The following is a 121896-nucleotide window of genomic DNA, read 5'->3' as shown; positions in this document are numbered from 1 at the left end:
CCGCCTGCCTTTATAGCAACGAAGATTTAGATGCGTTTGCACGTATTGGATAATTAGAGTTGAATGTATTATTTCAGCGCGATATATTTTTTGTAGTAGTTATTAGTAGGTAGGCTTTTGTTTATAATTTCTTCCATTTAAAATAGTCATTTAACTATCTAAAAATAGTCATTTAAATATATTTTAATAAGTACTTGAAAAGATTAGTAGCACAGATTTAAAATTACGGTACCTACTAAAAATCCTTGCTGTGTAAAACAATTGGAAAATCCTTATTGAAACTACGAAAATGCGGGTTGCATTAGGGTTTAATTAATTTTCACATTATCTTAAGTGCTTTGCAAACATACATTATATGAATAATCCAGTAGTAAAAGCGGGCGAAGCCGTAAGAGGGTCGCTAGTTGTTATATAATTAAAATAATAATTTTATTGTTCTATATTATTTACATTACTAAATTAACAATTTGGCAACAAAGATTTTGTATTTTTCACAATAAATATAAATATTGTCAGTAAAAGATGAAAGAATTATCTTCGTTTACTTTTCGCTTAGCACTTTGATGGCTATACAAAACCCATTATGGGTCCGTAATTAAAAGCGATTTTTCAGGGACTGTTTAACAAAGCATGTCAGCAATTAATCAAGTACAAGGGTTGACCTTTTTTCTAAAGGGAACGAACGGTTCGAAAGGGCCCCTAATTAGTCCAGCTTTTGCAATTATTAGTTAGGATTATAGACTTTAAATAACTCCCATGTTTTGGCTTTATGACCAGTCAGTCAGTAAAGTAAATTAGATTTTTTTTATTTTTGTTTCTTTTTTGTTATATTTCTATAGTATTTGTTTGAGTTCTGCTAGGAAAGTAAATAAATAAATAGGAAAATATTATCTTTCATATTTTGATCACTTATACTCCATACATATCATACATCTACATATATTACAGGCGGTCTATCTGGAAAAAAATCATTAATGTAGGACGTTTTATTTTTTATTTGCTGTTATGTAAACTTTTATAGGCGTGTCCGACTCGCTCTTGGCTGGTTTTTATAAAAAATCGAATCCCCAACATCTTGGCGTTGCATGAAAATTAGAAGTATTTCAAAGTCATTTATATTCAGTGAATATGAAAATTATGTTTTTCTTTTCAAGTTCTCTCAAAAAATAATTCGCATTATGATACGAAACGAATATGTACGTATACTTTCTATATAATGCGGCAAAGAGATGATACTCCCTCAAATACAATGCCAAAATATGAAAATAGCTGTTCCGTTGAAAGGAACGTGCTCAAAGTGAATTTATTTAGATTCATATTAAAAGAATTATAGTACGGCTATTTTTATATTAGCTTTTGTAATACAATAGAAGGGTCATTCGCAGTCAAGTTTTTGCGGTTTTATTATCATTGTAGTGGTATTAGTGGATAATATAATAGAATAAAGTCTTTATTATCATTTGAGTGTATGGTATATATTTCGTTATTTATACTTACTCGTGTTTCACATAAATAGATGAATCTTTTATTATATCGACTTATTGTTACAGTCTAGGCTTGTAATTATTAAAATATATCGCTAGTTCCCTAATAGTTCTCCTTGAAGTATATTTTTCAGCCTAGCTATGTCTAATCAAAAAATACAAACATTCCCACAAAAAGGAATCAAATCGACAACGATCGTATGTATGTGATCGTCAAATATTAAATTATCTTGCAATAGAAATAAAATTACTCAATTTTGCGTACATCTAAAAACAATTATACCAGAAGCAGGCAAATCATATTCGTGGCATTCACCTCAGGCAATTTTATTTTTGTTTTTCTCAGCAAAATATGTCTTGGAATTTTGAGATATTAAATGCTTCGGTATAACGTATGCGGCCCCTCCGCCTATTCCTACTGAAGGGGTCATTTGTATTCACGAGGGATGGTAGATGCATTTGTTGCCTGCATACCGTAGATTTTTATACAAAATTTTGTATAGCAAAAATATTCATGCTGTGTACTTTGGGGCGAAGATAGCAGGTCTTATGTCGTGACTTGATGTGTTATTTCTTTGGGAGGGAAGGGAACCTTTCCATCTGGGTATAGCTTTTCTTCAATATTTTTTTATCTGGGCTCGTCATTTAAGTATTATCGTGGAAAATATGCTTAATCAACATTGTATACTATCTCATATAATATTTCATAATAGATACTGAAACAGTGTTTGATTGAATACGTGATGGTCACCGAAGAATATATTCATCATCATCATCAGCCTATCCTCGTCCATTGCTGGCCATAGACCTCTTTAACTGGCACGCCACTGACCTTGATCTTCAGCTCGAAGAATATATTAAGAGAATATAATATAGTATATAAAACGTGAACCAGCAGTTGTACTGGTGCTTTTATAGAAACCGACAACGTTTTCATAATAAGCTCATAATCGCCGCGAATAGCTTTGATACCAAAGCGAAAAAACTAAAATATTAATTAATACTAATTAATTCCATCAAGTGTGAATCGAACCCACAACCGTCGCGTTTACAGTTACACGCATGTGCCACTGCGCCACGGTGGCATCAGATATGCTTAACGAATTTAGTAGCTTCTGAACTCTTATTGGATTTTGAAGACAACTTTACTAATTTCACCGTAATAGTTAATTAAGTATTGTTGTTTCTTTTGTCTGAGAGTCTTAATTGAGGAGTTTCAAGTAGGGCAGGTACTTGTATAATAAAGTCTTCAACTGTTCTTGAAAGTTTTGTTAATATTACATTCTGTATACATTTCAAGTGTTTTTTAAAGGAAAAGAAGACGTGATTATCCTTTGAGAGTACCTGTGTGCGTGTGTGTGTGTGTGTGTGTGTGTGTGTGTGTGTGTGTGTGTGTGTGTGTGTGTGTGTGTGTATATATGTGTGTGTATACTGTTATAAAGTGGTAAAAAATTGTATGTATTTTGACACTGTTTGCGATATTTAAAAAATTTTGCTTTTCATGATAAATATGAAGGGGTCATTGAGGGGAAACGCATTTTTTTTTAGTTCCATAAGCTAGCGTAGGCAGAGGGAAACTAGTGTCTAGACATTCCATTCCCATAAAGACATTTCGGTTTCCCACTTTCCGCCCAATTCTGGAGCCATTGTATGTTGAGTGGTGAAACTCAACGCCACGCTTTACCTCATTACCAGCGAAGAATTGAAAATATAAAATATTTAATTCCCAGAGTGGAAATCGTTTGCAATCGCACGCACACACTCTAAACACCAATTCACACTCTAAACTGAAACAAATTTCATAAATATATTTAAAAAATATTCGTATAGGTGAAGTGGGCGAAACTGCCCAACTCCGTTGGTTATATAATACTAGTGGACCCGGACGCGGCTACGCCTGCTTGAACAATAAAAATATTTATTAAATATTATATAATATATTTATTTTTATAAGGATGAATATCAAAATATAAGTTCATTTTGGGTGACGTTTTCTTAAAACAACAAAGAAACTTTGCAAACCGGTGCTTAGCAACGACGGTTGTTATTAACATGGCAGAATAAATTGCATGTCAAATTAGAAAGTATTTTAAAATAAAACATAGTAAATCGGACCAGTAGATCCAGAGATCTTAGCGTTCAAACAAACAAACACACAAACAAACAAACAAACTCTTCCGCTTTATTATATTAGTATAGATACCCTTCTCCTCTTCTGGCAATTTTGTATTTTTTTTGTATTTAAATAATTATTAATAAGCACTATACTGTCCTTGAAATTCATCTCTTAGCATTTAGACTCGCGTTCAGAGCTAGTTATTTAACAAACAGAATCGTCTACTTCAATTTATATTAAAAAAAAGCTTTCAAACGTCGACCACTACATTTATTTTTTAATAAAAGGCTTCATGCTTTTCTTCTACAACTTACTTACATTTATTTTTACGAAACAACCTTGGCCTAAATAACTAAAATAAAGTACATACTTTACATTTCAACGGAAAAAGTTACATGAGTTGAACATATTTCATGAGTAGTATTTACAAATGAATAGTGGTCTATACAGGGCGTGTTAATTAGATTTTCGCTTTATAATTCTATAGGTTCAGATTTTTGTGATGATTCTAATTAGTAATTCACTTTTATTTTACCTTGTTTAATGGTTTAAATAACGGCTAATTAATACGATCTATGCCTATGCCTAGTAAACGTACTATTCCTACTCTAAGTGCTATAGATTTTTAATATTTTCCACATATTTTTCTCGTTATTAATGATTTTTTTATGATTAATTCCTTTCATAATAGGTAAATAAAAACACGAATTCCATTTCTTTTGTTATAAACATATCTGAATTTTAGAAAAATAATTAGAGAGGGATATAAGGGGTTTGGATAATTTTACAGGTTTAACTATCTAATATCTATATGGGGTACGTCTCAGTTGCAGATATAATTACTTACCTACTTGCCTTTTTACTCGCACTATAGTTAATCAAATAAATGCATCGTGTTCCTTTAAATATTGATAAGTTATCCTTAGATCTCTTGATAGTTTAATTAATAAATTTAATGTTACCCCACCGAACGAGTGTGTGTTGCGGCGTTGAATTCTGCCATTCAACACGCAATACTTCCAGAATTCCAGAAAGTCTTAACACTAGGTTCCCTGCCTACCCTGCTGTGTAATTTGATTTTATTTTGATTCCCCACCGAATGAGCTCATAGTACGAATCAACATTATAAAATAACATAAGTAAACGAAAGAGCGCAGACATCTGACTAGAAATTTATGGCTCCTGGTCCACAATTTACTTCTACGAGTAAAATAGAAACGTATAATTTAATCAAGTACAAATTTAAACGGAAAGTAACTTGAAAATATAGTTCAGATAGTTGCATTTAAATGAAAGAACATTCGCAATTTTGCATTACTTAAAGTCGCCGGTGAGTCCATTAAGAATATGAAATGGAAGCTGAACGAATGTTAAAAAACTTTAGGAACACTCCCGTCGTTTATAAGATGGAAATCCACACTTACAGGGAAATTCTTTTGAAAGGAACTTGTGACATTTTAAATTGCACTAAAGAGAGTAATGAGTTGTTTGATATTTGAAATGTGTTTGATGTTTATACATTTTTACGGGAGAATGTTTGTTCGTTTACATTTTAGTAATGATATGTCATATTAGGTTCTTTTTTATAGTTTTACTTTTTAAGAATTTTTCTATTAATAAAAAGTAATCATTTATAAAGTAATAATTTTACCGTATAGAAGAATTTATTTTTTTAGTTTCACGCTGTAGGTATACCGCATATATAGCAGAATATGCACAGGGTAACCTAGTGTGAAGACATTTCGTTCCCATTAAGACACTTCCATTCCCCATTTGCCGCCGAATTTCGTGGCATTACGACGCTTAACGCCGCGGTTTGTCAAGAAATTTTCACTCAGTATTTACATAACATGCTTTAAAATAAATAAAATACAGTGAGAATACACTACGTAACAGTACTTAGTACATCAATTTCACCTAGAACAGGCAATAAACACTATCTCAGTTCATATCAACAAAGGCGGCACAGTTACGAGCGAGTCCCATAAAGACAACACACATACGAGTACCTGCGCCGCAACACATTTAGGACGTGTGATATTTAACTTTAATGGAGTTGTTCCCGTTACAAGTTCCATGTAAACTACCTCATAACTATACTTCGTACTTAAGCCCAAAGGGACCGGAGTTGAAATACGATCAATTAGATGAAACTTGGATAGGAACTCTGGGGAAATTATGATATGCCCGTACGTTAATGCAATATCTATTATTGTTTTAGGTATTGATTATTATAGCAAAATTAGTTTTCATTTATTTATATAATAATATCAAATTTAAATGTAAATGTAATGTCCTATTACTTTTTTCACTCATTTCAGGGATTTTCTGTAACTAGTTGCGCAGTTAAACGCCACATCTTATTAGGCACCCAAAAACGATATTACTTACAAGTAGCATTTTCACTCATTATCTTTAATTACAGTCAAAAATCCAAGCAGCATAACGGCGTTTAGTACCGTGAGTAACCTTTGAAAACGTATAATATTCAGATCTAATAGCAGTGCCAGTGACATCATGCAGCAACGTTTGCGGCAAAGATGCGTCTAGCGTCTGCCGGCTGCCGGCTGCCGGCGACAGATTTAATTGATGGCCTCGCAAACAATATTAATAAAAGCTTTCAAGCAGATTAAGTGCTGAATCATGATAATATGCAGATGTTATTATTTAATATATCAAATTAACATGATTGCTTGGCATATATGACTTATAATATTTATATCGATGTTCATTATATCTTAAATTATTTCTGAATTATAGTGTGAAAGGCAGAGAGAAGTTAATGATATGTAATTCTCTAGAGATATGATTAACTGAAGTTAAATAAATAAAATATAAATTAAAATGTTTGTTCTACCTTCACGCTATATCCCGCACATAGCAGGGTAAGCAGACGGCACCAGGGGACCTAATGTTAAGACACTTTGTCCACTCTCCGTCAATTTCCAAAGCATTGCGTGTTGTCTGGCGGAACTGCCTCGATTACTCTCGTTACCAGAGTGAGGAAATGAAAATATTCAAAATTTCATTCCTGCGAGTGGGAATCGAACCTACAATCTCCATCAATAAATTAGCTCACACACAAATATCAAGGTACTCGTAGGTACACTTTAATATTTGAGACAATCGTCTGTCCGCTGGTAGCGTTGCGGTTTCGCCTGCAGACGAGTCGGGGTTTACGAAATCGGTCGCTTGAATATGGAAACGACCGCACACCTTGTGGTTGAAGTCGGACAAAATAGCACTTGTATAGCAATTGTAATTTTTGCTATTTTAAGGACTGGATAAACACTTTTTGTAACTTTACGCTGTTTTCAGAATAATTCGAATTTAGGTTATTCGTAGACGGATTTATAGGCAATAAGTTACTGTTTTTTTACAAATAAATAACTATTACAGTTTAAAAATATCATTAATATTTAATAATTAATATACATTTGTGAAATAATTACAAATTATCATTAATTTTATAACCCGTAAACACTAATCTTTACAAGTTATGATTCTAAAAAGTATAGTCATTAAAGTCCCAAGTAATGATAATATTTTAACGGCACGCCTTTATAATGGTATAAATAAGAACGTGCCTTATCTTGCAATGTCAAAGTGGAAGCAGACAATCGATTTTCCAATTTATATTTTGCTGTAACAAAAAAACTAGCAGTATTCGTGAAATTTATAAAAACTTTTCGAACACGAGCACTGTTTTTTTAAAAAAACTTTTAGATTAATCAACAGCTGCATGCAAAAACGAATTAAAGTTCAGATTTATGTTTATATTTTTTGTGAAAATCCGTTGCCTTTTTTGCTATAGATTGAGATTATTTTATTTATTATTTCTCTTTTTATTCTGTCTTTTTTTCAGTTCCTGGCTTTGTCCCTTAACAGAGGCAGGCTGCAATGGCAGAGGGAACCTAATTTCACTTCGTAAATTGAACTGAAAGAGAGGATAGAGATACTCCGTAAACTTCTCTCCGTTAAATTTTCGCATTGCATGCATATAGCTTAACTAAGCTTCGTCAACAAAAGTGAGAAAATAAAAATAATTAATTTCCCCGATTGAACTCACAACTATTACGTTTATAGTCGGGCGCTGTGCCACTGCGTCATGACGTCCTTTTAAATCGTATGTCTGCGCTAATCTCAAAGGTTAGTGTTTATACAGTACCTACATGGTGTTATTTCGTTTAAACTTCAACCATAATTCAAAATAATTACATATGTTTTGTATGTAAGTACAAGTAGGTTCTCATTTTAGTTTGTGATAAGATCTAAACTTTACGAAATGCTTAATCACGTTTAGAAATAGTTTTGCTGTTAAAATTATTATGCCTAAATAACGATTGGGCAAACTTTACTTTATTATTTAATCCAAGACTACCATAATGTTAATAATGCGTGGAATTTAACCTAATGTTAAGACACTCTGTCCACTCTCCGCCAATTTCAGAGGTATTGCATGTTATGGTTACTGGGAAAGCTCATGATAGTATTTATTGTAAATTATATTTTAAAAGAACAACTTTTCAGCTACTTGCCGTGCTTGCACTGCTGTCTAATTGAATAAAGAATATATAGATATGTACAAATCTATACCAATATTCTCAACTTGAAGAGTTTGTTTGGTGGAGAGCGTTAATTTCAGGAGCTCCTTTTTCAAATTGAAAAAAGTATTATATGTGGGATAGAGGAATCAATTTTATCTAGGAAAGCTATAGGCGATAGCTATAGGCTAACATAACGTTGATTATTTCGATTTAACCCATTGTAACTGCCGCCAAAGTTTTTTTGAGTAGGTACTTAGGGTGTGTACATTTACAGCACATCCACCACTATTTCCATTTGAAACGGGCGAAGCCGCGGATTTAAGTAAGTTTATATATAAATAATAATTTGCAATTTACTTCAAATAAGAATAAAATTTAAATACTTAGCAGTGCTTACTTAAAACAGTTCAGGTTAAATAATTTAAACGAGTAATATACTGAAAACGTTACCATTTGTATGGGAAAAATCTCATTCAAGCAGTGTGTACGCTACGCGGCTTGCCAAGCTAGGTTTATATCTACAGATATTAATTTAATAGGCGAGGCTGTCATGGCGCAGAAGAACAAGCGTGCCTCAAAACTTCATCAGAGAATTAGGGAATGGAGTGTTTCAACACTAGGATCCCTCCGCATACCCTGCTATATGTAGCTATATGTACCCTGCTATATGTAGTATTATGTAGATTGTTTGCAGTAAAAAGAAACAAAAAGAAAAGACACAATATGAAATTTTAATTTCTTTAATGAGAAAGTAAGATTTCCGTACCGTCTTTATTATAGACCTTAAGATTTTTGTATGATCCAGTAGCATTTATAGAATATCTTTGGGGTAAAAAAAAATTCTATCCTTTTTTTTTTCCATAATCTTTCTTTGCAATTTTCATTATTTTTTGCCTTATTTGAACCACTTTCTTTCACTAATAAATAAACAGCATGCAAGAAATCGGAAACTTCACGCTGTAAATGAATAAAATTATCGACAACTGTCTGGAGGTATGAACGTTCCTGAAAGTTCAAGCGAAACTAGCTCTGCAAATTTCTCTGTGCCCGTAATTACTCGGTGAAAATACACAACTCGATTATTGCTTTTTTCAACATAAAGTTGATGAAATTGAGCGACTGCTTTTGTTTGCTGAAAAAATTGAATGGTGCTTCATTTTTTATTGCATATTGAATATGATGACAGTAATGTAATTTTTTTTTTAGATTTTGGAGGCATTTCTTGTTGGGTGCCGGGATTCAACGACGCTAGTTACCAGAGCAAGGATTCTTGTAGTCAGAATCGAACCCATAACCTGACGCTTTTACAGCCACACGCTGGTGCTCCTTAGCTACGATTGGCCTCGCTAAAAATACCTAATCTTGAATATATTCATATTTACTAAATAAAAGAGTTTTTTTTTGCGTCACGCATTATTTTTTATATCAAAAATATACATAAAATGTTTATAATTTATCTAGGACACTTCCAACAGTAGGAATAGTATCAATTCATAGGGGAGAAATAAATAAAACTATTCAGTCCATAACTTCACAACTCTTTAAACGAGAAAGTATATTGATATAAATGTATCGATATCGAAAAATATTTAAATAAAATTTACGCTACGGAAATTAAATGTTCATTTCCACCAGGGATTGGCCATAAAGTTGAAAAATCTACAGCGAGTTCAAAAACTAATAAAGCTACAACGAATCTGTAAAAGTTAAAGTAAAATACACCAACAGTCATTTTTACGTTGCACAAATGCGCAGTCGAGTATAATTTTTTGTGCAAAGTAAAATTCGTATCTAAATATTTGGTTCGTTTTTTATAGCACAATTAAAATGGAAACTTTTCAAAGACGTTAAGTAAAATATTTACAAAAAATATATTTTATCAAGAGAGGGTTTTTTATATTTTTTCAGTTAACGTTTAACGTGTAACGGTGTACAGTATACTAATAATGAAGTAAAAGGATTTAAATAGAAATTAGAAAAATGAAGTTTATTTTTTAAAATATTCTTAATCTTTACAGGATTGTTCCAGTTATTAAATGTGCTCAGATCTTACTACTAATGTTAAATATTAATAATAATTCAAATTAGTTTTTTAAAAAAATATCTAGTTTATTTTGATTTAGGGTACGATATAAAGAAATTATTTCCTGAGATATATACATTATTGATTCTAGAACATTCTAGTATCTGGCAGAAGCCAAAGCGAGCCAGTCTAAAAATAAACTAAAAATAACTAACAATTTATATTTAAAATATTAAATTTAACCGTAGATACAAAATGTTAGTAGGAAATAGGTCAAGATGTTCTCTAATCTCATAAGCGTAACGACGCCCTACGGCTGTCCGCTACGTCACGTAGCTACGGCACAAGTACGGTCAGCTCCACGTTGACATGCATTTTATACAGCGTGTAGTGCATTTGACGACAAGGGTTTTCCTAGATTTAAAATTCAAAATATATTTTTATTGTTGATCTCTGTGCTCATCTTTCGTATAATGATGTCGGAGTTTTCGTTTTGGGTGGGTAAGTTAGAAATGTGACCTTATTTAAATATTTTATATATGAAATATATATAATAATTGTGTGGTTAATAACATTTTTTGGAGATAAATATAACGAATCATATTTCTATTAGATAATATAACTATCGATAAGTTACTGGATCAGGAATAAACCTAGTGATACGTCACTTTCTGTTATTGTAGAAAAAAAGAGCAGAGTTCAAATTTTCTTTGATAAAATATCGTTAATTTAACTTTTATAAGTTTATTTCAGGTACAGGTTCGATTTATTCTAGGCGGGGTAGCCAAAATGACTGAGGCGTTAAATTCAATGGGTTTTTTTAAACAAAAATGTAGAGTTCACCTTTTTCTCAATTCTCCTTGTATACTGATAAAATTATATAAAGAAATTTGTCTGAATTTTCATACTTTTCTAAAACCAAAGAAACAAGAATTCTTGTGAGATATGTCTTGTCTTCTTGTCCACATGTTAAACCACATTACGCAAAGAAAAATTTAATTTGCATATATAATACAAGCGTGATTTGAATGTTTTCCTATATAATAATATATTAGTATGCTTAGAATTATGCTAAAACTACACGTGACATGGGTCCCACTGTACAAGAGCCGACACGGTTGCGTAATGTAATTACAGTCGTAGGGTTTAGTTTAATTAGTTAGCATTACGGTGGCTTGCTCATATTCGTAGAGCCGATAGAGGGATGAAATTAATTAAGTTAAAATTTTTTGTACTTTTATTCCTATTTCTATATGAAGTCGTATAATAGTATTGAAATTTAATTACATTTTTTTTGTTTAACTTTTGATATCTTTTGCATTTTGTGGTGAGGATAATGAGATGCTACATTGTATCATATTTTTTTAATAGTAAACTTTATTCTTTACAAAGATTCTATAAATAGTGTTATTGTGTTAAATACACAAGTTTTCATTATTGGAATATACAATTGAAAATAAAATTCACTCAGTTACATTTCTTAATTTTTATTAAAATATTTATGTAAAAATAAATCAAAATTAATTTTACTTTGTAATTTTTTTTTTACAAAATGTAATTTCAAAGACCGACTCTTCCATTAGATATTAAAATTAAGTGCTAACATTATAAAGTACATATTATTACACAGAAGAACAACGATGAAACTGAATATGTAATAATTAAGACTAATTTATAGCTGTTCAATTTATTAAAACAAATTCTGAGGCCGTCGTGATGCAGCGGTGCAGAGTAAGACTGGCCCGGCGGTTGGGGGTTCAATTCCCACTCGTGGTAATGAATTATCTTCATTTCTTTTCTGTGGTAATAATATAAAAAGCACCTTTGAGTTCCTAAAACGCATAGTCTCGATAATTGAGAACGAAGTCTTAACAAAAACATCAAGAAAATATCACGGAACTCCTCTAAGGATGTTTTATGTTATTCTGTTTCATATTACTTTATGTTTACTTACTTGTTTCATCTTTAGCAAGAAAAATTAAAAATCATAAATCATTTATACCGACGCGCCGTGGAAATTAACCGAGCTGTAATGCAATATTTAAAATGCGCAATAGCGAGGAACTAGCGGTCCATATTTCAAGCTGTGTTAGTGCTAGGCGTGCTGCTCACGGAACATTTAATTTTAAAAGCATCCTCTATGGGGGCTCATTATGCTTAGGGCTTAAAATGTACGAATATAAAAGTTTAGGTTTGTTTTTGTGTAATTTGAAAAGTTAGGGGAAATTTCTGATGGTTATGAATATATTTATTTCTTTGATATATACGAGTTTGTGGAAATCCTATATCTTATAAAACAAAGTCGCTTTTCGTGTCTGTCTGAACTTTCTAACTCTTCTTCTTCTAAACCACCCAATGGATTTTGATGCGGTTTTCACCATTAGGTCGAGTTTTTCTCAGGGAAGGTTTATATATAGTTTATTATTTGTACATTCTTACGTAAATTAACATAAATACAACAAATGTTTATAAAGTCCTACCCGTTGAGACACTTTCGCGTATGCGCTGCTCTAATGGTAAGTACTACATGAAAATAATGTACTGGAGTATTGTTCCTCTTAATAAGATCTACAAAAAAGTCCAGGACGGCATATTCGTATCTTTTAAGAATAACGTGTAGTGATCATATTTCTGTCTAAAAATTGTAATTTCAATATATTTTTTATTGTGAGGGATATTTTTCCATAATGGTATTAATCCTTATCCTTTAAAATACTTTATTAAATTTCTACGTTAAACGAAGATAAAATTTGCTTTTTACACTATTTCAAATTTGCGAAAAGTTTTAGAGAAAAACGCATTTAATTGTTAACACATCACGCCGTTCACACATCAGCTGTATCGGTCAAGTTTCACTTATCCCTTACTCTCAGCATATAAATAAGTATATTAGTTACGTTGGCCATTTAATGTAGATCAAAATTGTCTTTTACTGTTTTTCATTTTAATAAGTACTTTAGAAGTTGTTACAATATCAAAAAATCCTTGCTGCGAAACGGCTCGCCACTCGCCATGAGTCCGCCGCGCCCGCCTTCCTTAGACGCATCGGTGGTTCAGTGGTAGAATGCTCGCCTGCCACGCGGGCGGCCCGTGTTCGATTCCCGGCCGATGCATTCTATTTAATTTTCCTCACAGGCAGCCACGTAGTGCTTGCTTTTCATCAGGGACAGAATACCCTCTTCAGCATTAACCACAACCTCGAAAAAAAACCCGCCTGCTTCTATAGCAACGAAGATTTAGATGCGTTTGCACGTATTGGATAATTGGAGTTGAATGTATTACTTCAGCGCGATATATTTGGTTTCATATTTTTTGTAGTAGTTATTAATAGGTAGGTTTTTGTTTATAATTTCTTCCGTTTAAAAATAGTCATTTAACGATCTAAAAATAGTAATTTAAATATATTTTAATAAGTACTTGAAAAGATTAGTAGCACAGATTTAAAATTACGGTGCCTACTAAACATCCTTGCTGTGTAAAACAATTGAAAAATCCTTATTGAAACTACGAAAATGCGGGTTGCATTAGGGTTTAATTAATTTTCACATTATCTTAAGTGCTTTGCCAACAAACATTATATGAATAATCCAGTAGTAAAAGCGGGCGAAGCCGCAAGAGGGTCGCTAGTTATATATAAGTTATAGTTTATTTATAAGTAGGTATAGATTATTAGAAAATTTTCTGCGCCACGACTGGCCTCATTATAGATGATAAAGAATATAATACCTAAAATATATAAACTTCTAAGATAATGATCCTAAAATGTATATAAATAGTTTTAATTACATGAACGTAATGCGTTAAATAATCACTCAACGCCCACACTTCGATTAATTAGAAACTTTGTTAATTTGAAAGCAATTTATTTAATTAATGATAAAATAGAAGTAGTTCGAACAGATTTGACCTTTTTGACTCATTTATCCTACGGAGTTAAATTATGTGTGTATAATTTAGAGACCGTTTTGGTGCATAGGCATAAGCGGAAGTGTCTTATTGTGGAACGGAATCTCTGAACATTGGGTTCCTAGGTTCCCTCTGCCTACTCTGGATACGTACGGTATACAGCGTGAAGCTAAAAACAACATATTTGATTAAATAAAATTTTGTATAGTAAGTAGACTAGACTGTAGAGAGCAGAAAGTCACTCAGTTATTTATTGATGAGTGACTAATTCATTGACTAAGTTAGGTGCACGAACGATGGAGCATAACGTCGAGATTTGACTATTTTTATATAAGAAGAAAATTTTTGAACAAGCTAAAATGGTTCCAATTTGGCCAATATCCGTTACAATATTCAACAAAAATGAATAATATGACAATTAACATCCCAAATGTAACGTGTAAATCATTGAAAAAGATATAAAAAGTCAATTTGAATATCAGCCCGTCGCGAATTTCCCACGAGATACTATCAACAAATAGCATGGACATAGCCCGGTTTAATCGTTTTTAGTAAGTTCCGAACTAGTTGGGCTACGTATTTTATGGTCCACCATGGTTTATAGCGAGGTGGGTCCATAATTAACTGCTGAATGTGGAATTGTATTCGACAGATCGTATCGCCGTGAAATATTGCCGGTTTCGGGGTTAATGTGTCTGTCTTTTGCAAATTCGATTATTGCGATATTAATGTGTTTGATTTACTTCCTTGTTATTTGTACGATGGCTTTGTATCGAAAAATGTAGTCTAATCTTTTGTATTTATAACAAATTGTTGCAAATTTAAATCCATTTTGAGACACAGTTGAAGTTTTTATTCGTTTTGGTGCATTTGGAAAAAGAATCTTACTTTTTATGATAATTGAGAGTTTGGCTTCAGGTTCCGACATTTAATATGTAACCTGTCATAAAAATAAATGGAAAATGGGAGCGTATGTTAGCATATGCCTATTTTCTGTATATACCCCAAAATACTGGAGACCGGTGATGTGTCAGATAAATAACATTGGTATCCCAATTTTACGATTGTAGATGAAAATCACCTTTATTTTTGTAATAAGTTTAAATTAATGAATTAAATTAATTTTTTTTTGCAAAAATAGTCTAATATATATATATCAATGACAAGTAAATACTTAGTAATTAGTTTGTCCACAACGTGTAACCCGTAAACGTAATTGAATTATTCCAGTTAATAGAACTTTGCTAAGAGACTAAACATAACGACACACCCATTGTAACATCGCAGTAATAAATTCAACAGAGCTTAAAGTTGATCTAATGTACGTGCGAATCCATTCATTGCAACCCCACTCTGATATACGACTTGCAACGAGAAGGATGTACATGAGAATGCGATAATAGCCTCTATATTTAGCTTCTATTGGGCCTAGATTGCTACTGTTCAAAATTATAAAGCCTATGTTAGTTAAGTTCCTGTCTCCATTATCATCTGTCTTTTAAGTTACAAGTGTAATTCAGAAGATTATTAATTAATAATATATAGCTTCATTAACTTAATTTGAGGATATTTCTATAATTTATACATATATGAAATATGTGTAACATCTTATTTTCTATGAATGTATGAATTGAAAGTTGTACGATGACGTCCAAAACGCAAAATCTTTTAACTTTGACCTTTAAAATATTCTATACCTAGGACAGATGTAGAAATTCACCTACAAATATTCGATAATAGTTTACAAATATAATTATACTAGCGGACGCGCGCAGCTTCGCTTGCGTATTTAAGGGTGAATTCTAATAACCCATGAAACATGTGTTCAATGAAATATTTTTAAGAGTCTAAATATCAAATTTTATAAAAATCGGTGGTGATTTAAGAATTTTCCCATACAAACTTTCAACCCCTTATTGGCCCCCCTTTGGGGTTGAATTCTAGAAAAATATGAAACATGTATTTAATTATATACGTTTAAGAGTCTGAATTTCAAATTTTATAAAAATTGGTGACGATTTAAAAAAACCTATACAAACTTTCAACCCCTTATTTGCACCCTTGGGGGGAGAATTCTAGAAAACGATGAAACACGTGTTCAATTAAATACTTTTAAAAATCTAAATTTCAATTTATAAAAATCGGTGCCGATTTAAAAAAATTTCCATACAAACTTTGAACCCCTATTTCTCCCCTTTAGGGTTGAAATTTTTCAAAATCCCTTCTTAGTGGATGTCCAGATTACGAAAGTAAACATTTGTCTAAATTCCATGTTTCTACGCACAGCGGTTACGGTTGTGCGTGCGTCTTACCTCAGTCAGTGAGGACAAGTCCTTTTATATATATAGATAATTCACAGAAAATAAAAACGTTTTAATTAAACAGGCAGAACGAGCCTCATGTTAAAACACTCTACCCACTTTCCGCCCAAATTCCGGGCCGACACGACATACAAATAATATTTTTTGATCCGGATAGGAATCAAACCCACAACCGTCGTACTTACCATCAGACAGTACTGCAGCGCTACGACGCCCTCACATAATAATAATTAATATACACTAATTAAAATACAATGTAATATTACAATAATTAGTGATATTAACAAAGTTCCGTCTTAACAGTATATATTAAATAGAGTCTTTGCTACCTGTAAGGTATTTAATAATAAAATCTCTCAGAAGTAGGTACCTTCAGTAATTCAATGCCACAGTTTGTAGTTTATCAAGTAGATAGCTGAACTATTTTCTCATGACAAGAAGCGACTTGTTCACATATTAATTTATGTGAAACAAGTTTGTTAACTTTAACAAGGAGGACATTGTACGTATCTTTTATAATAAATAATTTTAATGTGATAGATTATGTAGATATTTTTACTTATAAATAAAAAAAAATAGTAGTACTTCTTGACCTCCTCCTCCTTTTACCTCCTTTATCTTCGTTTTTCCAGTGAACTTTCTTTTTCATTTTTTTATCTGACAATTACTAGTAGAAAGTTATGTAACAAAAACATAAATATGACATGAGAGCCTAGTTCAATATTGAATTATGCATTGTTCTGCGGAAAATGGAGAATGGAGTGTCCTAACACTAAGTTCCCTCTGCTTACCTAAAGCTTAAGCTAAAAAAATACCTAAGTTAAATCTTGAGCTTCAATTACATCCCGAGTATATTATAAATATTATTATTTATTATATAAATAATCACTATAATACTGAAAATTAAACTAAACTATCGTTCCACTATACCTATTAAACTATTATAATAATACTCTAACACTGAAGTATGAGAAACATGTTTCATTTAAATTTTGTAAATGTAATTAAGGAGCTTAATTTACGATCTGTTATGTGCGTAAATTCTAAATGTCTTTCAATTCATGTGCAGCCAAGGAAATATGAGCAGGCTTTTCCCGTCTTAGGGTTGACCGACCACCAAATGTGGAGCGAATTCGGAAAACTGCGCGTTTTGAGCAACCAACCTCAAGGGACCCTGAAACATTTACGTATTGCTGAATCTTGTTTACTTATAAATATATTTTTTTTTATTTTGAAGAGATATAGTAATAATAGATATATCTAATATTTAAGTAAAAATGTAATTTATAGATTTATGTATATTTTTTTATTTAAGCCTCAAAAGTTTTGGACGTAGTTATACTCGTACATTAGTTATTTCACATCTATCTAGGTATGTTTATCAGAAAGTGATCAGCAATCATACTAAAATCCTACGATAAAGTGGAACACATGCCTAAGCACCAAAAATATTTAGGCACATTGCTTTGAATTAAGCATCGACGAGAATTAATTTCCCTTCATACAACTTAATTAGAATAATAATGTATTCCGGCTTTTTGAAGGATTTCGTAGCGAGACGTTTGAGTGAAGTTTCGTAAATAACAAATTACGCTTATGCAAATATATGGTACAAGAATTATTAAGAAATTTTGACACACGAGGTTAATAAAGCTGACAGCCATTAATAGCAACGACAAGGTTTCGAGCAAGAAGCAAAAATATAGATGGAAATATTGAAAGGTATACTCTAAAATTTGAGAAGGCAGACATGAAATAGGTAGACATGTTTACGGGAGCGCGAGTGGGCTTTTAAAAATAACTAAGATAGTTATATTTAAATTTATTTTATTTAAAATAAGAACAAAGGTTTATGTTCTTATAACTAACTTAAAATTAACTTAACTAGTGAATCGACCGAGCAGAAGTGCATGCTCTAATCGACTAAAGAATAAAATATATAATAATTAAAACTAAAACACTACGTTTGTTTCCCATGGCATGAGGGGATTCGCGTTACATACGCCGAACGCTGATTAGGCGTTTACCGGTACCGTTCTCACACCATGAGGCAACATAACTCCTCCCTCCTTAAGTTCGAAACCTTCAGAAGATTTTGGATTCTGAGGGTTTCGATTAAAAGTAAAATTTTAGTTTTAAATCTAAATTATACTTATAATAATTAATATTAAATATAAAACTAACTATAATTAGGGGAGACTTATGTCCAACAGTGGACGTTGAAAGACTGATGGATGGATGGAAATATAAACTAGGGTACCGACACTGACACTATTGATTTTTATAAATGGCTCTGTTTCACTTTCACTTTCACTAACACTTTTTGTCTTCAAAGCTGCGGATAGATATTTCACGTCATCCAGATTTATTCCTTTAATGTCAATTGGGGAGCAAATTAAAGAATAGTTTTGATTAATCTCGGGAACTTAATAACTGGCGTGACCTTGTATTCATAACCTTCCATTACATGCCGAAAATATATTAGATGAAGGTCACCAAGTAACATTTCACAGTAAGGGTCAATTGTTAACAGATAATTTGGAATATCTTCTTTACATTATAGGTATTACCATTTCATGCTGTACATCATCCATTATCCAACGAGCGGGTGATAGGCGTTGCGCTTTAACTTCTTCAATTTGTATAACATGACTTATACAGTATGATAAGTTTTCTTGGAACTGCATTAATTGTTGCGTACACGTTGTAGTAGCATATGGCACTAACCCATGTTCAGTGCATAAGTACTGGTTACCGCCGGGAAGTTGCTGAGACGGCGCCGTACGCGATAATTATTTAGAACCTTTCACCATAAGGAAGGGATGTTCAGGGATAACAATAGAAGTTAAATTTTTTAATTTATTAAAAATAAGTAATGAATAAATTTTATAATAATCATATGTATTATTATCTGTGAGAGGTACTTCCATTATATATAATCTGATTTCCTTTTACATATGCTTTAACAATAAAAGTTTGCTCTATTTTGACCAAGTTACTTTCTATTACAGGATATATTAAGCTATGAAATTTTTCTATACCTAATAATATGTATAACAATTCTGTCGAATTTAATATCGATTGCTGTAGTACAGAAATTTTACCAAAAGCTAAAGAAGTCTCAATTGCATTTAATTTTATATGTATTGAAAGAAAATTATTAATGAATGAACTATAGACACTTATAATATATTGAAATAAATAAAATTATTCTCTTTCGCGGTTATATCGTAAATGAATTGTTATATAAAATTTCGGTACTATTAATATTATAATCCATCATTTTGGAAACCAATGTTACGTTTCTTTTTTTTTTAAGTTATTTAAGCAACAGAAACGATGTTAAGAAATTAATAGTTCCTCAGTATCTTTTTAAATTTGGTATAAATTAAAAGAAATTAGCAAAAAAATCACTTCATTGTTATATAATTGATTTTAACTCTCTTTTTTTTTTCTTTTTTTTTTAATTTTCTAATTCTATCGCAATACACTTTTCACTGCGCGGGTCTCCAAAATGTTGCATTAATAAATCCTTAAATTCCGACCATGAAATAATATTCTCACGCTCGCTGATAAGCGATGCGGCCCTGTCCACTAAGCGGCTATTAATAGAATGCATGATGTACATATATTGTGCATCACTGCCTTGAAATTTATCAATCATGTATTCAAATTTTCTTAAAAATAAATTTAATTGGCGTTTGTGAAACTAAGCCAAAAAGTGAAATTAATTTTAAAATTTCATTGGGAATTAAAGTAATATGCTCCATTTTTATTTTATAAAATCTTAAAATATAAGTAAAATTAAAAATGATTCTTAATTAAATAGTAAATTCTTAAAAAAATGTGTAATAATTATATTTCAAAGATTTTGATTTGAAATAAAAAAATTAAACTTTTACTTAACTATAATATTTCAAAGATTTAGATTCGAAATATTAAAACTAAAATTACTACTTAACTATAATATTTCGAAGATTTGGATTCGAAATATTAAAACTAAAATTACTACTTAACTATAATATTTCAAAGATTTTGATTCGAAATATTAGAATTAAAATTACTACTTAACTATAATATTTCAAAGATTTTGATTCGAAATATTAAAACTAAAATTATTACTTAACTATAATATTTCAAAGAGTTTGATTCGAAATATTAAGAAAATCAGACCATGTTATAATAAAAGAAATTCATTTCATTTATAACGGGATACAAGGAAGGTGAAAAATTCCACTCACCACCTCGGGGTCTGCATCATCAGCTCCAGGCTCCTCACGTACTGTCAAATTTATTTGGTTCGGGATAGTTCCTTACAGACCTTCAAGCCCTTATCGCGGATTTTGACGCGAATTTATAGATGAAGGCTGTATTTTATATGGAAACTATCCTACCGGCTGCGCCAGACATGTTTACGGGAGCGCGAGTGGGCTTTTAAAAATAACTAAGATAGTTATATTTAAATTTATTTTATTTAAAATAAGAACAAAGGTTTATGTTCTTATAACTAACTTAAAATTAACTTAACTAGTGAATCGACCGAGCAGAAGTGCATGCTCTAATCGACTAAAGAATAAAATATATAATAATTAAAACTAAAACACTACGTTTGTTTCCCATGGCATGAGGGGATTCGCGTTACATACGCCGAACGCTGATTAGGCGTTTACCGGTACCGTTCTCACACCATGAGGCAACATAACTAGGTACACCCTCCAAATAAATAATAAATAAATAAATAATAAATAAATAAATTGTTTAGAAAATTACTTCTTTTTTGCACTTAATTACTCCTCACATTATTTTAATTACTACTTCCAAATATAATCAATAATAATAATAATCAACCAAATCATTAAAACTAATTTACATAATAAATATAGGTATAAAGAACAAATCACATATATGATAAATAAGGTTAAGCATATTTGCCTTCTACCCCGCAGTATATCAAAATGGCCTAACAAAGCTAATAGCATCCGTAATTACAGGCATCAGGTTATTAAATAACGTTTCTTAGCGACAAAATAAACAGATTACCTTCACGTGTAAATAGCTATCGCCTTGTGAACGGTGTTTAATGGGAGCTTTACGAGCCATATATGGAGGGGTGCGTTTACATTGCGACCATTCGATTTAATGGCATTCGATACGGTTATGGGAAATTATGGTATAGGTTACTGTATTTATTATAATTCATGTTATGAAGAAGTGGGTGGGATGTGGGTACAGAAGAAATACTAACTTGTACGATGATTTGATTGAAATTGTCCGTAATCTATTATAGATTCACTTTACGCTGTATATCGTACATAGCAGTCTAGCCAAAGGGAACCTGGGGACCTAGTTCGTTTCTCATTAAGACTATCGTTATCCACTGTCCACGGAATTCTTTACACAGTGTGTGTTGGGTGGCGGAATTTAATACTGCGCTTTAGTTAATAGAGCAGATAAATGAATATAATTTAAATGCAGTCATTTCCCAAGTGGGAATCGAACCCACTATATAGCGTTTTACAGACATTCACTAAACATTTTAATTATTAAAATATTTATTTTCCTTGAAATTCGGCCGAAACGTAAGTAAATAATTTAAACGAATTCCCATAATGTACTGACAAGAACATTTTACGTTTAGCATTTTGTTGACGTACACCGTTAACAATGTTGACTGGACGCCATTCCGCCTTCTTATAACAATGCACTGACATGTTACAGGTTTGCAGTTAGTCACGTTTAGTGAAATTGTTTTTACAGTAATTTGCTTAGTGAAATTGTTTTTACAGTAATTTATATAATTTGACGGTTAAATTACTTGGATATGAATTGGGTATACTGAAAGAAAGGCCGTCGTCATGGTAACGGCAAAACGTTTGACTGTTAGCGAGACGGTTGTGGGTTTGATTCCCACTCATGGGAATGATTATTTTTTACTATCTCACTTTGGTAACAAAACAAAGAACGGTGTTAGCTTTCGCCACTCCACACGACGACGACGAGAAAATACGTGATTTTGCATTTTACGTGTTATGGTCTATTTATACGAAGTTTCGAGCAACGACTATTATTTTATAGAATGAAAACTAAAATACTTACCTCTAGTAGCAAAAATAATAACATAAAAAGTCAAACATCTATTACGTTTCAATTGCAAAATAAACAAGCACGGGGAAGTACTCGTAAGTAAAAAGTCAACCAAATTATAAAATACGCATTCACACCCGCTACAAAATGCAAAATGTAAACAGACACTGTTGGAAACAAACTTTCAGATCTGGTTTTCACAAGCGCAAACAGAGGGTAGATCGACGACCACTTTACTTGGCCCCGTCATTTTTGACCATTCGATACAATTTGTTCCGTATCGACGAGGGACTGGAGTTCTAATATATTTGGTTTCGAATATTCAAACTTTATAATTGGTCATAACCCCCCAATATGTAGCCCTTCCTACGGGAGCGAGTAATTAACCCCTCGATTGTACTTGTCACTCCATGCGACAATAACCGGCAACTAATTTGCGAGACTGGTATATTTTAATTATTTGGCCAAAATAATTATATACAACGCAATGAACAAGTTGCTTTTAATGATATTTATTGTAATTTATATGTATTTTTATATAAAGAAAATTTTATGAATAATATCAACGAAATAATTATTTTAATAAATAACGATCTCGTATTTACCAAATTTAATGTTAATATGTATTGATTCTATAAAAAATGGGTAAGCAATCTTTACGTAAATAAAATATAATTAATGTTTTTAAGATATATTTCTAAATTGTCCCATTTAATAATTTTTACTTTATACCATCAAAATCAGCTTAATTTTACACAAAAAACTTCCAAATAAACGAGCCATATAGTACTGTACTACATTCATAGCACTCAAATTGTTATGCAGATCTGCACCAGGTCTTTTGTCTTGGCTCTTAATTAATTCCCTTACGTCTCCAAGTTGGACTGTTCACGTATGTCACAAAGGGACGTACCGGCCTGAGGCGGTGTAATGAATAGGCTTTAATTTGCCTATTCAGACGTGTCACGTGGATAATTGAAGTGGTGTACTACCACCAGCACCACCACCACCTAGTACAACATGTCATTTGTTGAAGGTTTTACAAATTTGTGTTTTTAAAATATATGTGGTGTTGAGAGGGATTCAGATCCATTAACAAATCTTCAGAGATTCGTTTTATATAGAAAGGCTGTCCAGGCAAGGAAAGAGGAAATATTATTTGTTTCGAAGTAACGACGCTTTTATTCAAATATAAAAAAAAAAACACAATAGACATTAAGAAAGCTTTGATTTAGAAAAAACTTACAAAAGGTAATATTTTGGAAAATCATATAAATAAGAAGAAAAAACAAAATTAACGAATGAACATTTATTTGACAGAACCACTTAGCTTCTTTACTAAGTAATAGAAACTGAATATAAAATATGAACTACTCTCCGCCCAGCAACAAAGCTTTTAACGTTATATGAAACAATATTTCTAACAAATTGTACTCTTAGTTCCATTTTAGCCTATGTTGTAAACGTCTTCATATTAAAAATATTTAAATAATAAAACTTGAAACTAAGCTATTGCTATTTGCATATATTTTTTTATCTTAATAATGGTTTTAAATTAACAACTGTCACCGCGTACAAATAAATTTACGCCGAACCTGTCACCGTAAGGCTGTCCGTCTACCACCAAAAAATAAAATGCTGCCAACAGTAACTAATTGGCTCGATTGATTGATTAAAATATGGTAAATGTAGAACGGAAGTGCGTTAATGGGAACGGAGTATCATAACACTAGGTTCCCAGGTTTCCCTCTGCTTAGTAAAATTTTTAACCTTTATTTTTTTATTCAAATTAAAAATATTTAAATCTGTTAATATGGAACGAGCTAGATTCTTAAACGGATTAGGCGAATTTCCTTGTTTTCCGAATAGTCTACGCTAATTTAAGACTTGTATCTCAAATTCTTGACAGTTTGACGTGAGCATAGCGTGTTTGTCTAACTTTTGCAAGGATATTGGTGTGATAGAATTGGCTCGAACTGGCTTTTAGGGCCTTGAAACTTGGAAATACATACGAGTACGTATAATTAGGGTATTTTATATAAATTATGATTTTTTTCTATTAAAATAGTTTCATATTTACAAAATTTTAATGTAAAGCAATATTTTTTAGTCAGATTTTTTATTTAAAGTATAAATAAATACGAAATACAAGAAAAATATTTTGAATTTTAATTTTGTTTATACCGACGAAATCTTCACATGCTAGCTTCGGATAATTCTACTATTATTCTATCTTAGGGTACAAATTTTCCATTCATTTCCAGTAATTTTAGGTCTCATTTTAAACCCTAGCCAGACTTGGGTCCGCGTGACCATTCTAAAATTTCCTTGCACGAAAGCTCTTTGCAGTTGACAGTAGGGTGGGGTGGAAATGTTGCCGTTCACATTTGTTGTAACCCCGAATTAAACTTTTCAACTATGTTCCTAGTTGTTCGCAAGTAATTTGCCTGTAGTTGCAAAATGACCCTCCTCTTATAAGCTAAATTAATATGTATGTACGCTGCTATGAGGGACAAAATTGTTCTAAACATGTCATAAAGTTTGTTTTCTAAATATGTATTTGGTTTTTGCTTTACATTGTTTTACAGGAAAAAGAGACATATTTGAAAACATCGTAATAATTTTCTTTATTTATACGAGAAAATCCCAGAAAGAAAAGAGAGAAAGGAAAAGTTTTGGAAAAGTAAAAAAATGTAAATCCTCTTTTTTATTTAGAGAACCAGAGGATCCAGTAACTTCTCTAATTATAATATGACAAAAGACACATATTTATTTCCTTAACATTTCACAAATACTATTTTACTACCGTACTAGTTTTTGTTTCTATTTTAAACATATTAAAACATTAAATATAAATATAATTTTATAATCCCGATCCGGGTTCGAGATACAGAAATTCTAACTATAAATTTTAAACTATGGAAATAACAATAACAGTAAAGTAAATTTATATTTAGTGACGTTTACACGGAAAATGGACTTATTAATTACGTCGAAGTAAAGCCTAGGCAAGTATAGTAGACGGTAATTAGACAACTAAAATAACCACGAGGTTATAAGGCTGAAGCAGACATTCTGCAAGACAGTCGCATTGTTTTAGAAAATCTAGTTGATGATCAGCTTCACGCATATAGAATTGTAATCTTAGTGTTAATACACTCCGTTGTCCTTCCAAATTTTAAGACATTGAGTGTTGAGTGGCGAATGCAATTTATTCATTCTCTTCTTCAATTCAACTCTCAGGAGGGAATCAAACCCGCAACTGCACCCTGGTGCTGCTGCACCCTGGTGGCCTTTTTTGGTATATGTAAAGAGCTAATAGATAAATTATATTATTCTTTACACAGTATATAACAATATAACGAAAGTATAAAGTGAAAAGTGTACGCGAGTAAAAGGTGTAAGCAAGGCAAGGCAGCTTAATGATTTTCTTTGTGCGCAAATTAAGTAAATAACGTAAAGTCGCTCGAACGATGAAAAAGATTTTCCGTTAATTTGCACACGGAATTTTACATTATAATATCAAAAAATATGCTTTAGTAGAAGCAAATATACGTTATTATACTATATTTTATTTTAATCTACCCACCTGCGTAGTAGTTGTGGGATTGACAAGTTCTCTACGCAATAGTACTTGAGATAGTCAGGTGTCACTTCTCAAAGTAGTCACCCTCACTTCAACACAGCCGAAAACACTTAAAAGTGAAGTGAAGTCAATTTAAGGGTCAAAATCAAAATGTCTTACGTTTGACCTAAAGTAATTTACATAAGCTAGAGCATTTAAAAGGTATTAATATTTCGACGGTTTCGCGTTTACACTTATCAGTGGTATTACGAGTTACACTTTAGCACTTGACGTATGAAGTGTTCGTGTTGATAGCATTGTTCTTGATAAATAATATAAAAGTGTATAGTTCTAGGAAATCGTAACGGAATAATAAAAACTTTGAATTATTTAGCTTGATACGCTACCGAGGCTATTACTGAAATAGAAAAAAGCGGTATAATTTTTAGTTTTACTACGTTGTTGTTTAAATGTAGGCACATATAATAGTTTAATTTTCACTTATCCCAGTTTATGTTGACATGAGAACATTCATAATTAAATTAATTAGTGTGTATTTTTTATTTTATAATTACATCGCTATTTCGTTGTGTTCTCTGTAAAGTGCCAATGCCTCTAATTGCCTCCAAAATTCGGTCAAAAAGTTGGGATCCGAGTGTCTTAACAATCTGCCTACCCTGCTGAAGCATGAAACTGATTTTTTTTATTTACAGCGTCATTTAACTAAATTGGTATTTATTTTATGCAAAACGACGTAAATATAGATTAATTTTAAAAAGATTTTCGTTTAAAACTAGTTATCGGGTTGTCAAAGCCAGCCAGTTCGTGTAGTTAGATGTGAATGCAAAACTTGTAATTGCTTTATCCAAAAGCGTGCAACTTTCAACCCTTCCATAGAGTGTCATATTTTGATACATATAATATTGTAGTAGTAGGTAGGTACCTCCCAGAATATTACAGAACAGTGCAGTTAATTAAGGCGCAGCAAAGCCAACGGGCCGCGGGCGAAATGGGAAATAGCTAATTACGAACTTGCGTAGTAGCTTAAACCAAGTACAAGTATGTATGTGGAAAGTGTAGTGTTATAGCGATTTTGTTATGTTTGGTTTTTTTTATTAAAGTAAATGTAGGTTTCGTTTTATTTAAATTTTAATTTTATTTACTCTTGTTTGTTATTTTTTATTTGTTTCTTTAAAAATAATTGATGCTGTTTTCTATAAGGAAAACGTTTTATTTTGAAATAGATCAGGGTTTGCACAGGAAACCTAGTGAGACACTCCAGTCTGATTAAGATATTTCCATTCCCTACTTCCCACCGAATTCTGAAGGAATTGCGTGATAATCGGCGAAAATTCTCAACGCCGATTTTTTAGTTGTTACTATTTAACCACGTGAGAGAGGCCGCAGGTAATAGCTAGTTCAGTATAACATTGTAAGAAGAATATAAATCAGTAGTATTACTAATTGTTTGGTCAAGCTAAGAAATATCATAGGTAATGGGTGTACTAATGGCCTCCTTTGTATATCTTTTTTTTTTTTTTATGGAAAAAGGACAAGGCAAACGAGCGTTCGGGTCACCTGATGATGATCACCGCCGCCCACGACCCCGTGCAGCACCGGAGGAGCTACAGGTGCGTTGCCGGCCTTTGAGGTGGAGATAGACGCGCTTCTTGAAGGTACCCATATCGTACCGACCTGGAAACACTGCCGCGGGTAGGCCATTCCACAGTTCCATATCGTAGGACACATTAAATCATTGGTCTTCCTTTGCCTATTCTGGTACGTGCAGGATAAAGCATGTATGTCACGTAACCTAACCGCGGTAATTCTGACCACAGGCACAGTGGGTTACATCAAAACGAATAAAATGATGTAAAATAGCCTATATATAGCCTTCCTCGAGAAATGGACTATTCAGCACAAAAACATTTTCTCAACTAACAAATAATTCCTGAGATCAACGCTAAACCAAACAAACACTTCAGCTTTATTTTTAAAATAGATGTATAAATTGTAGTTTAATTTTCATTTATATATATTAAGATATAAATTGCTTTTAAATACAAATAAGCTTTTAAAATATTTACTATAATGAAACGAAATTATCAACATCCATTTGTTGGACTTGGATTCGTTAGGTTCATAACCTTAAAGTTTTATTAAATTGCTTGTTTATTTAGAAAGGTTAACATAAATCCTGCAAATATTGGCTCGATTCTAATAGATATAAACTTTTTCAATTATTGAATCTATTTATTTTATGTTTCTTTAGATTTGCTGAAATATATTTGTAATTTTGTTAGTTGTTAATAAATTACTTACAAAAAATATATTAATTTAAATTTCTTTCTAGATTTTAATAGACGTTGTTGATTCAATTTTTATTTTTAAATTAAAAAGTAATTTAATAGTATCATTTTAATTTTATGCCATATTTTTTTTCGCCTGATGTAAATTAAGTTTTTAATAACGAGTCTTAAGAAGATGAAATAACGTATGATAGCTGATGCTATACAGGGAATATTAATCCTATATCTTATAAAACAAAGTCGCTTTTCGTGTCTGTCTGAACTCTTCTTCTTCTAAACCACCGAACGGATTTTTATGCGGTTTTCACCATTAGGTCGAGTATTTCTCAGGGAAGGTTTATATAAAGTTTATTATTTGTACATTCTTATGTAAATTAACATAAATACGATAAATGTGTCTAAAGTCCTACCCATTGAGACACTTTCGCGCATGCGCTGCTTTAATGGTAAGTACTACATGAACATAATGTACTGGAGTATTGTTCCTCTTAATAAGATCTACAAAAAAGTCCTCGAGAGCATATTTTTATCTTTTAAGGATAACGTGTAGTGATCATATTGCTGTCTAAAAATAGTAATTTCAATATATTTTTTATTGTGAGGGATATTTTTCCATAATGTTATTAATCCTTATCCTTTAAAATACTTTATTAATTTTCTACGTTAAACGAAGATAAAATTTGCTTTTTACAATATTTCGAAATTGCGAATAGTTTTACAGAAAAATTGCATTTAATTGTTGAAATATCACGCCGTTGACTCATCAGCTGTGCCGACTTAAGTTTTACTTATCCCTTACTCTCAGCATATAAATAGTATATTAGTTACGTTGGCCATTTAATGTAGATCAAAACTGTCTTTTACTGTTTTTTTTCATTTTAATAAGTACAATATCAAAACATCCTTGCTGCGAAACGCGCCCCGCGACGTTTTGCTTATACAAGCGCGTCATGAGCAGTCATCGGTGGTTCAGTGGTAGAATGCTCGCCTGCCACGCGGGCGGCCCGGGTGCGATTCCCGGCCAATGCATTCTATTTAATTTTCCTCACAGGCAGCCACGTAGTGCTTGCTTTTCATCAGGGACAGAATACCCTCTTCAGCATTAACCACAAGCTCGAAAAAAAAAACCCGTCCGCTATAGAGGCATAGCAACGAAGATTTAGATGCGTTTGCACGTATTGGATAATTGGAGTTGAATGTATTATTTCAGCGCGATATATTTGGTTTCATATTTTTTGTAGTAGTTATTAGTAGGAAGGCTTTTGTTTATAATTTCTTCCGTTTAAAAATAGTCATTTAACTATCTAAAAATAGTCATTTAAATATATTTTAATAAGTACTTGAAAAGATTAGTAGTACAGATTTAAAATTATGATACCTACTAAAAAATCCTTGCCGAGTAAAACAATTGGAAAATCCTTATTGGAACTACGAAAATGCGGGTTGCATTAGAGTTTAATTAATTTTCACATTATCTTAAGTGCTTTGCAAACATACATTATATGAATAATCCAGTAGTAAAAGCGGGCGAAGCCGCAAGGGGGTCGCTAGTTTTTAATATGACATATTTTTTGATTATCAAAAACAACTGTATCAAAACGTTTGTACTGACAACTGAAAATTAATTTATACATTGGCAATATATAAATTGACGTTACTATTTTATTTAAAACCATATAAGTAAAACCTTACGATTCTATTATGAAAGTGTAAAAACCGTATCAAGCATGTACTTAGAGAAGACACTGACACAGTATTACCATATAGAGTGACATTTACACTGCACTGCGTGTCAAAGGCGTCTTATAAGTGTCTTAGAGGCAATCTCCTACACACAGCGCTGTATAATGACTTTCCTTTGCAATGGTAACGTGTGCTATAACATATTTATTTATATGCATGCATAAATATATATATGAAAATAAGTTGCTTATATTATCACAGAGACAGAAAATAAATTACATATATATAATATGTATAATTATGTCCAAGGAAAGGTAACGTAAGTAAATGTGTAATTGGAAATAAAGCTCGGACGCACTAGATGTGGTGTTAAGTTTTATCAACTAGTTCGAAATAAAGTGACAATATAGTCAGAATGCGTGAAGATCGGAGTGGTCTTGTAAATTGCATTAATTTTAACCGTCGACAGAAACAGAAGGTACATGTTTTATCTGCCTGTGTGTCTGTTTGTGGCATCGTAGCTCCTAAAATATAGAACTGATTTAAGTGTAGTTTTTCTTAATCGGAAGCGTTGTTCATCGTGGTGGTTCTTAGCTATGTTTTATGAAAAGCATATTAGCAGTTTCAGAGTTACGAGCATTTTGCAAAGGTGAGATAGGAATTTCTTATTTAGTTTTTATGCCAGGTTGCTTTGATAGGCAGAGGGAACATACGGCTAGAATTGCATTGATTCGCTTGTTGAGTGGCGCAACTTAACGCCGCACTTTGCTTCAATATCAGAGCGAAGAAATAAAAATAGGAAACATTTATTTCCTCGAGTTGGAATCGAATCTACAACCTGTGCTCGTGCCAGTCGTCTGGCATACTAATAAAATAATAATTAAAATTTCCAAAAAAGCTTATATACAACAAAAGAAGCAAAATTAACCATTCTTAAGTTTTCCTTTCTTAAGAAACCTAAATAGTTTTAGTTTCCCATTCCAAAAGCTTTGGACAAGGTAGGTTAAGTGATTTTGTTTTGCTAGCGAATTCTTTTGGCGGACTCGACGAGCGTGAAATTGAGCACAAATATGTTGTTTGTTTTCTTTAGCTGAAATTATAACTGAAACTAATATACGAACTTGTATTTATTACTTCTTAGTTTGCGAGGTTATTTTATTTAGAACAACCGTTGTATGAAATTGGCCAACTTTGTACGCAATGAGGCATGATGTTTATATTTTACTGTCAAGTTGTATACACTATTTATAAGAAAAACAATTAATGGTATACATAGTTAAGAGAAAAATGTATGAAGGCCATTTCATATTTTTTCCATTCTGTAATAAATAAGAAAACACCATCCGTAGTAGCCCAGTTTAAAAAAATTTAAAACATTTTCGCTCCCAACTTCCGAATCTTCGAGGCATTGCGTGTTGACTGGTAGAACTCAACGTCGCGCTTTTCTTCGTTAACAGTTAATATTTCCCCTGAGTGGGAATCGAACACACATCCGACACTTTTATAGTCAGACCGTTGGGCCACGACGGCTAAACAATAAAAAAACAACAAAAACAAATGATTAGATACTAACAAAAAAATATTAGACTGCAGTAGTCTATGCAGTTGTACCTAGTACCATTTTCAAGCATAAAATATTTAGGAGCAGCGTCTTTTCTATGATGCAATAATTTACTATTCTCTATAATAATCTTTTTTTTATAAGCACATCCTATATCTTATAAAACAAAGTCACTTTTCGTGTCTGTCTGTTGTTTCTAACTCTTCTTCTTCTAAACCACCCAACGGATTTTCATGCAGTTTTCACCATTAGGTCGAGTATTTTTCGTAGAAGGTTTATATATAGTTTTTTATTTGTACATTCTTATGTAAATTAACATAAATACGATAAATGTGTATAAAGTCCTACCCGTTGAGACACTTTCGCGCATGCGCTGCTTTAATGGTAAGTACTACATGAAAATAATGTACTGGAGTATTGTTCCTCTTAATAAGATCTACAAAAAAGTCCGCGAGAGCATATTTTTATCACGTGAAGTGATCATATTTCTGTCTAAAAATAGTAATTTCAATATATTTTTTATTGTGAGGGATATTTTTCCATAATGGTATTAATCCTTATCCTTTAAAATACTTTATTAATTTTCTACGTTAAGCGAAGATAAAATTTGCTTTTTACACTATTTCAAAATTGGGAATAGTTTTACAGAAAAACGCATTTAATTGTTGACACATCCCGCCGTTGACACATCAGCTGTATGTTACTCAAGTTTTACTTATCCCTTACTCTCAGCATATAAATAAGTATATTAGTTACGTTGGCCATTTAATGTAGATCAAAACTGTCTTTTACTGTTACAGTTGTTACAATATCAAAACATTCTTGCTGCGAAACGCGCCCCGCGACCTTTTGCCTATACAAGCGCGTCATGAGCAGTCATCGGTGGTTCAGTGCTAGAATGCTCGCCTGCCACGCGGGCGGCCCGGGTTCGATTCCCGGCCAATGCATTCTATTTAATTTTCCTCACAGGCAGCCACGTAGTGCTTTCTTTTTATCAGGGACAGAATACTCTCTTCAGCATTAACCACAAGCTCGTAAAAAAAGCCTGCCTTTATAACAATGAAGATTTAGATGCGTTTGAACGTATTGGATAGTTCGAGTTGAATGTATTATTTCAGCGCGATATATTTGGTTTCATATTTTTTGTAGTAGTTATTAGTAGGTAGGTTTTTGTTTATAATTTCTTCCGTTTAAAAATAGTTATTTAACTATCTTAAAATAGTCATTTAAATATATTTTAATAAGTACTTGAAAAGATTAGTAGCACAGATTTAAAATTACGGTTTACTTTACTTTATTACTTACTAAAAAATCCTTGCTGTGTAAAACATTTGGAAAATCCTTATTGAAACTACGAAAATGCGGGTTGCATTAGGGTTTAATTAATTTTCACATTATCTTAAGTGCTTTGCAAACATACATTATATGAATAATCCAGTAGTTAAAGCGGGCGAAGCCGCCAGAGGGTCGCTAGTTAATTATAAGTTTGTTAATAAGAGTTTAGTAACCGCCACTTTTAAAGTTTACAAATATTTAAATATAAAAAAATACACAATCATTACTTAAAAACATCAATTAATTTAATTGCAGGGACTGGAAGAAAAGAAAAAACGAATACTACAGCAAGAAATTTCATCTGGAAATAGTTGGAAACAACCGCAATTACTTCATCCCCATAAACACCAAAGATAACAACTTGCCGTGCTTAAAGTTACTCGTTAATAATACAAAAGCAGTCACAACAATCCTCATTTTACTTTAATAATGACAGTACAAAGTCTTGGAAAATGTTCAAGTTGCGGCTGAACAGAATGACCGCTGCACTGGAACGGACGACAAGTTTGTATTATACATAAAATTATGCTAGTTTGAATCTTATTGAAATGTGATAAGGATTTTTGATGTGCAACCTTGTGATGGTAGTATAAAATCCGAGTGAAATGTTGACATTGAGCCTGAGGACGGAAGAAAATTGTGAGATCAAATTATGTCCGGTTATAAATCCCCGCAACAATACTTCAAAGTGAAGGACATCTTTTTTATTTGGTGTTCTTTTAAACATTTTTAGTGACTCATTAGTAAGCCGAGTGACTCATTTCTCCTTTCTCAGTATTGTGTGTTAAATAAATATGTGGTACGTTAGTACGAGGAACGCAATGTTAGACTATGCCCTAATTAGATTAGAATTCAGGGTATTCCTGTATAGAATTCAAGTCCGCAATAATTTGGTGTAGCAAGCAATGTGCTTAGGGCTTAGGTTGCGCATATCTTAATTGTTGTTTTCTAAAATAATGCTATATTTTTGAAAATAAATATACATATAACAATGTTTGATAAAAAGTTTTCTATATTTTTATTATAAAAGCTTTATAGATATTTTATATTAAAAAAAGGATTGAAACCAGTCGTTCTGCAGGGGTACCGGTGTGTGACTGTAAATTACAGATTGTAGGCTCGATTCCCAATCTAAGAAATTAAATATTATATTCTTCGCTCTGGTGAGTCCTACCAGTCATCACGATCCGGTGGAAAATGGGGAATGGATCTTAACTCTAGGTTCCCAATTTCCCTCTACCTGCTATGTGGGGGATACCCATAAAGCTAACAATACTATAAACAAATTGAAATAAAAACATTATTTCTTGTAGTAAATAATTCATTTTTCATACAGGATAAAATAAAGTTTCAAGACGGCGCCTAACATGATAGGAGATGTCACAAAACGTTTCCAAAGCACGAACCAAATCCATTAGCCGGGTCCCGGTGGGGTTTCCGAATCGGAAATTACATTAAAAAACGATACTTCTCAGCCGTAGATAGTTTTAAGAAAATGCAAAGAGCTTATTTCCTCTGGGAGCAGCTGCGAATTTTTTAGTTCAGTAGAGCGATGAAATATTGGTCGGAAAAGTTTATTTAATTTTTGAAAGTGAGCGAGTGTGTATTATTATATTCTTTCAATAATTATAGCTGTTTTTTGTTTCCAGTAGTTTTATTAAGCCTTTTTACTTTCCTTTTGAATTTTGTGTAAGTATAGGTAAATATGTTATTAGTAATATATATTAAGAAATCTTCAAATATAAAATTAAATATTTAGAATAGCTTTGGGATACTCCAATATTTGTCTTTCACGTTTTTTTTCTAAAAAGAATATCAGATGCTGCACCGCTATTTACCAAATTCCACCAAATTCGTGAAATCATTCAATATTTCATTCCCCCGAGAAAGGAATCGAACTCATAATCGACCCAATTATAGTTGCATTCTTGTGGCCTGCGTCACGACGGCCTCAATTCTTACTTCTTAAAGAAATATAATATCATTAATCTATTTCCAGCTATAAATACTGGTTCATTTGATGATCTAATATCAAATCGCACAATGGATTTCTCTTTTATCAAAAGATTACATAAACCGCTTATTTCAAGACATCCCGCTCTTGACCTGCATTCTGATAGCATACCCACAACTTTACTGCCCACTCAGTAGTCATGAGGACGATAAGAGGTCTTACCCTGTATTGGACTCTTTGAGTACTCTGAATATGAAATATCTTTGTTGTTGAGTTATAGATGAAAGGGAAAGCTTGACAGATTTGGAATGTATAAATGGAAAATAATTTTATGTCTTAATTAATATAAATATTTATGTATGTTACGTAATATAGCTAGCTAGGTTTTATATAGCCTAATTTAATGTTTATATAATATTTTATATTTTTTTAAATTCACGCTATATTTCACATATAGTAGGGTAGGCAGAGAGAACCTAGTGCTATGACTCTTTTTTTATAAAGACATTTCCGTTCTTCACTTTACGTCGAATTCTGGAGGCATTGGGCGTTTTTTCTCGACACTAAAGTGAAGAAATGAAAATGCTAAATATTTAATTTCCTTGAGTGGAAATCGAATCCACATTCTATCGTGTTAGTCACACGCTCGTGCCCCTGCGCCACCACTGGCCTTAAGAGACTTACCAGTAATGCATCTTTATATTTCACTCGCTTACATGGGTTTAACATGACATAATTAACGTGACCCAGTTTAAAGTTTTTCGCAAGTTGTAAACAAAATGTTGTATTTCTTTTACAAAAAATAATTTCCAAGCGATGAAAAGAAATATACAGAGCGTACAAATCTCAGTGCTCGACATTGGGATGTCAAAGGATGTCTCAAATGTAAATAGTCGGTATATCCGAGCTAAAGACTCGCAGAGATAATCAGTTCGGCCCAAACACTCGGTAAGCAATTTACTGCGGATTAAACCCCAATTCACTTCAGCATTCGCCCAAAGTGAATAATGCAGTCGGTTTATTTGTACTGTAAAGTTTCTGCTCGGTCTAATCGAATAAAGTCCGTTCAGGGTTTTGAGACAAAGTCTGTCAAACAATGAGGATAGACACTGCTGGCTCGTACTTGGTATTTACAAAATAGTTTCTAAAAACACGCTTGTGCTAGAAGTAAACTATTCTGGATTCGTGTTACGCTGTTGTTTAGAGTTTCTCGTTGAGCTGTAGGAATTCGTTGTTCTTTGGGTCACAAAATGTTCTAAATTCTAGGTAACAAGTTGGGCTATTTAAATTACAGGCGTTACAATTTTTTTGTTCTCGTAAATATTTTCTTTCACTATTTTATTGTTTTGGAATAATTTATATCATACATTTACCTACGTTATTCTAAATTAAATTCCATTCAACTAATAAAGAGGCCAGTCGTGGCAGAGGGGGACAAAGTGTGGCTGTAAACGCGACAGGTTGTGGGATCAATCCGTAATTGAGGAAATGAAATATATTTTCAAATTAATATGTTCATTTTCTTCTCTTTGGTGTCGAGGCAAAGCGCGGCGGTGAGTTCCGCCACTCGACACACATTTCCTCCAAAATTCGAGGGAAAATGGAGAACGAAGTGTCTTAACACTAGTTTCTCTCTGCATACACTGTTGTGTGCGGAATAACAGCGTGAAGTTGTTTTTTTATTTATTTTTAACAAATACGTCTAACTGAGGCTCTTGTGGTTCGGTGGGATATCATGTCATGATCATGTTCTAGTTGTGAATTCGATGACCGTGCAATGATGCGATCGCGATGATTTTGCTACCCAACGCGCAATGATATTTCGATTTTGGGTTAAAAGTGACTGCTGACGTTGTCTTGAATCTATGTTCTCTTTGCTTACACTGGTATGCCATATAAAGCATGAAAAAAACAGATATCAAACTTCAAAATATCACGAAGCCCATACAAATATGCGTATACGCGAGTACCTATAAATAAGAACTTGTAAGACAGCAGCAGACGTTTCCATTTTCTTGGCTCTTACAGTGGAATCTGTCACGTATGAGATGTCATTAGTAGTTTAGCATTGCTTTCATTAAATGCATTCTTGCTGGTGGCTCGAAACTGCTACGTGCGGGGAATAACTAGTGTTAACTTCCATGATGTAGGTGCATTTGCAGTAATAATCATGGGAGCTTTAAAGCGTCCGTTGTACCTTTTATTTCAAGGAGTAAATATTGAAAGTCATTTCTGAGATTTAAGATTAAAGAAAAGCTAAAGAATATATATGTAATTCGGCACTGCCTGCCTTCTAAATTTTTAGTTTCTAGGTCCAGAATTATTGTCAGTGTGGTGTTTGCCCATCACTTCTTCCTCCTGGCATTAATCCAAGAGGAAGAAGAAGTGATGGGGATTTTATTAAATCACCCAATTGTTAAATTTATACAAAAAAAAGAAAGAAAGTTTAATTATATCTGAAAATATAATCACAAGGGTATATTTACAAAAGATATATCACATACATTATTTACATTGGCCACTGACTACAATTTGAGCGTTATTTTTCCGGTGGCTTTATAACGGTCGGTGTCCACTCGTTCTTGACGAGGGTCAGTCTCGTTAGGGCGATACACTAACAACGTACTAGCTGGACAAGAAATAGGTTACAATTTACAAAAGGTATAGGTTTATATACTTTTTTGGCACGTTCGAATTGAAAGTTAAAGAAATATATTTTTTTGTATTTCATTTTCTGCTGTCCCGAATATCTATTTTAGATTTAGAGAGCTTAAAGGTACATTTTTAGCAATTTTTTTGCCCCTTTTATAAATCAAAAAAATATTTACTACATATATATAAACATTTTCTCTAATGTATTTAAAATTGTATGCTCTTTGAAATATTTCAATCTTAGTTGTATTATCGTCGAGGTACAATGGGATAGCATTTGACTGTAAATATTTCGAATGTGTGTAAAATCTCAAAGAAATATTAAAAATTTTATTGTTTTAATTTTTCTGGTAAAAAGTACGTAGCCATGATATTGGTCATTCAACACAAAAAAGTTTTCTTCCATCTGTCTACCCTATTTATCAGGACACAATTGACTCTAAAAAACCAACATACGTACTTGCAAATACTATGCGTTTGATTCCCATAATAAATTATTTTCATTAAATTATTTTCATTTTCCCACTCTGGTAGAACTAGCACAAAGTTTCATCAGTCAATGCACAATGTCTCGAAAATAAAACGAAGTGTCTTAATAGTAGATTCCCTATGCCTACCCTTCTATGTGGAAAAAAGCGTGAAGCTGCGTGAAGCATGAAGACTTATTTTATAATCAAAAATAAATATACATCTTTCATAGTTTATTTAAATATATTCAATCGAATCGCACATGAGTCGAAAACAATTGAAATGGATTATACCAGGCACGTCGTCTGCTTCACGTGATTAATAAGCTATCAGTTTTTCAGCTTATTATTTTGTAATATAACGCTTGTGTGCTCGTACGTAAGTAATTACGATAATATGAGTTAATAAATATGTAGAATTAATTATAGTATCTTAAAGTTGTGCTCCTAAAGCTACTAATTATAATTAATTTTTATCGTCGAGTAGGAATCGAACCCACAGCACACAATCATCGTAGTAGTAGACGATGTGCGGTTGTGCCAAGATGCCTCAATAATGCAGGTTAAGGACAAATAAAATGACATCTTCATTAAATAAAGTACTCTTGTAGATATACAAAAATATTTCATAATATTCTATTAGATATATAAGCAAAAATAAAAAAGTAAAAAACCAGTTAAATTATCATAAAAAGTAGAGCGTTTTTACAAAAATAGCTCTTACGTATGTTTGATGAGTGCCATAAAATCAATGCCGCTTCAATTCAGTGTAAAATTGTATACCATTATCGTACGAAGCCTACTTACCATACTTACCCATAATCTACGAAGGCTTTTTACTATGACAAATACTTAGCGGTATTTATATCGATTACGTTTATTTAGGTTCTTCGAAGACGGTATACATAAGTACGTATTGTAATGTTTTAAGATATTATTATTTTTAATAAACTTTTTATGCACTACTGGGTTCCTATAATTTTTTAAAATGTTTATGCCTAATGTTACTGTATTATATAAATATGAGCCCAGTATTTTCCGACTTCATTACGTTTCGAACTAGACGCCTTAATGAGTGCACGCCACCGTATTGAGATGCACTGCTAAACAAAAGACCCTCTACCGCCCTCTGAACAAACAGACAATTTCATTGCAATGCACAATGCAGCGAAACCAAAAGTATTCTTTTGGTGGTAAATATTTGTTTTTATCATACAATTTCTTATTATTTTAGATTTTTTTTAATATTTTGACTTAAGTACCTAATAACATTAAGTTTCCTTTTTTAACCTCTCTTAAGTATTAATTTCGTTTGTTAATATTTTTGAATGAGATTTGAATACACAACCACTACATCAAGTCACATTTAACCCAAATTACATTAGAATTCATTTTCAGTATTAAAAAAAACAATAACTATTTCTTTATAATTTAATGCCAATTAAAACTTAACTTGCGTAAACAGTACACAACATCTATAAAGGACTTCCCTCACAAGCAGTATATCTATAAAGGGTTCCTTGGATATTCACAATAGAAACCGTAACAGATAACTTACCAATTTACTAGGATTACATGGTAATGCTTAGAGGATACCAACGGGATGGTGGCTATAATTACTAGGATACAGGTATAATGCCACAGGATTTACACGAGGATTACTCTACTATTTAATGTCCATCTTGGACCCGCATAATGACTTAAGCTTGGAGATTGGAGATATGTAACCGTGACGTAGCTGGTAATGCCATTTTTTCTCTTCATTTCAAGATGCTGTCTTTATCCTTGTTGTTATAAAATGATGGTTGTGGGTTCGGTTTTTCAAAAAACTGTATTTATACGTGTTTAAAAGAATTTTCTTGTTTTAACATGTTAAGTTCCTTAACTTTTAAGTTAGTTAAGGTTAAGTTAAGTTTTACCCTTAGTTAAGGAACTTAACATGTTAAAACAAGCTTAAATGAATCTAAATGAAAGAAGGGAAACACAAATTACCAAGATTTTTATACTTATACCGTATGAGTAATAAGTATGAAGATAAAAAAAAAACAAAAAATACATTATACATTTCACACTTCCCTTCAAATATGTATGTACCTACGTTTTCTTAGTGTAAATAAACGATATATGCTCCCCCATTTGTTCGGTAAGCCCGATGCGTCCGAAAAGGCGTTCAATTTCTCATTGATCCCTAAAATTTAGCGCGCATAAAAACAAACGCAGTCTCCGGTGAACCCCTCATAGCTAAATAAGCCGCACGACGCGGTGTGCATAGTGTGAAAACTATAAAGAGAAGCTGTACACTAGCGACTGTCCAAGTAAGAAATATATTTCTTCTTCATTATATTGGGGTGTGGGTGTTACATGATTTTGAAAAAAATGAGTGTGCATATGTAGTCCAGTTTCATTTAATGTTATCAAGCTGACTAATTAACTGTAAGCGTGATATCTGTGAGTTCGATCCCTAGTAGAGGGAAAGTTGAGCTGCTACTCAACGTGCAATGTTCTTAAAATTGAGGAACAAAATGTTTTACCATTAAATTACAAATGAAAAAAAAATATTAAAAAGAATGTCAAATCCACGTTTGGATAGAAATCTAAAGTCAAAAAAAACATCCATTGACTATAAATAAAAGAAAAAATCTATTTTAGTCTTAAGTGTGACAATACACAAATGCAATTTAAAAGAAAACAAGGACGGACGACACGTCGACGCGACAAAGTGAGAAAAATATAGTTGTTCAATATTTATAGGGTTTTTATTTCCATCGTTTAACTTTAGTTACACGCCGACAGACGGTAGGGACAGATAGTACTGGTGTTCAGAACTGATATAGGAATCAACGACCTGTACTAACTTAAAATGATTGGCTACTAAGAGATAACAAAGCAAAGAAATAATTTTTTTTTATAGAAAAGCGTAACTGGCCTTTTTTCTGTTTTTTAAAACATTTTTGTAAAAATATGGTCTATTATTTTTTTAATATTTTAGGTCATACAAGTTCCCATTATAATTAATCTTTGTTGTTCATCATAGATAATTTACCATAATTCCATAATTATTGTAGACTAGCGGACGCGCGCAGCCTCGCTTGCGTATTTAGGAGTGAATTCTAATAACCCATGAAACATGTGTTCAATGAAATATTTTTAAGAGTCTAAATATCAAATGTTATAAAAATCGGTAGCGATTTAAGAATTTTTCCATACAAACTTTTAACCCTTTGTTTGCACCCTTAGGGGGAGAATTCTAGAAAACGATGAAACACGTGTTCAATTAAATACTTTTAAAATACTAAATTTCAAATTTTATAAAAATTGGTGCCGATTTAAAAAAAAATCCATACAAACTTTGAACCCCTATTTCACCCCTTTAGGGTTAAAATTTTTCAAAATCCCTTCTTAGTGGATGTCCAGATTATGAAAGTAAGCATCTGTCCAAATTTCACGTTTCTACCATCAGCGGTTACGGCTGTGCGTGCGTCTTACCTCAGTCAGTGAGGACAAGTCCTTTTATATATTTGTAGATGATGCTTTTTGTAAGATAAAGTTTCTTTATGAAAGAGTAAAAAAAATGAAATCCACAAAATAAGTAAGGATATTAGAAGTAATATAGGAAGCGTGTATATACAGAGGGGCTAGCTTATATTAAATATTTTTAAATTTCCAAATCATTCAATATTTTTTGGTTACAGCTTTTTAATAAACAGGTTAGCTTCTAAGCTTGGTAAAAGTGAACATGAATAACGAAACTTTGTCAAAGAAATAATAGAAGTCTATTTCGTCGAGCACTCGCTACAAACTATTCTAAGTCGATAAAAAATAGCTTGCAAATCCCAGTAGTTTTGCCGAGTGTCGGCAAAGTAGTCGGATGGAACATGTGATAGCTTAGGTGAAACTTTGTGCTAAGGGGATTATTTTGCTACAATGCGACATGGGAAGAAGAATTTTATATTCTTTGATATTCTTCCTTATTTTTTATATCTTTGTAATTTGACATATTTTTATTCAGGTCAGCGTTTACGAATTAAATAGATAGTTAAACTTTCTAATTGAGAATTTACTTTTTTAAAAATAAAATACTAATTTAAATTAAAACTATTTAATACGTCTGATCGATTTGGAGATCACAACAATATTAATTCTTAAAGTTAAAAGTATTTGTATTACAAAAGTTATAATGTATTGCGACATTTAACATGAATTTTACGAAACAATAAAAGTGCTTATAACAATAATGGGAATACTCCGGTGGTCTCGCTGAGCCAGCGGAATAATCTCGCTTAACCTAATACTGAGGGTTTGGGTGAGTGCATAACTCCTCCCTCCCCAAGTGCGAAATTATCGGGTTGTTCATTTTTAATAACTTTCCGATGATTTCGCGAACAATTTATATGTAAGATTTTACAACGAAAAACATAAAGTAAAAATGAGAGTATACATAAAAGAAATAAAAATATAAAGATGTAAATTAAAATTTCACTGACTCTAGGATGTGTTTCACTATTAATGATTTCACTATCACTGAAAACACTTTGCTTTAGTACCGCTGACATATATTTTACTTCATCCAAATTGATTCCTCTCATATTGAGTACGCGTGTACTGGATAATACAGGGGCTCTAGCCATAGGCAGCTGTGGCAAAACTAAATCTTGCTTGGTTCCCACAGGATCACTCTCTATGAGGTTGACATGACTACGAATCTTTATATTCTTTACCTCAACATTACATGGTTCGTCTAAGGTCATAACATAAGTCCCAATAATAGAATACTTATTGACATCCCCATTACAGGTTTGAGTTAGGGTGTTTCTAAATTTTGAAAATAGTATCCAACTTGTAGATGTGATTCTTTGGACCCTTATATTCTCTATGTCAATCTCTCTTTGCTCACATTGTGTTAAGTTATCTTCGAATTTTAAGAGCTGCTCGATACAAGTTATCTCAGGATAAAGGGTTTGATGATCTTCGTTACACAAGAATTGTTCTCCAGCAGCAAGTGACCGGCATGGTTTTAGGATCGGTAAGTATTTCGTACCCTTTGCCAAGAGGTAGGGATATTTAGGGATAATGGAAAATGTTTTATTTTCTGATTTACGAAAAATAGGTAAGGAATATAATTTATAATAATTATAAGTAATGTTATCTGTAATTGGAATCTCCATTATAAACGTAATCTGGTTTTGTTTAATATATGATTTAATATTGATTGTTTCCTCTAATTTTACCAAATTTTCCGCACTCGGCGTATATAATAAATTTTCAGTTTGAGATATTAAAACTAAATGTTGTAATAGTTCAGTAGAATTAATAATACTTTGATGTAATATGGATATTTTACTGAAAGCTAATGCAGTCTCTATTTCTCCTAGCTTAATGAATATAGTACGAAAGTTACTTACGAACAAATTAAAAAGACTTACTATATATGTAGTATACACTAAATGATTATCCTTAGAAACTAACTCCTTGATCATAGATTCAACAATTTTCAAACGCTCATTTAATACAAAAGAATTTTGATTCAAAACTTCAGTAGTATTTATAAAACTATCAAGCATTTTAGATATTAAAGTAAATTTGTTCCTCATTGTAGTTTGATCCTTTGCGAGCTGAGAAATGATTTTTTCATATCTTACAGCATCATTATAGTCTAAATTCCCAGTAATAATTTTAATAAGAGAACCCAATGGATTGAAAAGGCCTCTCTTGAAACGTTTTTGTGGAACTAGCTGTTCATATTTCTGTACGGTGATGTCGCGAATATATTCAACGTGAAATCTTGCAACTTGGAAATCACGTAAGTAAGAAATATTTTTATTAATTAAATTGTTAAATTCATTGTATTTATTTATAACAAAGTTTAAATCATCATATATTTTATTTAAATTTAAAACCTTAATTATAGTCCAGTAATCTGTTTGAAGATACGCCTGACCTTCTTTTACAGGATACACACCTGGATTATTTTCAAGAGATTGCAGATGAAGGGCCAGCACAGAACCCATTATCATCAGTATCAGCAAACACCACCTGCGGAGGGCGTTTTATATTTTTAACGGGAACTTTAGATTTTCTTTGACCAATTTGTATCGGTATAACATTATTTAAATCCTTTCCTATAATTTTGGCATTATGATATCGCGGTTTATCCTTGCTTTTCCGTTTATTAACGTCCTTTGTAAATATAATTTTTCCTAATGGAAGATCTATTTCATCTTCACCACCTCTACTTTCCTTTACCTTCTGCTTAATTTCAATCATTTTTTCGGCTAAGTGTTTATATAATACTTTTAAACGTTTTGCATGATCTTTAACCAATTGCTGTATGTATTGCTTCTCTAAATCTATATCAAATAAACTACTTGAATCCGTATGACCAAATACTACTTCGAAAGGGGTTAGACCTGTGACAGAATGGATAGAACTATTATAGGCAATAATGGAATACATCATCACTGATGCTGCATCCGTGCATTTCTCTTCGTATTTCGCGCATCTATAAATTTCATTAATAGTAGAATGTAAACGCTCAATCAATCCCATCGAATTAGAGTTGTTAGGGGAGCCGATATGGATTTCGATTTTATGTAAACTCAAAAATTCTTTCATTAATTCATTATTAAATTCGCTACCAGGATCGGAACTAATCTTTTTAGGGGTACCATAAAATGAAAAATATTTCATAAGTGCACGAACTACTTCCGCGGTTGATCTATTATCTATTGAAATGGCTTGACCCAATTTACTAAATGCATCTATAATAGTCAAATAGTAATTTCCTTCTATCTGAAAAAGATCAATGAATAATTTGTGAAACGGGGCGTCTTGTGTTTGAGTCAACTGTAAAACAGGTTTAAAAGGTTTTCTATCGTATTTCATTTTACAGCATGTTTCACAAGCGTTAATAATGGCTGAAATGGTTTCTTGCATATTGTGCCAAAAATAATTCCTACGTATACTTGCTAGAGTTTCCTTAATACCGCGGTGACATGTTTTACCTTGGTGATGTTTTAATACGATAGCTTTTTGTTCTTTTTCATTTTCTATAAAAATTACTCGCTCTGTACATTCGAATAATAGAACGGTATCCTTCCTAAATAATTCTATGACAATACTAGTAAACTGTTTCCGATGTTCATTATTTTCAAAATAAATGAAATACTTGGTTTTTGGTTTAATATACTCCTTTAAAAATTGTTTAACTAAATCTCTATTATAAGTGGGTAAAAATACTTCTAACACCTTTTGCTTTTCACGTGAAAGATCGCGAACTTGTATATCATTCTTAAACCATGTATATACTAGAATTTGATTAGGCTTTGTGTCTATTGCTTCGTGCAATATTAGTATACCTGACGATTCTATGATATTAGCGGAATGAACTGTGTCTGTTTTGGATGTTTCAGACGGTGACCTAACCGGATAGTCACATGTCCTAGGTGAACTCGGCACTGATAAAGTTTCGGAATCGGAAAGGGTTATAGGTTTTTCCCTAGAACTACATTCTGATATAGACATTGTACTAGAGTCATTGCGTTGCCGTAGCCCTTTCTCTTTCTTATCAAAATTTACTATCATAGAGTCTTTTTCATCGTCTGAATGTGTGGCATTTACTCTAATTCTTGACAAAGCGTCCGCATTTAAATTTTGGTTTCCCTTTTTATAAACTATTTCGTAATCGTAGTCCTGAAGTCGAAGGCGCCAACGAGTAAGTTTACTACTTGTATCTTTTTGTGAGTTCAGCCATGATAAAGGCTTATGATCGGTGTATATCATGAATTTCTTACCGTAAAGATATGGCCTAAAATGTTTTATAGCCCAAACAATAGCAAGACATTCGCGTTCTATTGTACTATATCGAGATTCCGTGTCACTTAAGGTACGACTAGCATACGCGATTGGTTTATCGCTACCAATGGGACCCTGGGATAGAACTGCTCCTAACGCGACATTAGAAGCATCAGTAGTCAAAATAAAAGTTTTATCAAAATCAGGATACTGCAAGAGGGGTGCATTTGTTAAAAGTTCCTTACATTTGTTGAATGCATCCATATAATTTTTATCTAAGACAATTTTATTTCGTTTTTTTAAGCAAGACGTTAATGGTTTTGTAACATGAGCAAAATCTTTAATGAACCGCCTATAATATCCAATGAGACCTAAAAACGATTTTATTTCAGTTGTCGTCTTGGGTATTGGGTAATTTAATACGGCAGTAATTTTATCGTCATTTGGTTTAAGACCGTCTTTTGTTATTGTATGTCCAAGGTAAATTACTTCTTTTCGTAGAAATTCCGATTTATCTAGTTGGATTTTTAAATTCGTCTGTCTAAGTCGGTCAAAAATGGTTCTTAATTTTTGAATATGTTCATCTAGGCTAGCTGAAAATATAATGACATCATCTAAATAGACCATACAATGTATTCCCTGTAACCCTCTTAATATACTATCCATAGCCCTTTGGAATGTTGCTGGGGCTGTTTTTAAGCCAAACGGCATTCTAAGGAATTCATAATGGCCATGTTGCGTGCTAAAAGCCGTTTTCTTTATGTCTTGCTCGTCTACCTCTATCTGATGGTAACCACTTGCCAAGTCAAGCGTAGTGAAGTATAAGCTTTTGCCAAGTTTGTCCAGTAGGTCAGTAATATTAGGTAGTGGGTAACGATCGTCAACAGTCACTTCATTAAGACGTCGATAATCGACTACCATACGCCATTTTACTAAACCTGATGCATCACGCTTTTTGGGAACTAAATGAACAGGTGCATTCCACGGGGAATGTGATTCTCTTATTACATTATCTTGGAGTAATTTTTCAACTTGTCTATTAATTTCGTCTGCTTGCGCAGGAGCTTGCCTATATGGTCTTATAAAAATAGGATCTTCACTCTTAGTACGGATTTTATGTTTAACTTCGTTGGTAAAACTTAAGGGTAGTTCATCACAATAAAATATATCCCTATATTCGTGACATAATTCTAGTATTCTAGTACGTTCAGTTTCGTTAGTGTGGTCTAATCTAAGTTTTTTTAAATTTTGTTTCAATATTTCGTCGGTGTCAGTCATTGTTTCGTTATTATTTTGTATGAAGTTACATTCTGAAATATTAATACTCGATGTTTTAAACGCTTTGCTAATAGTCAAAGTCATAGGTCTATCTAAAGTGTTTTGAATTATTGTTGATGCATATCCATTAATACAATTTACTAATGCAGAAGGCATTCGTATACCAGGTGTAAACTCTTTAAATTCAATTACTGCTTCTCCCGTGTGTAAATCAGTAGGGATCTTTACTCGTTGTTCACACCGAGGTTGTAAATGAACGAGATAATTCAAATTATTAATTATAGGAATGTCAGTGGTCTTAGTTCTCAGTAATAAATGTTTGAGGTCAATAATTGCGTCCAATTGTTTAAGTAAATCGTTTCCAATAAGTCCGTCATAGCGTTCATCTACATCATATAAATGAAATTTATGATAATCTGTAGTATTAAAAGTCGGAAATAAGGGAATTTCAATAATTTCTTTGTGTAGGCTAGAAGCATGTGTGCTAATAACTTTAAAAGGTTCATATTTAATAAAATTATGAAAATATTGGTAAGCAATACGGGGGCTAATAAACGAGCGAGTGCTGCCAGTATCAATCATTAATTTTGCATTAATTTCTGGAATAAAAATATGAGGTAATTTAAGATTCGGGTCACAATTTAATTCTATGATTTCTTCTTTTGCGAGGCTTCTGTTTGAAAATTTTCCTCGGCTGGTGGAGTTACAATATAATTGTCTATTTCGTCAATAGGTGCATAAGGCACGTCCTCAACATACGGTTCGTAATTCATATAGTCATAAGGATCATAATCGTAGTAATAGTCGTATTCCAAATTTTCATTTTGTAAATCAGTTTCATTTAACCTAAAACCTTGTTGCGCTATTTGAGGTCGCGGGGGTGCCGTTCTCATAGATATGTCAGTTGATTCTAAGCGGTTATTCTGAGGTGGTCTTTGACCAAACTGTTGTGGTGTCATAGTACGATTTTGGGGATGCTTATACCCAAATTGCGGATTTTGGGGTGGCCTATACCCGAATTGTGGATTTTGGGGAGGCCTATACCCGAATTGTGGATTTTGGGGAGGCCTATATCCGAATTGTGGATTTTGGGGAGGCCTATACCCGAACGGTTGAGGCTTTAGTAATGTTTGCTGCGGTTTATATTCAAATTTTGGTTGTTGTGTAAATTGAGGTCTAATAGTATGGATTCCAAAATTAAATTTTTGCTGAGGGGTAAGATTATTTTGTGTAAATGACGACCCTGCGACGTTAGGTGTTGGCCTCGGGGCCGTTGAATTATTAAGAATGCGATTACGAAGTTGATATTGTTCATGAAAATTAACCTCCTCTAAAACTATTGATAGAGCTTGTTCTAATGTACTAGGTGATTTAAGTCTCACAATACGCACCATATTTTCTGGTAAATTATAGAGAAAAACATTTAAGGCTGTGTGGTTATAAATAGCAATTTTCGCATTTTTAACTTCTTCATCTGCCGATAAATTTACTTTAGATATTAACAGGGACCGAATATTTTGTATTCTGTTACAAAACTCTAAATAACTTTCCCCTGATTTAATTTTACATGATTCGAGAGAAATTTTTATACATTCTTCGCTACGAGGGTCACCAAAATGTTGTTCCAATAATTCTTTTAACTCAGGCCACGTCTCTATATCCTCACGCTCAGATAACAACGCGGCGGCATCATCTATTAATCTACTAGTTATAGCATGTAAAACATAAATATTCTGCTGCTGATGACCACGAAATTTATTTATAATGTACTCACATTTTCTAAAAAATAAATTTAATATTCTTTTGTCGCCACCGAAAAGAGGAATTAGTCGTAACATTTCATTGGGTATTGGTACTACGCTATTTGACGCTAAAGGAATTTCTCGCGATTGTTCCATTTTGTAGAGTAAAAATTAATAGAGAGCTCTGAAGTTTCAAATCAATTACAATTATTTTTAACTAATTTAACACACACAAAAATATAAAATATATCAAAAACACATATAACAATTATGTATAAAAAATAGCACACAGTAAATTAAAAATATAAAAATAGTAGGAAAATAAAACACAATAAAATAATAATTTTTTTTTTTTTATTTTATTTCATAATACATATTAACAATTACGATCGATTTTTAGATCATTAATTATTATATATATATATTTCTTTAATTACTAAAATATTTTAATAATATTACTTCTAGACGTTAATTAGTCTATGGAGATACTTTTCTTAGAACTACAGGTTTAATAGAGTTTTATATTAAAACCAGATACGTTATAATGCGAGACGTTCAATCCCAAAATAACGCCACTTATTTTTATTGTAAATCTCAAATAGAATGTGGGAATATAAGAAAAAAGGAAGGCAAAGAGTTTTACTCACCGACCGATCGCTGATCCCATCTTCTTGTTCAACTTATTTCTTTGGTTCGTGGATAGCCTAAGTCTATTCGCACTGTACTCGCGATTTTTGGGCGAATTTGGACACCCAAATCTACAAGACACGCAGACCTTTGATAGACTATCCTACCGGCTGCGCCAGTTAAACTTTCTAATTGAGAATTTACTTTTTTAAAAATAAAATACTAATTTAAATTAAAACTATTTAATACGTCTGATCGATTTGGAGATCACAACAATATTAATTCTTAAAGTTAAAAGTATTTGTATTACAAAAGTTATAATGTATTGCGACATTTAACATGAATTTTACGAAACAATAAAAGTGCTTATAACAATAATGGGAATACTCCGGTGGTCTCGCTGAGCCAGCGGAATAATCTCGCTTAACCTAATACTGAGGGTTTGGGTGAGTGCATAACTAGATTTTAATAAAAATAAATAAAGCTAAAAAATTCAATTCAACATCAATAATAAATAACAGTAAAATTTAGTAAAAAAAGGTGAAATCAAAATAATTATCTTAAAGTAGCGATTGTTATTTAAATTAACGAATGCTTTTAAAATAGAAACGGAAATCTCAACGGGCTCCACTTTCATACTGTTCGCTATTTACCGCCTGAGTCTAGCAAATCGATATCGTTCGGAGATGCATCTTTTGAAGAAAATTTTAAAATAAAGTTAATTTCTATTGGACGATGCTTTTAAGGCTGTGAACAATTTATCCATCGCTTTTCCTAGTATTTTTTAGTATTTAAAATGTTGTAAAAAATGTATAATAATTTATTAACACACGCTTAAAGCAATTCGATGGCGTTCTTTATTATTGTTATTTCGTTATTTAAGGCTAACTAAGACTTACACCGTAATGTTATATAGCCTATAGCACTTCTGAAGAATACAGCTTTCATACAAAATTAAAGTAAATCAGACCAGTAGATCGAGAGATCTTAGTGTTGAAACAAATAAACTCTTCCGCTATACTACATAAATTAAAAGTTTTTACATTGTATTAGTTAATTTAATTTAAAGTAAGAATTAAAAATATATATAATCTTTTCAATATTTCCGTAGATTTTGTTTGTTTTGTTGCAGGCAGCACTACTTTGATACATTTAAAAGTGGCGATCGAAGTAAAACTTATATAGATAAAAGTTAGATGCCCACGTCTAGACACCGTGCTGCAAAAGTTTTAAGAGTAAATTAGATTTCGTCGGAGATGTAACAGAAACCGTTGCTGGCCTCCGCACTTATCGATATATGTTCTATACAAGTTTCCATTGTATATAGTTTTGACGTACGATTAAATACACATGGTCAAATTTTATGTTTTTGTTACGAAACGGTTAATAGAGGTTAATTATAGTTCCTTAACAGCCCATATCTCGTATATATTTTATTTAAAACTGTAAAAAATAATATGTTATACTTTTAACGAAGGCCTAAATTAATCAATTATAGTTTCAATTGAAATTAAAACTTTAATTTGCGGTTTTTTTTTCAGATGTTCATTATAATACTTTATTCGCTATCAATCTTTAAAATTACACGAGATGTTAAAAAAAATAGTAGACAAAGAAAATATTTATAATCAATGGAAACTATCACGAGACTTCACATAAAACCGACAAAAAGCGATTGGTAGAAGTGTTTTGAAGAATACGTACATTTGTATGTATATTTTATTTTGTGGCGTAATACAAAACAGATTTTTCAAAGCCATCATAGGTTTAGGATGTTAACCTTTTCCTTTATTTTCTTTGTGATTGTCTTATGGCCAAATCCTATTTATATTATGTATTTTTCCTTTAGTAACCCCAAAAGGATTGACTTTAATAAAGTTGAGTTAAAGACATTATTACATTTTATTGAACATTGAATACATAAGGAAAATTGGAGGAATTTTTCGTCTTGTTCTTTTATTAATGAAACCTATCTTATTATTGGTGTTTTAGTTTATTTCGAAAATAGATTTTTAAGTAACGTAATGTAAGTATAATAAATTGAAATAAAAAAAATAAGTGACTTGCTGAGTATTTGAGGCCCAGGCATTATATTGAAATTTATATTTCCATATAGTTTATTTATATTTATTAATTAAATGAATAAAAAAATTGAAGCCACTGCTAATAAAAGGAGAGGAGGGAAAATTTAAAATAATTTTGAACTTGCATAATATCTTCTTCGGTACATTTTGAACCATGCTGAGAACGCACGCTCGAATATAGCTGAATTGCAATGCTGATTCTTTACGCGAAAAGCGAGTCAGCTCTCTTGTCACTACTAAAGGCGATAAAGGAGTTCTTTAAAATATTCTTATGTTTCTATTCACTAGAACTTCTTGATATAAAGTTCTTTAGTGAAAATAGTTTGAAATATTTGTATGTTTTAGTTCAGGATATTATAAAAAACCCCTTAATCAAGTAAAAGAAAGGATAAGTTTTTTTAATTTATTTCATTTCCTCGAGTGGGATTCGAACCCACAACTTGTGCAACGACCCCTGTGCAACAACTGGCCTCTAATTCCATTAAAACAACCGGCTAATAAATATTTATCACGCCCCTGCTTAATGATTATTAGAACATTTACTATAAATTAAATTAGTTTTTTTTTCTACAATTTTCGTATAAATAGGATAGAAAAATAACAACACACATAAAGCTTATACAACAGTGTAAAACGCGATAAACAGTTGTTTGTGTGAAAGTGAGCGCTGAAGCCCGGAGGATGCTTTAAATCGTCATAATTACGAAATTGTTTCCATAGTTGATCGCATTTATAGCCATCATGTGTCATCACATTCAGACATTTGTGCCAAATTTTTCTCTGTTTCAAAATATATCAATATCTTGGTCATCACTAACTTAATTTTATTTCGCTTTCTTTGGAAAATCATAACTTAAAACTGTATTAGTGGTCAAGTTAGCTATAATATCTATATATTAACTAGTGGGCCCGGATGCGGCTACGCCCGCTTGAACTATACGATTATTTATTAAATATATTTATGAAATTATTTTCGGTTTTCAATAGAATTTGTAAGAAAATATAAGCCTAAATAATTAAAATAAGTTAAAAAAGAATAATAAGTGGAGATCTATTATTAGAAAAAATATCTGAGTAACCGAAATGAACAATCATGAGAAGTAAAAGTAACTAAAGGAAATTCTTAATATTAGAAAAAGTACCTAAAGTTCGTGGCGTGTTCGTTGGCGTGCGCGCGTACTAAACATTTTTCTATATTAAATTATTAATATTTTTTGCGAATAATATTAAATAAAATCCCAAATGATTAAAATTACGATATTTTAAGTGTATAACATCGGTATAGATAACTGAACTGAGATAAATTAATTATAAGCATCAAATAATTAAATAAAAATTAACAGTAATTCGAAAATATATAAAAATTTACAAAACCATCAAAGTCATCTGCCCTTTCGCGTCGGTCGTACTCATACTATACCACTCGAAGGCTAGGTCATTCCGAATCAGTGACATCTCCTTAATTATTTATTACAATGTTATACAGTAAACTATAATTTCTAGATAAAATGCTAAAAGTGACTATTATATTTATTTTCATAAGGATGAATATCAAAGTATAGAAATCTATATCTACAGTATATATCAACGCGGACTTTTTTAAACAATATTTAAGGGACAATATTTTTGTAGAACATTGTTTTTGTCTCATAAGATTGAGTCGGCGCGCGCCTTGTACGCGTCAAGCAAACTCATTTTGGGTGACGTTTTCTAACAACAAACTTTGCATATCGTTGCTTAGCAACGGCGGTTGTTATAAACATGGCGGAATAAATTGCATGTCAAATGAATAATTATTTTAATATATTAATATATATCGACAATATTACAAATATAAGAAAAAAAAGTATCCTATGTTCATCCCGGTACCCTCATGTGTCTCTATACGAGTATTTTATCACAATTAAATTAGCGGTTTGGGCCTGATTGCGTAAAAGACAGACAGACAGACAGACAGAGTTACTTTCGAATTTATAGTATAGGTATGGATACATAAAGGAAAAAAATAGTATTCATAATATGTGTTCCCTAAGTTTCTCAAAATACCGACTATTTTCTAGATTTTCTACAATTTTCCTATAAATTCTATAGTAACACAGAAAAACAACACAAGAACACAACACATAAAGCTCCTTCCAATAGTACAACACAGACAAACGCGACTAACAGTAGTTTGTTACCCAAGTGAGCGCCGAAGCCTCCAGGCTGCTATAAAATACACATCAACAACCGGGAAGCGGTGTTTTGTCACGTCAAGCTGATGCGAAAGCATTTTAATTTGCATTTTGATTAAACAGTGGCGTCTGACAGCCGGCAAGAGGCGCGACTGCTCGCTGACGGTCGACTACGGTATAGAGATTAGTGTGGAATATTACGTTGTTACGTTGAAATGTTGTTTATGAAAATACTGGTTGAATTATTTTTAAATATATGTGTGTACGATTAATATATTTAAGCATCAAATTCGCAGTTGTAGACACTAAATTCGGGGCTCTCAAACCATACAATTCATACTTTTATATTTTTAAATGTCAAATTTTAGAGCCTAAATCGTAAAACTAAAAAAATATATATCCACCCTGTAAAAACTATATAAATCCACCACGTACACCAAAAGAAAACTGTAAAGCAGCAATCAACCAACGATAAAATTTCCTTTCACTAATAAAAGAATTCTCAAACGTCCTCACAGTTGTCGAGAGTAAGTGAAAAGAAGAAAAAAGTGTACCGCCACAAAGGATTCTAGACCAATTATCGAATGTTCCTCAGAATAGCACCTCTGTCTCGGCGACTTGAAATTCCAATTTGTCATAGAACGTATTACGTGAAGCATCAAAAGCGGGTTTGTCTTGCATTCTATTCCTTTCAGTGGCAACTGGTCTCATTGTTAGAGTTTCATCTACAGGACGATTGTGGCTGATTTGTAAGTCTTTCTGCGGTTTAATAGAATTTCAATAGTATTTCAAATTCAATTAGCGGTTTATGTTTCTTTCCATATTAGAAAATTATAGGTTTTTTTCTCAATTTTTCAGTTCATTTGGATACCCCAAATATTTTATAAATAATGATATTAATGATTTTATTAATATAAACATTTTGTTAACATTTTGAATATTAAATAACTAGCCTATTGGGATTATGCGTGATAATAAGGAACTGTCACAGCAAGCTATGGACGATAATTAACAAGATGTTATTAGCAACTGTTGCGACGATAGCACGTGACAAACTTCCTTAATCTATTATTATTAGGTAACTATACTAAACACCTAAATGTAAATTTTTCAACATTTTTATTTACTAATTAATGATATTTTTATTGTTAAGAAAAAAATATTTATTCAGGAACTACGGAATCGAACAATTATTTTTGTTTGGGATCATAATTGCCTCGGGTTGATGGATGAACACAAACGCTAGTGATACGTAATACATTTTAGAGATTTTGGTAGAGTTTAATCAAAATTACTTATTTATATTACTAAACACGACTTACATTACAATTTTAAATATAAAATCGGTAAATAAATTTTCGTTTTCGATTTCCGAACAACTGTAAAGAAAATAAGTAAAAAAAAAGATAAACAAAACATCAAACACCATTTCCGCGTTTCATAAGCAATTTTGACACAGGGCACATATTAAATTTTCAGCCGATTATACGCCGCAATACAAGGTTTTGAGTATTTTAGCGCAGGCTTTTGTTTGCTGCCCCTTTTCTCATATTGTATCGCATGAGTGGATCCATGTTTGCGGAATCTAATTGCTACTCAGCCACTCGGGGTATTCATCGGGAAATACTATGTATATCCACATACACGAGTATACGTACTTGTGTCTATTTATATTGGTATACTAGCGATTCGCTCGCGGCTTCGCTTGCTTGAACTATACGAATATTTGTTTAATCTGAACTCGTGTTTAATAACATTTCACTTTTATGGCAATATCTATTATACTGAAAACTAAAATTTTGGTCAATATAATAAAAAATCTATTATATTGAAACTTTTTTTTTATCTATTATTTATGCAAACCGAACAGCCAAAATACAATAATGATTTAAATGCAACTTTTTAAATCAGTTAAACCGTTTCTGAGATTAGCACAAAGGCACAGACAAATAGAAAAATTACAAAAAATATTGTTTTCTTATCTATATCGGTATATTGTATGCAGATGGAAGGTTAAACTGCTGTGTAATACTAATCCACAGTTTGTAGGCGATTCAAACAAAAGGGAAGCGATATATTTGTTTTCATTGCACTGAGCGCTGGGTTATGAAATATGAAATAATTAAGCGTTTAATAATGCTGTGCTGGATATTCTTTGTTGCGTTTGTCAGTTTTTGGAGGAATTTTAAATTCTGCTTTTCATATAGTTACAGTTCTTCTGTTTCTGTCTCTGTCTGTCTTTCTGTTCTTCATTTCAGTTCTATAATATTTTCAATTCAAATATTCAGACATACAGACAGACAACACAGTGATTCTATACGGGTTCCATTTTATTCTTTTGAGGAACGGAACCCTAAGAATGAATTTGATACATAGTATTATATGCATCATCCTAAATTTCCACCTCATCTCTATTGTACTCATATTATGATCCAAGATTGTAAAGCTATTCTACATATAAAATGTTACCAGCCGAATGTGAATAAGATTATGTAAATATAACTATTTTTTCTTTCAATATTTCGTGGAGTTTCTTGAAAGTGTTTACTCGCAAGGCGCCGCGTAGGAAACCGACAATACTTGGTCTCGACGGACCAGCGGAATAGAAAGGAGCTGTCACCCGTAAATATTTCTAAACTTTTTCTTTTTATGAAAGTGCTGGAATTTAATAAATTGGTATAAAAAACGAAACTTGGTAAAAAATTAAAAGTATAATTATATTACGGAAACAAAAACAAAAATTTAGTAAAGCAAAGATTTGACTATAAGTCATAATAATTGTGAGTTCAAATCTCAAATATGTATCAAAACTAAAGTAAAGAGAGTAGAGTATGCTAGATATTTTCAAAATACTGTGCTTTTAATAATTTATTAAAATGTCAGATGATTTCCAATATTTTCATACGCAATTTTTTCTAAGCGAAAATTTAAAACAAAATGATGTATTATTACAAAAATCCATATGCTGATATCGCATTATGTACCAAAAAATATATATGTAGAGTTTAAAAATTAAAATAGTTATTGCATAGTCCTATATGGTTCTCTTATGATCAAACAAAACAGGCAAACCGAGATGCCAAATAATGTGCATTATTATTCATTTAAAAAAAAAGCATTTCTATGGATTTCATCGCCATAGATTTAGCTGTGCCATTTTTCATTTGTTCGCTTGGTTATGTTTATTCGCATAGTAAGTGTATTTTAATTTAATATACGCCGAGCCGTTTGGAAGTGGGTTACGAAGAACGCCGCTCGACGCGGTTACTATTAAGAATAAGAATTTAAGGAGTACGTACTACTGTTTAGTAAGTGATATAAAAATATAAAAGTGTATTAAAAATAATATTGTTGTTTTATATTTCAGAAAAAGAAAGATTGAACTAAGAACTGAATATATTGATTAAAACCATAGATGCTGTTCTAGTACGCCACTATAGCCTAACACATACATAACATGTATATAGAAAATAGATGTAACAACTAACATTACGCTCTCCGTCACGTCACAATTTAGATCGTCCGTGGATAGCAATTGGTTTTTACAAGGACTTTAAATTTCCAGTACTCTTGAGACCAAGTTGGAATCTTCCCAAGCTAGATTAAGGTAGCTTAGCTGGCTCGGCCGTCCAGTTTAGGTTAATAGGCTTCAGTTCATGTGATTCCGCCGATTCTTGTGAGACCTCCTCGTGGGATTAATTTGTCAGGTTGTTTATAGGAAAGAAAATCTTAAATATACTCTACAATAAAGTTTTTTATATTTCTTCTTTACAGACAAAAGTTTTGAAATTGTTCTGTTTTTATATTCAGTCCATTGGTGAGTAATTATAATATTTCATAAAAGCTTATAAAAAGAAAATGTTTAAGTAACCTTAATCTATAATTATTTTATAAATATCATGTTAGCACTTAACTTTATTTTTATTAAAAGTAATGTTTTCTCCTTTTTAATACCTTTTTAGTACAACTTAAAAAATATTTGTTAGTAATTTTCGGCGTTAACTTAGTGAAATTTTACAATCAAGATTAAATACGTACGACACGTCCAAGGCTTCACATATAACAAGATTACAATCACACCCGCAGATCTAACAATTACTTCCGACGTCATTGGCACAGTTAGCACGAAATTTTCTCTTTAGTTTTCCTTAAAATAGCTTGAAATTTTTCTAAGCTAGATTATGGTGGCTTAAATGCCTTGGCCGTCTAGCCCTGGCTAATAGTTCGCCATTAAGGCTTCACTTGAGGATCATGTGAGCTTGCTTAGACTCCAATGTGGCCTTTGGTATAGCTTAAATTGTCAGCTACGGGTTGAGAAATATTACTTTTTTATAATAAAAGAAGAAAGCCAGATATAAGACTGATTTGGTGTTATGGTTTAGTTCACATAATAAAAGATGAAGTTAAATGAAAAATGTATAAATACAAATTATATGATTTTAGATCATACAACAAATATATATTTGATTTAATTGTAAAAAAAAATATATAGGGTAATGGCACCAGTAACTGACAGGCAGAAGTGATCAAAACTTTTTTTTTTACTTTCGAAATTAAAAAGAATTTTCCTTAATTGTGAACACTACTAAGCGGTCCTGATGAAATTTAGTACAATATATGTTGTTGACGATATTTTACTTAAAGATGACGATTTAAAAAAATCTATTTTTCTTAAGCTTTTTCTTAATAATTGTAAAGAGGTTAAGCGCAAGCTATTACTTATAATTTTTGACCGTGATAACTATTTTATTTATTTATTTTATGTATTGCTTAAAATATTTACATATTAATATTTTTCAATTTACTACATTTCTCGATTTATCAAAAGATATCGATTAATCATTATTTTTGTCTACAATATTTAAATTTAGGCTCATTAGTTTTGTGTTTTAAAGAAAAAGCTATCCTTTATCGCATTTCTTAAGGCGTCGATTACTGGTGTCATTACCCTATATGTGAATATTATATACCTATTCAAATTTCAATTGTACACAAAATTAAAAATTATTTTATATAGCAAAATCTACTTTCAACGTGAAATTTAATGTTGCCTTTAATTTGACAAAGGTCCATGTAATTACAAGCACGGTTACTTCAGGGTACTCTGTAATTTCAACTATTCGCTATTAAACAAGATCCCTGTCTGAGGAGCTTTACTAGATAAAATTGGTAGCTATATTATGATAATTAATTTGAAACTTCATAGTGTTTTGCATATATATTTAATGATAAGTTATTAAAAACTACTATCATTAATTTAATATTAATATCAAAATTGGTTACTCTCAAAGAATTTTATGAGATCTGGACTAGTACCTTGCGTAACTATAAAATTATCATATAAAGTAAATACTATCATATAAAATTATATTTGTATTTTTTTTTCATTTCACACAGAATTATAAGGTGTTTCTTATCAGGTTTTATAACTGCGATAGACGTAATCAACAAATTTATCGATTACAAGTATATTTAGATAATAATTATATATATTTTTCTAACAAATAAAAAATGAATTCTTTTCTCAGTTTTTCTTTTCTTTAGTTTCTTTAGAAACTTCTTATTAGTGTTGTAATTTCTTAGTCTACTGTCTCAGGTAATTCTCAAATCTCTGCACGTAGGTAAATTAATTACGAGCTTTGATAACGTAGAGTTTAATTTAAGAGGTCACGGCTGTTACGTGACTACACTTCATTAGATATATCTTAGGCGTTCAGGTAAGATTCACATATCATCTACGACTTTATGTTAAATTATTCAACATAGATTCTAAGTCAATGTATGAATATTGATTTACGATTCCATAAATTGGAACAAATATTTGAGCGATTCAAACAAAACAATTTTTCTAGTAAATAATAATAACAATAACCATTTTACGAATGTTAAGTATATTATTAGTTACTAGATAGTTGCGAGAATGGAACATAAAGAACATTATTTTTACCTATAGAAAATTTTATTAACGTTCAATAAAAAAGTTTTTCAAAAATATATATTTTCATAAAAAAATTCAGGTGAAAAAAGCTAGTAAGACCCTTGTAAGACTATTACGAAGAAGTTTATTGACTAACCAACGAATTTAAACGCGCCCTTCACCTTCCAATTTGACACAAGATTGATTTAAATCGAGTTCATGCCATTTCCATTTAGAATGCAACCATAATGGGTTGTTTGAATACCAGCATAAAATGATCTTTCCCGTTCTCACAATACTTATTCAGCCGCTGAATATTTGAGAGTGACAAATGAATGGGTAAAGTTCTAGAGTTATTGGATGCTTTTAGTTGTCTCCTGACATTTGAAGGAAGCGAGAATACCCCGAAATGGGCCCCTATTTGGGGCGTGAAATTGAATCTTGTTTTGGATGGAAGGGGCCAAAAAACTTAAATATTTAAGATAAGTTACCATTCAGGGAGGTAACCAGACGATTTAGAGGTGAGGTATTAATTTTATAACCCTCTTATCCTGCAAATGAGAATGTATGGTATCGTTAAATTTCGCCAGTCGTGTGTGAAAGATTTTCTCGAGTTGATAATTTGTCGGTGTAGTAAGTAATTGCTGTTGATTACTATATAAGAAATAATGGAATTCCTTCTTTAAATTATAATCTTAGACTTGGATTTAATAATTATTTTGTCATTAACTACTGTCGATTTATCAGATTAAATTACTGATAATAAAAAAAATATTAATTTTACTAACTAGAAATAAATCTATACATTAATAGGCACCAATTTCAATTTATCAAATTCCAGAATAATGATAATGATCGCTCAAATTAATACACTGTCAATACTTCGTAGAACAAAGAAACCACACTTACCTAAAAAGCCAAGCAACCAAGAACTCCGGGTTCAGTCCCAGGGGAAGTCAATTTCATTAATACTGCGGTCGCCGTTCCACCTCGGAAGGGGAGCTCGTACATTTTTAAATATATCAGCCACAATGGAGTACCTTCTATTTGTGCAATGAATTAAGATTAAGGTGTCTGCTCCTTATTAAGCTTGTTTTTTCTATCCAACGTCTAGAGTCGTGACTAAATTGTAATAAAAAATTCTTCGATAAATAAGTCAATTAGAATAAATTGAAAAGTTATACAGTATTGAATTGTAAGTGTGAAGACCAAGGCACAGTTTGTTATTATATAATAGTTTGTGGGTTCGATTCCCACTCGAGGAAATAAAATATTTAAAAATTTCTATTTTCTTCGCTCTGGTGTCGATGCAGCCGCGGAGTTGAGTTTCACCACTCACCGCCTCCAAAATTCGGTGGGAAATGTACCAGAGTGTCATAACACTAGCTTTCCTGCTTTGTGCAGGATATAGCGTGAAGCTAAAACACGCCAGTTTTTTAGGTGTGCTTAATCCGTTTAGTTCAATCTCTCTATATTATACACTGGTTTATTTATAGTCCGTTGAATTTTGAAGCCTTGTTAGGTTGTCTGTAATATAATGCCGTATCACTACTTCACTAGTATAAGACTAATAATTGTGCTTAAGGAGGAAACACAGTTCTTCCTTGCAAACATTTATTTTTATAATTTTATTGTGTAGGCCGATCCCGGCGGCAATGCAATGCCGGGTCGACCCGTGACAGGAGTGGAGCGAGCCCCGGTCATCCCGTCAGTCTACAAAAATCAGTTTAATATACTGTTCCCGCGGTACGGGGACTTTCAGATATTAAGCTGAAAAGAACAGATACTACACTTTGATCTAAGCCAAAAGGCCGAGAAGCGATAGGTATTAAGTAGTGGATTTCATTCGTCCGGCGCTTGCGCCGGGAAACAGTACAGGGCGGTTGCCCTTCTTCTGCGGTGTCTCGCGGCGGCTATTACGATAGCCGCGTCATTGGGGGATGGCCTGGGAGCCAAGGGGGAATCGGGTTAACTGGGGGGTCAACTGGGGGGGGGGGGGGGAAGTCGTGGTGAAGGGATGAGCTGTGTGCCCCCTGGGCGGTCAGCCAAGCCAGGTGAGACTCACGGTTACCCGTGAGAGGCCCAGCTTAGGCGACCAGCGACCGAAGGGGCAGCTCAGGAGGCGGAGTTAGGTAGGGTGAGGATATCCCTTGGTAGGCGCATCTTGTCCGGTGGCCTGGAATGCCATGGCGCGATGTCCTGGAGATGTGGGTGGTCCGATGCATCGGCGCGGCTGTATGCGTTGCGCGCGAGCCGGCCGATGTGTACCTCCAGGCTCTCTATTCTGAGGTCGCGCTGAATGGTGGTGTTCCGAACGTAATAGGGAGCCTGGGTGACGCGCCGGAGGGCGACGTTTTGGACCACCTGTAGGACCTTGCGCTGGGGCGCACTTGCGAGCGCGTACCAGGCCGGGGCGGCGTATGTGAGGTGTGGCCTCACGTAGGACTTGTAGAGGGCAAGTCTCGTGCGCAGCGGTAATTTCGAGCGCAGCAGCGGGCGGAGGTGGAATAACGCCACCTTGGCAGCAGCAGCGGCCTTCTTCACCTGCCTGGACATCTGCAACCTCCTGTCAATGGTTACGCCCAGGTAAGTGATCTCCTTTCTCCAGGGAACCTGCTCACCCAGCAGGCGCAGCGGAGGAGGGAATCTCAGGTGGCCTCCAAACAAGATTGCCTGGGTTTTAGCCACGCTGAGGGTGAGCCTCCACTCCGACAGCCAGCGGGGGAGCAAGTCGAGTGCTCGCTGGAGTTTGATGGCGGCGTGGACGGGCGTCAGGCTCTTCGCGAGCAGGGCGATGTCGTCGGTGTAAAGCGCCAACGTCGAGCCCTGCTCTAGCGGGATGTCATCCGTGTAGAGGGCATACAGGGCAGGGGATAGTGAGCTGCCCTGTGGTACCCCGGCGGCGATCAGGTGGCTGCGGGAAACTGCACTCTCCACTCTGACGCGAAAGGTCCTGCCGTCGAGAAAGGCGGCTAGGACGGCGACGACGTGGTGCGGGGTTCCAGTACGGAGAATCTTCGTCAGAAGGCCTGGGTGCCAGACGCGGTCGAAGGCGCCGGCGACGTCCAGGAAGGCTGCACATGCACTCTCCTTCCTATTGGCTGCTGCTGCGGCGAAGTGGATCACTCGGGCCACTTGGAGCGTGGTTGAGTGGCCACTTCGGAAGCCAAACTGTTCGGGCCGCGGTTGCAGGTGCGGCTGCAGGAGTGGGAGTAACATCCTCTCGAACAGTTTGGCGATGGCGTTCAGAAGCGTGATGGGGCGGTAGCCCTCCGGTTTCCTATGATCCTTCCCTGGCTTCGGGATCATCACGACCAGACCCTCCTTCCACGCCCGGGGGAAGTAACCCAGGCGCAGAATGGCGCTGAAGAGTCTGGCCGTTGCTGCAGTCAGTCGGTTGTCGAGATGGCGTAGGGCGCTGTTTGTGATTCCGTCTGTTCCGGGAGCCTTCCTGGGCTTGAGGCCCCGGATTGCCTTCTTCACGGCCGAAGGTGAGAAGAATGGTGGATCAGGAGCAGTGAGGGCCTTGAGTGAGGAGAGGCGCGTCTTCACCTCCTCTTCGACCTCGGCATGGAGGACTGGGCACTCACTGGGATTCGGCTGGAATTGGGCCGCCAAATAATCCGCCAGCATGTCGGCTCTCTCCTCTGAGGAGTATCTCAGGGAGCCGTCTTGATGGAGTAGTGGGCGGGCTGGAGGCTTCTTCTTCATTATTTGGCGGCTGAGCTTGTTCAGTGAGGGGTAGTCCTCACATGCCTTGGAGATCCGCTCTTCCCATGTGTGGGCCTCTCGGTCGCCAAGGGCGACTCTGACTTGGTCAATAAGCCTGTTCAGCTTCGTTTTTGTGGCAGGGTCCCTGTTTTTCTGCCACAACTTGCGGGTTCTTCTCTTCTTTTGGATGAGATCTTCTATCCACCTGGGTGTGGGAGGGAGACCGCGCTGGCTAGGTGGAGTGGTGGCAGTGTCGATGGCGTCCTTAATGTTGCCCACTATGGCGCTTTCAAGGCGGTCGATACTTGCTGCATCGATGAGGGGTTCGTTGCATGGGGATTGCATGGAGTGGAGCGCGCCCTCAAAGCGCTCCCAGCAGATCCGACCACCGGACGGCGGGCCCCTGGCGAGAGTCGGCCTGCCCTCAAGTGAGACAAGGACAGGCTGGTGATCGGATCCGAAGGCGTCCGATATTACTTCAAGGTCTATTGCATCTAACCCCCTGTGCACGACCAAGTCGATCGTCGTGGGGTCGTGTCTGGTGTTGTCGGAGTAATGTGTGGGCTCGTCAGGGCCGTCGATTTCGTAACCGAGCCTTTGGGCGTCGCGGTACAGGTATCGCCCTGCCTGGTTGGTGGAGCGACAACCCCAGGCGGTGTGGTGCGCGTTCCAATCGCCCGCGACCAGAGTCGGGGTGCTGCTGGTGAAGTGCTGCTGTACCACGTCGACGGCCAGGCGAGTGTTGCCCGGCCGGTACGTAGCATAGACCCTCAGTGGTTTGTCGTCGTGATGGATTTCGACACCCAGTGATTGGAGTGACTGGGTGTCGATGACGGGCAGCGGATGCACAACTAGATTCTTGCGGGTCGCGACGAGGAGGCCCCTGAACGCGTTCTCACCGGTGGCGTCCAGCCGCAGGACATGGTATCCTGCGATGCTAGCGGAGAATGCCGGGTGCAAGTGGGTTTCATTCACCAGCGCGACGTCGACGTTGTGTTGGCGCAGGATATAGCGGAGGGCGGGCATCTTCCTTCGCAGCCCCCGGGCGTTCCAGTATATGATTCTCAGTTTAGATGTGAATGGTAAGCAGGTTCTTCATTCCTTCCATAACACACTGGACAGGGTCTTGACCTTCCCTCAGAGCGAGGAGAACGTTTTTGAGGGTGTCAAGAGCCCTGTCGATGGCAATGAGTGCAGGCTGCGCCTTGGCCTGCGTCTGCAATGTGCTTGTTGTGGCTGCGGTGGTGCCTGCAGCGGGGGCTGCGGCTGCGGGGGTGCGTGTAGTGGGAGGCGGGGGGTTGGTGGACGAGGCACCGGCCTGCTCCTGTTGCCTCCTCGTTCTCTTCCCTCCCCTTTTCTTTGGCCGTCTTCCTCCTTTGTTAGAGGGCGGGTTAGCGGGTGCCATGAGGTTGGTGGCCTCATTCTCCACTTCCACCGTGTTGTCGTCCATTCTGGGGGCGGCGGCTTTCTTCGCCCTTCGTGCTGTGTCGGCTTGGGAGAGGGCTACAGTGCCGGCCCTCTTGTTGCGCAGTTCGCGTTTGAACTGTGGGCAGGCGGTGTGGTTGGCCGGGTGCGCGCCGCCACAGTTCGCACAGGTAGCTGGTACTTCGAGCGGGCGCGGGCAGTCGCGCGCGAGGTGTTCCTCCCCACACCTCACGCAGGCCAGGCGTCGGTGGCACCCGTGGCTAGAGTGCCGAAACGCCTGGCAGCGATGGCACTGCGCCGGGCCCCGCTTACTCCTCCAGGGTTCTACCTTGATACCCGGCATGTTCAGTAGTTCAGTAATTTGGTATATGCCGGGTATCAGATTCGGGGTGTTAGTGAGCGTCACGTGGAAGATGCATCCAGGCCGGCCCTTCCTCGCCTTGATCGGTCGGGCGTACTCGGCCTGGAAGCCGAGTTCTCGGAGAGCTTCGCTTATCTCGTCGGGAGTCGTCGTGACCGGCAGCCCTCTTATGGCAATCTTCCTACTCTTTTCCGCCGGTAGAGCATATGAAAACCACGAGATTTGTTCCGACTTCTCCAAGTCGGAGAGATACCGCTGGATTACGCGGTATTCGTCAACGGATTCCGGTGAGAAGCGAACACCCTTGCCAAAGGGGCGCGCGTTCGGGGCACGTCCTAGTTTCATCTTTAGCGCCCGAAAGTGTTGAGTCCAATTCGGGAGCTCTTCTACCACTAGGGGCGGGTAGCGTGGCGTTTTTGGCGGCTTCGTAGTTGCTGGTGTTGCGCTGGGTACCGTTGGGATGTTGGTATTTGAATTCCGAGTGGCATCAGCAAAGGTTGGGGCTGCTGTCATGGTCACTGGTGTGGCAGCTGCAGGATGAGGGTCCAAAAGAGGCATATCCCTGTCTTTCCCTTCATCTCTTTTTCTTCTTCTTCCGTCTGGTCGGTCGCTCTGGATGGTCACCGGGCAGTGGCGCTTTCCGGTGTCAGCATCTCCATAGTCCTCGGTGCGCTGACGACGCACCGGGGTCTGGTAAATGGGCTGCGACTGCGCCTGGTCTAGCGCTTGAGCACGGTCGTTTAGGAACATGGCCATGTGCTCCATCAGCTCCCGACTCAGCGCACCATTGCGCTTGAGTTCTGCCAAAGCTACCATGTCCCTATTCAGTGATGACTGCGGGGACATGGCGTCGTCCAGCACCCTGGGGGGCGCGGAGGGGGAGCGCTTCTTCGGCTCCTGGTGTCGGTGGGCGCTGCGTGCGGCCCTGGGTGCCTGGCCTGGGGCAGGCGAGGCGGCTGGTGCGGGCGTCGATCCCGCGAGGCACGGCGCGCCAGGTTGCGCCGCGGAGAGAGAGGGCTCCCTCGACGTGGTCCCATGGTCCATTGCCTGCACGGGTACGCCGTACAGCGCAGTGGAGCGCGGGGGCCGGGTGCCGCTGGTTGCGGCGGTAGCTGCGGCCGCAGCAGGGGACGCTTGTGTCCCCGCACGCGGCGGCTGGTGGCTGCTCATTCCTATGAGCACGGGAGGCGGCAGCAGTTGACTGTCCTCACAACCCTTCTGCCCATCTCGGTCCGGGCAGGGAGTCCAAGGGGAAGGGGTTCCCCTCCGCACAGGCCAGTGCGGGCGAAGTTCCTCCTTATTTGGTCACAAATAAGGTGAGAGCTTCTTGGTGTGGTCCTCGGGTTCGGGTGAGTTTGCTTCGGTCCGGTCTTCTTCTGGTAGTGATGAGTACTTGATCCTTAGCAGGTAACAGTCAGGCTGATCCCGATAGGTATTTTGCAGAAAATTTTGGTCTCCGCTAATAGTTTGAACTTCTTGCCAGCGCGATTCATGAATGACTTCAATGTGAACAGTGCCATCTATTGAGTTTATATAAAGACTTAGACTGACTTAGACTGTATAGTTACATTGCCTTTGGATATTTCTCTCTTTTTCTCTTTTACTCTCTTTTTCGAAAGAATTCAATATAATTATAATATTTACATTTATTCAATTAAAAAAAAATACTTAGCAGGTTAAACAATGCTTGCACAGGAACCATGTCTTTATTTTTTGTATTGATTTGTAAAACCACTTTTTTTTTTCAACTTTGAACAACTTGTTCTAAGGTATGGTACCTTAGAATCTTTATTGCATAATTAGGCTGATATTTTTTAGTTAATTTATTTATGATTCGTAATTAACCGATTGACATTCGGCCTTCATTTGAACGGATGTGTGAAAGAAGGTTTGATACTATTTAACTTAAAATCAATCACAATGGATCTACAATCCAAGATCTTATAATATGGAAAGGGTTCTTCCTACTTCTTAAGAGAATTAAATATTCGACCCAGGGCGTACTCCCTACACAAATTTAAATTAAGAGAGAAAAGTTTGTACAGTGACAGTTAATTGAAAATTAAATACACTCCGGTAACAGCTGCATTTGAATACACGCCGAAAAAAGACATAGCTACTTTCTTAAAAGAAGAATGTACAAATTAAGATAAGAACAAAAACATTTTTCCATAAAGAAAATATGAGGGCTTAAGGAGTTTTGAGTTTTCGCATAGTCTTAGGAGATTACCTTGAAATACTTTAAAAGGGGAGAGGGTGTGGAATGAAAATTGTTTTAGAGTTGTTTTTGTTCGAGAAGTTTATAAAAACTGTACTATATAACGTTACGGCGGGGAAGCTTCATTATTCTAGCCGGGGCACGAGCATGTATACAGTAGCGCAAGTATTCTTAGTCAGAAGCAATTGGGAAAATTTTAAAATAGAATAGCACAACGAAATAAAAAGACTTCTTTTATTATTCTCGAAAATTGTATTTATTTTAAAAATGTATTTAACTGATTTTAAGTTTCATATATAAATCTACTTATTGTTTATAAGTATTTCATAACTCTCGCCATACACGTGGCCATCCTTTCTTTCATAATTAGCTAATGTGATGATTGTGGGTTCGATTCCCACTCGAGTTTAAATGTAATATTTTCCTTTCTTCGCTCTGGTGTTGCGGCATGCGAGTGTTGAGTTCTGTCACTCGATGCAATGGCACGGAAAGAAACGGAATGTCTTAACAATCCCTCTGCTACCCTACCTCCCTACCTGCCTAAAAAAAGCTGATGTTTAAAATCACCAACGTTTGTTCTATACAACAGCTATTTATTATAACTCATTTGTTATAATAATGCACATTTATTTATAATAAATAAATATGTAAAACGGTTTTGAAACCTGCATTGTTATAATAACGATATTATATTCATACAATATAATGCTCGAGATACTAAAGCCAATTATGTAAATGGTAGAATCACAGTTACTGTTATGTTCTTGTTACGTAACTATAACATACGTAACGTGGTATTGGTTGCAGCTACCTATTAACCGACTAGGCTTTGGCTAATGTATTTAACTGGGTGTATAGATCCAATTGAAAATTATTATGAATACGATGAGATTTTAGTATAGGTATATTATAATATTATTACTAAACATATATCTTAGAAAGCTTAAAATAAAACTAAATTATTTACATTATATTAAATATATTTTCTCTTACAGGAGTTTGACTATTATAGTATAACAAATAATATACATATTTTTGTGCTTTCTTGTACGCTGCGGAAATCAAAATTTACTGATTAAGCTTAGTAAAGTAAAAACAACAATTAATTATATTGTCCTTTTAGTGTACGTTTAAAGTTTACAATGAGTAATTCCAGTACTGTTGTCTGCTGCCAATGCAAAGCAAATGGTGCTTTCAAGTCTGAGAAAAGCTTGTCTGTGTTGAGCGACATCAATATTGTTGTTGAGGACAATAAAAGGAAGAGAATTAATGATTTGTATAGCAGGTGTCGAAACTAACTCAGCTGGACCTTCAAGCGCATCTCCAGTTGTTGATACACAATAGTCTACATCAACTAAATTAAGACCGACAGATTGAGCGCAAAATAGATTTTTTTGGTGCAGAGCAGAGAAAGTAGTAAATTCACATGACATATATTCTACCTGAGCGTCAAGATTATTAGGCAGTAAGCTTATAACACACCTCTGGACACGATTAGCCCAACAGTCAGCTTCTCCAAGTCGACAAAAGAGGCTGCCATCTGTATTTCTAGTAGTTCTTCCCCAAGGAACAAATTGTATATTCAAAAATTGCTTATATTTTGCATAAGTTGGTATCATATGGTCCTTCATAAAATCTGGAATTCGAGGACATCCTGCTGTTGTTCCAAATAGTAAATCAATTTTTCCATTTACTGTTTGTAATGGTTCTGATGATATTCCATTAAAATATAGTACTACTAAAATTATAGGAACTAAGTACGACATGTTTAATGTGTAACAGAACACTGGATAATTCTTACAGATAACACTGATAATGAGTAAGATAATTTCTTTTTTTATTTAAAATTAATCTTTTTGACGTAAATCTTTTATTATCTTTAAATTTATTAAATTAGTCTAGTCAGTCTCGGTTCTCTATAAGGAAAATATGTTGTGACATTATTTTATGTACAAGATAGTAAGATTTTTAATGGACAGATCAAAATGGAAAGACAAAACCAGCAACGTAATCATGGGTCTCTTTTATAACTTTAGCTTTCACTTTTATGTTACCAAATTAAAATTAAATTAAATAAGCTTCACGCTGTATCCCGTACACAGCGACGTAAATCTTAGATATATATGTGCAATATTTAGAGCCGTCACACTGTATGTAATAAAATAAATTAAAAAAATAAAACAAAATTAAAAATAAAACATATCAAAGTATATTTTCTGTTAAATAAATTTGTTTATGATAATATAAGAGTAATACAGACATAGCTGTATTCTATTATATCTAAATTAGACTAAATTTAGTAAAGTAAAGAAAACATTTAATTGTTGGCTTATTAGCGTAAGTTTAAAGTTTACAATGAGTAATTCCAGTACTGTTGTCTGCTGCCAATGCAAAGCAAATGGTGCTTTCAAGTCTGAGAAAGGCTTGTCTGTGTTGAGCGACATCAATATTATTATTAAAGATAATGAAGGGAATAGAATTAATAATTTGTATAGCAGGTGTTGAAACTACTTCAGCTGGACCTTCAAGCGCGTCTCCAGTTGTTGATACACAGTAGTCTACTTCAACTAAGTTAAGACCAACAGATTGAGCGCAAAATAGACTTCTTTGACGGAAAGCAGAGAAGGTAGTGAATTCACAGGACATATATTGTACTTGAGCATCAAGGTTATTAGGCAATAGGCTTATAACACACCTCTTGACACGATTAGCAAAACAATCAGCTTCTCCAAACTGACAAATGAGGCTGCCATCTGTATCTCTTCTTGTTCTTCCCCAAGGCACGAATTGTATATTTAAAAATTGCTTATATTTTGCATACGTTGGCACAATTTGGTTATTAACGAAATTTGCAGCAAAAGGACATCCTGATGCTGTTCCAAGAAGTAAGTCGATTTTTCCATTTACAGTTTGTAATGGTTCTGTTGTTATTCCATTTAAATAAAGAACAACTAAAGTTATATGAACTAAGTACGACATGTTTAACGTTCAATAGGACACTAAATAATTGTAACAGATAACAATGATATTCCGTATATTAATCTTATTGACATAAATAGTTCTATTATCTATAATCAAAATATATTGCATATCATTTCATATGGAATATAATCAATGGAAAACTGTTATACCTCCTAAATATAATATAATAATATTTAAATACATTCGATAAATGAATGATTTTAAGCACAAGTAACATTTGTTTTGTACATTTTAAAGTAAATAGTAAACAAAATAATTTAGAATAACTATTTTACTTAAATTTTAAATAAATTTAATATTAAGAAAGACAAACTTTCAAGATTCAACTTTATGGCTTCTATGTCAAAAACTCATTAATTTTATTTACGCGAAATTGTCATTATTTTATATACACAATCTTAGTTTCCATTATGATTATTATTATTAGTCACGCTATACTCTTGATAATTAATTCATCAAGCAAGTAGATTTCCGTGTAGCTGTTTCCCCATACAGTACAGTAACAAGTTATTTAAAGAACTATGAATTTTTATTTTATTGCAATCTAGCGATATATGTGAGTGCCATGCCATAAAAGAGTAGCAATACACTCAGGGCGAGATGTAACGAACGGGCTCTGCCGCGGAAGTAGGCTGAATAATTGAAGACTATGGTCCCCCGTGTCGGATCGTCTAGCCGCTCGATCGATACTGCCCAAATGTACCGTACAAAGGCTTGGACTTGTTTCGGCATGATCTACTCCCTGGAATACCTACCTAGAATACTGCTTCAAATTCCTTTTCTCGCCTAAGCTTGACTATTCCTTAATTTGGTTGCAACGCTCCTGGGGAAGCAACGTCAGGAATTTTCAATTTTAGTTGTAAGTTATTATTATATTGGAACGTCGGTTATTGCTACTTTCATCTTATTAGGGTCGGATTGGAAAAGTCGGATCTTTATAGTATGAAGAAATATCTACAATAATATAAAATATTTTATATTTTCTAAGTTTCTTTCTTACTCTACACGGCTTGTTCAAAAGTCCAGAGTAAGAATATTGTTGTATATCAAGCATACAGTTTCATATTAAAAAGAAATCAATATGTTACTTACTCCATTTTCCATATAACATTATTTTTATGTGAATTCAAAGAATATGCCTTTATAGTAATTTCACAGGGTTTCTGCTGTAAATTAGCAGTTGCTATAATTTTTTTCAATAAATACTATGTAAACACTTTAATACCGCTATTATATTACCATATCTTTTAATAATTTTAAAAAGCTGTACAAATATTTTACATATAACAGAATTTGCTCAGCGATTCCTGGATACTGGACATGGTACTAATTTTTGGATATTTCATGGACTATTTTTTATGAAAATAGTTGTTGTGCCCCCAAGCCGAACAAAAATATCTACCCAGGTAAAGTCAGGCAAGTTTCTAGTTCATGAATAAAAAAGTAATGACGTATCGTGGGAAAACATAATGGCAAAAGTTTCATGAACAACACAGGAAGCTATTCTAAAAGCATACTCTTCAGAATATGAATATTTATTTAATAACTTATCTGTACACCTGTGTTCAAGTATGCCTTCTGTTGTGTATTCGATAGTCAAAGTCTTGAAGAAAACTGGGGTATTTTTCAAATATTCAAAACTTCGAGTTGGTTGGAAGGAGTTTGAAACTTCTAATACGCTTTATGTTTAAAAGTTAGACTATATTTTATGAGTATTAAAATAATAATCATGATAAAAGTCGCTTTTATTTAAAATATCACTTTTATAAAACATGGGAATAAGTTAAATAATTATTTAAAAAATGGGTTATATCATTTGATTTTGCCTTAATTTTCCGTTCCAATAGCGCTGTTGGAGGCATATCTATTACCAATAAACAATAACTTCCACACGAACTGGTACGAAACGAGAATCTGCTAATTAGGACATGGCTCCTTTGATGCTAAATTGAAAAGGCGATAACGACTAGTTAAAGCCGGAGTGTGAAGTTGCATCTCAATTTTACTTCACTTCATTTTCGTTTCATACGAAAACTTTTAGGCGAAAATACTCTCTCTACATGATTTTTGAAGCTTTTCAGACGCTTTTATTATTTTTGCTTTCACTTTTTATTTTACATTCCTTCGATTTAAATTTAGACTCTGCCTTTGATGAAATAACTTGCAGCACTTTGCCTATCCAGGTCAGAAAAAGCACATCAATGTGCTGTTTCGGTTGTATAATCAAATTCTTTTTTCTGAAAACGCGAATGTTGAGGGTTTGATTTTGACTTGGGGGAGTAAAATATTTAATGTTTTTATTTCTTCGCTGAGTAACACCACTCAACAGGCAATGCCTCAAAAATGCGAGATAAAATAGGAAAAGGAGTGTTCTAACAATAGGTTTCCAGGTTCCTTCTACTTACCTTGGTATGTGGGGGATACATCGTATAATAAAATTCTTAAATAAGCCATGTTAATATTAGATATAAATGTACAATCTTTAAAAATATTGTCCCAATGTACGAAAATATATATTTACATACGAGTCCATATACGTACAGACTACTTCTGTTTAATATTTTACATTAGAGTAACGTCTCATATTCCTATACTGGAGAATGTTTACGTCTTAGTACACTGAATATTATATTAGAGAAGGCGTGGAATTATCTATTGAAAGATATGTGAATTCAGAGCACGAACGAGCCTCATATCTTCCATATTTATGACACATTTATACACGTTATATTAAAATTTAAAAAAAAAAGTTTAAAAAATAATAAGTTCTCACCTAATAATCTAATAAAATGTATTATTACATAATATATATGTCATAATACAGTTTATATACTGATAAGATTACCCGTTAGAAACTATTTTATTTTTCATTTTAAATTTTGTTTTCGCTAAAAAGAAACCCGATCCCTGAAATTCTAAGACAATTTTTAAATAAAAGACGTTTTCAGACATACTACCACGACGTGCCACGATGGCCTCAGCCTACAATTTGAATATTCCATATATAATAACCAGAGTAAAAGGAGTATGAGGTACTCCAGCGTAGATATCGCGCACGAATCTAAAAGTAAGACATTAAATTCAAATTCAAAATATTCTTTATTCAAATGGACTATTATTATAAGCATTTTTGAATGTCGAATGGACATATGAACAAAAGCTACCACCGGTTCGGAAGGCAGTTCTGCCAAGAAGAAACTCAACAGTTGTTCTTTAAAAACAATAAAAATAAAATTGATCATTATTAAGATTTTATTCCCACACTAATATAATTTTAAAGTCATACAAAAATCATATAAAAACATATTATAGCACTAAAATTTAAAATACAATCCACCCATACCATCCGTGAAAAATATTCGTATACCGGGTCAACTCGATCGATTTCAATAAGCGATAACTTCTGCATGAGTACGCCGCTATCCTTCATAACCGTTTGCGGATGCCACTGATCAAAGCGTATACCGAACTATGACCCATATAGACGGTTTACAGGTCACTTTTCTTCGCCCATGTATTTGTATTCGAGACACTATTTTTCGCATTTATTAAATTATTTATGGTTTTTTGGGACTAGGTGTGAAAAAATGAAATATTTAATATTTTCTATTCCTCACTCTGGTAACAAGGCAAAGCGCGACGTTGAGTTCTGCCACCTCAACATGCAATGCCTCGAACTCGGCAGAAAGTGAAGAACAGAAGTTTTGATGAACAACTTGATGGGAACAGGGTGCAGTAGGTTCCTTCTGTCTGCCCTTCTATGTGCGTGAAACTACAATAAATCGTTTTTAAATTGAGTTGTTTTTTTTGTTTTAATTTCTATATAATGGCTTTTACGAGTATGTCTTGGCGTGGGACATTCACATTTACAGTGAGATGTTCTTTCAGTGCGGTACAACAGCGTCCGAGGGTGTAGTATAAGACTAATAACTAAAATAGTGAAATCGTGAGAATATATGTGTAATAGAATTTATAGCTTGGTTCTCAAAGTAATTGTAAGCAGAGCTATAGTAGTTATAATATATATATATATATATATATATATATAAACAGTTTCTCGTATTAGTAGACATTTAGAAAAAAAAGGCAAAATTGTTATGTGCATACAACCATGTATATCGTTATATTATTTAAATTTTTATCCGTACCGAGTATATAATTTGGAACTTCGCCACGTTCTTGTTGTGGAGAGGCCAAGATGCTGCATAACTTATACATTTTGACTTTTACGAATATGTGAATTACTGTACGGTGTCGGGTAGGGTAATTGTAGCGAAATGATTTTACTATTGGGTTTTCTAGCGAGTTTTACATATACTACTATCAGATATTTTTCCATTATCAATTATTCTTTATTATGATTAGGAAAGCCTAATCATAAGAAAAGTAGTGATAATGAATATGCGATTCTTAAAGATATTTAATTAGAATTCGATAAAATTATTAATGGTCGTTACACTTTATAGTGTGACGACCATTAATAATTTGCCACTTAGGCCTTTTTATTACAGTAATCAATCATACGTACGAAACATCTATATATTAAAAATTTAAATATTTTCACTAATAGTATTTAAACAAAAATACATAGGTACGTTACAAAGTCCAAATTATATAAAAAATAGATAATTCAATTTGAAACAAAGCGCATTTGTAGCGACAATTCAAATAAAGTTAAAAAATGTCCAGAACCTTTCCACCTGACGGCGGCGGGCATGTATCTTATTCACTTAAATCTGAAAAGACAGGATGGGGTGTTACAAGAAATACATATTTTACACTTTTGACAGATGTGTCCCCTCCCTAAGATTTATTATCTACGGAATATGAAGTAGCATTTCTTAGCGACGATATTTTGCCTTGTTTTCGTGTGAAGGTTTCGAATTGGTAGGGGTTTATAGAAAATTTTATAAACTAACTTATACGTATTATTAATAAAATATGTATTGTATAGAAACAAGAATTATTTAGATGTTATTATTATTTATTCCTTCATTATCCAAATAAAATTGTACAATTAAATCCGCCTTCTCTTTGTTCGTGTATCTGAGTTTCTCTCTAACAGGAACACACCAATTTTGGCGAAATTCATTTTTCATTACGCGCTTAACATAAAAAACTAATTATTTTAAATTCATACTGTCTACTTTTAGAAAACAAATTTCCTGTGTTTAATTACATTTAAATTCGATGGTTTATAGTACATATATTTGTATAAGTACTTACTGAAAATAAAATTTAATTATCTGAGACAATTTATCAAAGAAATTGGAGATTTGAAAAAGAACAAGAAGCATAATTCTTAATGTTGTGTCACCGATGTCACTGATATTAAGTTCCCTGAATTCCGCTTAAGCCTACTATTCATAACCCATCAAAAATATTTATGATATTAGAGGCTTTATGTTTCTGAAGATAAGGTGTATAATACCGTACAAGTTTTACCTCTATTTAGGGCTACCGTACTTTCAAACTTTATTACTGACTGCGATAAAAGACTAAAGTTGAGTACCAAAAGAAATAGTATATATTAGGCGGAATTTTATTAAAATTGTTTGATTGGATTATTCAAGACACGCGATGAATAGCTAAGGAATTTGGTTAAATAATTATTTTTTGTCATTTTGACAATAAGTAATAATTTGCAAGATGTTTTTGGTACTTACAATGACGTTATATTTTACCATAATTAAAAAAATGAAATTTTTTATTTAAATTAAGTAAATTGGTTAGGCAAAAGAGGGACTGAGAATTGTGACCATTATGAAATGCGTGATTAAACTACACTTATAATTTATTAATATTGAAAGTTAAAAACAACACATAATATTTAATACTTAACCGCAAACTGCCTTTCCCACTTTCTGCCGAATTCTCGGGGCATTGCGTATTGAGAAGCATATCTTGACGCCGTGCTTTAGCAAAGCGAGAAAATGAACGTATTAAATATTTATTATTTCCTCGAGTGGGAATCGAACCCGCAACCCGTCCCATAGAGCCGCACGGTTGTGTCCCTGTGCCACGACTGGCCTCAAAATAAAATATGTATTTACTTTATATTTAAAGGTGGTATATTTTTTTCTATTAGTAAATTTTAAAATATCCTAGTCATGCAATACTTGCATCGATAATAATATAATGCTTAGTTGCAGCAAGCACTTGTGCGTGGTTATAATACGAAAACTTTTGCGTCGAGGTCGCCATCAGTAATTTAATAGATTCGATACAAAGTTTTATACTGAAATTTTATTTTTTGTTTAATTTTGCGCTTTAGTTTTGCTATTTTAAAGTTTTGCCATTTTAATTTTTTTGCTTAGTTTTCCAATACTTTTCCGATATAGAATTAACTTTGATATAGGTACTTTTTAAAAGGTTTCATTTTGTTATTTTAATAGCAAAATCTTGGAAAGCTTTGGAGAATTGGGATAACTTATATAAAATTATAAAAAAAAAGATATTTAATATTGTAATAAAAGTAATAATTTTAGAAACTTATTACTTTACAATCTTTTATCTTTTTAATTATCGAGGCCAGTCGTGCCGCAGTGGCACAATCGTAGGACTATAAACGTGACCGGTTGTGAGTTCGATTCTCACTCGAGGAATTGAAATGTTTAATATTTTCACTTCCTCGTTATAGTAACGAGGCAAAGCACGACGTTGATTCCTGCCACTCAGCAAGCAATGCCTCCAGAAATCGGAGAAAAGTGGCCAATGACAATGTCTTAATGGGGACGGAGTATCTTAACACTAGGTTACCCTCTGCCAGTGGCGTAGCTAGAGTATTTGCTGCCCGGTGCGGCTTAGGGGACTTGATGCCCTTTAAAATGGTCTAGGGTCTAAAAAAAAACAAAGTGATCGGCGATTTTGATGCCTCTTTCCTTTTGATGCCCGGTGCGACCGCACCGCTCGCACCCACCTAGCTACGCCACTGCCCTCTGCCACCCTCTGCCTACCCTGCAATACCTCCGCCTACCCTGCCACGGACGAGATTTAACGTTAACCTGATAAAAAATATAATTATTTATCTAAATAATATACAATGTAGGTGGCTTAATAACATTGTGATATATAAACTTAGGTTTAAACAGCGATATTAAGTTTAAATGACGGTCGGATGTGCTTACACATATATTATTCATACACATAAAATGTTTACTGCCGGCAGTAGGTAGCAAATTACAACGCTTTTAGAATAATGAAAGACAATATGAAACATTTTGTTATGAAAGTAGAATAACCTTACCTAAATGAGGATGTGCTGCTTTTTTTCTATAAGCACTAAATAACTTAAATAATTACTTAAGCTACACTAAACTTCTGTAATCCGGGCAAAAAATATGAAATGGAGAGCCTTGACACACGGGTGTCTCTGGCTATCCTCGTATACATACAGTGTGAAGTTAAGAAATTGAGAACTAATTCTTTAATAATATCAAGTTCAATTAGATGAACGAAATATATTGACCCGCTAGAATGAATCTATTTATTTCAATTGTTGTTAAAAACATTGCTAAAGTAAAGAATTACGAGAATTGTGAGTTGCTTTGCAGCAGCTAGATAATTTAATTTAAATTTCGTTAAATATTAATATTGTGATGTTTTAAATGTATTCTAAAGTTACATTGCGGAAGTGCCATCTAATGAGTCAATGAAAGAATTTATCGATCCGTAAGACCTGTTGGTCAGTACCATTAATGAAACTAATTAGTTTGGTTATATATCGATAGGTGGCGCTAGTGCTTACTGAAGAAACTGACAAGTCGCAGTATAGGGATAATTATATTATGTGAGATTTTTTTATTATTTTTGTTCATATATAGTTATAATTAATATATAACAATAAACAAGTGAATTATAGGCAATACAAAACACTAGAGCTATCAAATCAAAGGAACGTACATAATGTCTAAGTAATATGGTATGTAAGTACCATGTACGTACATACACCCGAGAACATAACCCACATTTTGAATTTCGCTATAGTCGGATTAACATTCGTGGTGCAGTGGATCATCATCAAGCCACAAACGCGACGGTTGTGGGTTCGATGCCCACTCGGGGAAATAAATGATTTTTTTAGAAATTGATACGCTGTGGTAACAAGATAAAGAGCGTTTATATCCGGTTTCCACATTTATTTCATACCTAGTATTACCTTTCATAGGTGTCAACGAAAAGTTGTTATAACAATATCAAAGGTGGCTGGTGGTTTGGTGAGATGAAAATGTAAAGCTTAATTGGCTTGAACATTTGGACGCTGTCCAAGGGGCGCGTGTTTCAATCCTGCTACAATGAACTATTTGTACTATTTTTTTTTGATATTTTTCTATTTTATTAGTTTTATTTTTACCTAGATACCTAGAGAGAACGGAGAGCCAAAAGCTATGGTGTCTACATACCTATTTCGCTTGATCCACTATTATGCCTTTTAGGGATTTCTTATGTTTTTTAGGAGACCTTCCTCCGGTATAGTCTCTCATTGCCTCTCTTACCAATAACTCTTGCTTCATAAATATAATGGCCACCTTACATAAGTGTCATTATTATTACAATACAGCTATGTTCAATTTTATTAAAACGAAAACGATATTCGATTATTGTGAAAGGGTTCCAGTGTACGAATAGTTACAATTGGAATGGGGTCGATCCCTTTATCTGTTAAAATATGTACGGGGATATATCCATGGCGATTGTATATCTTATTACAATTTCATATTGAGTGTGATTGAAAAGGACCATGTTAATATTGTAAATGGAAAATGGTGTTTGTTTTCATAATTATTTTGGTTTGGTATTCTAATGTCTGGTGGAAGTGGTGGCTTTGGTGTAAAGTAAAGTCACTCGGATTATCATTAATTATTTTTAGAAGATTGCAGCTTATAATTCGTTATTTATCTAACGTAACAACATTGATGATGCTATTATATAAAAAGGTTTTAAATTTCTGTTTATATTCAACACCATATACGAGAGCGAAAATGATAAGGATGCAAGTCAAATGTAAATTATGTAGATGAACTGATATATTTATTTGTTATTTTTCTTAATAAACGACTAATATATACTAATACAAAACTTATTTTATATGTTTTTCTGGTTCTACTTTTGCACACTAATGAAAAACTTAGTTTACGGCTACTATTATAATTGGGTTGCGATTGTCAGATAATATATATATTGTTTATGTGTTTCTTATTTTTTTTTATAAATATTACGTAGGGGTGGAGGTCGTTCACCTGATAACAAGCACGCACGCATAAAAGCACTCGACTGGCATAGGGCATAGACCAATAATGCAACTGAAAATCGCATTACATTTTGTAATCCATAGCATTAGAAATGTTTTTAGCGAATCTAATACTCTATAAATACCTACGTGCATTTTATTTATATTCTATATATGTAGAAATATCGTAATTTTAAAATTAAAATTAGTATAGCTACGAATTTGAAAATAATTGTGTAGTTTTTAAGTATTAATATGAGCATTTTATTATTTAAAAACAATCCTAATTTTTTATTCAGCTTCGATTTGTCATTCCTGCAGCGCCCTAAAAGTTTCAACTTATTTGGGACTCAGTGTACTGCAACAGATGTTACTGAATGATGAAAAGCTTAAGGCGATTACAAGATTCCCTCTCGGTTCAAGTTTAATATAAAAATAAGAAGATAATGCTCTTTTAAGTGTATGTTCTCCTGGTACTTCAATTCTGAAACTTTGCTCGTTTGTTACACAGGGGAATGTGTAGGTAAGTAAAAAAAAGTAAATGTCAATATTTTTTGAGCTATAGGCAATGTACATGGTTCTGACATGAGATTATCGAAGACACGAGATGTTTATAGCATAGTAAATATTGTATGAATTGGGTTGAAATTGTATGGGTTGGGGTTAGTTTTTGCTGCTATGTATATAATGCGATAAAAAATATTTTATAATAAATAAAAAATATTATTTATTATAACGCATTAAACCCATTTATTTACCCTTTTTCTTATGAGAAGAGATACATTGTTCATATCATTAATCTTTTAAAATTTTAATTATCTACATATACTATAATTAAGGCAACAATAAGGAATCCCTAGTGATTGAGTGAAGTCACTTCAAATTGCTGAGTATAAATTAAAAACACATAAAGAAACAACCCCTATTTCTATTAAAACTAAAAGTTTAGAACATTTTCTATAGATTTCAACCCTTGACACTATAATTGCAAGGGCTGACTCACGTTTCACATTTGTACTCGTAAGAAAGCATTTGTGCGGAGTTTTCCATATCGTGACGTTTTATCGAACGATCTGCGTCTCTCGCCGTTGCGATGATCCATCTTTGAGGGAACGAGGTTAGTGTAGACGGGCGTATTTAAATTTTAGTCAATTTTTAAGCGTTTTGAAGTGAATATTTGGAGGCACGTTATTTTAGGCGTGGCGTTCAGTTCTGCTACTCAACGTGGTAAGGAAGCAATTTGGCAGCAAAAACAGGGAGCAAAACTTTATAATATGACTTCATGAGATTATAAGTATATTTTTTTACACACATACATAATTTTAAAATAAAAACATCGAATTAATTAAACCTATTCCATTTAAATGGCTACTCATTCGTTTTTTTCAAATCTTTATACTTTTTTTTGAAACAAAAATTTGTTTTCTTCCCTTGAAAATTGTAAAAAAGTAAAAAATATTTTAAAATCTTTCTTTCTTTAATCTTTAAATTATATTAATATATTGTTATCAATTAATTGAACAGCAAGTTTGCGCAGTCAGCAACTCGTACCGATGATCCGTCTTCGTGTAGCACGCAGACGCGTGATTCCACCAACAAGGGTGCGCCGATATTTATTTTTTTCCCTTCGTACAAGCTTGTTGTGAAACTCGCAAACAAAGGGCCGCGTCCAGTATGGAATGGTGTTGTTAAAAGTATTGAACTTTGTACCAAGTTATTTTATAAGAAGTAAATTATGGGAGTTCTTGGATATGATCAGAGTCTAATATACTTATAATATACTTGTAGACTACGAGATAACACCATCTGGCGTTTTTGTCTTTCTTTTTAATTTAAAGGTGGGTCATAATCAGAAAAAGTGTACTTTTTGTGTCTTTTCTTGTCCCGCTACTTTGAAAGCGTTTTAAAAATACAATTCTAAAGATAATTTAAATATTTTGCCATTTACGATAAATTTATTTATTAACTTAAAGATTTTTGTAATATTTTGAATGTATTATGGCAAATAATAGTATTTTTTGTTAGTTGCAAAAAACCTTTCAAAATGCTTCCATACAATTTTTCGTGTCCCATTCACCACTTTACTTTTTAAAAATTGATTTGTTACGAATATTTATGGTTGTATTTGATTTCAGATATGTTTATATTACTTTACTTTATGCATAATATCAAATAGAACTATTTTTATTGATACATAATTTAATAAATAATATATATTAGTTAAGTAAATTTGTCCCAAAATATTGTCTTTTTGTTACTCAGGGTTAATAACGTACAATTAAATGATGAACGCAATTATTTTCGATGATGTTTAATATTATTTTTTGTTGCGGCACCATAATTCTAAAACTCAATGCTGTCGTAGCTACAACAAGTAGTGTTCTCGCAGCAGTAGAGGGGTTCGAATGTTTTAGAGGGAATGCGGGAAATTACATCTCAGGGTTATAAACGGCTTTTATTTTGGTAAGTATTCTATAATTTCGTTTTCTTGTTTATGTTATTTGCTTCTTTTTACAAAATCTCAAAAAAGAACTTCAGTGCTTGCACATGCAACACGTGGCTTATGAGCAAATATTTAAAAAAGTTAGAATTTCTCAGACTTCATTCTCAATTTCGTTATATTTCGTTACGTAACGAAATTGAGAAAATATGAAGCCTAGTTCACAATTACGGTACCAATGTTTTCTTATATATGTTTATAATAATATTGTATCGAACCGGTGCTTGTATATGAAAGATATGTATATAAGAAAAAAAAATTGCTGGCATATGAAAAAAACTATAAGTGACTTTTCATAACGTAAAGTAACCAAAAATAATGATTTTTAAGTTTTTTGCTTGTTTGGTTGTTTGTCTATGTGTTTGTGCACGCTAATCTCAGAAACAGCTGAACCGATTTAGTTAAAAATATTTTTTTATTCTTTCTGAAATTAGTTGTGATTTTGTGATTATTATTTTTTGATAAATGTTTTTGTATTTTCAGTAAGCGTCATGGCTCCTATGTCAAATGCTGAAACACATAAAAGATACAGAGAACGTCTTAAAAAGACCAATTCTATTAAATATGAAGATATGGGGAATAAACAATTACAAAGAATTAAACTCAGTTCTCGTGATAACGACTCAAATTTTGATATATTTTAAAGTAAATTTAATTTTATCATTAACTTTGTGATCTTTAACCAGAAATATAAGTTTATTACGTTACGAACTACCATTATTATATTGTTAATATTGTCACTTTGTTATCTTTTCTTCTTACATTTATAATCTGTTAATTCAACGATTGAATCTTTAAAATTTTGATCTGTCTCATTAAATAAAAAAAAAACAATAGTTTTATTCATATAATATCCTTATTTTGTTGTGTATAATGCCTTATAACATCAGTTTCGTAACAAACATTATCAGTATTGTTACTTATCAGTTACGTTACAAATTCGAAAATGTCCACTTTTCTGATTATGACCCAGGTACATATATTTACTTTCGAGGCTATCGTGGTGTAGTGTCACAGTAAATGTGGTTTTGGACTTGATCTTCACTAGTGGGAATAAATAATTGTTGATATTCCGCTCTGGTAAGAAAAAATGCAATTTTGACAAAACGTTGAGAATGGAGTGTATTAACACTGGACTGGATACGGTGTGAAGCTTAAAGAATATTTTCTTGAAAATGTTTAATAGTGTACCTGTAGTGTTATTGTAAAAAAAGTCATATAAGAATAGTTTCGTTATTATATAGGTACGTACTATATAAATCAATATTTCGCTGTAGCTTTCATAATAACATATATATAAAACCTGTTGTTCCCTGCATATTACAATAAATATGTTAGTAGGTACTTCAGTATATCATTTTATTACTACTTACTACAGGTTGTTGATTAAATAAAAACATTCCCCGCCTTTGCGGCAAAAACACCGCGGAAAAAGTCATAAGTACAGAAAATAGGCTGTAAACATTTTATAGACTAACGAAAGCCTTCGAGCGTATAAATTTTCAATCACGCAAATAACAGCTTTCAGTTATACACAACATAATTTTATAACTTAAGGACTTATATTTTTATCAGCTTCACGCTGTATCCCGCACACAGCAGAGAAAGCCGAGGGGAGCAAGTGTTAAGACACTCCGTTTCTCATTTCCCGTCGAACTTTTCGACACATTGCATGTTGAGTAACGGAACTAAACGCCGGGCTTTTGCCTTAGTGATAGAGCGACGAAATGAGAATATTAACAAATAACAATATTCATTTCCTCGAGTGGAGATCGAACCCACAACTGTCACGTTACAGTCACACCCTTATGCCAGGACTTATAAATGATTAAAATTGCTGTCATTCAATATCCACTAACTATCCCTTCACAGTCAAGTACTGAAATAACTTATGAAGGCGATAAACGCTTAACAATTAAAACTTTGTGCCATATTTTCGGGTTATTAAGCAAACGATTCAACCCTCTTTCTACTGAATATATTTCCCTCAGAGATTTGATCGCAACGCCCATGACTCACGCATATTAAGCAACCCTATAGAGCATATTTATATGCACATTATGTGATTTCCTCGAAACTGATCTTTCATGGTGCACTTCCTGTTATTTTGGGTTCCGTTAACGACTTTAGAAAAAAATATACTACTCAAACGCAGCTTCGCCCGCTTAAACTTATTTTTATATTTTAGCAAAAGCCTAATATTTTTTTATTTTATTTTTATCCTATGTCCTTCCTAACCTTTAAGAATATGTGTTCAAAGTTTCATCATCATCATCAGTAGGATTATACAATATATGTACATAGATATATTAAATTGAATGTAAATAACATATAGGTATTCCATTACTAGGAAAATCATTATAGCGTACAATTTTCCATTAGAAATAAGGGCATTAACGAAAATATCATACAATTTCTCTAGCCAAGATTATTAAAGTTACCCAAAATGACATTTAAATCCTTTCAATCCTAATACGTCGACATCAAAGTAGGAATATTGTAAAGAACCCTGCCCCCCAAAAACTTGACAGATACGCCGTTATTTTGACGTGTGTAACGAAGGTGAAAAACAGCCAGCTCAGCGAGGGAGAGAGATGTCAGCCGAATTGATTTACAGTCATCAGTCATGGCAATGAAGGTTTTTGTGCACGATATTTTGATTTTTCATTCGTATTGTTTTGGATAATGCACAGTGTAGGCGTGGTCGTAAAGTCACACCTACGTAACCCTCGGCTACATTTTATTTTATTATTTGTATCAAATTTTTAACGTAATGGAAATTTTAATATCAAAAGTTATTTTAATATCATGTATTTCGTGCACTTTTTTGCTAAGATTGTGGGCAACGGGTGTGTAAACGCAACAGGTTGTAGGTTTGATTCAGGTCCGTGGTAATGAAATATTCAATATTTTCATTTCGTTCCTTTGGTAACGAATGGTGGGCAAAGAATGGCGTTGAGTTCCACTCCTCAATACTCAATACGCAAAGTCTGGAGCATTCAGCGAAAAATGGGAAACGGAAGTGTGTCAATGGGAACGAAGTGATTAATACTCGATTCTCAGGTTCCCTCTGCCTACCCTATTATACTGGACACAGGATAAAAGTAAGTTTAAAAAATTGTAAGTGTAAGTTGAAAAAATTAAGAAAGAGAAACAGAACTTATTATATTATAAAGAATTTACTCGTGATTAGAAATTGGACTCCGATATCGAATACATAAATAATTACCCAGTTCAAGCCGACATTATTTAACTCGATTATTCCTTTGAAATTGCTGACCATATCTATTACATGATTACTAGGAAAGCTATCCGTGAGGGTTACTCAATATTCAATCAACGCCAATCGAATACGAAGATATTAAAATTGCTGTGTTGTTTTTATTATTTAACAGCATAGTAGTTTTGAAGCCAGTCCTGGTGCAGAGGTACAAAGTGTGACTGTAAACGCGACAGGTTATGGGTTCGATCCCCACTTGAGGAAATTAAATATTTAATTAAATTTATATTGCCATTCCTTCGCTCTGGTTGACTTCCGAGGCAAGTTCAATTCCGCCACTCCACCTGATCAAATATAAGGTCTTAAAATGAAAAATAAAAATCAGACTCGCCCGCTGAGGGTTCCGTACAAAAATTACAGTTCTTGAGCTTTTTGCTGAAATTCAGACTTAGCTTAGCTTACTTGAACTAGCGGCTTTAATACTAAATTTTGTCCCCCCCTTTTAATGCTATTATTTTTTAGGATTTAATCAAAAAAACCTTTTTTCCTTAAAACGTATGGAACCCTAAAAAGACAGGATTAGCTGTGAAGCACAAAAGGTCAATATATAAATATCAAAAGATAAATTCTAAGAAACGGCACGTTTTTTACATTTTTGTATAACCCAAAAAAAATATAACGATTTTCCAAATTTCCCATATTATTATTTAGCATTAAGGATGAGGGTACATTAAAACGCCTAGTGTACTGGTAACGGTGGGGGCACTCGCTGCTTATAGAAGCATCGCTAATGGCTATCCAATTGATTTATGATTCCGATGCATGCAGTGTAAACCCGCTGTTTCCACCACATTTGATTTCCACATGCGCTACCGTATAAGTGATTTTACGCTTAGGTACTTTTGCTATGGAGCTTTTATGAAATATTAATATTCCTAAACGCCGGCGGAACTCTAATGGAGTGATAGAATGGGTAACAGATGAATATCTTATTTAGGAGTCTTGCTCGGCGCCATTGTAGAAAAACAATTTTCGTTCAATAAAACAAGGCTCATTCAAGATTTAAAAAAAATATATTTAGCTTAAGTGGAAAATATGTGTCTTTTTTTGCCTTTCAGGTCGCATAAGTTTGAAGGCGAATCAAAGGTAGCAGTTATAGTATCAATTACGTAGGTATAATTACAGTACGTTCTAAATATGAATTGATGACAGTTCTATATAGGCTAATCTTTCAACTATAGGGAAATTCCTTTGTTCTACCTCTTACTCCTTGATAAGTTGTAACGTAATTGTTTATTTTGAAATATATAATATATTTTTTAGGAATATTTTTTTTTCGCTTCCCACGGCACCATAAATTCTAACAGTATCGCACGTAATATAGTAAGCTTTTATTTATGTAAATGGCATGAAACTTTATCGTGAAAAGCAATCTAGGTTACGAAAGATGAAAGTTTTAGGCATTCCTCATGAAACTTACTTAAAAGGTTTGTTAGATTAAAATAAATTTGACATACTTAGGATAAAAGTAAAGTTCCTGAGTAAATCATCCAGTAATATAATGTATGATGATGTAATTTGTTTTATATAATGTTTCAGTATTCTTATGCTTAGCGCTTAAGTGACATTTTTATGGACAAATGTTTCTAAATTTTGTTTGTGTTTATTTTATTTATAAAGATGGGAAGAAGAAAATTGATTTGTCAATACTATTTTTGTCAGTGATAGATTCACTGTTTTTCATTACTAACGTTATTATATTAAAAGATATTAAAAATCAAAATCCTAAATTTCTGGTATCCCGTAAAATTTAAAAATAAATTTATTCATATCATTAAGTGGTGTATTATTAAATTGTCTTTACCAAATTAACATATACTATAGATCAAGAATCTTACATAAAAGATAATTCTGCCACTCAGAATTATCAGTAGGTAGCTATAATTTTTATCATACACAAATGAAATCATAGCAAAGTTTTTGTCGGTTTAGCAAATTTAAACAGCAACATAGCAGTGGTCTGTGCTAATAACCAATGCAAAGCGATGTAACTTTGATTTATGAGTAAAACGCACGCGTTGGCGAACTGCGCTCATGCCGACTATTCGTTTTGTATGGGCGGTCTGTTCAATTTGCTGTAATCAGGAGTTAATAGCTTGCTTTGTTTTGTTATTGCCGGTTGCTTATTTAGATTACACGAAGATTGAGGCGAAATTGATTTAGATGTTTTTTAAGTATTATTTAAGAAATCATGTAGAAAATCTTATTTTTTATTTGTTTCTTTTTCTGTATTATGCTTCCCTCTAACAAAGAATCTAGTGTTAAGAAACTCTTTGACCCCACTTTTTGGGCGATGCATATCGAGTGCAACTGAAAGCTGCACTTTATCTACTAGAAAATAATGAAAATAAATACAATCACTACCCCGAGCTGATATCGAACCCATTTCATTTCACCCAACATTCGCATTTACAGTGGACGCTGTCCCACTGGTTTTAATTTACTGTAACTACTTAATAATCGTCACATACCAAATTTCATATATAGCCTTGCAATTTTCTCACGAAAGCGAAGAACTGTGACCTGGAAAGAATCAAGAATAAACAAATACGTATACCACATTGTTCGAAAAAGCGTATTTTTACCGCAAATTGTATTTGCGACGTCACGTCATTAAAAAGCAAGCCCCTTAAATGTGATTCCGCAACCAAATGAACCATGAAGTCGTCTTTTCGTTGAATAAAGCAGGAAATCCAATTAGCAGGGCTCACCGGTTGCATTCACCAAGTGCGGTGCAATCGGGACGCGCTCAGGCACCGACAGAAGCTTTACAGAGCATCTTGATAGCCGACCAGCGATAAATCTGTTATAAATCGATTCCACCAGGTTAAAGAACTAAATGGATCGTAAAAATTAATAGGTGTCTGTCGCCCGACGAATAGGAGGGTATAAGTGGAATGGCATTTTCCCAGTTTATGAATTACTTGGGAACTTTATGACGGCTTTGTCAGGCTTGGCTTTTTGCGCGTCACGTGTTGTAGACGGATGCGAAATTGGATTTTTTGATAGAAATATTACGTTCAAGGATAATATTCACACATAACGCCATGAAGAATTGTTTTATTCTCCTCTTTGTAAACTTTATGAGTATAAATAGCGAAATTGATTTAGAAATATGGCACAACCTTCACTGTAAACGTAGGGAGACTCTTTATTATTTTGTATTCAGGTTTTACCTATTTAAATTTGTCTACTTTGTAATAATTGTATTATTATAAAACTTCTTATACGCAGCTTACATGCCAATACAACAGTATAGCATCATGGAGCTAGTTTGAAGATAAAGCCAGGATCTGAATACTGTAACTCTTTAAAGATGACTGAAAAGTCACTTGAGTTTAGGCTCATACTAATTAATTATAGCACTAGCAGCAGCTAACTTGGTGTAGAAAACGATATTTATTATTTTTAAAGTTATTTCTTGAATTGAAAAAAATAGAAGAATAATACTAATTAATACTATATATTATAAAAAAATATTAATGGAAATCAATAAAGGTAAAATAATAAAAAGCCATTTTTATAATTACGAACAACCGACCAAAGCTGCCAATATAAAATATATACTGTCAACCCATTTTAACACATAATTCAGAATGGGACACCGGCACGTACAAGTCGTGTATAAAGAAAAGGAAACGTATCACATAGCCAACCTTTATTCCGCGCTTTCATCCGACCTCCTGCTGTGTTCTACACGCCTGGTGAGCAACTACTGAAATGTTGAATGTTTTATGTTTTCCTTAAAAGTCCATTCTACGACATACTTTGAATCATTTTAATGTTGGCAATACCTAGTTACATATAAATGTGAGTGTGCTTGAACAATGCTTGCTGTTGTGTTGCTTGCTTAGTTGGGTTTGTTTACTCTGTACAAGATTGTTGTGAGTTCGATTCCCGTTTTAGGAACAAAGAAAAAAAAATATTTTACTTTTTAATTTCTCTGCGTGGTTGCGATAAAAACGGCGTTGATTTTCGGTATACACACACTGAATTTCTTGAAACTTAGGATTAAAATGTACTAGATTCTATGTCTTTACTATATATTGGAGAAACGGAAAGTTAAAATAAAAGGTTTAAACTGATTACAATAAAATAAAGTACTTCTGGCATTACCAATATAATGTATATTAGAAACATATAACTTTCATTTGATTTATGAGAAACTTGAAAAGCCAATAGTACGAGTGCCAATATTAGATTAATTAAAACTTTGTGGTGTGTTATGGCGTGTTTATTACTTAGATGATGTAAATTATTACTAATGTCATATTCGGTGAGTCGCTATTGTTTCGAAATAATATTACGGTAATATATACTTGTGAAAGCTAGGAGTTAGTGGTATACAATCTAGACAAATTTAAATCTAAATTTGTTCTTATAGTACTCTACTAGGCTAATAAATATTAAAGAATATAAGTTTCAAAATTAAAATATGAAAATAATTTTCAGCTTTAAAAACATAATTTTACCTCGAGTGTTCATATTTTATGCTCTTTTATAATCTAATATTTTAGATCTTGAGCTGAAGCTGAATGAAATCGTAACGAATTCCATCAAATGAGGATAACTTAGACGTGACATCTAGGACCCCTTGGAGCTGAGCGTGTCAAAAGCAACTTTTCTAGGAAAGCACTAGAAGGTAATACACACAGAGTATAAAATGTAGCTACCTCATCTTATAATATTATTTTACAGATATAAATCATGATATATAGTAATTTTAAGAAATGGAACTATTAACTGCTTAAATATTTTACAAAATCAAAGACGTTAATAATAATTTAGGCAAAAAGTACAGATATTTTTAAAATGCTACTATTTTATCAATATATGTTTATTTTTTAGCTTCATATTCCTGCATGTAGCAGAGTAGGTAGAGGGAGCCTTGTGTTAAGGCAGTCCGCTTCCTTCTTTCCACGGAATTCTCGATTTGTTATGTGTTGAGTGGCAGAACTCAACGCCGGCACCGCAATTGTTCTTATTATGTAAAATACTACTATATAATAAATATATTAATGTATATCCTTAAATACATATTCTGTGGCCTCACGAAGCTATTCGCCGACTTATTTACAATGCGCTCGCGGCGACCGTGCCTCCGTGTCCGTTCACACTTTGACCATCTACGGTGAAAATCTTGATACTGTATGTTCTTACATCTTTAATCTGTTCAGTTATAAACTATATAAAACCTTTAAAGGAAGAATGGAGTTTTAAAATTAAATTTACTTTGGATTTACAAAGCGTTTTTCGTGATGATTGTTCAGAAACAAATAGGGAAAACATATGATATATTAGTCAGCTTCATGCCGTATCTCGCACAAAGCAGGGCAGGAACCTAGTGTTAAGACAAACCGTTACCCACTTGCCGCCGAATTCTTTGGGCATTGCTTGTTGAGTGGCGAAACTCTTCGTCGTGCTTTGGCCTCGACACCAGAGCGAAGAAATGAAGATATATATTTAAATAAATATTTCATTTTCTCGAGTGGGGATGGAACCCACAACCAGCGCTACAGTCACACTTTGTGTTCTTGCGCCACGACTGGCCTCAAATAGAAATAAATGTACTTTCTCAATATCATTGTAAAGGCAGACTGTCAAACCACCTGTTTCAGGTGTTAGATATTTTATTACATAGTAGGAATAGGATAAAACTATTATAGATTATATTATAAGATTATATCTATGAATATTTTTATAAGCGAGAATTAAAGTAAAATCAACGCTAATAATATTTTATAAACATAATTTACTTACTAAGAAGCCGTTGTGGCAATTTCTAGACATATAGCTAAAGCTAAAGCGATCTTTAGTTTATTTTTTAAGATAAGACATAATTTAATTTTATTTAAAGTATTTAATTTGTAACGCATATTAAAACGACTCAAAACTGACATCCAGACGTGAGACATACAAAAGAACGCACCGTGACAGCTCGTGATGGGTGAATACCGACAACCAACTTGTTCATCACTTCTTAATACAAATATCAATCGAAAATGATTCTTAGGGCTTTCAGAATTAGGCTTACTGAGAATTTTGTGGATTCGATCATTTAAGATCAGGTTATTAAACATAAATCGTCTTTTCGATGTCTTTAGGTGTAAATAATTCAAATAGATTCATCCAAAAAATATTCCGTCAGTTTTTTCTTCTTTATCTCAGAAAGGCAGTGCTTAAATATAAACGAAGGCATTTAAACGGCGGGCGTCCTAGTCATCTGCGAATTTGGAAGAGAATTTTAATGTTGAAGTGCGTAAGAAACGACGTAAAGTTTTGCTTATGGGTAATGATTTAAATCACCGACTTAAAATTAAATATTTTTTTTCATGAATGTCTCTCAAATATATTTTTGTATCAGCTCCATATCAAATGTATGTTATATTATATTTCTATTACAAATTAAGAGGTATTATTTAATTTTATTGTATTATTTGATTAATTTTAACGACAATTAATTACCCCATTTTGAAAATTGTATATTAAACTGTACTGTGTGAACTTTTATATTTATTAAGAATACATTTTATTTAATAGTTAGTCTATACGTCTAACATTGTATACATTTGATTGTATTTCAATAGCATGTACGTAGTATTTACATCAAATTAGGTCAAACAAAATCAATTGTAGTCAACTGCCTATTATAAACTCTATTCCTAGGAGTACGTATTAAAACATGTTAATTACGTATTATTTCACAATTATACGGTATTATGTGCCATTATAAGTGACTTCGCCATACAAAAGTTACATTCATTATTGCTAAACTAAAGCTTTTCAATCGTATTTCACAATGGCAGTCAGTATTTGAAGTTTTGTTTTTTATTTTTGCCTATGGGTGAGCATGTCATTAAAATTTTTAATTGATTAGATTAATAGATATAAATACTATAAGCAAATTGTCACTAAGTATAATATTTGTGTAATGGAACCAGAAAATAAAATATATTTTGGAAATTTTGGATTTTTGACAGATTTTCTTTTGTTTTAAGTATTTAATTTATCGACAAAAGCTATGTAAAGGCTGTACTTAATTCATTCGCGTTCTAAGAACGTGGTATATTAGTTCATATACAATTCTTAGTACTTGTAATTTGAACACTAATGAAGCTGCAGGTGAAAGCTAATAGGTGTATTATATAATTGCTCTTTCCAAATCCCAAAAAAATAAATTAAAAAGAGATCTATCTTGTGTGTTATGCGTCGTTAAGAAAATAAAACTTCGATAAAAGCTAAATGTTTAACAAACAATAAGCGAAGCTAAACAAGTTTTAATATGTCATCAATCATCCAACGGTTTGATGAATGGTGTGAGTTTGACATTAATGAATTTTTACGCCCGCATCTCATGCATTTGCCACGGTAATTACTTCTTTGACTGGACCGAGATCGGTCGAGATTATTTTTGAGAAAGCATTTTGACCATATGTAACGGGTACGACACGAGATCTAAGATAATCTTAAGAAATCGTAATAGTGAATCATAATGTGCCTATTTTACTTTAAGATTTGTGTACATATAAGAAGATTTTCAAGCTGATACTTTTTTAATGAGGAAATGAAATATGTTTCGTAGTTTTAATCTACGGTTCTCTTTAATAGAGTCAGTTTATCAATTAATTATATTTTTTGTAACTAAAATTAAAGCCAGAGTCAAATAAAAATCGTAAGTAGATGTATATTAAAAGTTAACGTAAATAATTTTATATTGACTGTATATAATTTAACCGCGTATTAGTTATCGATTTTTTGAGACGTCAGTCTTTTACGAAGGACCGCAATACCGCAGTTTGTCTAATTACCAAAAGAGCGAAAAAATAAAAAAAACATAACCTCGAGTGAGAATCGAACCCAAACACCTGCCTCACGACGGCGTAATATATCATTATTAATATACCATACCACCACCTTGAATAGTATAAACGTCTTCAAATGATCCACGCGATATCGGATGAGCAAGAATTTCATTAACTTAAAATAATACAGAAAGAACACTTTAACGAGATATTTAAAATTATCTTGTTATAAGGCCTTGTGTTTATTGTTTTGAAAGTATTCAAGCGTTTAATGAGTCTTTTGGGTTTGTTTTCTTATATATGGTAATAATATTGTTATTATTACTTACTTGTTACATCTTGACTTACAAGGCGGTAAATACCAATTAAAATATATGAATGTAAACATATATATGTTATTTTCATTTAATTTAGTTAAAGCCAGCCAGTCAGCCAGTCCGTCATCGTGGCATTGAGGTTTATTTTCATTCAACTTACAATTTTCTAAAATTCTACTAAAAGTGAGGAGGTTTTTCTTAACGTGTGTTACCCCTAATATACATAACGCAAAAGAAAATTATTTTTTAGCAAATTTAACATTCCAGCCATTTTGTTATTTTTTAAATACGAAAAGAAAAAAAATATGTTACTGCAGAAAATAAGTAAATATATACCTAAATATATTTTGCTAGAGAATTTATCATAACAAAATGACACACCTTGTGGCGCATCAGCTTATTGCAAGGAGTGGCATTTGATGCCCTTTAAAGGTAAAAGTGAATTGTTTGTTATTTTATATCTACGTTTTATATTAAATTAATAAAATATCTTTATAAAAATAAATAATTTATTATGCAACAGATATAAAGTGACATAGTTCTCACAACAAAGAAAAGAAAAATTTCTGATAGTATATGGGAGAAATACATTAATTTTTATTTCACCGCTTTAAATTAAAGTTATGTCAATAAAATTAGGCAGACAGCAGAAAACGAAGTGTCTTTACACTAGGTTCTCACTGCCTGTATGTCTATATGCTGGAAAAAGTGTGAAGTTGAAAATAAAATTATATCAAGAATTGTAGCATATTATGTTGTTTTTTTTACTTTTTTATATTTTATTTAAATGATTTGCAGAAAATCACATTACTTTATTATTAGTAATTTATCAATTGAAAAATATAAATACACACGTGTTATGTATTTGCCTCTAATAGTGGAGCTCAGGCACTTCTCCACAATGAAGGATAAATTGTGAGTCAAGGTTCCAGGGGCGCCTTTACAATCGCCTTTAGTGCTGGAGCTGAGTATGACTCATAAAAAAAAAAACAATTCAAATATTGCTTTTTATATTATTTATTTCCTTATATATTATGCATTTTATATTATGTAACAGTAAAACAGAAATACGATGTTCCAAGTTATCTTATATAGTTTAATTTCCATATAAATGGGTCATTATGAGGTTACACCCGAGTAATTGTTGTTGTTATTATGCCTTCAGGAAACAAGTAATGTAATCCTTTGTATTGTCAAGTTCTTAGAAGTGAGACATCCTAACCCTTTGTGTAATGGGAATGGGATATCTTGAGAGAATTTTACGTACTGTCATATTAGATACTTGGTTGATATATTATACGTATATATTTGTTTATATTATAGTTTAATCATATTGAAATTGCACGGTAAGAGTAGTATACATTTACATTTAGATCTTGGCAGAAAGCTTTGATAAGGGATTGTGCTTTTCCTCGTAAATATTAGCTTGGAAGATTCTAGAATACGAAATTCTATGAATCTTGAAATTGACCGACAGTTTCGACAGGATTCGTTGAGTATCTTAGAAGTTCTATGAAGACGAATTTTGAAGTAATAAAATTATTTCAAAACAAATTTGCTCTGTTTTGGAATTCATTATAGAAAATACTTTAAAAAAGAAACTAATAAAGTTTTATCCATTACCTAGGAACCTACACCTACAGGTATATGAATAGTAATTTCATATTAATTTCATATAATTTCACAACTCACACTTTATTTTACTGTTAGACAGACGATTAACAATTTTTAGCCCCCGACGAAAACAGAGGGAACTGAGACAAAAGCTAAGCTTAATATCAATTAAACATTAAATAACTATAATAACATTTAAGTATAACATAAAATCAATTTAATTAATTTTCAGAAGTTTACACAAATGGAACTATAATCCAAGATAAATTATAAACAAATGAAACCAAATGTAACGTATGAAACGTTGGTAAATTATTTGAATGAGCGACTTACATATTCGCTTTAGCTCGTTCCACTCTAACATTAAACACATTTTCAGCAGCTTCTAATTAAATAGGAATTACACGTAGATGCTCCGTATCTCACAGTTCGCCGTTAAACACGATACTTCCCAAGTCTATACTTAACTCCGCTCACTGATGAAATACCAACTTAAGCACGAGTCTCATTACGTATACATAAAGCTGCTAGTTTGTTCACATTGCACGTACAGTGAATATTTTATAATGGCGAAAATTTTATTTCTAAGAAAATTTTCAAGAGTCAGCCAAGTTTCGAGGTGCTTGACTAGCTTGAAATTTCGTCGTAGATAGATAGATAGGTGGGTATAAGTCATGATATTTTTGCATTAGGAAAGTTAGTATCTTGCTTTACTTTGTGCATTTCGTATGTAAATTTTGTGATTTTGAAATATGAAGTGAGTGCTAGTTAAATAATATATGTATGTACGTTTTACGATAAATAAATAATGTAGTAAAATTATATAATTTACTTAAGAAAAGCACTTTAAATCCATTTTAACTTTAATGTGAACGAGAAGTTTTCCACATGACATAAGCTACACAAAAAACGCCTACAGTCTCGTAATAGATAGATAAAATTTAATAAAAATCTAAATTTAACATTATGATTTTTTAACACCCTCAAATCATATTTAAACGGAATATTCCTGTATACAAAAAAAATATGAAATCTCCACCCCAACGCGCCGCTTTCCACTGCAGCAGGAACCAATCGCCCGAGTAAATCATAATTCAATACCCGCAAACTTTAAAAGTCACTCACAAGACGAGGGAGGGCTAAGAATTTTGAACCCCCGCAGTCAAAGCGTCTTACAAATAACTTAACGGGGAAATTCTATATAGCATAACCTTCCAAACCAGACGTCCTAATCGTCCCTTTTGAAATCCCAACTAACAGGAAACTCGCATTTACATAACAATAAAAACGCGATCTGAACATCTAGAATGCCTGTGCGATATTCACGGATCATAAAATCGTACTCCCCGAATGTCAGACTAACATAGCTGGACCTCTGTGCCGTCCACGCTCCTAAAGTGTATAGACATTAGGTCCAAGGTCCGAGGAAGGATCGAGTGTCTCACTAATTTGGTTTTATTCTTGAGAGCCCTCAACGTCGGTTTTGGTTAGCTGATGCTATTTTTGACTTGCAATGTGTTTGCTTTTTCTCTTATTTGATTATGCGGAAACATAGCGAGCTGTGAATTTCTTTTGGATTTCATTATTTTTATGTGTAGTTTTGTGATTTTATGTTAAAAATTAAATTTACAATTGTTAAATTGTGATATTAACTGAATTACAGATATAATTGTCTGAAAATTTTTACTAAGTAGGTAATTCTGTTAAAGTAGTAAGATTCAAGCTAAATGCTGCAAAATACAGAGTGAAGCTCCTATTTCAAATTGCTTAAATTATCTCATGAAGCTTTAAGCTAACGTATGCACGTATAGTGAAATGTGGAAATCGTAATTAAACTAACTATAGAGTTTAATCTTGTAGATCTAAACGAAATACAAAGTAATCTCACAGTGCAACTAGGTCAGTGTGCCACAGATCCCTTGTCAAATTAACGTGTACCTCCATCTACAGTGAAAAACGACAGACGTAATAAAAACTTCCTCTCAATGTGTTATACGAACACGTTATTTGTACTGACATATTATGATCGTAAAAAAGACATTAAATCCAATATAATTTAATTGACCTGTAATAACTTTATTAAAAGTATATTATCGAATATATACACAAGCCCCAATAATGGGGATATTAATACAGTGGTGGGGAACGGAAGTATCTTAATGGCATCGAAGTGCATTGTCACTAGGTTCCCAGGTTCCCTCTGTCTACACTGTTATGTGCGAAATAAGACATGAAGCTAAAAACATATCATAAATAAATATTTAATTGAATTTATTAAAAAAGTATCTTTAACTATTACTTTCTGGTTTGAAAAAAATAAAATACACTAAAATATGTAAGTAAATATATATTTTTTAAAATAATTATCAGTCTTTTGTCGTTTATAATATAATCTAACTGTGTGACGTAAAACAAATTTAACGGCAACGAACAAAAAAATATATCTTTAAAATATTTTGTACTTAATAAAATTTCATACACCGTGAACAAAAAGTTAAGCAATCATTTCAAATTTTATTTTCTCGAGTGCAAAGATCCATCACTCCTCCCTTGAGGCAATTTCAGCTAAACCTCTTAGCAAAATAAACAGTATTAATCCTTACAGCGCTGTAAGTTGAAGTCTCCTACATCAGAGGCATTAAATAAAAAGTACTAACGGAACTTGGCTATTTTCCAGCGTACATGTCTCATGATTTCTAAAGCTAGAAACTACGTAATAAATCCAATAAGGATACGATTTTATATCGAAAAGTTAGTGCTAGGGAAAAGATTGATAGCTCGAGGTTTTAAATTCAGTACACAATACTACAGAGTTGCTCTCACTTTGCTGAAGAAGCACACAACGTGGCTACGCTACGCTAGAGCCCGTATATATATAAAAATATAAAAGGGTTATATTTTTGGTCAATTTTTTTCCAAGTAGATTCAAAAACTCACTGTAAATATATATTGTATAAGAACAGACAAGATGCAAGTGCCGGATGCAAGTGCCTTGCTATATCAATTCCTGGAGTGAGACCTCCTGGACGCCCACAGAAGCGCTGATTGCATGTCGTGATGCCACGACGATGGACATGAGTGCCAATGGTCTAACCACCGAGGACGCAAAAGACCATGCAAAGTGAAGTAAGTTGAGTAGGAAGGCAGACCCTGGCAATAGCCGGGATTAATGCCAGGAGGAAGAAGACAAGATATATAGTTCTGCGTTATTTATCTACCTTAGACGGACTAACAACAATTACAATTGTTTGTTAGATTTATATCCCTATATTTCTATGAACATCATTTCTATACTAAATAAAGTACACGATGATAAAAAAGGATCGTCGTTATTATTAACTGTTTCAGTACATCATAGAAGTGTATTTACAATAAAATGGGTTATTATTATACCACAGAATACCAGCCGCCGACAAAAAGACAGTGATTTGGGCCCAAAGAAATTGCGCTAGTAGGAGTAACAAAAAATAATGTCGCTTCAAATTGAATCATTTGTAATATTCATTCCTTTTTGCTTTTACTTCTGTGAATGCCTTTTATGTACCATAGATGTTTAAATACTGAATAATAAAAAACTTCGTTATTTGACATATAGCTTATCGTTCGACTTTTCATTACTATAAGTTGTTATTTTCCTTAAAATTTAGTAATGTAGTAGATCAGTTTAGTTTTTTTATTCTGTTTATTTTTTCCTAACCACCATTTTATTATTTTTATTAAGGAGACTCATATTTTTTTTATATTGGATCACAAAAATAGGCAATTAACTTATATTTAGAACAAAATAATAATGAAATACAGAGTAAGCAATCAAGACTTATTTATGTAAAGTTGTGAAAAATCTACTGAATTGCCTTAGAATATATAGTCATTTATGCTTGATGATATATTTTATCCTTATATTCTTTTACATATTCCGAAACATGTAAAATACATTAATAAATAATTTTTATATTTAAATAAATAACGTTTCCAGACTTAAGCTTTTTTAGTTCTACAACTCTAACGCTTTTCCTTTATGAAGCTCGTTTTACGATAATCAACCGTTTTTCAGAACTCGCTGTGTAACGCACCGGTAGAGGAAAGTTATTCATTTGAATTTGTTATTAATGCTTCCAGGCTTTTTATAAATGAAGACATATGTTTAATCTTCAAATCACTTCAATCAAAGTCAATAATATAATAATTATAATATGTTTTCATAAATCATTATATATATTAATATATTTATGTTAAAACTAAATTTAATTCCTTTAACTCATAATCTAACATAAATGTGATGAAAGTGCACAACAGAATGGTTTAACTGAATTCACGATATCTCAAATAATGTAGGTGACAAATTAAAATAATAAAAAAAAAACAATTACAAATTTCATTGCATAAAACTATTCAACCATTTTATTCCTTTTAAACAAAAGCTAGAGCACCACTAAAAGCGAATCCAGCCTCCTAACCAAAAGTTTTAATGTCAACTAAATAATAAATATGAACAAAGCATTTGACTTCCACACGAAAAGCAAATAAAACTGTCGTTTCACAGTGAAATGGGGTCGGACATACCATACTGTACGCTGGTATGCGGGGGAGTTAGTGGATCCCCTCAGAGGAGTTTCCTGAAATACGTCACGCGCTATACCAAACTGCAGAAATCACGCAAATTAAGCACGCGACAACCCTCCCTTTCACCAATGAGTTAGGAAAAAACTATATTATTAATTTTTAACTATAAATCACTATTCATTTACCGTTTAAACAATAATTTTAACATTTAACTTGGTTCAAACAAGCAATGGACACTGTATTAATAAATATTTCACACCGTGGCTTAGCTAGGGTGTATGTCAATAGGGTAGTATATTTTTAAATAAACGCTTTCTTATCTAATAAAAACGCCGCCATAATAACTCAGCGTAGACACAGATAGCACGCAACATTCTTCGTAGTACTGTGGCATGCAAATGTACTTTACACGTATGTCGCTGACGTGTTTTATACTGTGCTAATGAATTTGAATGGGGAATTGTATAATAAAACATTATGAAACTTTTAAGTTCTTTATACTTTTTAGAGCTTTTTGAACTTTTAAGGTACTAGTCACTTTTAGGCGTGAAATGAAAGTGAAAATGTTGTTTTTTGTGTTTCTGTGAGAGTTTCGAAATATCTTTTCCTAGTGAACTCAAACATTTTCCAACTTTCTTAGTCTAGTAGTTTCATCTGTGCATTGACTGGCAATAATTAGCAATTTTATTATGAATATTTCATTGTTAATATTAATAATATATCTAAAAACATACTTTATCATAAATATTTAAAAGCTTAATATATTATAGATATACATCGTTATAACTTACCTAAAAATGATGATCTACAAAACACTATTGTAATTAATTGGCTTGCCTGCCGCAACTAAAAAGGGGCTAAATGGTTCGTTGACATGTCGTTTTAAGGGGCCTACCATATTTAAATTTCAAATCACTTCCATTATAATATTTATGTATCAATACTGAAATATTAACGGAATTATTTACCAAATATATTTTTTTTAATTTATTTAAAAAAAATATTTAATATTAAAAAAAACGTTGCGGTTCAACCGCAGTCAGTGTAAATATCAAATGACACATAAGTATAAATTTCGGGTCAAAGTAGTCTAATCGTGAATAATTAACACTTTGGAATGCGAGGTCATTTTTAATTGTGTTTATTATTATGTTTTTTACTCTATATATAAAAAAATATCATGTTTTAGTTAGTTAAGTATTCGTATATTAGACGTCATTGGGCAGTAGGGTGTGTCTAGCTATCAATGCTGGCACGCGATGGTTGGGTTCACGTCTCAAATTTGTTAAATGTTTTCATATTGTATTTTTTATTTGTTAGTTATTTTTATGAGAGAGAATGGAATTTAAAGAAAATAGTGTTTTATTATCCCTTGGCTCATTCCTTACTAGATATAAATCTAGCTTTCCGAAATATGTATAAAAAAATATATTTGATGGTATAAGTTATACATCTAAGATATGAATGTATGGCGGCGTTGAGTTCTGCCACTCAACTCTAACTCTAAGTTCCCAGGTGCTTACCCTGTTATATCATCATCATCATCATCAGCCTGTCCTCCACTGCTGGACATAGGCCTCTCCAATGGCACGCCACTGAGCTCGATCTTCAGCTCGTCGGATCCAGCCGTTGCCCGCCACTTTACGAATACCGTCACCCCATCTAGCTGGAGGACGTCCTACATTACGCTTGCCGAGGCGTGGTCTCCACTCTAGAACGCGCTTACCCCAACGGTCATCGGTTTTGCGGCAAATGTGACCAGCCCATTGCCCTGTTATATACTGAATCTAAATAAAAAATACTGTTGATAAATATTATGAACAATATTAATATCCGCCTATCGTTCACATAAAATTTCTTGAAGTTGAAATAAAACGACTTCCGCCCTGAAATATGTATATACATAATAAAATTTTTAACTGTCGTGACCATAAACAATAGTACTCATAATTCTTAATTAACTGTGGAATAGCTCTATATTACGATTATAATCCTCTTGCAATTACTGAGTAGTATTGGTTAAGGTAAGCTTTACTGGGAAATAATAAAAATATGATATAATAGCTTTTAGAAACATGTTAAATTATACATTATAATACAATTTAGATTTTTTGTTTCTAAGTTAGTTGTCTATCAATCTCTCTGTTTATTTTAGTAAATTTTAGAAACGGTTGACGACGACTGAATCTATTTAAATTTGGTTATTATAATTGGAACGCGATCACCTTTGGACAATAAATAAAATTCAAAATTTTCCAAAAATATTTTTCAATAAGTGATGGGTAAAATAAAATGTTTACATACACATTTTGTTACACAAGTTTTCCTCGTTTTACGGAAAGTAATATTTAAAATCTGTCTTTTATAAGTTTTATATATATAGAGTAATTCACAATTCAATAAACTCGGCAATGTGTAATAAAAATATCATAAAGATAGTTAACAATGCATAAGGATACATTCCCATGACGCCGCACTTGCACCTCGCGGAATCGAACAATAGTGTTGTAGTATTTTGCTGATTTAACTGTTTTGAATTATATAAAATTTTAATAAAGATTCTCTGTCTTCAACTTGCTTTAAAACAGAAAGGTTGTTTATAAAATTAAATAAATAATTTTTAAAAAGCCTTTTTCTCGCCTGAGTAATTTAACTGGCGCAGTCGGTAGGATCGCGGCGTGTTTGGCTTTAATCAAACTCTTAAAGCCCGCGAACGGTTTCTATCGTTATTACCGCGATCTATTAAGAAGAATCTACGACGGCGAGACCGGCGGAGCACCTAAGCATCGGAGGTTCTGCCAAGCAGTTGAGTCCCGGTTGGAGATGCAGAGGTTTCTTTGGTGAGTACTTTTGTTATCCAAGTTCCTATGCTATATTTCCTTCCGTATTTTTGTATCTGTCTATATAGCTCAAATCGCGATAGGCATTTACTATTATTGAATAAGTTTATGAGAAATAAATGAAATAATAAATGAAATGAAATAATAAATAAATGAAATAATAAATGAAATGAAATAATAAATAAATGAAAGGAAATAATAAATAAATGAAATGAAATAATGAATAAATAATTAAATGAAATAATAAAATATTATTTTAATAAATATTATATTGAATTGAAATATTTTATTTGTTTGAATTATTTTGTTAAATAGGTTAGTCGTGATTAAAAGATAAAATGTCTTTTGAAAATTGCGAGAATTCTAGTTTTAAGTTAATTTCAGATTTTATGCCACGTTACGATGGTAATTCAAAAACGTTGAATTTTTATATTAGAGAAGTAGATAATATATTGAAATTAATAGAGGGCGCAGCGAAACACCACCCCGCTATTGTGTGTTTAATCAAAAGCAGACTCAGTGGAGCCGCAATTGATGCAATAGCATACGAAGAGTTTCTAGACTCTTGGGACGCGATTAAACGCGCTTTGATTAGAAGAATAGGTGAACCTAGGAACGAAATCCAACTAATGCAAGAGCTAACTCGAACGCGACGTAATAAAAATGAAGACGCGGAAACTTTTGGGAAACGCCTTCGAGACATACTTGACACCCTTTTGTCCGTAGGTAAACATAGTAACAAAGAATATTATGAAAACATGGTTATAGAGCAATATACGAACCAATTAGACTTTCAAATTTCAATAGGTGTGCGTCTAGCCAGGCCTACCACATTAGAACTAGCCATTGTACAAGCTAGGCAAGAAGAAGCTAAGCTCACATACGATAGATTTAATAATAATTTTAATATGTCAAACCCCCAAAGTAAGGTTAAAGAAAATCATAGAAACTTTATTCCATTTTCAAATTCACAATCTAGATTCAATAATCCACCTATGCACGTAAATTCAAATTTTACCCCTAGACAAAATAACTGGACACCAGAACAACGTCAACAATGGGTTCAGTCAATGCTACCATGGAAAAACCGACAACCCTCAGGTAATTATAGACCTTTTATTAATCATAGAGGTAACATCCCTCACCAGCAAATAAATCCACCCCAAAAAATATCAGATGTGACTATGAGGTCAACAAATAAACCAGAGAAGCCGCAGTTCGCAGTGGAGGAACTCTTCTACACAGACGAGCCACAGGAGCAACAACTCAATGAGTATTCCCAACACTACACCCCAGGTGAGTATTATTATGATAATATACATATACCAGACGAGCAGGATACTTATGAACCAGTTAATGACGAAATAAGTAACCAGCAGGATTTTACGTTAGGCATAGACCCAGACGTAAAGAGATAGTAAAAATAAATAATCATGATAAAGATCATTTACCCTACATAGTAATTCCCGAATTTAAAGGTAAGTTTTTAATTGACACAGGAGCTTCTAGATCCCTTATTTCATCAGAAGTTATATTTAATTCTATTTTTCAAAATCTTGTAGAATATGAACCATTTGAAATAAAAACAGCTCATGCGACAACACAGCATAGTCATGTAGCGAATTTACCCTTACCCCCAATCTTTAATACTGACATTCTTCATAAATTCCTTATTTTTGATTTCGACCCTAAATACAAAGGACTTATAGGTCTAGATTTATTAAAATCATTATCTAGCAATATTAATTTGAAAAATAAAATATTACATACAGCGACAGCCGACATACCTATTTATTTTGACTATCCTAAAAAACTTATAAAAATAGAACCAAAGTGTGAGAAACCTATTATTTTAAAAACAAATTATACTGATGGATTTTATATCTACGACGACTATATTTGGTCTAAGGGATTAACATCCCCTGCTGCTATTATTAATGTTACAAACGGAAAGTTTATAACTACAGCCATCAATACCAATTTAGAAGGACAAACCATATGTAACATAGCTGAGTTTAAATTGCAACCTTATAACGTAGAGAATAAAACAGTAAATATTAATTCGATGCAAATTAACCCCAATATTAATAAAATACTTATTGATAATCTATCCAAAATTAAAACCGATCATATGAACGATGAAGAGAAACGTGAAATAATTCGTCTTTGTTATCGATATAGAGATATATTTTATTCGGAAAATATTCCATTAACTTTCACGCATGCCGTTAAACATCAACTTAGATTGACTGACAATACTCCTATTTTTGTTAGAAATTATAGACAAGCCCCTCAACAACGCGAGAAAATTAAAAAACAAATTAATAATCTTTTAGAACAAGGAATAATTAGAGAGAGTATATCACCCTGGTCATGTCCTGTGCATATTGTCCCTAAAAAACCAGATGTGACTGGAAAAGTAAAATGGAGACTAGTTATTGACTATAGACGACTAAACGACCGTATTATCGAGGACAAATATCCTTTACCGAATATTCACGACATACTAGACAGGCTAGGTAGAGCTCAGTATTTTACGACCCTCGACCTTGCTAGTGGATATCACCAAGTAGAAATGCACCGCGACGATATTGAAAAGACAGCTTTTACAACTGAAAGAGGACATTACGAATTTTTAAGGATGCCTTTTGGCCTTAAGAATGCCCCGAGCACTTTTCAGCGCCTAATGGATCATATCCTTAGAGGACTAGATAACGTATTTACTTACCTAGACGACATTATAATTGTATCAACATCTTTGCAAGAACATATTGAAAAATTAAAACAAGTATTTGATAGGTTTAAATCTCATAACCTTAAAATTCAGTTAGATAAATCAGAGTTCCTACAAAAACAAGTGAAATTCTTAGGACATGAATTGACAGACCAAGGACTTCGACCAAATAAAGACAAAATTAAAGCTGTATTAAATTTCCCTATACCGAAGACACAAAAGGATATTAAGAGCTTTCTAGGACTAGTAGGTTATTACCGAAAATTCATAAAAGACTTCGCAAAACTGACTAAACCTATGACTGTTTGTTTAAAGAAAAACAGTAAAATTGTTCATTCCCCTGAATTCCTAGACGCATTTAATAAGTGTAAACAGATACTGACTAACGCCCCGTTACTTCAATACCCTAATTTTGACCAACCCTTTATATTAACCACTGACGCTTCAGATGTAGCTATTGGTGCTGTATTATCCCAAGGAAATGTAGGATCGGATAAACCAGTGGCTTATGCATCTAGAACCTTATCAGATGCCGAATCGCGTTATTCCACCATAGAAAAGGAACTGTTAGCTATAATTTGGGCAGTAAAATATTTTAGACCCTATCTCTATGGTAAAAAGTTCAATATCTATACAGATCACCGGCCACTTACCTGGCTTATGTCTTTAAAAGACCCCAACTCTAAACTAGTTAGATGGAGACTTAGACTTACCGAATACGACTATAATGTTATTTATAAAAAGGGTAAACAAAATACAAATGCCGACGCCCTTTCTAGAATTAAAATATTCCATAACAGTATTGAATCATTGGCAGTAAATTTTGACGACAATGAGGATGATAACTTAATTAATAGAATATTTGAAAACGTAGAAGCACAGGCTGAGGAAAACGTAGCACAAGAGTTACCTACGAATAGTAACAACAATAACATAGAACCTGACAACAATGACAGACAAAACATTCTCCCGTCAGAGACTGAGACTGACAGTATGAGTATTATAACAATGAACCCTGATAATCTAGTATCTACTAACCATTCCCAGCCAGACAATGAAAATAAAGGTATACCAATTCTATCCGACGCTATTGACAGACAATTAAAACAATTTCATATAAGAAGTACACCCGGTTCAAAATATAGAGTAGAAAATAGATCAACTAATTCTAGGACAGTAATTAAAGATGTGTTTATCCCAGTTAATAATACTGAGTGTGAAATAGTTCAATTCCTAAAAGAGCATACTATAGCCGATCGTGTTTTTCACTGCTATTTCTATGACGAACAATTATACATTCCATTTTCTAGAGTATATACGACGATATTTAATGATAGAGGACCAAAGCTATTTAAATGTACATCTCGTGTAACCCTTGTTGAAAACAAATCTGAACAGGAAGCTATTATTAAGAAATATCATGAAGGCAAAACTATGCATCGTGGTATTCAAGAAACTTACAAACACATCCATAGAAATTATCATTGGCCTAATATGCTTTTAACTATTCAGAGATACTTAAATCAGTGTAATATCTGTCTACAAGCTAAATATGAGAGACATCCCTTAAAACCAACCCTTGCTCTCACTGAAACCCCTACTAAGCCCATGCAGCATTTGTTCATGGACCTTTATTCTACAGGAGGAGCAACTTTCTTAACTATAATAGATAACTTTTCAAAATACGCCCAAGCAATCCCACTAAATGCATGTAGTAGTGTTCATATAGCAGAAGCACTCTTACAAGTATTTTCTGTGTTAGGAATCCCTCTGAAAATAACGACCGACTCAGACAGTAAATTTGACAATGACGTCATAAAGGAAATATGTGCTTTACATGATATTAATATTCATTTTACGACCCCTTACAACCCCAATTCGAATTCACCAATTGAACGTTTTCATTCCACTATAGGTGAAATAATTAGAATTCAAAGATTAACAAATAAAGATGACCCTATTCAATCGCTTATGAAATATTCTATAATTGCGTATAATAATTCAATTCATTCTGCTACCGATTATACCCCACATGAATTACTTTTTGGACATACAGCATCTAGAAATCCCCTAGAGTTGTATTATTCTAAGGAATTTTACCAAGATTACGTTCTTAAGCATCGTAGCAATGCGGAAGCTGTGCAGGAGTGCGTAGCGGCGCACATGTCTAAGAATAAGGAGCATGTTATAGCGAAAAGAAACCAGACGGCTGAAGAGATAGCATTTAAGGTAGGTGAAACAGTTTATAAGCAATTAGCCAAAACGGCGCGCAACGACAAAACGAAACCAGTTTTCAAAGGTCCGTATAAAATTATTCATTTGCACCCCGATAATATAGCGGAGATTATAGGTAATCATCCAAATTCGAAGTCTATTAGAGTTCATTATAAGTTACTACGAAGACCTCATCTTGTTCCCTCATTGCCGGAGCCCTCGTGTTCCACACAAAAGCCAAAATAACCCTAGATCCCATATATAATTTTTTTTATAATATATAATTAAAATTTTATTATAATATATAATTAAAATTTTATTATTTTTAAACAAAACAATACATTTAACCTTGCTTTTACTTACTTAATAACGAATAAATAATATATAATAATTTTAAAGAACTTATTTTGTTGTATGCGAGAATACTTCATCTTAAAGGATACATAAGGTTTATAGAAATAAAATAGAATATAAGTTAGATTTACTTATAAAAAAACAAAAAAAAAAAATTTTTACTATTTCTAGAGTTAACCATGGTATTATATATGGTTTAGTTTCGATAGTAGTTAGATACTACTAATTATTATAAGGAAATTTATTAATTCATAAAAATATATGTAGTTTTAATTTTGTAAACATTAAACCTATTCAAATAAATCAAAGTGTCTATTATGAGGAAAGCATATAGTACAGAACATTTCCTAATTTCCATCCTAGAAATTCCTTCCATTTCTAATCATAAATATAACCTAATTATTCCTCATGCCAACCCTTATACTTGGTAACGAAGAGTACTCTTACCTAAAAGAAGGATTTAGAATATATACCTCTCGATTATATACATCAACTTGTATATAATATTCAAACCCTAGAAGAAGAGGAGAAAATAAATTGGTCTATTATCCTGGCTGTTTCAAGCTGATCTATGATCATTATATACCACTATAATAAATGTTATTTTTGGAAAATCTACAAGCAGTTTCCCAGAGTCCCGGAGGAAACCAGCAGCGAGGACGCTTCAGGAACCTGCAGGACCAGCTTCCATCTTAAGGAGGGAGGAGTTAACAATGCATAAGGATACATTCCCATGACGCCGCACTTGCACCTCGCGGAATCGAACAATAGTGTTGTAGTATTTTGCTGATTTAACTGTTTTGAATTATATAAAATTTTAATAAAGATTCTCTGTCTTCAACTTGCTTTAAAACAGAAAGGTTGTTTATAAAATTAAATAAATAATTTTTAAAAAGCCTTTTTCTCGCCTGAGTAATTTAACTAGATTTTTTAATTTTTTTTATGGAAAAGAACGCATAAAACTTGGCGAAAGGTATTTTGTCGACGATTGATCAATTGGTGATCTTCTAAGCTAAGAGCTGGCTATTTATTATGATCTCCATCACTTTAGGGAGTAGACCGCTGTGGCAGAACTTAACGCCGGTTTAGATGCCGAAGCTGGTAATAATCCGGTCGAGTCCGACAAGACGCGTTGTCATTGCTGGTGATATGACTTTTCCACACGTAAGTCACTCACCGCATCATCAGTACCAGGGTGATCCTATTTTGGCCCGAAATTACGATATAATTATTATGAAATGCCCAATTAAAATGCAATAGAGTGCTTCAGCTCTACTCAGTGTCACTAAACCGTTGAGTATTGCCGATTCCGCCCACTGTCACATTACTGGGCGGGCGGCGATATAAAACAATAAGCTTTCTTTACTAAGCGATGCTTTATGCTTCGTAAACACGCAAGATATATGGACAAAATATATCTTATTCAAATTTAATCATTATCTTCATTGATATAGAGTTTAAAATAGTATTTATTCCATTTGTTTGAGATTATTGGCCTCTTTTGATCGCGGTTGGAAACGAGCTCGCAAATGTGTCGATTATTACGCTTAATCGTATTGCTAATTTTATTACACGAACACAGCTGTGTATTACTGCTTTGATTTGTAATGTTTGGATTTATATACTTATAGCTTACGACTTAAAGTTAAAAGTAATATTCTAATACGCAATAAGTCAGTCAATAATTAAGACAAATTGAATATATAATATTATTTAACTTTAGTTTATATTGTATAGCTATTTTAAAAATAAATACGAAATATTATTTTTGTTTAATATACTATAGTGTGATAATAAACAAGGAAACTTTTACAATGTAGCTGTATTTATGAACTATTACAAGTAAGTGTGGTACTTATCATTATTTCATAGGTTTATAAAGCTGTCAGAACTGCCAACATTGCGGATGTCTAACAAGCATAGTTTTTAACAGTTTCATACAATGTCGAGTACCAAACGAATTTAACGAGAATCGTAAACGTTGTATCAGCTACCTAAATTATAAGAGCTTTAAAAGATTAAAGCTATTAAACTTTTATGGACACCCCTATCACTGGAGCGGGAACCTGATAAGGATGTCATTCATATTTTGTTACAAGTCCTTTTTCATAAGCCTGATAACGTCAAATTTTGTATAACCTTTTGAAAAAAGTTGTCGAGAGGCTTATGCCAGTGTTGAAAAAGGTTTTGAATATGATTTGCTTTGTACTTTGGATATAGGATTGAGTGATTTTCCTCAATTGTATAATAAACTTTATTTGAAATTAAACATATATAAAGTTTCATCATAATTAATATATACTCGTAGGTACATTTCAAAAATGAATTTCTTTCTTACATTTGTAATACTATTTCTTTTCAAAAATAATTATTTTCAAATCTAAATAGTATTTCCAAAGACTTGCGCGTTCGATCAAACAAATCAGAAATAAAATTCAAATAAAATTAAACTTAGGTACTTTTCAGGAGTTTGGAACTGTCATTCATTGTAAACAATATACCTACTTAATATCAATATTATTAACTAAATCGTCCATTTTTACATGATTGGGTCTACTTTAATGCTATTTTTATAATATCGCCCGCCTACATAAAACTGTGCCGGCGGCGCCCGCATAATCACATCCCTACGTCGAACCAAAATGGAAGAATAGTTCTTTGAGCCTTTGTATGTTTAGCTGTAGAGGTGCTGAATTAAAAGAACCTTTGTGGAAGCTTGCTTTGTTAACAATTACATTATGAGTATGTCTAGAAATATATTGTATATTCGAATATTGCTATTGTAGTAATGTTATAACGTTTCGTTTGAAATTGTGGATTATTGTGAAAATGATTTTTTCGTTAGGATAGGTTCATTATTACAATATAAATATAAGTTTTGAATTTGGTGGAAAATAGAGATCGGAAGTGTCTTGATGGAAAACGATGTTTTAACACTATGTTCCTAGGTTCCCTCTGCCTACCCTGCTGTGTGCGGGATACAGCGTTAATAAATTCTTAATTAAACTCAACGTAAACTGAAAATCTATAATTATAGAAATAAACTGAAGTTACAATGCAAATGAATCAAAAATAATTAAATAAGAATAAACATTTATTTAATCAGCTACTGTTTTACCATCATAACTAAATATTACGTATTTAATTGGCAGGTTATAACTAAAACAATGAGCCTATTTCGACACTAAATAATTCCACTATAAATTATCTGTGATTAATTCGCGAATAGTAAATGATGTTTGTATTATTCATATTGTCGCCATACGTTCAAATATATTGTATGGACGTATCGTTTCATATGAACGCATTAAGTCGATTAATTTGCAATGTCATATAAGAGTGAGTTATTAATGAGACCTTTTTTGTGAAATCTCTGTTATTATATTTATTATTTTCAATTTGATGAATTAATGGATCTGAAAGAGGTATATAATGAAAAAAAAATCAAATAATATATATTTTGTTTTTATTTTTATACTATTTTTCGAAGCGGTCGGTGGACTGGATAGGTTTTCGAGCGGACGGACAGTGCTTGGCGGCTGCGAACTGACTTTAATCTGGGCACACAGGTCCTCAACCAGGTGGACCGACGGCGACGCGACGGTCTGGTCAAGATCTTGGATGGTAAGAAACTCAGGACCAATCATCGTTTCCAAGTCGTATAATGTAGTATGCACGTATTTATTGTCTAGTATCTTTATCATATCTTCTACTGCTTGAATTTGAATACCAAACCATACAAACCACAAGGGCGTTTCCAATAATTTAATTTATATATATTTTCATTATTTAGATTGCCACTTATTTAGGTCGAAGGCCACACAATGCAGCTATTTACTATTGACTAAACACGCCATTGGCAAAGTGGGTCGTCGTTTTCAATCACTGAATGGCAGTAGATAGCACCCTGAATTTTCATTTCAACACAAATGCACTTTGGATCGCATAATGAAATCGGTGGCCATTTTCGGCACAAACAACGTTAATTGAATCGGATTATTGTCATTACAGCTGTATGTTTACTGGAATGTAATTAATAGTTGCCAATATATAAATTCTTTTATTGTTTGTATTTATATTAATTTTATTTATATCGATTAAGTATTGGGTAGGAGGGGGAGAACTATTTTTAAGACATTTGCATATTTGCTACTTTTCGCCCAATTTTTGAGACATTGTGCGTTAGGTGGCGGCATTCAACGCCATGTTTTTCTTCTTTGCTTACTAAGGAAATGAAAATAAGGCAACTTTAATCATGAATATTTAGTTTTTCTTGAACAGTCAGCTTGCGTGGTTTTAAGAAATAATCTTTATGTAGATATACAAACTTTTTAATGAAAATTTAAGAGTATAGGAACAAATATTCAACAATAAATAAAACTTTTATAACATGATTTCAAGGCGACAGACAATCTATGAAAGTAGTTTTAAAGTGAGGTTGGGATCCCATGTGGCTTGCATTGGTCTAACTGCACTATTGACTCATCATCATCATCATCATCAACAGCCATCTTTTGTCCACTGTTGGACATAGGCCTTCCCCAATTCTCGCCACCACACTCGATCCTCAGCTTTTCGGACCCATCCGCTTCCCGCCAACCTCTTTATGTCGTCGGCCCATCTGGCAGGAGGTCGTCCCACCGGTCGTTTTGTACGGGGTCTCCATTCTACGAGACGTCTGCCCCAGCGGCCGTCGGCTCTACGACAGATATGCCCCGCCCATTGCCACTTCAGCTTACCAATTCTTTGGGCTATGTCGGTAACCTTGGTTCTCCTACGGATTTCCTCGTTTCGGATTTTATCCTTAAGAGATACACCGAGCATAGCCCGCTCCATGGCGCGCTGAGCGACTTGAAATTTGTGGACGAGGCCTTTCGTTAGAGTCCATGTCTCCGCCCCATACATACTATTGACTATTACAATATTATTAAGTCGTGTCTTACGATTTCTATTGTTATCTTTTATACTTAAATATTGGGAAAAAAGCCAACCGATAAAAAAATAAATCCACAATCCACCACTAATAAATAATTTATAAAGTGTTTTTTTATTCTGGATTCGTGAATTTGCAATAAATATAAACATTTATAGAATTCAACTTGAACCAATGTCTAGGACTTGTGACTTAAGTGTATGTGAATTAGAAAAAAATCTGTTGATAAAAAATATATTAAATATAGTTACATATATTTTATTGCCAACATAGATCTCATTTTCAGTTGGTTGTGTAATTTTTCAAAGTAAAGACAATTCTGTAGCGACAAGGCAATCTTCGAAAGTAGTCTCATAGTAGTAGATAGTCCCGCGTTCCCCAGCGACTTAAAATGTTACAACCGGCAATCTCTCGTAATATTTTTTCAATATCTATAGAAAAATGAAGTATGACAGTTTCGTATATAAAATGTTATAATTTCCAATATATGTTTGTGGAAAATTGATATATAACATAAAATATCGATTTGCCACAAACATATATTTTGCCTGAGGCACAAACGTAAGACTTTAACCGCGACAGGTTGCGGGTTCGATTTGCTCTCGAGGAAATAAAATATTTAATATTTTCTGCTAAATATTTAATAATTTCATGGTAACAAAGATAAAGTGCGGCGTTGAGTTCCACTACTCAATAGTCAATGCCAATGTGTAATCTGTACGGAGTGACTTAACACTAGAGTTCCAGGTTCCCTCTGCCTACCGTGGTGAAACTAAAAAAAACCATTACAAAATATAGAATCCGTCGTGGCAATTTATTATATGAATGGATATGATATGACTTGGAGGAAATATTTTAAATAATTTATTTTACTTGTACCGCTCTCGTGTACAACGCACGACATTTACTATAGCGGCTCCACATATAATGTCTCAAAACTTGAGAGGAAGGTAAGCAACAAAATGTCTTAATACAAGTACCCTCCCTCTGCCAACACGGCTAGAAAAAGCTTGGGAAAAGCGTGAAGAAGCTCAAAGTTTATTATATGAGTATAAATATAATATAATGCCATAAGCCTTATAACACTGAAACATTTGATACTTCAAAATTATTCGCTACAGAAAATTGATATATTGGCGAAGTTTCACAAAATTAAGTTTGCTTTTAAGATAATTACCCAAGTTTCGAAGATCAAAGGAAATAATTAAGGAACAATTACAATATTGAACTTATGCGTTATTTAACAGATGTTAATTAAGTGTTATAACAATTATGAATAAACAGATTATCCTAAGATTTTTATAAAAATGTTTTTACAATTATAGAGTTATTTAGTAATAATATATATTTATTTTATTCTATTTTTTATTATATAGATACGGTTTGAACATAAATCATTAGGTCATCTGCCATTTTTTTATTTAATTAATAAAAAAACAATAAATTAAATAATGTTGATTCTAATGAAATATATAAGATTATATTTGAATATTTACTTTCGCTTTGAATACACACAGTCGCCTACTCTATTAACAAAAGCCATCTAAATACAGAAGCATGCAAAAAGACGGGTAAGTGTACTAAATAAATTGCAGTGCGCTAGAGGCGGGGCTCTCGTCATTCAACGTCCAGTACTGTTTCATTAACTTTTTGTACAATTGATGTATAATTTATGTGAATAAAATAACTACGACAGGAACTTGACTGACAAATGTTGGCTTGTTATATTATGGGTATATTTTGTAGAGTTATAAATTTGTCTTCGTCTCTTGTTTCATATTTATATCACTGCATAAACATAAACACTTCTGGCTTAACAAAAAAAGTAATCGATACTTTTATTCTTATTGACTTAGTTTAATACGAACCACCATTGCCAAAAATATTATTAAATGATTAAACAGCCTAAAATATTTTTAGCGTCACACTGTATTCCACGCACAGCAGGGTAGGAAAGGCAAACCCTCTGCTCCCCATTTTCTGCCAAATTCTGGAGGCTTTTCTTGTTGAGTGGAGGAACTAAACGCCACGGTTTACTCGACACCAGAGTGGGCATTGAACTCACACCCTGTGACGTTTATATTCACATGTTGTGCCCTTGGCCACGACTGGCCTCAAGTAGTGATTAAAATATATTTCTAGTTTAGTTCTGTGTCCTCTAACACCAAAAGACACTGTAATATAAGCTGTCTACAAACTTTTGATCTCACACGCCTCGTGAGACTTCAGAACTCCTTTACCCTTAGTCAATAAAATCGATGAGACAAATTTTCGTCTTCTTTGACTTTGATAAATTAAATAAAGCGCTTACGCAATATTTTAAATGGTTAAATTTTTTAGTAGAATGAATGCAATATAAATTATGTAAGTATAATATTATAATATTAATTTAATAATAAGGGGTGCCTATAAAAAATAAGTTTAAATTTATCAAAAATACTGTATTGTGGATACTTGGTGTTTCTACGCGAATAGAATATTTAGAACGATATTAATAAAAAAAATACAATAAGATATATTAATCAAACTATAAGTGTAACAGCTGTTTAATTATTTACTCATAAGTAATTAGTGAGAATACTAAAAAAAATATTTCGGAAAACGTCTATAAACTCGACGGTTGTGAATTCGACTCCCATATGGGGAATAAGTTATATATACATTTCCTCTCTCTAATAATTCGCTGCTTAACATCCAATGTCTCGAGAATTGATAGTAGGGATTGAAGTATCTCAACACTATGATCCCTATGACTATTGAAAAAATTAAGATCTTTCATTTTTGAGGAACACGATTCAACTGTATTTTAAAATGTTATTGATTACATTATTAACCTCATCAATATATAAAGGATATTATATAAAGCCAATTTATTGAGAAAACTCTCCGCTTTACACTTTTTAAGTAACTTGGATACACTGTATGGCAGCCTGTACCTCGCTACCCCCACGTGATCTATATTTCTATAATATATTACATCCAAGAATAGTTCATCTGAATCAGTACAGTATTACGAAACGTCTGCAAACTTGTGACATCACATAACGTACTTTGCGAGGACTCGAAAACTTCGTTCAGTCGACGGAACCAATTTCCTACATTTGCGACATCGATACATACTGTTAAGACTTGTTGAAAATTAATATACTCGGGGCGATTCTGATGGTTAATATGAGAACTGCTATAACTTAATAGAAATATTGGTTTATATCATATGTATATTTAGGTGAAAATAGAACATTTATATTATAAGAAAAGCTAAATTAAGAAAACTATTGATATTTTTATCAGTTCTATACTTTTTTTTAATTGTTAGTTCTTTTCAAGGCAAAGAGACTCTAAAAGTAAATTATTATTAAGAAAAAATATCAGATTTGATTTTTAAAGTAAATTTTTATCAAACACTTCGTATTTGTTCTTTGTTAAAACTTAACAACGAACTCATAATCTAAAGAAATATTAAAAGTTAGAAGCATTTACGAATATCTCATAAAAAAATCCTATAACTATTATTTTGGTGACTAATTTTAAATTTATTAACCTTGTGGTTTAAATGTAACATAAATTATTCAACTATATATATTCTGTCTCAAATTTCATGGAAATACACATGAGTAGGCATTTTAGGTTACACTATGACACGGCTGTGAGAAATTAAAATAGTTCACAATAATTTATAGATGTCCAATGACTAACGCAAAAGTAACTAATGGTTGTCTTTTATTTGAATATTTAAATAAGTAATAATTTATATGTAGATTCTCGGAAAAAAAAATATTGATTTACTATATATATTTACTATTTACTATATATGCAATGCCTTGAAAAATTCGGTGGAAAATGAGGAACGGAGTGTCTTAACCCTCACTAGGATCCCTCCGCCTACCGTACTGTATGAGAAATATAGCGTGAAGCTGATTTATTATATTTTTTATTATTATACATTTTATCTGTTTTCAATTAAAATATCATTCATATACTTGTAGAGTTGCTTACGAAATTTTCAAACAAGAATTCTTCGAACAATCTCACCAAGTAATGGAATTTTTAATAGAGCGCAACGGTGGAAAGCTTGATTTAATTTTTAACCTGTCTAGATATTGTAGTGCTTTGTTCATTTAAAAGAACATTGTGCTTTTTGCCTCTTAAGAGCTTACTATTATATTTCCAAATGATTTTAAAATGAATCTAGATTGTATATGCAAATTGTATGGTTTTACAGATTTTTCATACTTTTTTTTAAAGGCTATCGTTGCGCAATAAGAAAGCGTCTCACTGTAAACGATTGTGAGTACGATTCTCACTCGGAGAATGAATTATTTTCATATCCTCGTTCTGATAACAAGAATAAGCGCGGCGTTGAGTTTCGCCATTCAACACGCAATGGCTCGAAAGTCGAGCGGAAAGTGGGGAATGTAGTGGCTTAACACTAGGTTCCCTATGCCTGCCCTAGCATATGCGGAATGTTTAAAATATGGTGCAGATATACGTAGTAGGTAGAGATATGGTTATGCCGTCATTATTTTTAAAAAAAGTAGAAAATACTTTTACAAAAACTCATCAAAAAAGCTTTTTCTATTATTAAATTCTATTAGCCATATTCTATTCACCTTTATCGTATTGCTGAAAAAACAAAAGTAAATGAAATAACCGCAACAGAAACCTTATAGCGGGGTATTCATTTGAAATAAAAAGAAAACGATAACCTAAGGATATTCTGTTACCAATCAAAGATGGAGCAAAGGTTGAGGAAATCAGTTTTATAAAGGGCGACAAATTCCAATTTTCCTTAACGTTTCCGATACGAAAATGATTTAGTTTCGCTGGTTTGAGATGGGTAAACACAATATGGGTTTGTATTAGTTTAATAAATAAAAAAGAAGCTTTATATGTAACAGGGTTTTTTGCAGGTTTTCCTTTAATTTGTTACTTATTATATATTAAAAGTATATAATAGTACCTACGGTGATATTAAAGGCATATAAATAAAATATAAATTACATAAAAAAGAGGACTGAAGGAGAGTCGCTACGATATGAAGTAGATTGATTACCTCATAAAAGTTTGTTTTGTTTAATACCTATAATATATATCTTGCTTTTAAATATGAAGAAAAATCAACGTCAAAATGGATTTTAATATTCTACCGGCAAAATCATTTTCAGCTCCGAAAATTACTTAAAATGTCACAGTTTTTTTCATAGCTCACATCGGTTACCCACATTTCTAATTGCTGTTAGTGTATTCTACACCTGTAAAAAATATTTTGAAACCTAAACAAATATACCTGCTTTTTTATAGACAAAATACACTTGAGGTTATTCGTGGCACAGTGGCACAAGCGTCCGAATGTAAACGGGACAGGATTACGGTTCGATTCCCATTCTATGAAATGAAATATCTAATATTTTCTTTTCTTTGCTCTGGGAAGGAGGCAAAGCGCGGCGTTGAGTTGCGCCACTCAACACTCGTTTCGCTCCTTTAGAATTCATGGGAAAATTGGCAACGGAAGTATCTCAAAATTTTTGTAAGTAAAATAGTAAATTTATTATTTCCAGCTAACTTAAAGAATTTAATGTAATAATTAAAAATATATTTCGGAAATATTTTTAATGTTCAGATTCAATCTGCCGTTATTGACTGCAGTATAAAATTGCCGCTTGGCAGGGAACGTCAAACAAGTGACATGTATGGCACTGATTGGTTATTGTGAAATAATGGCCTTTGTATAAAACATACAATAGATAGGGTCACTGTTTTGTTGATTATTTGGTTATTTTTCTAATATTTTTAATTGAAATAATATTTAAGATTAAACACACTTGACTTGAGACGGCTTCCTCATATACGATTTTCTTAATTCCGTACTGCCATATAAATAAATATAAAATCATACAAAACCTTTAAATATAAAAAAACATATGTTTACATAAACAATATTATACAATACAAATATATATCATATATACATAAATTTAACATCCACTTTACCCTTTCATCTATTTTTGTTTCCTTTTAATCTGGTTACCCTATCTCGGAGCGATATTGGCGTGGACAATACTCCGTAATCACTTAGCAATTTTATTTTTTTCCGATATATTGGGCAGATTTTTGACACGGCCATTGTGTCGGTGCTCGTTAACCCTTAATCAAACAAACTTTATTTTTCGAGTAATTTGAAATCTGGTCACGGCTTTTAGGTAAGTGGGTGCCGTAGATTTCGAAAAACAACTCCTTTTTTTTATAAAAAGGGGGGAAATGGGGGTTTTGCAGTGGGAAATTATTTCCCAGTATCCGGTATTTCAAAGCAAAATATAATTAAGTGGGAAATTATTTCCCATTATCCGGAATAGCTCTCAACTTTTGATATATTTTTACTACAAGTTCTATACATGTAAGTTGCTCCTACTTTACTTGTTTCTTTTTTGTCTTATATAATAAAATTGAAAAAAATACTGTAATATGAGTGAATAAAGTTATAAAATGAAACAACAACGTTAGGAATGATATATAGTTTTAATATAAACTGAAACTTAATTACTAAGAAAAATAATATTATTGAGGTGGAACAGTGTGAAAGGTTTTGAAGCAATTTTTAGCACACAAAGCTACTCCACAGGCGGAACATTGTATTTTTGTTCTCTGTTCTTTCTGTTTGGTACTGCAAAAGCGACACCTTTTGTAAGTATTAGTCTCTTCTGGCAAGTGTATGCCCACATTCAATAAACGAATTTCGTCTGGCACGCCAAACCTACCCCCTTTCTTATCTTTTTTAAAAAGTACACCTGTTTGTGCTTTACCTTTCCGTGTTGTGTGATTATCTATTAGGGCACGTGCTAAGCGTAACCTAAATTCTCGGTGTCCGTGAAGGGTCGCAACATGTGTATAGTTGTAGGTAATATATGCATTTATTATGGATGCATCGAACAAAAAAAAGAAAAGTCTCATCCAGTATTTTCGTGATTTACGGCTTATTGGATACGATGATCTAAAATGATCGAATAGATCAACTCCACCCATGCTAAGTGTATACGAAGCAATTGCTTTCGGGCAAAGAATGTCTGCTCTAGAACCATCCTTTTGGGTCCTCTTTACAAGCATTGTATCTAGTGGCTGATGGGCTGTCGTAAGTATAGCGACTTCTTTCGTATCAAGCCATTTAATGGCTGTGATTGGCTCTGCAGTAACAGCTGCAAACTGATGTTTTTCCAATCGCAATGGTTTTGGTTGCTTTTTCTTTATTATATCAGGTAGATCTTTTCTATTGCATCTGACTGTCCCTACTGCATAAATCTTTTTATCATAAAGATCTTCCATAAGATTACAACTTGTAAAAAAGTTATCAAATGCGACTAAAGTATTTTTTGGTACACTACTGCAGAGTTTCATGACAACATTGTATCCTAATCCTTCATTTTCCGTGCTGTCGCCTTTTCCAGTATAAACTTCAAATTGGTAGAAGTACCCGGTTTTTGCATCGCACCTTGCCCAGACTTTAAATCCTCTCTTGATGGGCTTTTTCGGCATATATTGCTTTAACGAACTTCGACCTTTAAACTTCACCATACATTCATCAATTGATTGTACTTCAGAATTAAATGCTTCTCTCTGATAAACCTTGTTCAGTTCTGTGAGGAGGGGTCTCAGTTTATATAATTTGTCGTATTCAGAAGAGCCTCTTGGTGGTTCCATTTCATTATCATTTAAGTGGAGATTTTCCGTAATTTTTTTAAATCTTGTGATTGGGAAAACCTGGGCAATTTCCTTGTTGTAATAAAAAGGATCTGAAGACCAGTACAGTTCCATGTCCGGCAGAGGATTTAAGCCCATGAGGATTAAAACTCCTAGATACGCCTTAATATCTTGTTGAGTTACTGGTTGCCAATTGTTGCTATTTTTCTGATATGCGTATCTATTTGTTTGTTCCACAATTATAACAATCAGTTCATCAGGAAAAAGCCGTTCAAAAATACTTAGTGGTGAAGTTTTGTGCGTGTCATTCGCCTTGGGTTTAAAACGTTTTTCAAAAACGGGAATATCATGGGTTTCGGATTTTGTCTCCCATACTCTTGGCTTAGAACGATCTCTGCGTATTTCGTTGTTAGTTTCAGTCTGTTCATCATCTGCCAAAAACTCTTCCATGGGAACGTCAATGACATTTATTAAGTCTTGCTGAACTTCAAATGCGTGAATGTCTTGAAGTTGTATATTACATTCGTCATTTTCTGTATCTAAGTAAGTTAGCAAAGGACTGTCTGTTGTTGGTGAGTTTGTGATATGAGATGTTTCTCCTAAGGCTGTCAGTAAGGCATCCGTTGAAATCTGTTGGGCTTGTATAGTAGGCGTTTCTTGTTTATCTTCATTCGATTCGAAGCCGAAGATATATTCAAGACGTTGTTCAATTAGGTTATCGTCAAGCTGATTGAGGTAAGTATCGGATGGAGAATGAATGCTATTGACATAGCATGAGTCATCTTCAGAATCTGAGGCTGATAAATCAGACAAGTTGTCTAAATTTTGCACCACCTCTTCCAATTTTTTCTTTGTTAGAACTTTTTGTAACTTTTTAGCGTCCATATTTAAATATCTAAAACAAATAAAAGGAAGTCTAAACTAACTTGGTAGTCTGAGCAGTACAAATAGTTCTAAAATATAATAGTTATAAAAATCAAGTGAGAAATCACTCAATCGCAGTCATAACTCTCGAGAAAGCTCCATATATGAGTTACTCGCTGACAATGTTGTGTAAGTTAGATAAAATTATAAGTAACTATACCTGTTTAGGTACTTATATAGTGCAACAGACAAATTATTTATTGTATATATAGAAATTGGTATTTTTCAAATGCAGGAACAAACAATGGGAAATAATTTCCCACATAATTAAACCTAAGAAAATACAACAAATATCAATGCTGCGAGCCCAAAAACCGTAAGAAACATTCAGAAAACAAATCTAGTTTACAATATTATTGTGTTTATGCACTTACCAGATTTTTTTTCTTCAAAAACTTTTAAATCTTCCGTTTGAACCGGTTTTTTCACAAAATATTTCAAACTGTGTTTTTGACATTGACATACAATGACAGTTCGCGCCTTAAGACAAAATGTTGCAAATTAATAAAATTAAAAAATTCTGTACGATTATTTTTCCCTAAGGTTGGTACTGATTAGAGTTGCCAAAAACGAAATAAAACAA

At 33.1% G+C, this 121896-nt stretch overlaps 3 protein-coding genes, 1 long non-coding RNA gene and 1 other non-coding gene across 9 annotated transcripts; 1 reads left to right on the top strand and 4 right to left on the bottom strand.

The window, feature by feature from the left end:
- The first annotated feature begins 10517 nt into the window (after positions 1–10517).
- On the top strand, positions 10518–34548 carry LOC146529413 (uncharacterized). Of its 5 annotated transcripts, none has more exons than XR_014879014.1 (4): positions 10518–10671; positions 27598–27677; positions 33190–33438; positions 34271–34548. It is a non-coding gene; the product is annotated as an uncharacterized LOC146529413 (long non-coding RNA). The 5 variants fall into 5 exon arrangements; XR_014879016.1 differs by having other exon boundaries at positions 27598–27722; XR_014879015.1 differs by having other exon boundaries at positions 27598–27759.
- Positions 34549–47723: 13175 nt separating this feature from the next.
- On the bottom strand, positions 47724–49089 carry LOC146529412 (uncharacterized). Its single transcript, XM_085201711.1, has one exon. It carries the CDS (start codon positions 48972–48974, stop codon positions 47724–47726), a length of 1251 nt encoding a protein of 416 aa, XP_085057837.1. The 5' UTR covers positions 48975–49089.
- Positions 49090–61250: 12161 nt separating this feature from the next.
- On the bottom strand, positions 61251–61443 carry LOC146529411 (U2 spliceosomal RNA). Its single transcript, XR_014879056.1, has one exon. It is a non-coding gene; the product is annotated as a U2 spliceosomal RNA (small nuclear RNA).
- Positions 61444–68316: 6873 nt separating this feature from the next.
- On the bottom strand, positions 68317–69264 carry LOC146529410 (GILT-like protein 1). Its single transcript, XM_085201783.1, has one exon. It carries the CDS (start codon positions 69099–69101, stop codon positions 68466–68468), a length of 636 nt encoding a protein of 211 aa, XP_085057909.1. The 5' UTR covers positions 69102–69264; the 3' UTR covers positions 68317–68465.
- A 257-nt stretch (positions 69265–69521) lies between these two features.
- On the bottom strand, positions 69522–70345 carry LOC146529409 (GILT-like protein 1). The gene has a single exon (XM_085201782.1). It carries the CDS (start codon positions 70312–70314, stop codon positions 69679–69681), a length of 636 nt encoding a protein of 211 aa, XP_085057908.1. The 5' UTR covers positions 70315–70345; the 3' UTR covers positions 69522–69678.
- Between the last annotated feature and the right edge of the window lie 51551 nt (positions 70346–121896).

Source organism: Heliconius melpomene, chromosome 18 (genome assembly GCF_056956725.1).
Source record: "Heliconius melpomene rosina isolate 202511_hmr_F chromosome 18, ASM5695672v1, whole genome shotgun sequence".
NCBI lineage: Eukaryota > Metazoa > Arthropoda > Insecta > Lepidoptera > Nymphalidae > Heliconius > Heliconius melpomene.
This window is presented reverse-complemented; position numbering and strand designations above follow the sequence as displayed.

Bases quoted from the DNA above. Each gene is read 5' to 3' on its own strand.
- LOC146529409 (XM_085201782.1), bottom strand. From the start codon at position 70,314: ATGTCGTACTTAGTTCATATAACTTTAGTTGTTCTTTATTTAAATGGA.
- LOC146529410 (XM_085201783.1), bottom strand. From the start codon at position 69,101: ATGTCGTACTTAGTTCCTATAATTTTAGTAGTACTATATTTTAATGGA.
- LOC146529412 (XM_085201711.1), bottom strand. From the start codon at position 48,974: ATGGAACAATCGCGAGAAATTCCTTTAGCGTCAAATAGCGTAGTACCA.